Genomic DNA, 123216 nt, shown 5'->3' with positions numbered 1-123216 from the left:
AGTTACCACTGAATCATTCCTATTGCAGCCACGCTAGTTATAAGTATTCCTCCTGCAGTGACTACTGGATTAATAACTCTTCCCTTTATCAGGCCCTGTGGTGTAAGAGGCCTTCACTCTGCTGCAGCTGTACTAGCAAAAAGAACAATTACTCCTGGCCTCTTTACAGCCCATTTCATGGATCATTTGCCATTAAAGGGTATGTGATTTTAGTAAATACAATAGGTAAATATTAACTCAGCTTCTTTATCGCCACTGACTCACTGGAGATAAACTGTCATAAAGCTAATGTAATACACCAGTGACACATAGCTCATAGTTTTTGATACAAACTTGGTAAAGAGGCACTCAGATTGAGGGCATCTGCTGGATTAATGCCATTCACAGCCAGCCACTGTACTGAAGCCTGGCAGTTGCATTTGTATCATACCCTTCTGTCAAAAAGTGACCCCATACATTCTGTAAAGCGTTAAGGCTACCAAGACCTTTGTAACACACCATCCTGGATCAGTCCAAACACTGGTGGGGTTCACCCTGGAAATCCTCTAATATTCCAGTTCATTTAAGGCAAAGGTGGTACTCCCTTCTAAAACATGAATCCACTACAAAATGGTGTTTTACAAGCCTAGATAATAACTCTAAAAAACGCTGTGTATTTCAGTGATAAGGTAACGTTAGCTAGGAAAACAATTAATTTGGATTTGGTGTCAAGCCCTCTTATGCCGATTATAGACAGGATAAAAAAATATGAAGTGAATTTGACATAATATTTTATACAACTGATGGTTACAACACTATTTTTCACATTCTAAATTGCCAGAATTCAAGAATAACATGGATTCTAATTTTACTCTTGGTAGAGTCCCATAGAATTTAGGAAATTCACATCAAATAGCTATTTGATCCATGAGGTTTGTGTCCACCACACAGTTTAAAATGGCTGGCAGTTAAGTACCAGATGATCTGTAACAGGCAGAGGAAAAGCAGGGAATGGATCTTTGTCATTACCTGTTGATTAAAACACATGAAGAATGCCTTCAGTATTTTAATTTTGATACAAGATGATTACGTTTTTTCTTACATTTTACTTTAGAATGAACATAAAGCTCCTTAACCTCTCATCTTGCCATAGGGTTCCTTGACTTTTCCTGAAGTAATCAAGGGCATTAGTTACTCCTATTTGCAAGCAATCAGTTCAGCTGCTCTTTTCTCTTTTTTTTTCAAGAAGATGTAGATCTTTCAAAATCCACATACAAGAAGTTAATGACACGGCTGACCGGTGTTTGTGCACACAGGTCTCATTGACCTATTGGCACTTCCTCACATAAGAAAGACTCCCTGCATAGAAAGCAATCTCATCAGGAGGTTGGGTCCTTGAGATTTTTCTACTTGAAAGATTTTTCTTTGAACAACCTTCCTTGTGAAAAACATGGAGTAGCAGGACAAAGAGCACACAGGGTCCCATGTGGGGAAGGATATGAACATTCTGCTTTAAGAATTAGAGCTTTATGGGTTTCAGGCTAGAGCAGATTCCACTCGTTTTTTTAAAAACGATTTCTTATTTCATGGATGCCAATACAATTCAGAAGAGGCCACTGCATACTTAGTATTGAAGTCTGTATAACCCTGAAATTGCATGAAATTACATACCCAGTAACCATGTCCACCATGACTGAAAGTTACTGCAAACCACAAGAAAGGCAGAGAGATGGGCAGAGAACAGGTTGAGGTGAGAACCTAAGCAACCTGGGTCTGTTTTTATTTCTGAAATTGGACTTACATTATGTCACTGTTAAGAACCTGATCTAAAATTCCGTCAGAGCATTTCTGCTGGACTCATGAAATTGTGATCCTTCCAACATGAACCGAAATATTTTGCAGCAAGCAGCTAACTTTTCTACACCATCCAAGTTTCAGAGCTTGCCTTGCCTTGAACGCTGTAGCCACTAAAAACAAAGCTGTTTTGTAGGTGGCTGAATACCAGTTTTCTTTCACATTAAAGTGACTATCCAGAGAGAGGAAAAACAAGACAAATGGCACCATAGTCTTACCCCAGGCCTCTGCTTAGCATGTTGCGGAAGTTAGAAGTTAGACACCCAATAGCTACATGCCCTTTGTGTGCTGTGTTTAGCTCAGGCTCCCTGTGTTTTTAAGAAGCAGTGCACAGTTCCTATAGATGCTGCAAACAATGTTCAAGACGTGCTCAGCTACACTAGTCCAATGGGACAGGCTACTGAAATTTCACTGCTGTGTCAGGTCACAGGCACTGTGTAAAGCCTCATTCCTTGATCACAGTTCCTGTTGCCTTTTGTTACTACGTAAAAGAGTGCTGCATAAAGCAAAGGTGCTCCTTCTCAACCCCAGCTCTCCCATACTTTCTCTCTACTTGATTTCTGCCAAATAGTGTAGCTGTATGTATGTTGCTTCTCTTAGTATCAGAGATTTCTTCTCCACCTTTCTCCCCACATACATGCTATCTTTGCACGATTTGAAAATCTGTGATGCTTTTCTTATCATTACGTCAGACTGAGACTAATAGCCTTGGTATGGCCAGGCAGTAGCTTCTTCTATGCACAAAGATTAGCATTTGTGTGAACAACTGAATTAGGCTCCCATGGCTAGTCCTTCAGTTTAGTCTTTAAAGCAAATGAGAAGCTTTTCAGCTGTCAAATGTGCCATATAATATGACCAGGAACAAATTTCCAGAATTACTCTTACAAGCTATTTTTTGTAAGAGTAATTGCTTTTCACTGGAAGATCCATTATTTCCTTGAACTAAGGAAGCTGAAGGGCAGCTGGGAGAACCCGTTTCTTTATCAAATCTGGAGAGGAGGCTAGCCAAAAGCATAGCAAAATGCCACATAAAGTGTTTTCTGTCTTTAAGCCACTCTGCAACAGAAAGACATTCTGATATGGAAGTTGTTGCACTGAAGCAATATAAAAAATACATTATGAGTTCTACAATGTTTGGTGAGTTTTCTCAAAGACTTCAAATCAGGAAAAAATTACAGTGGTGTTTTTCACTGTTCTAGAGATAAGTTTGCGAAAGGAATGCAAGCATTTTACATATGAATGATGAAAAACTGGAACATTAAAGGAAGTCCAGTTTCAACATACCAGATTTTAAAAGTGTGATACTGAAAAAACACCAGGATTTTCTATATTAGTGATGGGAATACAGCTTACACAGCCTGGTTGGAAGTTAGTCTGGGACATTGCCAGTTAAGAACACAGTTATTTGTGGTAGCCTGAAAAGACTGAGTTAGTTTAGGAAGTTTGGCCTAGGGAGAGGGCTGCTGAACTTGAAGAACTTGTTCTGCCTTAAAATGCCCCTACCGCTAAAAGCTTCTGCTGGGAGATGAAATTTCAGAAATTGTATATCAATGTTACAGTTACTTAATTGCATTTCAGTTTTTGTGGGACCTAAAGTTCACAATAATTTTCTTTCATATGATCTTAGAGTTTGTAAGTCTATTTCTGCCTCTTTTCCCAGCACCTGAGTTTGCTTTGCTACACAAGTTCAAACAGTGTATAGCAAGCACAGTAACTACATTATTATTTACTTAGGGCTTTGACTTTGCTGAAGTCCTTTCATTGGGGCTTATGTGCAGAGTTGCATGTGCTTAGTTCAGTGAAGTGTGGTTTAGCAAAGTACAGTCCAACAGTAAACATACTGAAAATTTTATCTTACTCTTTCATTACTACAGCACAAAATGAAGATGTCATAATACATAATTACATCACTATCCAAGGTAGTTATTAGATCAGAAATCCTTACCTTGTATTATTTTGGGGATGGTTCTTGGTTTGCATGTGCCTTTTTTCCCCCCTTCTTAATCCCATCTCCCTCACCTCAGATAGCAGCAGTGATTTTTCCATCTTGCTAAAAAGAATTTTCCTTTCTGACCCTGGTGTTCTCTAAACACTTGTCCAGTAATGGTTCCTAAAACAACTGTGCTCACTTTATCAGCAAATCTTCCGAGAACTCCTTTTTAACACCAGATGAAAGTTCTCACTGTGTGACTGTAGAGTCATATGAACAACACTGAGTTTCCTGTGCATCTCCAGGTAATTAGAAAGAAACAGTATGAGCTTTAAACTGCCTTGGAGAAGACTACAACCAGGAATGAAACCCATATACTTCCACAGATAGGGTGCATGCCACCATCACCTTGCTTCCCAGGAAGCATGTAACCTATCGTAAGTAAGGCTCAGGGTGCATCTAAGGGAATACATGTGTGTATTCCTCCCAAATGGCCTACAATGCAACAGGACAATGAGCCTTTTATTTTTGCTTATTAGAGTGGCCAAGTGTGTCAAGAGCTGCACTGGAGGCCCTCAGCTGCAGTGATCTTCACTCGTGTGGCAACAGCACCCTCCCCAAGCTACAGCCAACCCACTTCAGTTTGCTCCAGCATTTGGCAGTGGTCTCTTACATCTAGCTCTATCCTATGAGGATGTTCCTGTAAGACTGCAGCTGCCTGGGAAGGATTTTCTTGAGCTTCTGGCTGCCTTGGAGGAACCTGCACCTGAGGCAAGGACTCAAAATCACAACCACTGGCAACTAAGGCAATAATGGTGGTACAGGTAAAACCCAGCTCCGGCCTGTACTTGGGAATTTCAGCCTGCCCGTATCTGCCCTTGCTTCCGTTAGGGAAAGTAGCAATAAGACCATGATTTCTTTTGTTTTATTTTGTTCACCAAAATGTCCAAGCAGGTTCAAACACTTCTTAGAGGGTCACAGGGACATGTTCAAACCCCATGCTTAGAGGAACTCTACTCATCACTTGCTTAAGGACAGTGTGACAAAGTGAGGCCAAACCAAGCAGCTCTTGGAGAGTAAGAGTTAGGACCCTGGCTTTTGGTGCCTTTGGTGTGGCTAGAAGTCCCACTTGCCTCCCCAAGAAGGCTTCCTGCTTTTTCAAGGCTAAACTAAAACTGCCAAGTAACTGGAAATTAAGAAAAAGAAACAAACTAAAAAGAAACCCTTTACCACCTATGAAAGTGGGAGGTTAGACAGAAAGTCTAAGAGGAGAGGAACACACGACTCAGGCATGGAGACAGGACAGTGTTTTAGCCACTCTACCACTCAGCTGAACTCTGTTGGGGCTCTTGCTATGGCTCGCTTTTTGCTAGATTCCAGAAGACAAGGAAATTTCTGGAGAATGGAGTCGTTCTTGGAGGACAGAGGGAGTCAAGCCTATTCCTTTCCAGCACCAACGCTTTTTATGAAGCTGTCAGTGCCCCTTGCAGTAGGTTCTGCCTGGGAGTTCAGAAGCTTCCACCATCTCCTCTGAGCCTCTAAGGGCCTGACATTGCCTAGTCTTTAGTTTGTCCCCTGGGTTATCCAGATGAATCTCTGCTTGTGACCTGCAGACCCAACAGCTCTTGCTTAAGAAAAAAAATGCTCCGTGGGATCAAGTAAGGCAGGTCTCCATTTACTTCCAAGAGGGTTGGGGGAAGGAGCAAGAGTGCTGCTCACTGCCACTAGTACTCTTTTTGTTGGGCTATACAGTTAAATCTACTTTCCTTCATTTCTCTCTGAAAGACTATTTGTGGATTTCTCTGCTGGAAAAAGTTTAATCTATTCAATTTTGTCATCCAGTTTCAAAGGAAATACAGATGTGAACTGAACTGCAAAGTTCTAAGGTGACTAAGAATGCAGAAAGGGGTGGAGGTTTGACAGGTACAGTTTGACCTGGAGCAGCAAGCACTTTAAGTCAGAATTCTCTCACAGCGGCCACTTGGGAACCTGCTTATGGGCAGCACTGACCCAGCACCAGAACTGAAGGGGCTGGTATAACCCAGAGCACTGTATGGAACATCATCCTGTGAATGCATGCAAATTCCTGTCAGAAGAATTTTTTTATTTAGTGCTTACTAAGAGCATGTAAGTGTCTGTAGGGAAATACCAGCATTCATTCTTTTCGGAGGTAAAATCCTCTACTTCATGAAGTACAAACTCCCTTTTGGAGGCAGCTTGCTTTTTTGTGTGTGAAGTAATTTTACATTCTTAGCCATAGACTGCCCTGTAGTGGTGAAGGCAAAATCTGCAGCCTTACTGTTATACAGGATCTTTTAACTTCCTTATTTAGAAGTAGTTTGCCCATCATTAGAAGGGACAGAAAGAGTTCGTGCAAACTACAGTATAAATGAAAAAAATGAAGTAAGGGAGATTTTAGTCTTCAGTGTAAATATATTGTGCAGCAAAATGCCACTCCTGACTTGGAATATTTTATCTCTTTCTCAAAGGAAACAAGGAAAGTTTGATCACACCTTGTATTTGTTTGTCTCCAGAAGCTATTGGTTGACTTCAGTCAAATTTAACTGCAAAAATTAAGATCTCAAAGACAGCTAAATATCAACAGATTTTGAGAAAAGTTATTTTTACAGACAACTCAAAGAAAAGCATGGCTGCAGTGCCAGCACTGAAATTGTTAGGTAACAAAAAATCCACACAGGAAAGTGACCTTCTCAGTGCCCCAGGAGCAAAGTCTCAGTCACATCTCACAATGAACCTAGAGAAAGAAATCCTTAGAAACCCATACCAAAGCAGAAACCAGGCTCCTTCAGTTCTGAGGCTTGCTTTGTAAACTGATGAGTCTTCCTCCTTCTTAGATCAGTTACCTGTCCCCCTGCACAGAAATTAGCTCTCTAACTGTAGGATTCTAAAGATGCCAAACTTCTGGAGTTTCATTTTCTGTGCATTCCTACCAATGCCTGCATTCTAACCTGCAACACAGTCAGCAGGGCTACTAGTAGCACAAAATGGAGCCACGAATTCTTTAGGTAGCAAAGATGCTTGTATTCAGGTTGGCTCTGGTTCAAGCAGTTACTTCAAGCTCTTAGAAAGATAAAGCACAATTAGTGTTCATTAACAGAGACAAAATAATGCCAAAAGTATTTTTTACACACAACAAAAGGTACGGATTACCCTCATGGTACTTCAGACGGCTCAAGACAGAGGTTCATCCCTCAGCTAATCTCCTTCAGCTCCTGTTGCAGTAAAATCAGATAAACATGCACTTTAGAATGCAATTCAGCTAACCTCCTTTGGATATGTCCCTTGTCGTGACACAAATGAATGTCAAAAAAATGGGTATTTCTCTCCATTTCCTGTAGAGGAAGCCTAGGATTACTAGCTCAGAGACGGACATCTGTTTTGCAAATGTTGGAATTTGGAGAAGTTTTACTATAGTACTAACTATACATCCCTTATAGTTCAAGCACTGTGAATGAACTTCATATTCACATAGCTGAGGGACTACTTTCTTAGTGAAAATACATATCTGTGATGAACTAAGACAGTTTTAACATACATAGGCCTGCTAAAATGACATCTGGTGCTGAACTAGAAGTTTCTCCAGGTCACCTGAATCACTTCATAATGCAATATTCATCTTTGGCTTTGTTCTGGCAGACAGCATCAACTTCTGCCTCACCTTACACGTTGGGTCCTCCAGACAGTACCTTCTAAGATTTCAATTTTTAAGGAGCCAGAAACAGATACCCCCAAAATTGACTTCCGATAACTTGAAAAATAACTTTTCTTCTCTTTTAAAACTCAGGCTTATCAAGACAGCACATGAATAAGTACAAACCCCATGTTTTTTGAAATGTGCTTTTAATCATTCAGAGAAAATAAGCTGATTATAAAGGGAACCAAAAAGCTGTGTACTTGCAAGAATACAAATCTGTGTTTGTATTTTGTGCACAAATAAATAGAGCACTTCTAAAAATAATCATAGAATAAACAGGATACAGTAACTGGGAAAAACAAAGTTCAAAAGTAGTCAAGGAAGATGAGAACGGTGCATAGTTCTTTTAGTTGTATGCTGCTAGGTTTTTTCACCTTCATTTTGATGTTAACTGATGGCCCTCTTGACAGGATTCAGAGTGCTCGCCTAGTCATTTTCTTCTGTGCTCTGCAACTCACTGGACTGTGAGCTGCTGCATTCAGTGTCTTGACAGCTGCAGCTTTCCACGTATATATACTCATGTGAAATTGAATCCCCAGTGGGGCATTTCAGTTCCACTTCCCTCACAGTAGTGCTTGATTCCCTGCAGCAGGAACAGCTGTGCTCCATAGAATTGGCCTCAGCAGAGTATCTGTTAATATGGAAAATGGCAACATTACTCTGTGCCAGAAGCCAGCTTACAGAGGAGAGGGTGAAATTAGGTACAGAACTTCTGTGAGAAGTTTGAAATAGTAGGTAGAAGAGCCACAGTTGTGGCTAATGAAAGTGCTAAGCTCATCTGACAGAGCAGTGGTTATAACAATATGCTTTTCAAATTCATTGCAGTTGCTGAGATTTTTTCTGGTAAAACAATTACTTTCATAGTCCTAGCAAAAACACCCAGCGAGCTCTAGGAGCTGAACTTCCTTAGATTCCTCTCATCATCCCAGCGCTGATGGTTGTTAAATACACCAGATCAACAACTAAGGGCAGACAAAGCCCTGACCTGAATAAGAAAACTGCATAAAAAATTGGCTACAATCTACAATGGAATAACATCAGTCAATTGGCTGCAAGGGGGCTACAATTGCATCACATGAATCAAAGTGCATACGCTAAACCAGGCAGTGTTAACAGGAAAGAGAAGCAGCAGGTCTTTCTGTTCCTATCTTACAGCAAAGTATTTTTTGCAGCCTTGTATTCATCTGCTTCCCAAGTACCATTCTTAACCTGCAGAATAGGTCAATATCAGGCTACAATGAGCCTGTGTCAACAGCTATCTTTTTTTTGTAATTGTACGCAGAGGCAACCACAGCAAGACTCTAAGTTGATAAGGTATTTCAAAATACTAATAAACCCATTGGTTAATTGGGGCTCAGTCTGAGACTAAAGATCAGTTTTCTCCCATGTAAAGTGACCTGTAGCATATTCAGTGATAGGCAGCAAATGACAGTTTCTTTGGGGAGTCAGAATTATGTTTTTCTAGTGTTTCAATAGCTCAGCACAAGGTGTCCTAGTAGCCACTTTCTTTTAGCCACTTTCTTGTAGTTTCTCTCATTTCAGAGAAAAATGTACAGTGAAACTACTCTACTAAGACCATCTCTAAAACACTTGTTTTCTAATTTCTTTACTGTATAAAAATTGTTCATGTTTAAATCTTCTTTTCAAAGATGTATATGTGTCTAATTTTAGATGTTAATCATTGAGAAGCAGCTTTTCAGCTTATGAGCATCAGGTCTGGCTCTGGGCTCATTCCCATTACAGGACATAATCCATGTTCTGTCATGATTTCTACCCAAGCAACAGACAAGTCAGCTCTTACTGAATGAACAGACCTTATCATAGCTGTCTGAATCCCATGGGAATTTAACACACTTTTCTGCTTTTTATTAAGACGAATCAACTGTTTAGTCACAGATTTCATGATTTTATGTCCATGATTTGGGGAGCTGACAGTTTCAGGTCTTCTACCATTCTGTAGTCTACCTATATATTGTTCCTTTTATATAAACAAGCTCAGTGCCAACAGAATTCAAATCTCATTGTCCAATCAGTTTACTTACAGTGAGACGGTTCCACATGTTCCTTCACATTCAGTCATGACAACTCTGTCCACAGAGTGGCAGCCCTTATAGACGATAAAGTCACTTCTTTGACGGACAGAGCACGGTGTGGGACTATCCAGAGGTGCACCTAGAGGGAAAGATCAGAAAATACTTTCAGTGAAATAGCTCCAGAGAGTGCTGAACTCCAGTTCCTTGCAGTTCAGCACTCTCTGGGCTTCACTAGTGCACTCAAAGAATTGTCATAAGTTGTCTTTCTGCTTCAGTTTAAACTTTCCCAGAGAGATCCAACCGTGAATGCTTGGAATAACAAACAAATATAAAAGTATTTATTTAGATAAAGCATATCAGCCTCTGTGGCTGGAAAATGGGTTGATTAAAGAAGAAAATTGATTCCCTGTATTGTTGATTCTGGTACACTGGCATACTTACAGGTTTTGCAACAACCATTAGGTAAGAATGTAGTAGTTCCCTAAAAGAACAAAGAAACAGGAAAAATAATATTATTTTCGTTCCCTGTATTAAAGAGGTTTTTAGGCCAGTAACTGAGGAAAGCAATTCCTCAACAGCTGGAAATAACCAGTGAAACTGTAGCATTGATTGGAATAAACAAAGCTAATTGTCTCTTCCAGACTTGAAATCTATCAATTTACAAAGGATTGTGGAAATACAGATAATGATTTGAAGGAAGTCTACAGTTAACGTCATGCAATTTTTCCTCAGAAACCATCCCAAAAAATGTCTCGTCAGAGACTTGTGTATTTGAATGGGGAGTATGCATGACAGCCTACTGACTGAACAGCTTGTGTTTCTGTAACATTCCAGAAAACATGGTTCTTGTTCAAACATGACCCTACACAAAACAGTCAGCGAGGACTTTGTATCTCAGTGCTGACCAGTGTTTTGGCTACTGAGAGAGCTGCCAGTTATAAGCCTTGAACTCCCACCCAGATACTTTATTTTAAACACTCTATAGGTCTGTGCATGGATGCAGCAGAAACTTTTGCCCTTGGGACAGAGAAACTTTGGTGAAAGGTCTTGACTTTCATTGCCTGTTAGGTGGCTGATCTAAACTGAAGTAATCTATGCATTGAGTAGAGGGTAAGCTTTCCAGATTTACTTAGTGTAAGTTTTCCATATTTACTTACAGGTTTGCAGCTGTCCTCATTGAAAGCTGGGCAGGTAATCTTAGATGTGGATAAGATAAGATGGTTGTGGATATTTACACAGCTGTAAATGGTGCAGTTGTCGTAAGGATCATTTTTAAACTCTCCAGGCTGCAAGAGAAATTAAAAATGTAATAAGAGAAGCTGAAGGGAGCTCAGATAGAAATTTTCCTGTCCTCTGGCAATGACTTGCCTCTTGTTTCCCAGTCAATTATTTTTAGGGTAACAGCCATTTTGCATACAGATTATTACATGTATTGCAGTATGCCATACATGAAGAGAATCTTCAGTTTTAAATGGGATTTCCCTTGGAATAGAAGAATCCCTCTGAAGTATTTAGAGTACATTAGAGTTATTAACAAAATCATCCATGACAATGGATTTTGTCGAGGGAAAGCTAAACTGTTATACGGTAATTAAGAACAATCCTAAAATTTCACACTACAGGGGCAATAAAACTGTTTCATATGCAGGCTTTACCAGTGATTTTCACTACACAGAAATCAAATAATATAGAAAAGCTCAAGCTTCCAGACATTACAAGAAAAACCTTTCCAACAGTATTGGATTTGTCATTCCAGGGAGAGCCTGCCAGAACACTTGATTTCATAAGTCCTTCCTTCAGGCCAAAAATCTGTAGATATGTTTTGCTTTAGGTAAGCCTCTGACCTTTCATGCGCAAACGTACACTAAGCCTTCTCTCTGACAAGGAGATGTTCCCTCCCTAAAAGGGGGAACTTTACAAATTTGTTAGAGACATAAGATATAGAGCATACTTACTCCCAAGATGAGGCCAGAATTGTTTGCTGCATGTAGAACACACTTAGTCTGCACACATCTTCCACAACATTCACCTTTCACTGGTTGATGTTCATATCCCTATATATTAAAATGAATTAAAATGAAAGCACTATGATAATGTCTTTTGGAGAAACAAATGAAAACATACTAACACGTTAATTGATTATGCTTTGAAGTGCACTCTAGATTTGTGCCTTTCTGTGTTCCAACCCAACAGAAGACAAGTAATAAAATCAGGCTATAGGTGGGATAAATTAAAGCACTGTAATAAATATACCTAATAATTAAATATCACTCCATTAAGTGCTCTATGGAAATTTCTCAGATAATCCTCCCAATGTGAACTGAATACTGTAAATTACACAGTCAAGCTTCATGCAATAGACTGCTCAAGGACAGCTGGTATCGACACTGGAGTTGGACTATTGATTTCTTCTTCCTGTCCTCTGCTTATACCACTCATTGATTTCATGTACATGGGTATTTTGGAGTTTTTCTTGTTTGTCACTTACTGGTTCACAATATGTGTTGCATGGAATATGTTCACACGAGATGGTATTCAGTTGAGTGCTGATGTTAACCTCATTAGTGCAGAAACAATTCTGACACTTATCAACAAAGACTGAAGAATTAGGCTATAAATTTTAAGGAAAAAAAGGTTCATTTATTAATGAGATATGACATGTGTGACAGACATTTTTCAATTTCCAAACAATCTGTAAATCAAGCAATGGAAAAGGAAACAACCATAAACACTACTGGATAGCTACTTGTCTAGCCATTTATGAAGACAACATTTTAAATATTGAATGCAATTTAACATGTGTCTTTACTGAAGTCCTGTATAGCAATGATAAACTCAGATAATAAAAGGAAAGTTGTCATACAAATATCTGCAATAAAACACAGAACTTATTAGGAATCCAAGGCCGTTCAGAATAGTTCTTTACAAATCTTTTCATTTTTGAAAGCAGAGTCTTAAAAGTGCAATAATGTGCTGACAGTAAATGTGAAATGACTTTTCAAAAGGCATGCACACTTAACTCTAAACTCATATCTCCCTCTTATACTGACATACAAACAACTCTTCAATCCCTTTCATACAAAGCAACCTTTTCACAAAAGATTTAGGCTTTGTGAAATTGATGAACTCCTGACAGGAATTTAAAAATGTCTAAAATCTTGATTGTACTAGATAAACCCTTGCATAGCACTTCTGATAAAGCATACTAACTCCTTTTTATAAGCATTTTCAGAAGACTGTTGAAATAGGAACTTACCAAGAACTCAGCATTCTGATGTACACAAACCCTCTTGGGAACTGTTAAAAAGCAAGGAGTTAGGTGGTTACATGGCAGGGAAAAAAAAAAAAAAAGTCTTCACCCCATTCTGGTCAAATTCATTTCTTCCACAATGAACCATAATGCATATAGTTAAACACACTGGCTATTCCCCATTTCTGGGAGCAGATAAAACTATGTTATAAAGTATAACAACAAATACTGCATGTCCAAAAAGGGAGGAAGATTTGGCCCAATATACACAATCCAGTTCATAGGCAAGAATGCCCACTGAACAGTTACAAGTAGTTCGCTGTTTCAATTACCAAGGCCAAAGCAGACTTTGTAAAGCTATTTTCTGCTGGGGGTGCTTACAGGAACATTTTGCTAGATTATGCTGAGACCACAGTTCCAGCTTATTCTGTAGCAGTTCTTACATGTAGTTACAACCATGAAATTTAAACTTGAGCCACCTGAGCCATATCTGATTTCGTAGCTGTTCATCATAACCACAGCAGTAGTAACCAATGTTATTAGTAACCCATTTGTAGAATCTGCTTGTGTTTATTACCGCTTTCAATAGCCTATTGCATATAGTCTTACTAAGCATGATGCTAGATTATATAACATATACTGCTAATCATTGTAATATATTTCCAAGGGACTTACCACACTGGTACACAGGACAGCACTGACCACTGGGAATATGAGAATGAACTTCAAATCCTAGTGTACACTTGGGGGCTTTAGTTGTGCACAAGCTTGTACTGCATTCTGAAAAAAAAAAGAATAAGCCCAAAAGTACACTAAACCATGGCTACTAGAAATAGGCATCTATCAAAGCATTTAGGATAGACTTTCCATTGCTAGCAAATACTCCAGATCCTCTCCAAAGAAACAAACTGCAGAAAGAGTACACATTTTTTCCTAGTGAATCCAGGCACTGGACTGGGGGACTGCACTATTTTATGAAACTTTTTCTACTCTGTAATTACCAAGTGTTAAAAAAGTATCACATTTCTTTGCATAGAAGTAGTGGACAACTGTTACTCTCTCCAAGGTTGTAGGCAACTGCCGTAAAATGAAAACCCACATAGAATCCCATAATCTATCTGCATCTTACTTGAATAAAGTGTAGTCCTGAACTCCAGAGCTGTAGATTCAGTTATGCTGAGTCCCATAATTGTAAATTCAGTTATGCTGAGTCATTGCAATACTAAAATATATTTTCCCTAACACTGAACCAGCTGATTTTAAAAAGCATGAGGAAAGATATTATTCTGTGACTCCCTGCTGCAGGTCTCTGGTGCTAAACTAGTTCAGTTCTCTTTTCCTTTCTATTTGTGGAAGGTATAGAAAGACTTGAAACAAAAGTATAAACTCACTGCAGGTGACAATGGTGCAGCAGGAGTCTTCTGAACTGACTTCACTGACCGCGTAGAAGCCTTCTCCATCACAGCTGGTCTTGTTTTGTTTGGCACATTCGTGAGGCACACATACAATGCCATTTCCACCTTCCAGGCAAGTACAGTCCTGACAGTCTACTGTAAACTTTTCCCCAAACTGTCATTAAAGAAAATAAAGTGAGTGACTGCATAGTTACCAATTAAAAGGAACAGAAGTAAAAACAGGAATGAAAAGTTGGGAGACCACAAAACAAGACTGCACCAGTGGAGACCACTCTCCTCTCCCCACCCTCAGCCTCCACTTGAAATACAAAAGCATATGGCAGCATACCTCTCTTGGTATCTTATCCACTCCAACACAGCCTGTGAAAATATATAAATTGCCATTACCACTCTTACAAGAGTAGACTTCTCTACTACACGTTGAATGAGTACTACATCCCATCAGATCTATGTTGCATGCAGGAGAAGTAAACAACAAAGAGGAAATAAGCATGCATCCAACTGAAGCAGTAAAACTCACCACAGGTTTTCACACAGACATCCACACCAGAGTCATGCAGCATTGTTCCATTAGGACAGAAACAGCCTTCCACTTGCTGAGTTGAAGTTTCATTTTGTTGACTGTAAGAGACAAAATGTTCAGAGGAACACCATTACTGTCATAGGCTCACGGAGGAAGATTACCCCAAATAATCTTGCACTGAAGATACAGTGGAAAATGATCTGCACATTTGTGACTTAGGGATTCTCAATCTTCACATTTGGTACAGCCAAACAGCATCAACAGTACAGGCACCCAGATTTAGGATCAAGAGAACAGTGTGTTTTGGTTTCGGCTGCCGCCGGCAACAAAAGCGCCACGCGGCCGCCCCTCCCCCCGCCGGCGTGCGGAGGAGAATGGAAAGAAAAGAGGCAGAAACTGGTGGGTCGGGATAAGGGCAGTTTAACAGAACAGCAGAGGGAAAACAGGAACAACAACGATACAAATACGGAGAAAACACAACCACGAACCGTAACGACCCAGACAGCCGCTCTCCCGAAACAGGACCGGCGCTGCGCCCCCCCCAAGCCGCGAGTCCCTTCCCGCCGCGCCGCCCCCCCCACCGGAACCCAGCGTGACGTCACATGGTATGGAATACCGGGCTCTGTTTGGCCAGGTGGGGTCAGCCCCCACCCCCCAGCTGTGCCCCTTCCTGGAGTCCGGTGAAAATTAACCCTGTCCTGGCCAAACCCAGGACACAGTGGTACCAAATTTGACAGTCAATTTAAGACATGATAGGAGGCTGATTTCTCTCACCTTTGCATTAGATATGAGTGAACAGTTGTATGAGCTATAACTAACTGCGAAGGAATGATTTACCTTGATGTGCAGGTTATCTCTTTAAGAGGACCACATGCTCTGTATTCTTTATGTGAGGGGCATTTATAAGCTGGAATGGCAGAATAAAGAGGAGAAATAGCTCAGTAACAATATCATATAAAAGCCGCATGACCTTATGCCAAGAAATTACATACTGACTACACATTTTCCTATGTATCTTTGACAATGTTGAGAAGCAAATAGAAAAAAACACAGATATCAGACTCGTGTCTCTAAGTGGAATTATTTTATGCAATTTAGCCACAGAGATACAGCACCTACTTTACATTAAGGAGATAAAGCAAAGAGTCTACATCTTGATTGCATTTTTTTTATCATTTCAGTCTCTTTTGCACAAGTTCTCAAAGGGGATTGTATCCCTACCCTCCATCCTTTTCTTACTACAGCTGAAAATGAATGCATATATCACTAAATATAGAGTGACCTACTGATGCCTGCAAAACACAAAACTATCAGTGTACAAAGAAGTATCTACTGATACAGATGTTGCTGGCACGGTCAATAGATGTATATTTTTGCAGGCTCATTTACCATTTCCATTGTTAAAAATATTACCTGTAAAATTACTTAAGGAAAGCAGCTGGTGTGATATATTGGTGTCTTCATTGCTCGGAAAGCAATATGATTTACTCTTAGGACATTATTGCTGAAATAGTTCCATATAAGCTTCCCTAGTAGTTCAAGATAAATGGCCAAATACTTACAGCAAACACCATTGGTATGACTTCTCCAGTCAATGCACACATTTTGACTAGCACAGGTGGCAGCATAGACCTGCAGACTCGAGCATTCCAGGTCTAAGTTGGGAAGTAAACAGTTATCAAAACTGCAGGCTGCATAGTACTTTTCAGGCTGGACAAAGTTATGGCACGGCTCAAACACACTAGAAACAGAAACATGTATCATTAATAATTCCTGAGTAATCCATTAATTCTTCAGTGTGCTTGTGCATGTTATGCGGTAATCTGGCAACAGTGGCACTTAGGGAGATGTGAACAAGGACTATCACAGAGAGATTTCTACTAAGAGCATTTATCTAGATTGTAACCTTTCAACATATTTTAAAGTATTCTCCCCTCACCTCCAAAACACTCAGGCACCAATATATTCTGTCAAGGTGCTACACGAATATTATCAAGTGTAATCATGAACTACTTTTCAAAAGATATTTTTGTTTGTTTGTTTCTGTTTTGTTTCTGACACCATCTTCTAAAAATGAAGATCTCTTTTCAGTTGGTGTCCATTTTCTGCTAAGTGAGTGTGGGAAAAGGCAAGAGCGTAGGACAGTAGAGGCCAGAGAGCATAGAATAATGTGAGAACATCAAGAAACATTGATGTAGCAGCCAGAGGGCTGGAAGCAAACTATCAGCAAAGAATGACATCTAGAAACAGTAAAAGAAATGGAAGCAACCCACAAAGCTGCAAGAAATGAAGCAATAGGTAGAAACACTTTATATTGAGAAATGAACCCTAACATTGACACTTTATTTGAAGATTAAAGGCTTATAAACCCCAGAGAAATGTCTACCTTCCCAAAAGCAGTTTGCAGATAGAAGATTCTTCGCAATCGGGTGTGGTTGTGCTAGGAGCTTTTGTAGGAATCAGGCCTGGAGAGCACTGTGGTTTGGAGGGATCAACAACTTGCCAATGATCTGCCATGGTTTCACAGTTTTCTGCAATGTTTCCATTTGGCAACATGCAGTCATCTGCTGTGTTGTTATTGCAAGTACCTAAAATTGGTAAGGGGAGAAAGAATTCACTCATATATTTGTTATCAAATTCCATTCACCTTTGTGACAGGATTGTCATTTACCTGTTTGTGGTTTTCTAAGGGTACAAAAATTACCAGAGTAAGCCTTACCACACTGTCCATAAGTGTTGTTACCAAACTGACTGTAGGCCATTCTGATAGAAAAGGACAAGCCATTGTAGCTCACGTTCACTCCTAGTCTAGAAATTTCCACTACATGATTTATGCCTGACTCATAGATGTTCACGCCAAATTTTTCATAAGGTAAAGCCACTGCCTGTTTGTTGACTGTCACCTAATAAATAAAAGAAAACAAAAAGAGACATATATTTAATTTGACTTCAGAAAACAATTGATTGTTCATTGCTTTGCGTTGGAGATGTAAGGAATGTAAAGGCAAATAATGTGCTTTTAGTTTGTTACAAGTGTCCCTGTGTTTCCTTTTATGTTACTGAAAAGTCAAACTTTCCTTCTCTGAGCCAAAGAAAAGGCCTATCAGCCACTGATGAACTAGTCTAAAATCCAGAGTTTAAACCAGCTAAATTCTAACACGCAACAGATTTATTAGAATGACTATGGCATTGAGGAAACCTTGTGAAAGTGCCAAATAAAATTCTCCTAAATTCCTAGTTCACAAAGTTTTAACTTTCTCGGCATAAAGGGAACATACTTATAGGAAAATTAAATTTTAAAAAATAAGCCAAATTCTGTAATATTTATTTAAATACAATAGCCATGCTATACCTACAGAACTAACACTACTACTTGTACTTAGCAATAGTAGATTTCCTCGCTCTGGAGAAAAAAGAGGGGTCTAAACATTGCAAATCTTCAACAGTATGGTGCGACCTAACTTGTAATATTCCCACAGAGTAATGTACAGAAATAAACCAAACCAACCCCACAAAATCCTAAAACTCTTCTCACCCACTTTTGAAGCCTCAAAGCTAGGGCATCATGTTTATCTTTGAAATAAACACATAAGAGCCCCTATTCTGAAAAATTCAAGAAGTGACTCCAATCAAAGCTAGTAATGGTACCTTTTAAAAATGCTTAAGCACAGTACTTTAATTGTTATGTCAAGTTTACATTGTATCCTCCTATTCAACATTTATTCTTTTCATTTGTTATATTATTTATAAATGAATTTATTTTATATCCTCAACTCGTATCAATTTGTCCAGATTTGCATATTTAGGAGAGATAAGGCACTGAAAATACTTGAGATAAAAAAGGGAAGAAGTTGTAAAAATTATTCCCCATATTCAGAGTTAAAGAAGCAGTTCTTCAAAGTAGTCCTATTTTGTAATCCAAACTGGTATTAAATATAAAACAAAGATTCCTTTTTATTTTTTTTCCTAACATTCTGAAACAGTTATCAGGTTGATGCCATGTTCATATATTAATCAAAAAGTCAAACGTAACATTCTCGAATACCTCCACTTGTAGAGTATTTGGTGTGACTGTTGCTATGCGCACTTCCTGAGTCTCATGTCTCACAATGAGAGTTCGAGGACAGGAGACTACATCCTGTGTATCACAATGGTAGTTATCAATGTAGACACCAAAGTTGTCAACTTTCTTATTAATCTCTTCCACAAGGACATATGTACAGTTCCCTTGATAGCTGTAGTATAGTCCATCAAAAGTCATGTAATGTGGGTCTCCCCAGCCAGTACAGTAACCTACAAAAACATACAGCTAGGTTAGCTTCTTATGGCAACATATAGAATCAGATCAGACTACAGACAAAATCTGTAGATGTGGGATTCACCGCATTTAACTTTAAGCTTTTAAATTTTTAAAGGGTATAAATCAATGTATAAGCTTATTATCTAGAACTCATCTATAATAGAGAAAAAACAGGCACTTTCAGGGCACAGTTCATCTGACATCTTTCTGGTAGACAACTGAGAATAGGATTAACTGCACCCTAGAGATACCTTTACTGATATTCTAAACAAGTAACTAGGCTTCTAGTCTATAGATGTCTGCATCTGTACATTTAAATCCTGCCTTGGGAGACCAATTTATTTTACTAACACAAGAGTTATGTAGAAATTATGGCAATTAAATTAAGTAAAAGCCCCTGCTCAGCTAAAAAGAACGAATAAAGCACTCCAAACAGATGAACACTGGAAGTATGAGGGTCACAGCCTTGCACGATACTTGTCCTCTGATAAATATTGTTGCTTTTGACACTAGCGTTGTTCCCACAACAGACAAAATATTCAACAAAATGTACACTTACAATCACACTCCCAGTGCCAGCAGCATTTATCCTCATCCATGACTTGCACAGGAGAAAGCCCATTGACACATACAGGTTTAGGAGGTGGATTACAGATTATGGGAACCAGCTGGACTATATTGTCTTCTATACATATTGCCTTAGTGCAGTTACAGAACTGTAATAATTCACCAGGCTGTGTTTGGAAAGAAAGGGGGAGGGGGAAGAGAGAGACACGTTATGAAGCAGTCAGACTGACAACAGTTATGCCTGAATACCTTTTGCAGAGTTTTAAAACACCCTATGTTTATTAACAATTTTTCACCCACCAGAAATCTGAAAATAGGAAGGAAGTCCAGCAGTCTGTGCCATCAAGGTCAGCAAGATGACCTAGCACTACTAAGAGCTGCTAAGTGAAAAGCATTACCTACAAAATTCAAGCCAGTAACCTGCTGTGGGAATTGCCTTTTTTAGTTTCGGCTGCCTAAAAACTAGATGTCTTCTCTAATCTCATCACTTAGACTCCCTCTCTAATCAACAAGGAAAGACACTGATCAATATCAGTGATCAATGTATGACTAATCTCCTTCCATGAACGCCTAGAACAGATTAACAGCTAAACCTACAGTGAACACCAGCTATTTGCAGAGTAATGCCTAAGGTGATTATATGCATGAGATTGTATGCTTTTTTCCCACCAGTTTTTCAGTCATGTATAATTTTTACCCCTGGAGATCCACTAAGCAAGTTTGTAGACATCTAAGCTTTGAGGAGGCTTTAGAAATGTACAAGACATTCGCTTGTCTGTGTAGAGGTGGAGAGTTCAAAAAAACCTCAGAACTCCGAGTCAAATTTCATGAGCATTTGAATGTGGTGATCTGTTCCACAGTCCTCTCCTGAAACCAGACTACGACCTAGTATGACTCATTCCAAACTCGGACTAGTTCAGCCCTGTGGTTTCTTGTTGGGCTGCACTGTAAAAACACAAACAACTTTTCCCCACTCTGGACCTATACAAAAGTAGAAACAGAAAATACAGTTTAGCATCATTTAGTCTTTGGTTACTTCCTCATCAAAGCTATCCTACAATAAAGACAAACACTGACCTGTGATCTAACTCCTTGAAGAAAGCCTTTTTAAAACTAACCTTGAAGAACTCATGGTAGTTTATAAGCTATCAGACCAAATATCATTGGAAGTCATGTTGATGCCCAAGAAAAAAAATAGAATGGACTAATATGTCCTTTTCTATCCAGATTAATACCTAGTCTGTATGTTACTAACACTGAAATTATGTGCCTAGTCTTTATACAAAGCAGAATGCTAAAAAACCTCATTAAATCTACTCACCGCATAAGATTCACTAGGTGAAATAGAACAATTTCTTCCCAAAGTGGTTGGTGGTGGACTTCTAGTTGAACTTGAAGCACTGTGTGGAGTAATTGTACTGTATGTAGAACCTCCTGCAATGGTGACTGCACTTGATGTTGCAGTTGGCCCTGAAGTACTAGTTGAGCTAGGGGAAACAAGTTTAGTGGTGGTTGCAGTGACTGTGGTAAAATTACTAGAGGTTGTTCCTGAAGTGGTGGTAAAAGATTCTGTTGCAGTTGTACCAGAGGTGGTGACTGACACAGGGCTGGTTGATACTGATGGCGATGATACAGTAGTGCTGGCTGTAGTCTCTAGGGAGGATGGTCCTGAACTCATGGTGCTGATGACAGCAGTTGATCTTGTCAGAGTAGTGTGAGCTGCAGTTGTTGTCATTGGGATACTGGTTTCCATTACTGTTGTGGTGCTGTGGGGAGTGGGTGCAGAGGGAGTGGTGCCCAAAGTGATGGTTTTGGTGGTCGATCCTGTTTCAGTGGCTCCAGAGGTGGTGAATGTCACTGGGCTTGATGGTGACGACATAGTAGTGCTGGCTATAGGCTCTGGGGAGGATGGTCCTGAGGTTGTGGTGCTGACAGTGGTGGTAGGTAATCCTGTTGGAGGGCTCCCAGTCCCAGTGGTAGTAGTCTTGGGGCTAGACGTTTCTGTTACTATCGTGGTAGACACTGTACTTTCTACTTCTGTTGTTCTACTTGTTGGCAGTGGGGTAGCTGAAGGAGTAACTGTAGTACTTGTCTTTGTTGGTGTTCCTGACTCAGGTGTTGAACCTTCTAGACAGGGAGAAAACACAGTATTTTATTTTAAGTAAGCAAATTCTATTTATTATGAACTTCATTTCATTTTCTAATAAGCAAATGAAATTCAACAAACCTAAGCATAGGGTATTTAAATAGGAATAAACCAGAAACTGTTTTATTAATGGCTTTTGCATAACAGAGGGATTATTGAAAAAATCTCCCACATGTTGCATGGGAGACATTGATCTAAACACTTTATCAATGACCAATGTTGGATGGAACAGCTGTCTGTAGTGTTAAAATTTTATACAGCAGAGATTTCAGCAGTCCTAAATCCAAGGGAATTCACTGAGTTGATCAGAAAACTCTTTAGTCAATTCTGTATTGCTGTTACGGTATATCTATGGATAGAACACTGTTCCCTGTGCTACATCATGCGGCACTGATTTTGCTCAGTCATTTGATTCTACTGAAACTGAGCAGCTGCTGGAGCAATCTATCTTCTATATCTATATCCCAGGCATTTAAGACTACTCACCTACAAGCTATTTTCTTGGAACCCCAAATACACTTTTCTGCTTTTTCCTTCTCGCATGACCAAGCCAGTTTATATTATGGGCCATAATGCAGACTCTTTTAAAATAGTTTCTGATTAGCATTGTATAAATTGTTCACAATACTCAGAAGCTAGCCTCAGAGTCATCTGTTTTGTGCTTTTACAGCATGATGTGAGAGACACATGGTAGACAGAGAAGCACCATGTACATAATAAGAGTAGAGTCATAATGCTGGAGAATGGGAGGAACTAAGATATGTTCCTTCTACTCACACAGTTCACAAGGACTCAGCTAACATGAATTCACATTTGGGTGAGGACAGGCAACTTCCTTCATATTCCGAAGGAAATACAGGAACAGATGGTGTACTATCACAGAGGCAGATTCATTGGGACATTAGGGGGTCTGATGTTGCTGCCAGAACATCACTTCGCTTCCCAGCAGTGCGCAGGCAGCTGGACAACAGCGCTCACAGGAACTCTGGGACAACCCGGCTGCCCAGAGCCTTGGGCCGTAGCAAGGGGCAACCCACAAACAAAACCTTTCCCAAAACTCTGCCAGGCAAAATCTTCCTTCCTGCAGCCACAACTGCACCTCAGTGGCACCAATGGCCACAGGGGCAACGCAAGACAACAAAGGCAAGAAGGTCTGCACAGCTGTGCCCAAACAGCGCCCGAAAGGACAGCGCAACAAAAACAAGCCCCACTCCCACTGCACACCACACGTCCCACCCAGTACATTTTCTCCAGCTGCAGGGCGAGGTCCAATCGCAGCAAAAGTAAGACTTCCTGTCAGTTCCCTATCTGCCTAAGCCAGGCAGAGGAGCACGATGAAAAACCTCCTAATGTTCATAATAATCAAAGGAATGGAACTGAGAACCAGAAACACATTGTGCGCTCTCCCTCCTAAATGGAGAGCTCAGTACAGGACCCACTCTACTACACACTCATGACACCCCACCTGAAGTACTGCATACAGCTCTGGGGCGCCTTGTAAAAGACAGTCATTAGAGCCGGTCCAGAGGAAGGCCACAAAACATATCAGAGGGCTAGAACACCTCCCTTATGATAAAAGGCTGAGAGAGTTGGGGTTATTCAGCTCGGAGAAGAGCAGGCTTCGCAAAAAACTTTTTGCAGCCTTTCACTATATAAAGGGGGCTTAAAAGACAGACAGAGAGAGACTTTTTACGACGGGCTGTATTTACAGGACAAGGGTTTTAAACCAAAAAAGGGGAGCCTTAGATTGGAAATAATGAAGAAATTATATATGATGAAGATGGTGAGACACTGGAACATGTTTCCCAGAGAAGTTATGGATGCCGAATCACTGGAAGCATTCAAGGTCAGGCTGAGTAGGGCTCTGAGCAATCTCATGTACTGAAAGATATCCCTGCCCATGGCAGGTGGCTAGGATTAAAAAAGACTTTGAAAAGGTCCCTCCCAGTCTAAACTACTCTATGATGCTATGACTCATTTGGAAAAAATCATAAACTGCATTCCTTCAGAGTACAAAAACTAACACACGTTAGGCGGCCAATAAACATTGATTTCTCCCGTAGCAAGGTAACATATGAAAACGCAGTCAGAAAATTACTTATTGGAAATGAAGTCGGAGGCAGTGCGGTTATGGTATGTATTATTACTGTTGAAACCGTGCTTGCAGTAGGAGAGCTTGGTGCTGCTGAACTAGACACAGTCGTCACTGTTCCCGGGGTGCTGCTGCTGGTGCTGCTAGGGGGAATCGTGGTGCTGGCGGTGCTGGTGGGATGCTCTGTTGGCGTTGGCGTGGGAAAGTTTGTAGATACTGGTAGGGAGGTGGTGGATGTTGGTGTGGTCAGGGATGTGGTTGTCGCAGTCGGGGTGGGTGATGGTGTGCTGGAAACAGTCGTCGTTGTCCCCAGGGTGCTGCTGGGGGGGATCGTGGTGCTGGTGGTGCTGGTGGGATGCTCTGTTGGCGTTGGCGTGGGAAGGGTTGTCGATACTGCTGTAGTGGACACTGTGCTCACTGTGGGCGTAGGTGAGGTTGCCACGGTGCTCGCGGTGCTAACTGTGATACACTCTGGTCTGTTGGGGATGCAGCAGACACTGATCTCGTAATTGAGGCAGACCGGCATCGGGATCATACCTCCTGTGGTCTGATCGTTATTGTTACAGATGAGCCCGGTCTCAACATCGCATGTCACTTTCTGCCCTAAATCCTCAAAGGGAACGTTGGGGAATTTCGTTGCTCTGCATGAAATATTCTCAGCTTTCGCGCAGACCCAGGACGAGTCGTTCTTCAGAATATTCGCAAAGGTTTCGTAGTCACCACTGTTTCTGTCAGAACTGTCGGGGTAACTCACATCAATCCAGTCCGTCCAGATGCAGCCACAGTCTGGGAGACAAATCAACAGCACCAATGAGAAACAGCCGGAACAGCGACAACAAGCCACACTCGCGCGTGGTGCTCTGGGCGTCCGCTGCACGCAGCGAGGCCCCTCGGGCACTGCTACACCACTCAGCCAACCCTGCCCACAACAAAGCTCACTTGTGTGGGCAGGCCTCCCCTTCCAGCCCCTACAAAGCACACTAGGGCCAAATCAGGACACAGGCACTGCCCAGCCACGTGTGTCTCCCCCTCGCAGCTACGGCACACTCCTCTCTTGGGCTTCTCCAATGCAAAAAGCACTCCCGTAAGGGCAACACTCGAGGTGGAGCTGGACTAAGCAGGGGCTCCTGCTGCTCTCTCCCCTCCTCACGACACTCACACCACCTCGCTCTCTCAGGGCAAAACCAAACACCGGGAAGGCTTGTGAGCACAGAGGAAGCAGGCACAGGACACACACTGCTGCCAAAATATCGCCTTGCTGCCCAGCAGCACGCAGGCATCTGGACAACAGCGCTCATGGGAACTCTGGGACAACACGGCTGCCCAGAGCCTCGGGCTGTAGCAAGGGGCAACCCACAAAGAAAACCTTTCCCCAAACCCTGCCGGGCAAAACCTTCCTTCCTACAGCCACAGCTGCACCTCAGTGGCACCAATGGCCACAGGGGCAACGCAAGACAACAAAGGCAAGAAGGTCTGCACAGCTGTGCCCAAACAGCGCCTGAAACGAAAGCGCAACAAAAACAAGCCCCATTCCCATCGCACACCACACGTCCCACCCAGTACATTCTCTCCAGCTGAAGGATGAGGTCCAACAGCAACAAAAGCAAGACTCCCGTCATTTCACTCTCTGCCTGAACTGGGAAGAGGCACCATGGTGAAAAACCTGTCCTCAGAGTCCTGCTGAGGTAGGGAACACGAGACCCAGGATCCCGGCACACTCTGCACTTCTGAAACAGCCAGCCCATGGGCTATCTTTGGGTACCAGCCATTTCAGGGAACGCACAACAACTACTCTCACCACGATCCTATTCAGAAGGCAAAAGCTGACATGCTCACGGACCTTCATTTCTCCCGCAGCAAGGTAACGCATGCAAGCACAGGCCAGACAAGTACCTGGAGGTGTTGTTGTTGGAGGCGGCAGGGATGTCGTAAATGTTGGCGTGGGCAGGGATGTGCTTGTCGCAGTCGGGGTGGGTGATGGTGTGCTGGAAACAGTTGTCTTTGTCCCCGGGGTGCCGCTGGGGGGAATCGTGGTGCTGGCGGTGCTGGTGGGATGCTCTGTTGGCGTTGGCGTGGAAAGGGTTGTAGATACTGGTAGGGAGGTGGTGGATGTTGGTGTGGTCAGGGATGTGCTTGTCGCAGTCGGGGTGGGTGATGGTGTGCTGGAAACAGTCGTCGTTGTCCCCAGGGTGCTGCTGGGGGGGATTGTGGTGCTGGTGGTGCTGGTGGGATGCTCTGTTGGCGTTGGCGTGGGAAGGGTTGTCGATACTGCTGTAGTGGACACTGTGCTCACTGTGGGCGTAGGTGAGGTTGCCACGGTGCTCGCGGTGCTAACTGTGATACACTCTGGTCTGTTGGGGATGCAGCAGACACTGATCTCGTAATTGAGGCAGACCGGCATCGGGATTATACCTCCTATGGCCTGATCGTTATTGTTACAGATGAGCCCGGTCTCAACATCGCATGTCACTTTCTGCCCTAAATCCTCAAAGGGAACGTTGGGGAATTTCGTTGCTCTGCATGAAATATTCTCAGCTTTCGCGCAGACCCAGGACGAGTCGTTCTTCAGAATATTCGCAAAGGTTTCGTAGTCACCACTGTTTCTGTCAGAACTGTCGGGGTAACTCACATCAATCCAGTCCGTCCAGATGCAGCCACAGTCTGGGAGACAAATCAACAGCACCAATGAGAAACAGCCGGAACAGCGACAACAAGCCACACTCGCGCGTGGTGCTCTGGGCGTCCGCTGCACGCAGCGAGGCCCCTCGGGCACTGCTACACCACTCAGCCAACCCTGCCCACAACAAAGCTCACTTGTGTGGGCAGGCCTCCCCTTCCAGCCCCTACAAAGCACACTAGGGCCAAATCAGGACACAGGCACTGCCCAGCCACGTGTGTCTCCCCCTCGCAGCTACGGCACACTCCTCTCTTGGGCTTCTCCAATGCAAAAAGCACTCCCGTAAGGGCAACACTCGAGGTGGAGCTGGACTAAGCAGGGGCTCCTGCTGCTCTCTCCCCTCCTCACGACACTCACACCACCTCGCTCTCTCAGGGCAAAACCAAACACCGGGAAGGCTTGTGAGCACAGAGGAAGCAGGCACAGGACACACACTGCTGCCAAAATATCGCCTTGCTGCCCAGCAGCGCGCAGGCATCTGGACAACAGCACTCATGGGAACTCTGGGACAACACGGCTGCCCAGAGCCTCGAGCTGTAGCAAGGGGCAACCCACAAACAAAACCTTTCCCCAAACCCTGCCGGGCAAAACCTTCCTTCCTACAGCCACAGCTGCACCTCAGTGGCACCAATGGCCACAGGGGCAACGCAAGACAACAAAGGCAAGAAGGTCTGCACAGCTGTGCCCAAACAGCGCCTGAAACGAAAGCGCAACAAAAACAAGCCCCATTCCCATCGCACACCACACGTCCCACCCAGTACATTCTCTCCAGCTGAAGGATGAGGTCCAACAGCTACAAAAGCAAGACTCCCATCATTTCCCTCTCTGCCTGAGCTGGGAAGAGGCACCATGGTGAAAAACCTGTCCTCAGACTCCTGCTGAGGTAGGGAACAACAGACCTTCTACGCAGGACCCCTGCACCCTCTGCACTTCTGAAACAGCCAGCCCAAGGGCTATCTTTGGGTACCAGCCATTTCAGGGAACGCACAACAACTACTCTCACCACGATCCTATTCAGAAGGCAAAAGCTGACATGCTCACGGACCTTCATTTCTCCCGCAGCAAGGTAACGCATGCAAGCACAGGCCAGACAAGTACCTGGAGGTGTTGTTGTTGGAGGCGGCAGGGATGTCGTAAATGTTGGCGTGGGCAGGGATGTGCTTGTCGCAGTCGGGGTGGGTGATGGTGTGCTGGAAACAGTTGTCTTTGTCCCCGGGGTGCCGCTGGGGGGAATCGTGGTGCTGGCAGTGCTGGTGGGATGCTCTGTTGGCGTTGGCGTGGAAAGGGTTGTAGATACTGGTAGGGAGGTGGTGGATGTTGGTGTGGTCAGGGATGTGCTTGTCGCAGTCGGGGTGGGTGATGGTGTGCTGGAAACAGTCGTCGTTGTCCCCAGGGTGCCGCTGGGGGGGATCGTGGTGCTGGTGGTGCTGGTGGGATGCTCTGTTGGCGTTGGCGTGGGAAGGGTTGTCGATACTGCTGTAGTGGACACTGTGCTCACTGTGGGCGTAGGTGAGGTTGCCACGGTGCTCGCGGTGCTAACTGTGATACACTCTGGTCTGTTGGGGATGCAGCAGACACTGATCTCGTAATTGAGGCAGACCGGCATCGGGATTATACCTCCTATGGCCTGATCGTTATTGTTACAGATGAGCCCGGTCTCAACATCGCATGTCACTTTCTGCCCTAAATCCTCAAAGGGAACGTTGGGGAATTTCGTTGCTCTGCATGAAATATTCTCAGCTTTCGTGCAGACCCAGGACGAGTCGTTCTTCAGAATATTCGCAAAGGTTTCGTAGTCACCACTGTTTCTGTCAGAACTGTCGGGGTAACTCACATCAATCCAGTCCGTCCAGATGCAGCCACAGTCTGGGAGACAAATCAACAGCACCAATGAGAAACAGCCGGAACAGCGACAACAAGCCACACTCGCGCGTGGTGCTCTGGGCGTCCGCTGCACGCAGCGAGGCCCCTCGGGCACTGCTACACCACTCAGCCAACCCTGCCCACAACAAAGCTCACTTGTGTGGGCAGGACTCCCCTTCCAGCCCCTACAAAGCACACCAGGGCCAAATCAGGACACAGGCACTGCCCAGCCACGTGTGTCTCCCCCTCTCAGTTAGGGCACATTCCTCTCTTGAGCTTCTCCAATGCAAAAAGAACTCCCGTAAGGGCAAAACTCGAGGTGGAGCAGGACTAAGCAGGGGCTCCTGCTGCTCTTTCCCCTCCTCACGACACTCACACCACCTCGCTCTCTCAGGGCAAAACCAAACACCGGGAAGGCTTGTGAGCACAGAGGAAGCAGGCACAGGACACACACTGCTGCCAAAATATCGCCTTGCTGCCCAGCAGCGCGCAGGCATCTGGACAACAGCACTCATGGGAACTCTGGGACAACACGGCTGCCCAGAGCCTCGGGCTGTAGCAAGGGGCAACCCACAAACAAAACCTTTCCCCAAACCCTGCCGGGCAAAACCTTCCTTCCTACAGCCACAGCTGCACCTCAGTGGCACCAATGGCCACAGGGGCAACGCAAGACAACAAAGGCAAGAAGGTCTGCACAGCTGTGCCCAAACAGCGCCTGAAACGAAAGCGCAACAAAAACAAGCCCCATTCCCATCGCACACCACACGTCCCACCCAGTACATTCTCTCCAGCTGAAGGATGAGGTCCAACAGCAACAAAAGCAAGACTCCCGTCATTTCACTCTCTGCCTGAGCTGGGAAGAGGCACCATGGTGAAAAACCTGTCCTCAGAGTCCTGCTGAGGCAGGGAACACGAGACCCAGGATCCCGGCACACTCTGCACTTCTGAAACAGCCAGCCCAAGGGCTATCTTTGGGTACCAGCCATTTCAGGGAACGCACAACAACTACTCTCACCACGATCCTATTCAGAAGGCAAAAGCTGACATGCTCACGGACCTTCATTTCTCCCGCAGCAAGGTAACGCATGCAAGCACAGGCCAGACAAGTACCTGGAGGTGTTGTTGTTGGAGGCGGCAGGGATGTCGTAAATGTTGGCGTGGGCAGAGATGTGCTTGTCGCAGTCGGGGTGGGTGATGGTGTGCTGGAAACAGTTGTCTTTGTCCCCGGGGTGCCGCTGGGGGGAATCGTGGTGCTGGCAGTGCTGGTGGGATGCTCTGTTGGCGTTGGCGTGGAAAGGGTTGTAGATACTGGTAGGGAGGTGGTGGATGTTGGTGTGGTCAGGGATGTGCTTGTCGCAGTCGGGGTGGGTGATGGTGTGCTGGAAACAGTCGTCGTTGTCCCCAGGGTGCCGCTGGGGGGGATCGTGGTGCTGGCGGTGCTGGTGGGATGCTCTGTTGGCGTTGGCGTGGGAAGGGTTGTCGATACTGCTGTAGTGGACACTGTGCTCACTGTGGGCGTAGGTGAGGTTGCCACGGTGCTCGCGGTGCTAACTGTGATACACTCTGGTCTGTTGGGGATGCAGCAGACACTGATCTCGTAATTGAGGCAGACCGGCATCGGGATCATACCTCCTGTGGTCTGATCGTTATTGTTACAGATGAGCCCGGTCTCAACATTGCATGTCACTTTCTGCCCTAAATCCTCAAAGGGAACATTGGGGAATTTCGTTGCTCTGCATGAAATATTCTCAGCTTTCGCGCAGACCCAGGATGAGTCCTTTTCCAGAATATTCGCAAAGGTTTCGTAGTCACCACTGTTTCTGTCAGAACTGTCAGGGTAACTCACATCAATCCAGTCCGTCCAGATGCAGTCACAGTCTGGGAGACAAATCAACAGCACCAATGAGAAACAGCCGGAACAGCGACAACAAGCCACACTCGCGCGTGGTGCTCTGGGCGTCCGCTGCACGCAGCGAGGCCCCTCGGGCACTGCTACACCACTCAGCCAACCCTGCCCACAACAAAGCTCACTTGTGTGGGCAGGCCTCCCCTTCCAGCCCCTACAAAGCACACTAGGGCCAAATCAGGACACAGGCACTGCCCAGCCACGTGTGTCTCCCCCTCTCAGTTAGGGCACATTCCTCTCTTGAGCTTCTCCAATGCAAAAAGAACTCCCGTAAGGGCAAAACTCGAGGTGGAGCAGGACTAAGCAGGGGCTCCTGCTGCTCTCTCCCCTCCTCACGACACTCACACCACCTCGCTCTCTCAGGGCAAAACCAAACACCGGGAAGGCTTGTGAGCACAGAGGAAGCAGGCACAGGACACACACTGCTGCCAAAATATCGCCTTGCTGCCCAGCAGCGCGCAGGCATCTGGACAACAGCACTCATGGGAACTCTGGGACAACACGGCTGCCCAGAGCCTCGGGCTGTAGCAAGGGGCAACCCACAAACAAAACCTTTCCCCAAACCCTGCCGGGCAAAACCTTCCTTCCTACAGCCACAGCTGCACCTCAGTGGCACCAATGGCCACAGGGGCAACGCAAGACAACAAAGGCAAGAAGGTCTGCACAGCTGTGCCCAAACAGCGCCTGAAACGAAAGCGCAACAAAAACAAGCCCCATTCCCATCGCACACCACACGTCCCACCCAGTACATTCTCTCCAGCTGAAGGATGAGGTCCAACAGCAACAAAAGCAAGACTCCCGTCATTTCACTCTCTGCCTGAGCTGGGAAGAGGCACCATGGTGAAAAACCTGTCCTCAGACTCCTGCTGAGGCAGGGAACACGAGACCCAGGATCCCGGCACACTCTGCACTTCTGAAACAGCCAGCCCATGGGCTATCTTTGGGTACCAGCCATTTCAGGGAACGCACAACAACTACTCTCACCACGATCCTATTCAGAAGGCAAAAGCTGACATGCTCACGGACCTTCATTTCTCCCGCAGCAAGGTAACGCATGCAAGCACAGGCCAGACAAGTACCTGGAGGTGTTGTTGTTGGAGGCGGCAGGGATGTCGTAAATGTTGGCGTGGGCAGGGATGTGCTTGTCGCAGTCGGGGTGGGTGATGGTGTGCTGGAAACAGTTGTCTTTGTCCCCGGGGTGCCGCTGGGGGGAATCGTGGTGCTGGCGGTGCTGGTGGGATGCTCTGTTGGCGTTGGCGTGGAAAGGGTTGTAGATACTGGTAGGGAGGTGGTGGATGTTGGTGTGGTCAGGGATGTGCTTGTCGCAGTCGGGGTGGGTGATGGTGTGCTGGAAACAGTCGTCGTTGTCCCCAGGGTGCTGCTGGGGGGGATTGTGGTGCTGGCGGTGCTGGTGGGATGCTCTGTTGGCGTTGGCGTGGGAAGGGTTGTAGATACTGGTAGGGAGGTGGTGGATGTTGGTGTGGTCAGGGATGTGCTTGTCGCAGTCGGGGTGGGTGATGGTGTGCTGGAAACAGTCGTCGTTGTCCCCAGGGTGCCGCTGGGGGGGATCGTGGTGCTGGCGGTGCTGGTGGGATGCTCTGTTGGCGTTGGCGTGGGAAGGGTTGTCGATACTGCTGTAGTGGACACTGTGCTCACTGTGGGCGTAGGTGAGGTTGCCACGGTGCTCGCGGTGCTAACTGTGATACACTCTGGTCTGTTGGGGATGCAGCAGACACTGATCTCGTAATTGAGGCAGACCGGCATCGGGATCATACCTCCTGTGGTCTGATCGTTATTGTTACAGATGAGCCCGGTCTCAACATTGCATGTCACTTTCTGCCCTAAATCCTCAAAGGGAACATTGGGGAATTTCGTTGCTCTGCATGAAATATTCTCAGCTTTCGCGCAGACCCAGGATGAGTCCTTTTCCAGAATATTCGCAAAGGTTTCGTAGTCACCACTGTTTCTGTCAGAACTGTCAGGGTAACTCACATCAATCCAGTCCGTCCAGATGCAGTCACAGTCTGGGAGACAAATCAACAGCACCAATGAGAAACAGCCGGAACAGCGACAACAAGCCACACTCGCGCGTGGTGCTCTGGGCGTCCGCTGCACGCAGCGAGGCCCCTCGGGCACTGCTACACCACTCAGCCAACCCTGCCCACAACAAAGCTCACTTGTGTGGGCAGGACTCCCCTTCCAGCCCCTACAAAGCACACCAGGGCCAAATCAGGACACAGGCACTGCCCAGCCACGTGTGTCTCCCCCTCTCAGTTAGGGCACATTCCTCTCTTGAGCTTCTCCAATGCAAAAAGAACTCCCGTAAGGGCAAAACTCGAGGTGGAGCAGGACTAAGCAGGGGCTCCTGCTGCTCTCTCCCCTCCTCACGACACTCACACCACCTCGCTCTCTCAGGGCAAAACCAAACACCGGGAAGGCTTGTGAGCACAGAGGAAGCAGGCACAGGACACACACTGCTGCCAAAATATCGCCTTGCTGCCCAGCAGCGCGCAGGCATCTGGACAACAGCACTCATGGGAACTCTGGGACAACACGGCTGCCCAGAGCCTCGGGCTGTAGCAAGGGGCAACCCACAAACAAAACCTTTCCCCAAACCCTGCCGGGCAAAACCTTCCTTCCTACAGCCACAGCTGCACCTCAGTGGCACCAATGGCCACAGGGGCAACGCAAGACAACAAAGGCAAGAAGGTCTGCACAGCTGTGCCCAAACAGCGCCTGAAACGAAAGCGCAACAAAAACAAGCCCCATTCCCATCGCACACCACACGTCCCACCCAGTACATTCTCTCCAGCTGAAGGATGAGGTCCAACAGCAACAAAAGCAAGACTCCCGTCATTTCACTCTCTGCCTGAGCTGGGAAGAGGCACCATGGTGAAAAACCTGTCCTCAGAGTCCTGCTGAGGCAGGGAACACGAGACCCAGGATCCCGGCACACTCTGCACTTCTGAAACAGCCAGCCCAAGGGCTATCTTTGGGTACCAGCCATTTCAGGGAACGCACAACAACTACTCTCACCACGATCCTATTCAGAAGGCAAAAGCTGACATGCTCACGGACCTTCATTTCTCCCGCAGCAAGGTAACGCATGCAAGCACAGGCCAGACAAGTACCTGGAGGTGTTGTTGTTGGAGGCGGCAGGGATGTCGTAAATGTTGGCGTGGGCAGGGATGTGCTTGTCGCAGTCGGGGTGGGTGATGGTGTGCTGGAAACAGTTGTCTTTGTCCCCGGGGTGCCGCTGGGGGGAATCGTGGTGCTGGCGGTGCTGGTGGGATGCTCTGTTGGCGTTGGCGTGGAAAGGGTTGTAGATACTGGTAGGGAGGTGGTGGATGTTGGTGTGGTCAGGGATGTGCTTGTCGCAGTCGGGGTGGGTGATGGTGTGCTGGAAACAGTCGTCGTTGTCCCCAGGGTGCTGCTGGGGGGGATTGTGGTGCTGGCGGTGCTGGTGGGATGCTCTGTTGGCGTTGGCGTGGGAAGGGTTGTAGATACTGGTAGGGAGGTGGTGGATGTTGGTGTGGTCAGGGATGTGCTTGTCGCAGTCGGGGTGGGTGATGGTGTGCTGGAAACAGTCGTCGTTGTCCCCAGGGTGCCGCTGGGGGGGATCGTGGTGCTGGCGGTGCTGGTGGGATGCTCTGTTGGCGTTGGCGTGGGAAGGGTTGTCGATACTGCTGTAGTGGACACTGTGCTCACTGTGGGCGTAGGTGAGGTTGCCACGGTGCTCGCGGTGCTAACTGTGATACACTCTGGTCTGTTGGGGATGCAGCAGACACTGATCTCGTAATTGAGGCAGACCGGCATCGGGATCATACCTCCTGTGGTCTGATCGTTATTGTTACAGATGAGCCCGGTCTCAACATTGCATGTCACTTTCTGCCCTAAATCCTCAAAGGGAACATTGGGGAATTTCGTTGCTCTGCATGAAATATTCTCAGCTTTCGCGCAGACCCAGGATGAGTCCTTTTCCAGAATATTCGCAAAGGTTTCGTAGTCACCACTGTTTCTGTCAGAACTGTCAGGGTAACTCACATCAATCCAGTCCGTCCAGATGCAGTCACAGTCTGGGAGACAAATCAACAGCACCAATGAGAAACAGCCGGAACAGCGACAACAAGCCACACTCGCGCGTGGTGCTCTGGGCGTCCGCTGCACGCAGCGAGGCCCCTCGGGCACTGCTACACCACTCAGCCAACCCTGCCCACAACAAAGCTCACTTGTGTGGGCAGGACTCCCCTTCCAGCCCCTACAAAGCACACCAGGGCCAAATCAGGACACAGGCACTGCCCAGCCACGTGTGTCTCCCCCTCTCAGTTAGGGCACATTCCTCTCTTGAGCTTCTCCAATGCAAAAAGAACTCCCGTAAGGGCAAAACTCGAGGTGGAGCAGGACTAAGCAGGGGCTCCTGCTGCTCTCTCCCCTCCTCACGACACTCACACCACCTCGCTCTCTCAGGGCAAAACCAAACACCGGGAAGGCTTGTGAGCACAGAGGAAGCAGGCACAGGACACACACTGCTGCCAAAATATCGCCTTGCTGCCCAGCAGCGCGCAGGCATCTGGACAACAGCACTCATGGGAACTCTGGGACAACACGGCTGCCCAGAGCCTCGGGCTGTAGCAAGGGGCAACCCACAAACAAAACCTTTCCCCAAACCCTGCCGGGCAAAACCTTCCTTCCTACAGCCACAGCTGCACCTCAGTGGCACCAATGGCCACAGGGGCAACGCAAGACAACAAAGGCAAGAAGGTCTGCACAGCTGTGCCCAAACAGCGCCTGAAACGAAAGCGCAACAAAAACAAGCCCCATTCCCATCGCACACCACACGTCCCACCCAGTACATTCTCTCCAGCTGAAGGATGAGGTCCAACAGCAACAAAAGCAAGACTCCCGTCATTTCACTCTCTGCCTGAGCTGGGAAGAGGCACCATGGTGAAAAACCTGTCCTCAGAGTCCTGCTGAGGCAGGGAACACGAGACCCAGGATCCCGGCACACTCTGCACTTCTGAAACAGCCAGCCCAAGGGCTATCTTTGGGTACCAGCCATTTCAGGGAACGCACAACAACTACTCTCACCACGATCCTATTCAGAAGGCAAAAGCTGACATGCTCACGGACCTTCATTTCTCCCGCAGCAAGGTAACGCATGCAAGCACAGGCCAGACAAGTACCTGGAGGTGTTGTTGTTGGAGGCGGCAGGGATGTCGTAAATGTTGGCGTGGGCAGAGATGTGCTTGTCGCAGTCGGGGTGGGTGATGGTGTGCTGGAAACAGTTGTCTTTGTCCCCGGGGTGCCGCTGGGGGGAATCGTGGTGCTGGCGGTGCTGGTGGGATGCTCTGTTGGCGTTGGCGTGGAAAGGGTTGTAGATACTGGTAGGGAGGTGGTGGATGTTGGTGTGGTCAGGGATGTGCTTGTCGCAGTCGGGGTGGGTGATGGTGTGCTGGAAACAGTCGTCGTTGTCCCCAGGGTGCTGCTGGGGGGGATTGTGGTGCTGGCGGTGCTGGTGGGATGCTCTGTTGGCGTTGGCGTGGGAAGGGTTGTAGATACTGGTAGGGAGGTGGTGGATGTTGGTGTGGTCAGGGATGTGCTTGTCGCAGTCGGGGTGGGTGATGGTGTGCTGGAAACAGTCGTCGTTGTCCCCAGGGTGCCGCTGGGGGGGATCGTGGTGCTGGCGGTGCTGGTGGGATGCTCTGTTGGCGTTGGCGTGGGAAGGGTTGTCGATACTGCTGTAGTGGACACTGTGCTCACTGTGGGCGTAGGTGAGGTTGCCACGGTGCTCGCGGTGCTAACTGTGATACACTCTGGTCTGTTGGGGATGCAGCAGACACTGATCTCGTAATTGAGGCAGACCGGCATCGGGATCATACCTCCTGTGGTCTGATCGTTATTGTTACAGATGAGCCCGGTCTCAACATTGCATGTCACTTTCTGCCCTAAATCCTCAAAGGGAACATTGGGGAATTTCGTTGCTCTGCATGAAATATTCTCAGCTTTCGCGCAGACCCAGGATGAGTCCTTTTCCAGAATATTCGCAAAGGTTTCGTAGTCACCACTGTTTCTGTCAGAACTGTCGGGGTAACTCACATCAATCCAGTCCGTCCAGATGCAGTCACAGTCTGGGAGACAAATCAACAGCACCAATGAGAAACAGCCGGAACAGCGACAACAAGCCACACTCGCGCGTGGTGCTCTGGGCGTCCGCTGCACGCAGCGAGGCCCCTCGGGCACTGCTACACCACTCAGCCAACCCTGCCCACAACAAAGCTCACTTGTGTGGGCAGGACTCCCCTTCCAGCCCCTACAAAGCACACCAGGGCCAAATCAGGACACAGGCACTGCCCAGCCACGTGTGTCTCCCCCTCTCAGTTAGGGCACATTCCTCTCTTGAGCTTCTCCAATGCAAAAAGAACTCCCATAAGGGCAAAACTCGAGGTGGAGCAGGACTAAGCAGGGGCTCCTGCTGCTCTCTCCCCTCCTCACGACACTCACACCACCTCGCTCTCTCAGGGCAAAACCAAACACCGGGAAGGCTTGTGAGCACAGAGGAAGCAGGCACAGGACACACACTGCTGCCAAAATATCGCCTTGCTGCCCAGCAGCGCGCAGGCATCTGGACAACAGCACTCATGGGAACTCTGGGACAACACGGCTGCCCAGAGCCTCGGGCTGTAGCAAGGGGCAACCCACAAACAAAACCTTTCCCCAAACCCTGCCGGGCAAAACCTTCCTTCCTACAGCCACAGCTGCACCTCAGTGGCACCAATGGCCACAGGGGCAACGCAAGACAACAAAGGCAAGAAGGTCTGCACAGCTGTGCCCAAACAGCGCCTGAAACGAAAGCGCAACAAAAACAAGCCCCATTCCCATCGCACACCACACGTCCCACCCAGTACATTCTCTCCAGCTGAAGGATGAGGTCCAACAGCAACAAAAGCAAGACTCCCGTCATTTCACTCTCTGCCTGAGCTGGGAAGAGGCACCATGGTGAAAAACCTGTCCTCAGACTCCTGCTGAGGCAGGGAACACGAGACCCAGGATCCCGGCACACTCTGCACTTCTGAAACAGCCAGCCCATGGGCTATCTTTGGGTACCAGCCATTTCAGGGAACGCACAACAACTACTCTCACCACGATCCTATTCAGAAGGCAAAAGCTGACATGCTCACGGACCTTCATTTCTCCCGCAGCAAGGTAACGCATGCAAGCACAGGCCAGACAAGTACCTGGAGGTGTTGTTGTTGGAGGCGGCAGGGATGTCGTAAATGTTGGCGTGGGCAGGGATGTGCTTGTCGCAGTCGGGGTGGGTGATGGTGTGCTGGAAACAGTTGTCTTTGTCCCCGGGGTGCCGCTGGGGGGAATCGTGGTGCTGGCGGTGCTGGTGGGATGCTCTGTTGGCGTTGGCGTGGAAAGGGTTGTAGATACTGGTAGGGAGGTGGTGGATGTTGGTGTGGTCAGGGATGTGCTTGTCGCAGTCGGGGTGGGTGATGGTGTGCTGGAAACAGTCGTCGTTGTCCCCAGGGTGCTGCTGGGGGGGATTGTGGTGCTGGCGGTGCTGGTGGGATGCTCTGTTGGCGTTGGCGTGGGAAGGGTTGTAGATACTGGTAGGGAGGTGGTGGATGTTGGTGTGGTCAGGGATGTGCTTGTCGCAGTCGGGGTGGGTGATGGTGTGCTGGAAACAGTCGTCGTTGTCCCCAGGGTGCCGCTGGGGGGGATCGTGGTGCTGGCGGTGCTGGTGGGATGCTCTGTTGGCGTTGGCGTGGGAAGGGTTGTCGATACTGCTGTAGTGGACACTGTGCTCACTGTGGGCGTAGGTGAGGTTGCCACGGTGCTCGCGGTGCTAACTGTGATACACTCTGGTCTGTTGGGGATGCAGCAGACACTGATCTCGTAATTGAGGCAGACCGGCATCGGGATCATACCTCCTGTGGTCTGATCGTTATTGTTACAGATGAGCCCGGTCTCAACATTGCATGTCACTTTCTGCCCTAAATCCTCAAAGGGAACATTGGGGAATTTCGTTGCTCTGCATGAAATATTCTCAGCTTTCGCGCAGACCCAGGATGAGTCCTTTTCCAGAATATTCGCAAAGGTTTCGTAGTCACCACTGTTTCTGTCAGAACTGTCGGGGTAACTCACATCAATCCAGTCCGTCCAGATGCAGCCACAGTCTGGGAGACAAATCAACAGCACCAATGAGAAACAGCCGGAACAGCGACAACAAGCCACACTCGCGCGTGGTGCTCTGGGCGTCCGCTGCACGCAGCGAGGCCCCTCGGGCACTGCTACACCACTCAGCCAACCCTGCCCACAACAAAGCTCACTTGTGTGGGCAGGACTCCCCTTCCAGCCCCTACAAAGCACACCAGGGCCAAATCAGGACACAGGCACTGCCCAGCCACGTGTGTCTCCCCCTCTCAGTTAGCGCACATTCCTCTCTTGAGCTTCTCCAATGCAAAAAGAACTCCCGTAAGGGCAAAACTCGAGGTGGAGCAGGACTAAGCAGGGGCTCCTGCTGCTCTTTCCCCTCCTCACGACACTCACACCACCTCGCTCTCTCAGGGCAAAACCAAACACCGGGAAGGCTTGTGAGCACAGAGGAAGCAGGCACAGGACACACACTGCTGCCAAAATATCGCCTTGCTGCCCAGCAGCGCGCAGGCATCTGGACAACAGCACTCATGGGAACTCTGGGACAACACGGCTGCCCAGAGCCTCGGGCTGTAGCAAGGGGCAACCCACAAACAAAACCTTTCCCCAAACCCTGCCGGGCAAAACCTTCCTTCCTACAGCCACAGCTGCACCTCAGTGGCACCAATGGCCACAGGGGCAACGCAAGACAACAAAGGCAAGAAGGTCTGCACAGCTGTGCCCAAACAGCGCCTGAAACGAAAGCGCAACAAAAACAAGCCCCATTCCCATCGCACACCACACGTCCCACCCAGTACATTCTCTCCAGCTGAAGGATGAGGTCCAACAGCAACAAAAGCAAGACTCCCGTCATTTCACTCTCTGCCTGAGCTGGGAAGAGGCACCATGGTGAAAAACCTGTCCTCAGACTCCTGCTGAGGCAGGGAACACGAGACCCAGGATCCCGGCACACTCTGCACTTCTGAAACAGCCAGCCCAAGGGCTATCTTTGGGTACCAGCCATTTCAGGGAACGCACAACAACTACTCTCACCACGATCCTATTCAGAAGGCAAAAGCTGACATGCTCACGGACCTTCATTTCTCCCGCAGCAAGGTAACGCATGCAAGCACAGGCCAGACAAGTACCTGGAGGTGTTGTTGTTGGAGGCGGCAGGGATGTCGTAAATGTTGGCGTGGGCAGAGATGTGCTTGTCGCAGTCGGGGTGGGTGATGGTGTGCTGGAAACAGTTGTCTTTGTCCCCGGGGTGCCGCTGGGGGGAATCGTGGTGCTGGCAGTGCTGGTGGGATGCTCTGTTGGCGTTGGCGTGGAAAGGGTTGTAGATACTGGTAGGGAGGTGGTGGATGTTGGTGTGGTCAGGGATGTGCTTGTCGCAGTCGGGGTGGGTGATGGTGTGCTGGAAACAGTCGTCGTTGTCCCCAGGGTGCTGCTGGGGGGGATTGTGGTGCTGGCGGTGCTGGTGGGATGCTCTGTTGGCGTTGGCGTGGGAAGGGTTGTAGATACTGGTAGGGAGGTGGTGGATGTTGGTGTGGTCAGGGATGTGCTTGTCGCAGTCGGGGTGGGTGATGGTGTGCTGGAAACAGTCGTCGTTGTCCCCAGGGTGCCGCTGGGGGGGATCGTGGTGCTGGCGGTGCTGGTGGGATGCTCTGTTGGCGTTGGCGTGGGAAGGGTTGTCGATACTGCTGTAGTGGACACTGTGCTCACTGTGGGCGTAGGTGAGGTTGCCACGGTGCTCGCGGTGCTAACTGTGATACACTCTGGTCTGTTGGGGATGCAGCAGACACTGATCTCGTAATTGAGGCAGACCGGCATCGGGATCATACCTCCTGTGGTCTGATCGTTATTGTTACAGATGAGCCCGGTCTCAACATTGCATGTCACTTTCTGCCCTAAATCCTCAAAGGGAACATTGGGGAATTTCGTTGCTCTGCATGAAATATTCTCAGCTTTCGCGCAGACCCAGGATGAGTCCTTTTCCAGAATATTCGCAAAGGTTTCGTAGTCACCACTGTTTCTGTCAGAACTGTCAGGGTAACTCACATCAATCCAGTCCGTCCAGATGCAGTCACAGTCTGGGAGACAAATCAACAGCACCAATGAGAAACAGCCGGAACAGCGACAACAAGCCACACTCGCGCGTGGTGCTCTGGGCGTCCGCTGCACGCAGCGAGGCCCCTCGGGCACTGCTACACCACTCAGCCAACCCTGCCCACAACAAAGCTCACTTGTGTGGGCAGGACTCCCCTTCCAGCCCCTACAAAGCACACCAGGGCCAAATCAGGACACAGGCACTGCCCAGCCACGTGTGTCTCCCCCTCTCAGTTAGGGCACATTCCTCTCTTGAGCTTCTCCAATGCAAAAAGAACTCCCATAAGGGCAAAACTCGAGGTGGAGCAGGACTAAGCAGGGGCTCCTGCTGCTCTCTCCCCTCCTCACGACACTCACACCACCTCGCTCTCTCAGGGCAAAACCAAACACCGGGAAGGCTTGTGAGCACAGAGGAAGCAGGCACAGGACACACACTGCTGCCAAAATATCGCCTTGCTGCCCAGCAGCGCGCAGGCATCTGGACAACAGCACTCATGGGAACTCTGGGACAACACGGCTGCCCAGAGCCTCGGGCTGTAGCAAGGGGCAACCCACAAACAAAACCTTTCCCCAAACCCTGCCGGGCAAAACCTTCCTTCCTACAGCCACAGCTGCACCTCAGTGGCACCAATGGCCACAGGGGCAACGCAAGACAACAAAGGCAAGAAGGTCTGCACAGCTGTGCCCAAACAGCGCCTGAAACGAAAGCGCAACAAAAACAAGCCCCATTCCCATCGCACACCACACGTCCCACCCAGTACATTCTCTCCAGCTGAAGGATGAGGTCCAACAGCAACAAAAGCAAGACTCCGGTCATTTCACTCTCTGCCTGAGCTGGGAAGAGGCACCATGGTGAAAAACCTGTCCTCAGACTCCTGCTGAGGCAGGGAACACGAGACCCAGGATCCCGGCACACTCTGCACTTCTGAAACAGCCAGCCCATGGGCTATCTTTGGGTACCAGCCATTTCAGGGAACGCACAACAACTACTCTCACCACGATCCTATTCAGAAGGCAAAAGCTGACATGCTCACGGACCTTCATTTCTCCCGCAGCAAGGTAACGCATGCAAGCACAGGCCAGACAAGTACCTGGAGGTGTTGTTGTTGGAGGCGGCAGGGATGTCGTAAATGTTGGCGTGGGCAGGGATGTGCTTGTCGCAGTCGGGGTGGGTGATGGTGTGCTGGAAACAGTTGTCTTTGTCCCCGGGGTGCCGCTGGGGGGAATCGTGGTGCTGGCGGTGCTGGTGGGATGCTCTGTTGGCGTTGGCGTGGAAAGGGTTGTAGATACTGGTAGGGAGGTGGTGGATGTTGGTGTGGTCAGGGATGTGCTTGTCGCAGTCGGGGTGGGTGATGGTGTGCTGGAAACAGTCGTCGTTGTCCCCAGGGTGCTGCTGGGGGGGATTGTGGTGCTGGCGGTGCTGGTGGGATGCTCTGTTGGCGTTGGCGTGGGAAGGGTTGTAGATACTGGTAGGGAGGTGGTGGATGTTGGTGTGGTCAGGGATGTGCTTGTCGCAGTCGGGGTGGGTGATGGTGTGCTGGAAACAGTCGTCGTTGTCCCCAGGGTGCCGCTGGGGGGGATCGTGGTGCTGGCGGTGCTGGTGGGATGCTCTGTTGGCGTTGGCGTGGGAAGGGTTGTCGATACTGCTGTAGTGGACACTGTGCTCACTGTGGGCGTAGGTGAGGTTGCCACGGTGCTCGCGGTGCTAACTGTGATACACTCTGGTCTGTTGGGGATGCAGCAGACACTGATCTCGTAATTGAGGCAGACCGGCATCGGGATCATACCTCCTGTGGTCTGATCGTTATTGTTACAGATGAGCCCGGTCTCAACATTGCATGTCACTTTCTGCCCTAAATCCTCAAAGGGAACATTGGGGAATTTCGTTGCTCTGCATGAAATATTCTCAGCTTTCGCGCAGACCCAGGATGAGTCCTTTTCCAGAATATTCGCAAAGGTTTCGTAGTCACCACTGTTTCTGTCAGAACTGTCAGGGTAACTCACATCAATCCAGTCCGTCCAGATGCAGTCACAGTCTGGGAGACAAATCAACAGCACCAATGAGAAACAGCCGGAACAGCGACAACAAGCCACACTCGCGCGTGGTGCTCTGGGCGTCCGCTGCACGCAGCGAGGCCCCTCGGGCACTGCTACACCACTCAGCCAACCCTGCCCACAACAAAGCTCACTTGTGTGGGCAGGACTCCCCTTCCAGCCCCTACAAAGCACACCAGGGCCAAATCAGGACACAGGCACTGCCCAGCCACGTGTGTCTCCCCCTCTCAGTTAGGGCACATTCCTCTCTTGAGCTTCTCCAATGCAAAAAGAACTCCCATAAGGGCAAAACTCGAGGTGGAGCAGGACTAAGCAGGGGCTCCTGCTGCTCTCTCCCCTCCTCACGACACTCACACCACCTCGCTCTCTCAGGGCAAAACCAAACACCGGGAAGGCTTGTGAGCACAGAGGAAGCAGGCACAGGACACACACTGCTGCCAAAATATCGCCTTGCTGCCCAGCAGCGCGCAGGCATCTGGACAACAGCACTCATGGGAACTCTGGGACAACACGGCTGCCCAGAGCCTCGGGCTGTAGCAAGGGGCAACCCACAAACAAAACCTTTCCCCAAACCCTGCCGGGCAAAACCTTCCTTCCTACAGCCACAGCTGCACCTCAGTGGCACCAATGGCCACAGGGGCAACGCAAGACAACAAAGGCAAGAAGGTCTGCACAGCTGTGCCCAAACAGCGCCTGAAACGAAAGCGCAACAAAAACAAGCCCCATTCCCATCGCACACCACACGTCCCACCCAGTACATTCTCTCCAGCTGAAGGATGAGGTCCAACAGCAACAAAAGCAAGACTCCCGTCATTTCACTCTCTGCCTGAGCTGGGAAGAGGCACCATGGTGAAAAACCTGTCCTCAGACTCCTGCTGAGGCAGGGAACACGAGACCCAGGATCCCGGCACACTCTGCACTTCTGAAACAGCCAGCCCATGGGCTATCTTTGGGTACCAGCCATTTCAGGGAACGCACAACAACTACTCTCACCACGATCCTATTCAGAAGGCAAAAGCTGACATGCTCACGGACCTTCATTTCTCCCGCAGCAAGGTAACGCATGCAAGCACAGGCCAGACAAGTACCTGGAGGTGTTGTTGTTGGAGGCGGCAGGGATGTCGTAAATGTTGGCGTGGGCAGGGATGTGCTTGTCGCAGTCGGGCTGGGTGATGGTGTGCTGGAAACAGTTGTCTTTGTCCCCGGGGTGCCGCTGGGGGGAATCGTGGTGCTGGCGGTGCTGGTGGGATGCTCTGTTGGCGTTGGCATGGAAAGGGTTGTAGATACTGGTAGGGAGGTGGTGGATGTTGGTGTGGTCAGGGATGTGCTTGTCGCAGTCGGGGTGGGTGATGGTGTGCTGGAAACAGTCGTCGTTGTCCCCAGGGTGCTGCTGGGGGGGATTGTGGTGCTGGCGGTGCTGGTGGGATGCTCTGTTGGCGTTGGCGTGGGAAGGGTTGTAGATACTGGTAGGGAGGTGGTGGATGTTGGTGTGGTCAGGGATGTGCTTGTCGCAGTCGGGGTGGGTGATGGTGTGCTGGAAACAGTCGTCGTTGTCCCCAGGGTGCCGCTGGGGGGGATCGTGGTGCTGGCGGTGCTGGTGGGATGCTCTGTTGGCGTTGGCGTGGGAAGGGTTGTCGATACTGCTGTAGTGGACACTGTGCTCACTGTGGGCGTAGGTGAGGTTGCCACGGTGCTCGCGGTGCTAACTGTGATACACTCTGGTCTGTTGGGGATGCAGCAGACACTGATCTCGTAATTGAGGCAGACCGGCATCGGGATCATACCTCCTGTGGTCTGATCGTTATTGTTACAGATGAGCCCGGTCTCAACATTGCATGTCACTTTCTGCCCTAAATCCTCAAAGGGAACATTGGGGAATTTCGTTGCTCTGCATGAAATATTCTCAGCTTTCGCGCAGACCCAGGATGAGTCCTTTTCCAGAATATTCGCAAAGGTTTCGTAGTCACCACTGTTTCTGTCAGAACTGTCAGGGTAACTCACATCAATCCAGTCCGTCCAGATGCAGTCACAGTCTGGGAGACAAATCAACAGCACCAATGAGAAACAGCCGGAACAGCGACAACAAGCCACACTCGCGCGTGGTGCTCTGGGCGTCCGCTGCACGCAGCGAGGCCCCTCGGGCACTGCTACACCACTCAGCCAACCCTGCCCACAACAAAGCTCACTTGTGTGGGCAGGACTCCCCTTCCAGCCCCTACAAAGCACACCAGGGCCAAATCAGGACACAGGCACTGCCCAGCCACGTGTGTCTCCCCCTCTCAGTTAGGGCACATTCCTCTCTTGAGCTTCTCCAATGCAAAAAGAACTCCCGTAAGGGCAAAACTCGAGGTGGAGCAGGACTAAGCAGGGGCTCCTGCTGCTCTCTCCCCTCCTCACGACACTCACACCACCTCGCTCTCTCAGGGCAAAACCAAACACCGGGAAGGCTTGTGAGCACAGAGGAAGCAGGCACAGGACACACACTGCTGCCAAAATATCGCCTTGCTGCCCAGCAGCACGCAGGCATCTGGACAACAGCACTCATGGGAACTCTGGGACAACACGGCTGCCCAGAGCCTCGGGCTGTAGCAAGGGGCAACCCACAAACAAAACCTTTCCCCAAACCCTGCCGGGCAAAACCTTCCTTCCTACAGCCACAGCTGCACCTCAGTGGCACCAATGGCCACAGGGGCAACGCAAGACAACAAAGGCAAGAAGGTCTGCACAGCTGTGCCCAAACAGCGCCTGAAACGAAAGCGCAACAAAAACAAGCCCCATTCCCATCGCACACCACACGTCCCACCCAGTACATTCTCTCCAGCTGAAGGATGAGGTCCAACAGCAACAAAAGCAAGACTCCCGTCATTTCACTCTCTGCCTGAGCTGGGAAGAGGCACCATGGTGAAAAACCTGTCCTCAGACTCCTGCTGAGGCAGGGAACACGAGACCCAGGATCCCGGCACACTCTGCACTTCTGAAACAGCCAGCCCATGGGCTATCTTTGGGTACCAGCCATTTCAGGGAACGCACAACAACTACTCTCACCACGATCCTATTCAGAAGGCAAAAGCTGACATGCTCACGGACCTTCATTTCTCCCGCAGCAAGGTAACGCATGCAAGCGCAGGCCAGACAAGTACCTGGAGGTGTTGTTGTTGGAGGCGGCAGGGATGTCGTAAATGTTGGCGTGGGCAGGGATGTGCTTGTCGCAGTCGGGGTGGGTGATGGTGTGCTGGAAACAGTTGTCTTTGTCCCCGGGGTGCCGCTGGGGGGAATCGTGGTGCTGGCAGTGCTGGTGGGATGCTCTGTTGGCGTTGGCGTGGGAAGGGTTGTAGATACTGGTAGGGAGGTGGTGGATGTTGGTGTGGTCAGGGATGTGCTTGTCCTAGTCGGGGTAGGTGCCGGCGTGCTAGAAATACTCGTCGTTGACCTCGGGATGCCGCTGGGGGGGATTGTGGTGCTGGCGGTGCTGGTGGGAGCCTCTGGTGTCGCTGGCGTTGGAATCATTGTCGATACTGGTGTAGGGGTTACTGTGCGCACTGTGGACAGTTGTGAGGCAGATAGAAATATCAAGGATAGACAAAACAGACAGAGGTGTAAGATGCATGACTGGGACACAATACGCACTGAATAGAAATTTTGAGGTAAGCAGCTGCCACAAACCTGTCAGAGTCAGCCCACTCTTAATACAGTAAAAGCCTGTATGACCAAGCCTTCCTTTCTTGCCCCAGAAAGCAGACTAGTTCCACATTAGTGCACCAACAGGGTCATTAGGATCCTTTCTTCACAAAAAGTCTAGGTATGTTGCTGTAATGTGCTTCTCACTATATCAAAAATGCCCACCAACTGCTAAGACATGAGAAGCAGTGTGAAGTTTTCTCTGTCTGCCTTACTACTTAGTACACCCTTAATGTACACCTGTACCTCTCATGGAGTAACACCTTCAGATGGGAAGCTGTGGTCTGGGAAGGAAGTATGCACAGGAATTTTTTTCATGCCTGAGTTTGATGTAATTTTCTCGTGTTGCAACATCAGCCTGACAAAGAGGTTCACAGAGTACTAGTGGATCTCAGCAATCAAAGACCACAGTTCACAAGTGGCAATCTGCAGTGAAACTGTTCCTGAAAGCCTGTCAGAGGAATCCTTCCTTCCTAGGGCTATAACCACAGTCAAGCGCTGGCACTGACAGAAGGAAAGCAGGAGGGAAAGGAGAAGAAATTCTGCACTGCCCCACCCAGACAATGCTGAAAATGACAGTACTCTAAATCAAAGCCTACTCTGATCTTGCACAACGGATCCTTCTGGGAATCTTCTCTCCAGCAGAAGAACAGAGCTCCCAACCAGCATAAGTAACTTACTGACACCTCAGTATCTGCTATGGAGATGCCGCGTCCTTAGTAGCTGACATCCCTGTATTTCTTCAAAGGCAAAGCAAAAGCAGAGAGTATTGGTCTACTAAATACCTGGAGAGGTTGAAGTTGCTGGGGTGGTGAATGATGATGTCAATTCGCTTGTGATGGCTGGAGTTGGTACGGGCGTGGTGGTAATTGTTGTTGGCTGCCTGGTTGTAGTGGTGATGGGTACTGTTGTGTGGGTGGTGGTTGAAGCTGCAGTTGGTATTAGACTCGGTGTACTTGTAGCCTCACAAGGCATTTCCCCCCACTCACAACAGTCTACCCTGATTTCATAATTATAGCAAAGAGGCCATAGGGTTGGATTTTGCTCCACATTTTTACAGATTAGTCCATATGTAACATCACACACTACTTTCTGGCCAAGTTCCTCTAAGCTCACATCAGGTTTATCTTTAGCCCTGCATTCAATGTTTTTAGGAGCTTCACATATTTTGTTTCCATGTTCATTTGCTATTGCTTCATAGGTTTCATAGTCACCACCATCTTCGTCAGGTTTACTAACATCAAACCACTCAGTCCAATTACAGATAAATCCAAAACATGGAGCTGCAAGAAAAGACAGAGATTCAGCATCTGAGCTTTCAGAGAACATTCTGAGCAGGCTAATTTTGTATTCTGTTCCATTAAAGAGTAGAGCAATGCATTGCAGCTTGTCATTTTTCCAAGAGAAAAGAGTTCTAATAGTCATTCTATAATACCAGGTTTTTCAACAGGAAGTTTCACATCAAAATAAAATCACCAAGCTGAAGCCTTTAAACGTCTTTCTTCTGTCTATACTTGTCACATTTTTGCAATTTTAAAAATTATTTCTTTCTGTTTCAAAAATATTTTTCTGTAGTGTCCATCTTTAATTTACTCTTCCTTTAAATGTTCTTTTGACATTTTTTAACAACTTAATTTTCTATTTAAAACTTACTTTTAGTTACTGGAGGGCTTGTAGAGGTAACTGAAACAGAAAAAAAAATATTACTCCATCATCCACAATCTTTAGAAAAAATATAATAGTAGTTTAAATATCCTAATTATAATTTTTTGCTGAGACTAATGAGACATTTTCTACTATCCCAGCAGATATTGAGATGCTAACATATTTTTCAGAATTAGGAAGGTACCCTGTACATTTATAGTTACAATTTCTTCCATGAGAAGTAAACAAAGTGTTAAAAATCTTTCTCAGTGTAGTGTGATAAAATTATTCACATGTATTGTTCTGTGTCCACTATAAGCACATATACTTGTACATTCAAACTTTAAAGTACTTTTCTTAAAGAAAACAATTTTTAGATGCACAACTCTGTTGAAGATTTACCTATGGTGGTAAGAGTAGTGGTAGCAATGGAGGTTGAAATGGTTGTAGGTGAAATAGATGTTGGACAAGGATAAGTACTTCCAACTATAGAACCATTTTCTGCGCAAACATATGTTATACATATGTTGCCATCCTGTATTTGTGCCACAGCATCACCCACTTCATAACTCGTTCCATTGATGACACAAGGGCACCCTGCAAGAAAGAGCTTTACTGTGCAATTTTTCTACTACCTGGTAAGAGACAAAGGCAAAATACTTATGGACAAGTAAGCAGTTACATGAGTCATACATGCTCTTTTCAGAACTAGACCTGGAGCTTAGATCTGAACACATTGCACTAATTACTTTTAGAGGAACATTAAAACATATCTAATAAAACCCTGCATAAAATGCTTGGAAGAACAGACTTACAAACCCGGTTTTAAAATACTTTGAGAGAAATAACAACTGCAATTTACTATCTGACACTTTTCTATAATACTACATGTTCTGCAAGTGCAAATTCTTATAGTGGAATCAATTAGTTAGGATATGGCACATGAGGAGAAAGAATCAAGGACCATGAGAAAAAGGCTGAACAAGAAGTACTAACAGCAAGGTTCAACAAAAGTGCCAGCCAGTTCTCTTTGGCCACAACTTTCACTTGCACTGGAAAGAATAATTCCAAATCAGTACTCAGTCTTTTCTAGGGACGGACATAGCAATTCTATGCATTTTTTTGTTTTTAGTTGTAGAAAAATACAAACATTAATTACCTGGGATTGGTGTACACTCTATAGATCCTGAGGGGCCACAGACACTAAAAGAAAAATTTTAAAAAATTAAGAAGTTGCAGATGTTTTATGGCACCTGTTAGCAGAGCCAAGAGCACAAAAACAAATTTGTCCTTTGTCACTTGATCTTCATTCACACTACTGTACATTTTTCTAGGTGTAATATTTTCCAACATTGCCCATCATTATTTCATTCAAACTAAGTCATCACTTTCATTCTTTAAGTACAACCTCTTAACACTATCATGAACTGCTTTGTATTGCAAGTTGCAATAGTGCAATAATAACAACTGTTTTTCAGAGCAGTGAAGTTATAGCTAGATCAGGAGTTTTTGTCTCTGGTCACCATGTGGAGTCACAGATGTCAGTGCTATCATTAGCAAGGCTCTAGGAATGAGCAGTTAGGACTCGACTATCTCTTTCAGGCTTAGTACAGATTATTTCAGATTAAAGTGATTTCGAAATACCAGTTTCAAGTGAGAATGCAAGGCAGAGTATTCCCTCTCTTCCAAAAGAGCCATGAGAATCAAAAGGTTGTTCTAGAGACACACTCAGGTTTCATGCCACTATATCATATATGACACTTCAAAGAGTATATGTAATGAATTCACCAATACACTTATTATAACAACACTATCAACATGGAATCTGGATTATTATAATTATTATGGGTTTGGAAAATTATGAATGAAAAGTTTAGAATCTATTTATGTTGTAAGTACCACACTTCTTGTTTAAGTCTCAACTGGAATAAATGGCATTGTTCCTCTGATTTGTATAGACAAATGCTAGAATATACCAGCTCTTCATCTGAAGTGGCATCTCTATTTTCTTGAAGCCCATTAAATTAAATGAGGTGCTCAGCATAAATAAATTCTTTCCTGAATTACTGCAAATTTTTTTGCATTTTTCTATACCATTTTGTACAGCTCTCTTCTGTTGGTATTTCGTTCCCAGGGGGAACAGGAGTTCCACTGCTTCCATTAACGTAACACCAACACTGATCTTCAGGCACACATTCCTTTGTCTCTTCATTATAAACAGGCTTGTCCTTAGGGCATCTGGGGTAGCAACCTGTTGATGACAATTAGAACAGCATACAGGATGAAGAAAAAGAGTTTACTCATTTATAGGATACCTTTGGAAAGTAAAAGATATTTTCCATTGTAAAGACAGGAGGATGATGCACATTTATTAAATTTAAAAAGACCTCTAAGATCTAAAAGACCATCAAGTCCAACCATTAACCCAATGCCACCATGCCTACTAAACCATATCCCGGAACTGCCACATCTACACGTTTTTTGAACTCCTCCAGGGATGGAGACTCAACCACCTCTCTGGGTAGCCTCTCCCAATGCCTGACCGCTCTTTCAATAAAGAATTTTTTCCTAATGTCTAATCTAAACCTCCCTGGACGTAACTTGAGGCCATTTCCTCTTGCCTTATCACTAGCTACTTGCGAGAGGAGACCAACACCTGGCTCACTACAACTTCCTTTCTGGTAGTTGTAGAGAGCAATAAAGCCTCTTCTCAGCCTCCTCTTCTCCAGACTAAACAACCCCAGTTCCCTCTACCCACTCCTCAGAAGACTTGTTCTCTAGACCCCTCACCAGTCTCGCTGCCCTTCTCTGGACACTCTCCAGCAACTCAATGTCTTTCTTGTACTGAGGGGCCCAAAACTGAACACAGTACTCCAGGTGCGGCCTCACCAGTGCCGCGTACAGGGGCACAATCACCTCCCTACTCCTGCTGGCCACACTATTCCTGATGCAAGCCAGGATGCCGCTGGCTTTCTTGGCCACCGGGCCATGCTGCTGGCTCATGTTCAGCCGGTTGTCAACCAACACCCCAAGATCCATTTCTGTCGGGCAGCTTTCCAGCCACTCCTCCCCAAGCCTCTAGCGTTGCATGGGGTTTTTGTGATCCAAGTGCAGGACCCGGCATTTGGCCTTCTTGAAACTCATACAACTGGCCTCGGACCATCAAGCCAGTCTGTCCAGATCCCTCTGCAGCGCCTTCCTACCCTCAAGCAGATCAACACTCCCACCCAGCTTGGTGTCATCTGCAAACTTACTGAGGGAGCACTCAATCCCCTCATCCAGATCGTTGATAAAGATGTTAAACAACACCGGACTCAAAACTGAGCCCTGGCGAACGCCACTTGTGAACGGCCACCAGCTGGATTTAACTCCATTCGCCACCACTCTCTGCGCTCGGCCATTCAGCCACCTGTTTATCCAGCAAAGAGTACACCCACCCAAACCACGGGCAGCTAATTTCTCCAGGAGGATGCTGTGGGGAACAGCGTCGAAGGACTTACTAAAGTCCAGGCAGACAACATCCACAGCCTTTCCCTCATCCACTAGGCGGGTCACGTGCTCACAGAAAGAGATCAGCTTAGTCAAGCAGGACCTGCCTTTTACGAACCCATGCTGGCGAGGCCTGATCCCCTGGTTGTCCTTCACGTGCCCGGTGAGCGCACTCAGGGTGAACCGCTCCATAATCTTGCCCGGCACCCAGGTCAGGCTGACAGGCCTGTAGTTCCCAGGACCCTCCTTCCGGCCCTTCTTGTAGATGGGTGTTACACTGGCGATCCTCCAGTCATTTGGGACCTCCCCTGGTAGCCAGGACTGCTGACAGATGATGGAGAGTGGCTTGGCCAGCTCCTCCGCCAGTTCCCTCGGCACTCTTGGCTGGATCCCATCCGGCCCCATAGACTTGTAAGCATCCAGGTGGCATAGCAGGTCGTTAACTGCTTCCTCCTGGATTATGGGAGGTTTGTTCCGCTCTCCTTCCCTATCTTCCAGCACTGGGGGCTGACTACCCTGGGGATAACCATTCTGACTATTAAAGACTGAGGCGAAGAAGGCATTAAGTTTCTCGGCCTTTTCCTCAGCCTTGTTGGCAATACTGCCCCCCGCATCCAGTAAGGGATGGAGACTCTCCTTGGCCCTCTTTTTGGTGTTGATGTATTTGTAAAAACACTTTTTGTTGTCCCTTACAACAGTGGCCAGCTTGAGTTCTAGATGGGCTTTTGCCTTTCTAATTTCCTCTCTGCACGACCTAACGAGACCCCTGTACTCCTCCTGAGTCGCCTGCCCTTTCTTCCATAGGTGGCAGACCCTCCTTTTTTTTCCTGAGTCCCAGCAAGAGCTCCCTGTTCAGCCAGGCCGGTCATCTTCCCCACCAGTTCGTCCTGCGGCACAAGGGGACGGCCGGCTCCTGTGCCTTTAAGACTTCCTCCTGGAAGAATGTCCAGCCTTCCTGAACCCCTTTGCCCTTCAGGACTCTCTCCCAGGGGACCCTCTTAACGAGCGTCCAGATCAGGCCAAAGTCTGCCCTCCGAAAGTCCACGGTGGTAGTTTTGCTGGCCCCCCGCTCTTAACTTCACCACAAACCGAGAACTCTGTCATTTCATGGTCGCTAAGCCCAAGACGGCCTCCGACCACCACATCTCCCACCAGCCCTTCTCCGTTAGTAAACAGCAGGTCTAGCGAGGCACCTCCCCTGCTAGGCTCACTTACCAGCTGCCTCACGAAGTTATCTCCCACACACTCCAGGAACCTCCTAGACTGTTCCCTCTCTGCTGTGTTGTTTTTCCAGCAGATGTCCGGTAAGTTCAAGTCCCCCACGAGAAATAGGGCTAGTGATTGTGAGACTTCTGCCAGCCTCTTGTAGAAAACTGCACCTACCTCTTCATCCTGGTTGGGTGGTCTATAACAGACTCCCAGCAGGATGTCTGCCATGTTGGCTTTCCCCCTCATCTTTACCCATAAGCATTCAACCTTGTCATCACAATAGTTGATCTCTATGTAAGCGAAGCAGTCCCTAACCTACAGAGCCACCCCACCGCCCCTCTTTCCCCGCCTATCCCTTCTGAAGAGCTTATAGCCAACCACCGCAGCACTCCAGTCATGAGAGTCATCCCACCACGCTTCTGTGATCGCGACCAAGTCATAGCTGTCCTGCTGCACCATGGCTTCTAGCTCCTCCTGTTTGTTGCCCATGCTTTGTGGATTGATGTAGATGCACTTGAGCTGGGCTATCGATTTCACCCCCAAAACTGGCATGTCACGCCTAGGCTCATCTCCAGTAAGCCTGGTTATATCCCCCTCCCCCTTTGAACCCAGCTTAAAGCCCTCTTGATGAGCCCCACCAACCCATACATGAGAATCCTTTTCCTCCTTTGAGACAGCCGGACTCCATCTGTTGCCAGCAGGCCTGGTGCCATGTAAACCTCCCAATGATGAAAGAAACCAAAATTCTACCAACAGCACCAGCCTCTCAGCCACATGTTAACCGTGTGAGTTTTGCTGTTCCTTTTCAGTATTCTTCCCTGCTACTGACGGGATTGAGGAAAACACTCCCTGTGCCCCAGATCCTTCAACCAATCACCCCAGTGCCCTGAAGTCCCTTTTGATGGCCTTTGGACTTCTGTCCACAATCTCATGACTACCAAGCTGCATAACCAATAGCGGGTAATAATCAGAGGGCCGTAGCAGACCAGGGAGTTTCCTAACAATGTCTCTAACCCAAGCCCCAGAGATGCAGCAGACTTCCCTGTGAGATGGATCTGATTCATAAAGAATGATAAGGTTAAAAAACCCCAACTATCAGTAACTTGCTTCTTTGACATGTAAAAGGCTTTCCTTCTCTTGAAACGCCCTTAGGATGGGATGCAAAATAACAATGGTGTAATAATCTTCCATGTTTCAGGATGTTACCCAAACAGAGACCTAGTTTTATGGCTGAGAGCAATGTAACTATAACCCATTGATGTTAATAAATAATAAATTACATTATAGGAAATATCTATGTAAGACTGGAAACAAATTAAATACAACAGATATAGGAACATCTTGTCCAGCTCACTGACTATTCCATATTCATTAAATGATACCTGGACAAAGTTACATGAAATAAAACACAAAAATGGCATGGAATTTATTACCTTCCAGGTATGGTATGGAAAAATTGGTGCTGACATTATTAATCATCCTGCAGGTCATGATATTACTGCCACAAGGCTCATAGTGCCACTCACACTCATTATGAGGATTGTAGTAGTCACAAAATATCGCTGATGAGAAAACAATAGAAGCTCATTAAAAACATGGTTGCTAGAATGCAGCTCTGATCAGGTCTTCAAAGATACAAGCTAAATTAATCTACATGTTAAATCAGCAAAATTTCTCTTGAGGTACAGGATCTGGACTTTTGGTGTTAATTTGAATTTAAAATGAAAGGTAAATTTCTGAGAGTATTGTTCTTCCCTAGCTACTAGCAACCCCTAAAACATCTTGTAGTATATTCAGAATAGTTCCACCTTGCTTACCATATGGACTGTGAGTCATAACGGAGGGGAAGAAGGAGGGAAGAGGGGGGAAGAAAAGAGGGGGAGAAAAGGAGGGGGAGAGAAAAGGGGGGGGGAGAGAAAAGGGGGGGAGAGAGAAAAGGGGGGGAGAGAAAAGGGGGGAGAGAAGGGGGGGAAAAGGGGAGGGAGAAAAGGGGGGGAGAAAAGGGGGGGAGAAAAGGGGGGGAGGAAAGGGGGGGAGGAAAGGGGGGAGGAAAGGGGGGGAGGAAAGGGGGGAGGAAAGGGGGGGAGGAAAGGAGGGGGGAAAAGGAAGCGGGGGAGAAAAGGGGGCAAGAAGGTAGGGGAAAGAGGAGAAGAGAGAAAAGACAAAGTGAAAGCGAGAAGGAGGAAAAGGAAAAAGGGAAAAAGGAAAAAAGGAAAAAAGCTAGGCTGAATAAAAGATAATTTAAATATACAAATCTACAAGTTGTGTTTGTTACTTGATACACTGCGAATACAGATTGCATCGCATAGCCAGCACGACCTTGCAGTGATACTATCAATTATTTATTTGATGGGCTTTCTGACAGCAGCCAGAAAGATACAGTTGTGTTTAACTGTTACTCACGGCATATATCAGGAGTTCTCCAGAAAACACAGGCCTGTGACTTGGTACATTCTTGAGCATATGCAGCAACAGCAGAACAGAAGCACTCACAATCTCCACCACTGTCACAAGAGCAGGCATCATGAACACAAGCTTCATAGAAAGGAATTGGGTCCACCTGTTGGGGAAAGAAATGATGCCCCTGTTCAACTCCAAATCAGATTTCAAACTAGTAAGCCTGAAATATCTCTTGAGATATGGGAATTGATCTGGGCAGGTATAAGACTGTTTCTAAGAATTAACAAACCTCAAACATTCTAGGCTTGAAGCTGCTTAATGTATTTTGGATAATAATAGACGTAAAGTAATAGAGCACCTTCATAATTTGCCATGACTGGAAAAAAAAAAAGAGTCCTTGGCAGTGCCCATATTTTCTAACAGAGTTCCATTTTAACTGCTCTCAGAACCAAGTTGGATTGATGTCAAAGAAGTCTTATCTTCCAGCAACCTTTGCCAACCAAGTGGTGAGCAATATCAGAAAGGCTGCACTTCACAGCAAATATGAGGCAGAGAATTTTGTGCTCGCCACTTTTTGGAGTTTATCCAACAACACATTAGCAAAACATTTTAACTTTTTTGCTTGGGATTGCAAGAGAAGAAACTTAGACTGGATTTCAGCTGCTAAAGGAATCCACACAGAAACACATATTAAGTTAATGAAGTTAATAATTTTTTATGGCTTTTCCACTGTGAGTTAAGAGCAAACTATTTTTAATATTACCATGCTTCAGGAAAGAGACAAGAAATGGAAAAGTGTGCTTTCTGTGCACTGCGCTTTGGAAGCTGTGAACATGACACAGTGTATGCTAAGACAGGTTGGAGGCATAGTACTAGCAACTAAGTCTGTCTAAACCATGCAATGTCACTGACTTCCAAGAAGATCCCTTCTATGGGTTGAATATTACAAGAAGCAGTGGTCTCTTCAACAGTCACCTTTCACATATTGATTGTGCTTTTGTCAGAAGACAGGTCTAATGATCTAAGCCTTTCAGAGTATTGACAGTCTCTCAGTAAGTGATTGTGCAACTGCAGCACACACAGACCCATTCAAGTGAGATTTCTAAAGCTAACTTGCTTACCAGTAGTTTCACTGCTACTGGTGCGCAAGCTAGCTTTAGAAATCTCACTTGAATGGGTCTGTGTGTGCTGCAGTTGCATAGTCACTGTGTGGTGATGAATATAGGCTTGTACAGCCAGGGGGCACCACTAGCGACACAGTCGCGTTGCCACAGATACTCAAACTAACTTGACTAAGACAAGGTGAAATGTGCAGACACCTGCAGCTGTGCTGAAGACTTAATTGAAGATCACTCTAACCATCTCTTCATTCATTTCTAATGATCTCTCTGCTTCTGCAGTAACAGAAATGCACCGTGTTGTCCCACCCCTTACTGCCCTCTACAAACCTTGGAGTGACAAATTTTAAAGACTTCACTCCGGATGATGCTACATTCTTTCTCTGCCCAGGACTTCCGATGTGGTTTCACATCACAGGGCTTAATCTCTTGTGTGACATCTGGGCACATGGAAGACAGTTTCCAGGAATTTCCAAACATCAGAGCATTAGTTTCCTGCAGCCCACTCCTTGTTGTAAAATCATTGTTAGATTTGTCATCAAAGTTGCCACATAGACCACACACTTTGCCCTGGAAAAGGAAATTAACATATCCACAGTTTTTATGTATACCACGGAAGTGAGAAACAGACTATAGTAAAGTAAGAGCAAAATATTGACATTAAAAAGGACAACCTACTCTCAGTGTAAACGATGTATTTTCATCTTTACTCCCAAATCATTTGTACAGAAATTAAACCTTTATTTGTCTGTGTACTCAGCAAACTACTCAGCTGCCATGCCTTACCTCCTTGAAACCAATTATATCTAGTGTATTTCCATGTCTCTATGGTCCTTCATCCAACTTATGACACTAAAGGGTGGCTAAGCCTCTTTCTGCTGAGAAGAATTAATTTATTTTCCATTCTTCTTAGTTTATCATAATTTAGCTATTAATCTAAGCCTGAGGGAATTACACTCTGCTCAAAACTGTTTTTATTAAAAGCTTCTGATATAATCAGTACCGTTTCTTGATCCACTGAAAAAAAAAGACAGGGACTTCTTGAAAGAAAGAATTTAGAAACTTACTGACAGTAGTGAATTTTTGATAGTGCTATTTAAGATATATCAGCCCCTTCAAGCAACAACCCCACACCTCCTCATTCAGCCCAATGAATTCAGCATGCCGAATCTTCAGAAATCCGCACCACCTCCATACATTATATAGGGAGTTTGGTTTTAACTTAGGGCTGAGATTCCATGCAGGTTTCCAAGTGCATGTACAGTCAGTTCACACCCCCGAAATTACTTGGGATGCTTGGCTCTTAATATTCACAAACTCAGAATGCCTTAAACTTTTAGCTTTATAGCAGTCCTATGCTATGCATCCTTTGCAATGCATTGTGATGGACTGTAAGAAACTCCAGTAGCACCTCTGCAAGCTGTGGTAGTAATAATACAGAGGATACAAGAAGTAATCATGGAATCAGAATAAAAGAACAGTCATGCTTCCTTAGCTCATTTAGCTATTCTTATTGCTACTTCAGAAAAAGACAGACAGGTTCTAACTTTGTAATCAGGGCTCAGCTTGATGAAAACAGTAGTCTTCTTATCCCAGATAAGCATCACACCATTGCTAGCCTCAATAACGAGGTAGAGGCCTACTGTCCTGTTCCAGTAATGCACATCATCACCAATATCTTGCTGAATTTCTTTATAATCTTTGTTCTCCAATTTCAGTTCAGTTTTCTGGAAGGTAAAAAGAGAAATATTATAATACTAACTTTTATGATGAGATAAAATGTTAGAAACTCATAACAACACAACTCTTGAAACCAGTAGCTCAAAGGCTGGGATGACTTTCCAAGATGACAGGAAGTGGTGCGGCACCTTTGTTTGAGAGAAGTTTCAGTACCTGAGAATCTACAGTTTTACAGGTTAATTTGATTTAACCTTTACTTGTTATAGCTGTTTTTAGACTTTTAAATACTTGAATACTGATATATACTCACTGAGCACCATTACTTACCCCTAGAAACATTTTAATAGCCTTTGAGCAGGTGACTCCCGTAGTTCCACAAGGGACATTCTCTGTGATGATACTGAACGAGCCACTAGAATTATTGTCACTACAAAAATCCTATTGAAAATGGAAAAAATGAGCATAAGAAAATTAGGTGGAATATTTAATTTTTAGTTAATTCTAATAATAATTACAATCATTTAAAGTCCCACAATGTATAAATTGTTACTGCTGCTTCATGTGAAATCTTACATACATATATTTTTACAGACGCATGAACACATAGACATAAATCAATGCATGCATATAAACAGCTAATACAGTCCCACATGTGGCAAAACCTGGGAAAGAAGTGGGGCAATAAAACAAGAAGAGGAATATATTTTAAAATATAAGTATCTTTGTTTTGTAAACTTAGAATTTATATTTATTTCAAAACTGATAATGAGCTTTTAGCTCTCGCTATAAAATAGTCCTGTCACATACAATTTATGACCACTATATCAGAAAAAAAAAAACATTCACACTGCTTGTCTACACTGAAAATACAGAATTTATCTTGGCAGAATTTGTAAACACCTCAGGAACAGTGATGGCAGGCAACAAGGAATGAAAAAACCAGAGAGGAAAGCAGATCTTCAAGGCAATTGGATGCCATTTCAGGTGTCCTGATGAGCATTACCTGAGTAGCCACATATTCACAAGTCCCATCAAAGTCATAGAATTTTCCATCAAAGGTGATATAATGGCCACTTCCATATATCATGCAAGTCCCATAGCACACATGTCCAGTGCAGCTCCAAACCCCTTTTTGGCAGGTACTAGAAGAGAGCAGAAGAGTTGAACTTTCAGCTCTCATCAAGACTGTGCTGTTTGGAAAACCGCAGAAGAAACCAAGCAGCTACCAGATACAATGTGATAATGTGCACAACAACCATTTCAGTGTTATGGAGCGTCTTCAGTCTCAACTTCAATAGTTTAGCCTTTTTTTTAACTTGATTTTTAATTCTAATCAGCTACATTTTTTAGATCTGATTGTGTTTATATTTAAAAAATTAGTGTACTTTGCCAGTAAGACATGCCTACTGAAAACAGAGATAGCTATTACCCCAATATTTTCAGCACAGTCTGTATTTCCTCAGATAGAAGAAGTATGCCTGAAAATAAAGGCTTATACTTGCAGCCATCACAGCCACTGTAGTACATAAGCCTAGACATGACTATTAATTTACTGCATAGAATATATCTAGAAAAGAGTACAAAACAATAACTTACCAGGTGTTGCAGTCCACTGTTATCTTCTGTCCAGAAGAATACCACAGGTTGTTATGAATGCACGGGCAGTCCTTCTCCTCAACACAGCTCCCTTTCCCATCATCAAATAGACCTTCAGGACACACACAGCCTGAGACACACTCTGCCTGGAACTAAAGAATACCAGCAGAAAGTGTTACATTACAAAAAAACACTGCATTTTTCTTCTACTTCTTCATCTGCACTCTGGTAAAAACTGCATTTATAACCAAACAGTCTAATACTTATTCATTTTATAACGTTTTTCTTTCTAGGTTTCTAACATTTTTCTTTTCTTTTTTTTCTTTTGATTGTCTAAGCACCCAAATCATATTTCACTTGGGAGGTACAACTCTAGTGAAGACACAGTGAAAAGCAAAATAAGATGGAAACCATGAGGGGAATCATCATGAAATTGGCAACACACTAATATCACTGGGGAAAAAATAAAGGAAGATTAAACCAAATAGAAATAAACTGTTAGTTACAATTGCATTTTCTGTCTTGCACTGTGTAATTTAAAGAATACAGAATAATGGAAACATGACATGAAGAAAAACTGAATACATACATGATCAGTTTGAGGAGTATGACAGCTAAGTTGTACAGGTGTTTGTGAAGTCCACTGTGGGGATGCGCTGCAGTCAAAGTAGGTCTTGTTAGAAGAACATTCTGCTGTACCTGAAAGGTATATTGTTGGTTTAGCTGAATCAAGAAAAGGCAAAACAAATGTGTGTGAAAGATGGTAGTTACTGAGTCAGAAATCTCAGGGTATTCCTATCTTTATGAAAAAAAGATGGTCAGTGAAGACAGAACAAAGTGATCATGCGTAATTGTTTCACAGAAGGAAAAAAAAACACGCAAAACATAAGTGGAGAATTCAAATGGAAAGTGTAGGTTTGGGTTTGGAGGTTGGGTTACAGTTTTAATTTTATTTTACTTTATAAAATGTCACTTACTTTTCATTGTTATTTTCACTGAAGTACACTGGACCTTTGCATTTCGGCAAACACTAGAAAAGAAGTGAAGTAAGATAGAAATCCAAAAAAAAAGTCAGTTTAGTGTCTTCAATTTAAATCTAAGGATTTGTTTATATACACTTCAGAGTATTTGTCAGAGACATCCTGCATGATTTATACTGGTATTTCAAGATGAACTCTATGAAAGTGCACTTACAAATTTTCACTTGAAGGAAGCATAACAAGATCTTAGGCATAATGCACAGAAAGTTCATGTTTCAAAGAACGACAGCTATTCTTCTAATATTTAATACTATGCTTTTTGATGACTCAGGAAACAGAGAATAATGAAACAGACAATAATGACAATTTAAAATCAAAACCTTCAATTGGATACAGTGTATTTTCATGCCCATTCAACTCATGCTGCAAATTTGTTGACCTGTATGCTTCATCTGCTAGATGAGAGAAGGAGGTATTTCACAGTTTGCACTGATGATTCATGCAGCAAACAGTTGTCAGAGTTCATGATAAAAATCAGAACCATGAAAGTTGCTTTCAAATGCCTACGCTACATTAAAGACATATTAAGGGGATGTTCCTCCAGCAGAAAACACAAGAAATCTGTCTCAGACATAAAAGGAAACAAATAACATCATAGCTGGCCTTTTATCTTCCTCTCTGCTCAAGAAAGCCCTATTAACAGTGCAGCTTCAGAGTAACGTTTATTTGTGAAGGCCAGTACTCACACCTCCAAACAGAGTTATATTTCTCAATTATTAATAAACTACATTGCAACAGGATGATGCTTTGCTCAGCATGAAGATGGGGTGAAACATATTACAAATGTTCATTACAGCACCAAAAAAAGCTAAGCATCTTATACCTAATAAAGAAACTTTAAAAGGGTTTTTATCCCCATAAACAAGAAGCCACAATAAAACATACCAACGCTCTCCATCTTTTGTGACATATTCCCCTGGTTCCAGGTATGATCCCTTGTAATAACATGGGCATTTGGAGACGGGCACACAAGTATCCTGATTATCCAAGTATGTATTATATGGGCAGCCACAGCCATCCACAGGAGCAAAGTCTTGCAAGCAATGCTTTTCACCATCAGCAAAGGAACGACAGGTTTGCTGGCACATTGTGAGATTGTAAAGGAAGATTTGATTTCCTGGGCAGGCAGACAATTCACTAGCTGGAGGCAAAATAAACAAACTGATAAATAATTGATGCAGGATAGACAATTTAACCCTGACATTTCCATTTTGGTTTCATTGGCTGTGCAGCGTGTAACGACAAAATCTTTCCCTTAGATTTTATCAAAGTACAAAAATACCAGAAGTCACAAGTAACGCTAGCCTAACTTTGTTTATCAGTTGAAGGCTTCTTTTCAACTGCTACTAATAGTTACTACTTTCATACCCACATTTGTTTCTCGTACTGATAATCAGAGAGAGAGCACACAATATAATAAACTCCCAGTCTCAACAATACTGTCTTGTTGATGAAAAACAAGCACAGTGATAAACAAAGACACTGATAAGCAAAAACAATGTAAAAGTCATGATGGCTGGGATTCCATTAGTCAAAGATAGAAACAGCATTATTATTGAAACTGGGGAAAGAAGGTGAAAGCGAAAAATATTGCTTTCTACTTTTAAATAGGTCATGAACAAATGACAGCTAAAGAATATAACACGTATTAGTAAACATTATAAGCATTGTGTCTTTTAAGTCCATTAGACATTTCTAAGATACTCCAAATCCTTTAACATTGAGATCACTGACAACCATATTCAGAGAGAACCCCCTTACTTCTCCTGCCTAATTAAATCCAAGGGGATTACAGTTCCACTACTTACTGCAGACACTATTTCTCCAGCCACTCAGTATGATCCCTTTGAAAGCACAGGCTCTTGAGTAAGAGGACAGGGCTGCACACAAGCATTCTTCACTGTCTTCGCAGAGGCAGGTGTCATATTTACATTTCTGAAAAAATAATGAAAGGGTCAGTAAGCCACAGAAAACCAATGGGCAACTGCAACTCAATTGCTATGAAATATCCCGTGTCCTTTTTCTGATGTTGTTTTTATTAATTCCCATTATCAGAGAACAATGGAAAGAACAAACAAAGACCAGAGACTGAAAGTGCTGCTTCTTTTCATGCACAATGAAAATGTTTGGATGCTTGTTGTAACCCAAGACAAGCCTCTTGAACCTTTAAAAAGTAGCCAGCCTCCTAACACTTTCTTAAAGGATTTTGATACCATTCTTTCTCAGTTACAACTTATAAATACACAGATCCATAAAAATCAAAAATCATAATGGCACAATATTAACCAGACCTATGAAGATCTTCACAAAATTTGAGCTCAGACTCAGTTCCAGTTATGAGCAAAGACTTAGGAATTTCTTGTTTCATGCTCAGGAAAGCCTCACTTACTGCTCAACAGTGATGAGCACAAGGGGAAAAAAAGCCATGGAGATGAAAACGATTTGGTGATACTTTCCAACCAACACAGGAAATTTCATAAATATTTACATTTTTTTTTCTTCCCTGACATAACAGCAACTAATATGTAAGGGTAGATTTAAACTTTCCGTGCACATCTGCATCTCTTGAATCTTATTCATAGTTCAAATATCCAGTCCAATAAAAATGTACATTAAATACAAAACATAAGAAACCAGAAGCACAAATTCACCTTTCTCTTCAGCAGCACTCCATAAGAAACTCATCATAGGAGATACTTTGGATGCATGCTACGCTGCCTCAGTTAATCTCCGCAAAAACTTCGCCAGCTTTATTGGGCAAGCTACTCAGTAATGTCTCAAACGTTTGAACAATGATAAATGTCTACAGTCATCCATTTGAAACAATACTGCACTAAAAAGACTGCAAGATAATAATACCTTATAGTATTCTGAGGGATCAATGATTAAATGACATCTTGCAAAAGGACCCTCTGAGTTTTTCAGCAAAGAACACCAATGCTCAGCATAATGTGCTGCAAAAAGGAGAAAAATGAAATGACATCATAATATTTATTACATTCACTTATCTTCCTTGTGCCATGTCTAGTTATGTTGTCACATAAATGCAATGCAACAATACAAACGAGAGAACTGTGTGCACTTTGGGGAGTGGAGAAACTGCAGCCACTGTACAGATATTTCTATTCTCTGATTCAGTTATCTAGCAGTAGACACACCATCATAAAATCAGAAATTGTATCTTACTGCTGCAACTTATCTACATGGAATTGTAAGAGTCCTTTTCATCTGGGGACCATAAGGCTAAGTTAAATATAGGGATAAATAGTACTAGGAAGTACGAGCTGCCTTTGCAGAGAATATAAATTAGTGACCTTGCTTCCCTATCTTCCAGCTCAGGATTCCTCTACAATCACCCCCTTAATTTTCAATTCAGTTTGATGGGAAATCAGTGCTCATATGTATATATACCTGCAAAAATTAATTATTAATTTGATAGTCCTCTAAAAAACTTCAGTGCCACACTATAACTCTTACATGCCTGTTGCAGCAACATACAGCAAACACTGCTCATTCTGGCAGAAGCCAACCATCTGCCTTAGTATGCTTACCGCTTTCAATGCTGAGACTGCAGGGGTCTTCCAGCTTTTCTGCCTGGTCTGTACAGGTGGACTGAGCTTTCCACGTGTTAGCAAAGGCCGATCCTGTAGCTTCTACCAGCCCACTGGTTGTTTTGAAGTCATCACCTTCCATTCCATTAAAGTTTCCACAAAGGCCTATTGAAAAATAAAGTAAAAATTTTACTGCGTCATTCTCATTCTAAAAGGTCAAAGGGAAAGGGACAACTGACTACCAACTTTAGAACCAGAAGCTCATACAGCTGATTATGCCACCTCAATATTAATGCATACTATAAGTACAGAAGATTTAGGAGCCCTATTTTAAATCTAAAACCTCTTGAGTAGAATAGTGTTCATGAAGATATCTTTGCCACGGGAGATCACTGTGCTAACCTATATTTTTTATGCTTTCTGATGATATTAAAACCACAAAATGCACCAAAAGTCTGGTTTTGTGGATACATAAAAATTAAACTGAATACAAAAGTAAGGAATATTCTAAGAAATTTTCATGTACTGTCACTGGAGTGATAAGTCACTTCAATATGAAACAATAAAAATGCATTTCTAGGTTGCTTGAGTCAATTCTTTTCTAATGTTTTGGTTTCTGCTTATAGTTTCCTTCTCTTGAATCAATCAGTAGCACAAATTATCACTCATGTACAGAATACATGACTCTTCAGCTGTGGAACATCATGGCTTTTCTTCCCATTTGAATAGACACTTGCCTTGAAGTTTTCCTTGAACTGATTGATCCACAGTCACAAACAGCTGCATGACTGGAAACAACTGGATCTGCAGCTGAAGCCCAAAAGAAGTTTGTACAACAAGGTAGTAGGAAGATGGCATGAATATTGAGAAACTGGCTGAAAAACAAAACATGAACTGTGCAGTAAACACACACATAGGCTGTGAAAAGAAACATTTATTGTATTCTAAGGTATTAACTTCCATGAAAACTCTAATATTATGATCAAATTAATCATTTTTTTGTTCCTCTAAAAATCAGTGGCCAACTAGATACAAGGCTGGTCCCCACTAATGTCACAAGTTGATTACTTATAACGACTCATCCCTAGGATCATACCCAAACTCAGATTTTCTGCAATACAGCTTCAATGCTAACTCATTCATGCTGAGCAGTCTGAAGAGCAAGAGATTTTCTGAGAAAGTATTATCTGGGCACCGCTGCATACAATAAGTATTAGGTGTATCTCTAGAAGCCAACACACAGCTAACTACAACTACTAACAAAATGCTAGATGCTTATAAGTTAATTAAGCCATTATAGAAAAATCAGCGGAACTGACATACAAAATCAGCATAGTGGAGGAACCAAGCTCCCTAATTAGAATCATAGTATCATAGAATATGTTGAGTTGGAAGGGACCTGTAAGGATCATTAAGTTCAACTCCCTGCTCCTTGCAGGACCACCTAAAACTAAACCATTGGACTAAAAGTGTCATCCAAACTCTCCCTGAACTCTGACAAACTTGGTGCCATGACCATTTCCCTTGGAAGACTTTTCCAGTGACAGACCACCCTCTCAGTGGAGAACCTTCTCATAATACCCATTTCAAATTTCCCCAGATGCGACTTCATACCATTTCCTCATGTCCTATCGCTGATCATCAGAGAGAGGAGATCAGCACCTCCCCCTCTGCTGCCCCTCTTGAGGAAGCTGTAGACTGTGATGAGGTCACTCCTCAGCCTTCTCTTCACTAAACTGAAGAAATCCAGTGACCTCAGCTGCTCCTCACAAGTCTTGCCCTAGAGACCTTTTACCATCCTGATCACACTCCTCTGGACACACTCTAATAGTTTGATGACCTTCTTTTATTGAGGCACCCAAAACTGCACACAATACTCAAGATGTGGCCACACCAGTGCAGTACAGAGTGGGACAGTCACCTCCCTGGACCACCTAGCTATGGTGTACTTGATGCACCCCAGGACACAGTTGGCTCTTCTGGCTGCCAGGGCACACTGTTGACGCATATTCAACTTGCCATTGACCCAACCCCCCATATCTCTTTCTGTGGGGCTGTTCTGCAGCCTCTCATCTCCCAGTTTGTATGTATAACCAGTATTACCCTGTCCCAGGTGCAGAATATGGCACTTGCTCTTGTTCAGTTTCATACAGTTGGTGATTGCCCAGCTCTCTAGTCTGTCCAGATATTTCTACCCTTGAGGGAGTCCACAGCTCCTCCTAATTTAGTATCACCGGCAAACTTACTTACTGTGTATTTGACTTTGGCATCCAGACCATTTATAAAAACATTAAAGAGCATTGGCCCTAAACTCGAGTTTTGGGGAGCCTCACTGGTGACTGTCCGCCAGCCTGGTGTAACCTCATTTACTATAACTCTTTGAGCCTGACCCATCAGTCAATTGTTCACACAACATATTATGAACTTGTTTAGCTGTATAATGGACATATTGTCCAGAAGGATACTCTGAGAGACAGTATCAAAAGCTTTGCTAAAGTCCAAAAAAACATTTACTGGCTAATTTCTTATAGCACATCTCTTATATATGCTCTATTTATATATTTAATCTACTTACTAGGTGGTCTGTTTTATTGCCTAGAGCACTCTAATTTCCCTAAGCTCTCAGCTGCGCACTGTAACTGTTTTTGCACAAGCATTCATGAACATATCAGCCTGTGAACACTTGTTCTTTGTTGCAAGTACTTTCTTGCAAGTAACTTGCCATCTGCAGACAGGCTGGTAAGTAAGAAGCAACACATACCGTGTCAGTTTGCTGCCTGAACACATTCAAAAATGAGTGCTAAAGAGAAGTTCTACATCCCTTTCAAAGGTTAGTCCCAGAGCTCACAGCTGCTGTCTGACAGTGACCTTCCATCAGAAGCTAGGCTCCTAAATTAGGTGATCTGAGTCAGTCTCTGAAAGTATCTGTTCAGATCCACTGATTATATAAAAAGATGCTGATGTCTCAGCTGAGCTGGGAAGATGAGAGGGTGCTACACAGTACATTCTTCTTTCCTGTCCTGGTTGACCAGAAAATACAGCAGTTCCCTTCTGCCAGGTTTTCCTTCCACCGGAAAAAAAAAAACACATGGGGAATAAATGGAGTGGAGTAGACACGCCTGAGCCTCACCATGACTGAGAGTCAGGACATGCCCACACCATGTAGCCAGACTCTGAAAGTGCTAAATATCCCTCTTTATAGGCAGGTTAATTCAGCTGCTCTAAATTTAAGCCATGACAACTTATCTTTTCCAAGCTATATGCCAAAGTATATTCAAGATGTACGAAAAAAGTGAAGGTACATTTTTTTCAACCATCCACTATATACAGAGTCAGTCTGCCCATGAAATTCTCAGTGACAACTATTAAATCACATTCATCCTCGAGTTGTTCCAAAATCTGAACGAATTTCACATGCCTCTCTCCCACTTTTTCCACTGAAAAAATATACACTTACATGAGATGTGTGACACATGACACACAAGGCTATATCTTTTACCTGACACATGCGGCACGTTCACTGTCATCTCATTCAGTAACACACTGCCATCTGATCTGAAAACCACCACCTGTATAATAGCAAAAAGAATCAATGAGGTTCCAGGTACTGAGGAAAAGCAAACAAAAAAAAAAAAAAAAAAAAGAGGGGAGATATTTTACACATTTAGACTGTGACTAGAACTTAAAGTCTTTGAAAGGAACAATCCATCTGAAAAGTGAATGTGGCAGCAGACCTGTAGGATACAAGGAAGGTTTCATCTTGCTATTCAGTGTTTCACTTACACCCGCCTATAACAATTTATAGCAGTAACAAAATGCAAAGATTGTTTATATTGAGTAGCTTGGTTTCAGCAAGTAAAAGAAAATGCCGGGCCTTCAGGATCTATAGCAAGTTCCTATTATCTATAAAAGCATGTGCCACAGCTTCAGTGTAATGGTTTAGTATGATTCTGGAATGATAAGAAAGCAGTTTGTTAAACTTCCTTGTAAAATGCTAGTCTGTACATACAGAAACATAAAATGATGGGTTTCTGATTTGGTTTGGTTTTGTTCTAGTTATGTCGGCAAGGACATGGAAGACCAGAAACATGGGAGGAAAATTATGTGTACACGTATGTAAAATTCTGTATAAATACAGTCTAGATATTCCCATAACCAGACAGAAGACTAAACTGAATGAAAATATAAATATTTAAGAAGGTTGGATTCTATCAAGATTCAAAGATGGGATCTCTTCTGAAAAAAACTCTAATAGATCTATGAAATTGTATCTGAATAAAGTAAAATACTGTGAGGGGCGAAGAATGGTACTTGTACTTCCAGCCAGCCTGGAATTCAGTAAGAATAATCATATAGCACAAAGCAGGGAAGGGAAGAGGGGAAAATGTCAGCTTATTTGAATCTCATCTTTTGTTCGGTTTAGGTCTATTTTGAGTTCTTGAGGCAGAGGCCTGAGCTGTTTTTCAGCCTTCTGAGGTGCCTTATCTTTCCACAATAGCAACTCCAGAAGAATTAGTTATTGCTCCACAGAAAGGGAAATATGCTAATTTTCAACTCAGTTTAGCAGAATACATGGCACACTTACATTTTTTTTGTCATCTACTAACAGCACAACAGTCTTCAAACAGGTCTGCCTGTCTGTGGAGCCACAGGGAGCCAGCTCTGCCAGGAGAGCATGACTGTCATTTACAGTACCCTACAACCACAGGGAAATAAATGACCGTTAGTCCAATCAAAAATCTCACAAGATGATTTCCAAAACAAAGACTAATGTCATCAGTTGCAATAACAATTACTATAGAACTTAGCTATTAAGACCATGATTTCAGCACTGGCTCTGGAAGCTGAATCATCTTTCAAACAAATTCAGTGGTACAGTTTCTAGTTCAACAAGATCTTTGTCATTCTCTAGAACAGGCACCAAATATTTCAGTGACAGATGAATGCAATAGCTTCCTAGCTCCTTTTCCTAGCTGACTTGGACACTCAGACACGGAAACGTCTATTACAGATCTAGCTGAGAGCTTCTGATCCTGAGAACTGCCAGTTCTTGCAGTCTACCTATCCATGTAGCCAGGGTGATCCTTTGATTTTGTATACATGCAGGACTCCACTGGATAATGACAGCATAGTCTACTATCTGATTAAGTTAACCACCCATTGCAGTAAGGGTCCAACTCCTCCCTAGGGCTATTACCGTCCATCCTAAATTTTCCAGTATAGCTTCAGCATTTCTGCTTCCCTCATCCCATAAAAATGGAATAAAACAACAATTCACAACTGTTACATATCAGCACAAAGACATTTATACATACTTTAAAGAAAAAAGCCCTACCTTGGCCAACACATAGTAACAGTCTCCATGGAAGGTGTATTTCTTCCCATCAAAGGTGGTAATATGGGAACCTCCTGCCACTGAACATGTGCCTGGACAGGGTAAATCTTTGCACGTCCATCTGCCTGAACCACAGGTGCTATAAACAGACAAATTAAAAAAGTGCTTGTAGATATCACAGGAGCTGAGAGCACTGAAATCATATGTATACCTAGCAGACCGCAAGATATCCCCAGGTGTTTTAAAACTGTATCTTTCACCTTTTCCTTAAGATTTCCTGTCTGTCGTATGCCATAGATACAAGAAAACTTTTCAGCAAATCAGTTGTATAGACATGCAACACAAACGTTAAGTTCAGAATGTTTTCAGGAAATCTTCTAGGACTAAGTGGAAGATTGAAAAATGCAGTCCCATTTACAATCATTCAAAGAGAGGTGTATAAACAACTATGACCCTTACCATTCTTCACATTCGTTAGTAATGTTTTCTCCAGGTGAATACTCCTTTCCATGGAGTTTGCAGTGGCACTGGCTAACAGGTATGCAGCCTTTCTCAGTAATATCATCATACACAGTTCCTATAAGGCACAACAGTAAACTATTCCAGCTCTTTCCGAAATAAGCAATTACCACAGAGCAGAAACTCTCGGAGGAGGCATGCTCTCAATTTGACACAGAAAGCAGAGGCTGAGATTATTGAAACTGTGAAGAACACTGTTCGTACTTTTTGTAATATAAGACACATGGAAAACACTTTTCTCTGGCTTTGAAAATCTAAGTCTACCCATTTATATTACTATACACAGATCCAAAGCTTAATTTAAGTATACAAGTAGAATCATTGAATTTTACACGTTTAGATTTTCAGTCTTTCTGGCATACTCTGTAGACGTATCATCATAATATTTTTTCCTAAGTTTGACAGTAAGTCTGAGAATTTCACTCACTGTGCCTCATTATCACTCTCTGAGCAAATCATGCCCATTTTCTCAGAATTATTCAACCTTTAAAGCATTATTTTCTATATAATAGCAGAAGTCCACTTGCTGAGAAGTAAAAAGCAGATCTTTTACCTGTCATTGTGTTCATATGATTTAACTATAAAATCATTGATTAATTAAACAATTCTGACCTCCTTTTTTAAAAACCTTTTGATTATGTTCCCCTGGGGTGGAAATCATGAGTAGCAGTACTCATTTTTAAGATATAATTTGACTAAATTTAATATTTTGGCTATGACCTCCTTTGCCAGAGCTTTTGGTTTTGTTCCATATACGTTAGCTAGAATAACACTTGCCTTCAGGGCAGAAACAACCATCCATGTAGTGTTCCTCACAGAGGCTGCTGATCTCCAAGTGTGAGCAAGTATCCATGCAGGGTGAGTTGCTTTCTTTATAGATCATGGTATCAGGACAGGTCTTGGCTGAAACAATGAGAAAGACAGCACCAGTTATTTGAGCATAAACTCCATAATTCCTCAGAAACCACTGACTATATCCCCTACTCCCCTCAAGTCAGTGGTGTCCCAAGCCAGACTCCATCTGCCAAAGCATGTTTGTCTGTTTCTGAACTTTTTTCCCTGCTTTTTACATTTTCTTCTTTTGGTCTTGAACAGACCAAATTATCCCAGTCGTCTGCAGCATCAGAACTCACAGTTTTTTAATGGGAATAGAATTTCTACTTGCTAAGAAAGATTTCTTAATAAGAAGGGAAGTAGAAGAAGAAAACAGGAAGAACACAGTGTGTAGTTTATTGCACTACTGGTATGAAATTTATAATATATGTCTACAGTTTTGTAAAGAAATAATTAAGTTAAATGTTTCACAGTGCTACATTTGTGAAATATTTGTTTCTTCGTAAAATTTATATTGCTGCTTACGGCAAAAGTCCTGTGTCCTCCATTCACCCGGCCGGCCACCCGCATGCGAACACTGGCGAGAATACTCAGAGATGGTACTGCAGAGGCAGAAGGAGTCCTCATTTCCATTACATGCACACTTATCCTGCATGCAGGCTTGGATGTACATTTCCAAATTAAGATGTAACTGACAATCAGCAAATGCAGAGGAATTCAGCAACGTCTCACACTCATCACGCTAAGGAGGAAGAGTAATAATATTCAAGAGATTTGTAAGCACCTGAGCTTCTAGGTACTTTCTGTCTTGTCATAAAAACTGTTGTCTTCTGAACAGCAATAGTCATTCAAGACAGGAAGAATCAACCCTTTGCCCTGGAAGGGACAAAGCCTTCCTAGTTCCTCACACACTAACTCCCTGTAGCACAAGGATGTCTCCATACACCCATGCAAATGAAGCTTACCACTAGGAATACTCACATGCTCATTACAGCTTGGAATAGCCTGAGTTTCATCAGGATCTTCACATTCAGCATTGGGTTTGTTGATCTTCTGTAAATTCCCATACGTAACTGAATTGTAGCTTGCAACTGTGAGAAAAAAATTACAAAGAGGACTTGCTGAGTCCCAAAAATTGACAATACGGAGCATCTGATTCCTGGGACTCTACTGATCAAGGAAAACAGTTACTATGGCATCAAACATGCCTGTCAGACATGGGTATCTGCTCTGAATTATGTCTATTATGTCTAAGTGTTCTTAAAAATTTAAAGTGGTAATGAGAAAAGAAGGCCAGTAGAGAAAAGAAGAAGATGATTAATCTGGAATAAAATAATCTTAGACCAGGAATGCAGCACTGGAACATAATTTTTATTCTGGGGCAATCACAGAAATCTCTCAGGTGAAATTTGCTCTCCTGTGATGCTCACCTGCACAATGCTTATCAGTCTATCTTTTGTAATAACTCTCGGTGTGGTAGGATGACTCACCTCCATCAATAAACTCATTGTAGATTGGAACTCCATTGTAATCCCCACAGAGACCACATGTATGGTTATTAAATTTGCTGTCCAGCTCCACCTAGGTAATGAAAAGAAAAAGCAGAAAAGCATTATATGGCGCATGAAGACATTCCAAAGCAAATATGTTTACTTGAAAGGGAAGTTGTTAAATGACAGAAATGAAGGTGAACCCAAAAGTCTTAGAAAAGTAGCTATTGCAAATGCATTTGTAACATAGTTCATTAACACAAAATTAGATCTAAAAAGTATCACAAGAAAACCAGAAATAAATGACTGAAGCTCCTGTATGCCAATAATGACAGTAACCACCATGGTGATAAAGATGAAAAGGAAAGCATTCTTAAAATCACAGGACTATTTTTTTCCCTCCTTTTTTTTCCCCACTGGGATGAAATTTAAGTCTTGCTACAAATTAGGCAAGTTGATGATGGAAGTCCTTTAAAAGACAAATGAAGGAAAATGAAGATTGGATTGTGGGGGTACTATAACAAAAACATTAGCTATTTTTCAGAAAGCTCCTTCTCCATTTCTTGAGACCAGTAAGATGATCTGCATGCTGTACTGCTACCTCTATCACATTCCTCACAGAAGAGGAAGGAACTTTATGTTTTTAAAATGAGGTACAATGAGTTTCAGTTGGATAATCAGTCAACTGAAACTCTAGCTCTGTTCAGTTCAAGAGATTCTACTTCTGTTCAGTATATAGTAGTCTGTTAAACCCAGGGAATACCAATTAAAAAGACTTGGATGATACATACCATCAGCGCATCTTCATGATTCCATATCAGAATCAGGCCTAATTTGGCATAAACCTTGGTGTAAATGTCATTGCTCTCGATGAGCACATCAGAGCTGTAGTAAGGTGTCTTCACACTAGGAAAAAAATCAGAGACCTTGCATTAGTGCAGAAACATAAGAGGTGACGTGAATGTCTGTAATAAGTCATATATCTTAATGAACAGAAAAATCAGTCTCTGTCTATCTGATCCTAGCAGCACAGGATGGCTTATTTTAACGATACATAAAATCCTCTCTCTCTGACACTTGACGCAATAACACATTGCCTTTAGCAGGCAAAACAATTTCAGAGGCAAAGAACCCCCGAATGTACGGGTTCCTTAAGAAAAAAGCCAAAATGTCAGATGTCTTCAACTCAATCAAAGGAAAATCCATCATCATTGTGTTATTAACAGAGGCTATTCAAACACTCACTAATAATTTATTTCAATGAAAGAAGTAACAACATAAGTGGAAGCTTTTATTCATCAAAAGATCTGACAACCATTTCAGAGAGAATGAGTGTTCCTTTGCAAAGATCTTCCTCCTCAAGAGAGAATCCAAAATGCACAGGCACACACAGGGACTGCCAACAAAAGTTTGAAAGGAAAGGAGCATGTTAAGAGGAATTCAGTAGTTTCAGTAGTTTATTCATTAGTTTTCGGTTGACAGGACCAAGCTTGTTAATGGTGACAGCAAGGCAAGTTAATGTGACAGAAGATATTTTGCAGAAGGCTGACCATAGATACTTCTGTCTGATAAAGAATAAATTCACCAGATTTCTCTCATGTTCTTGTAAACCTGTGTTATAGTGTACTATGTAACAAGTCACACCGCTGAATTTCACTCAGCAATAAAGGGACTGTGGCAAGCAGCCTCGTCCTGTAAGACTGAAAGAACTGGAGACTGTTCCAACAGAAGCAGTGTAAACTGGAATCCAGTCAAACCAATCAGTTCATCTTCTACAGATCTGCTGACACAATTTTTACCTATCAGGATTCATGTATGTCTGCGCACATCTCCTCTTAACTAGTCTCTTAACTGGGAGAACTTCATCTCCTAATTTCCTGTCACTGGGATTTTTCTAACTAGTTACCTCAGGCATTTTGAACATTGCCAAATGACTTACACATCTAAATACTAGGCAGAAACTCAGAAGCTGTTATTTCTACTTCTGGCTGCATTGCTGATCCTCTAGACAATGAGGCCTTAAGAGATCACAGCTTTGGAGAGGGATTATAAAATATTGGGCAGTTTTTCACCTTTCAGCTATCACAGCATGGAATGTTTATCTTTTTTTCTAATACTAGGACATTCAACCAATCAGTGGATCAGGTACCAAAAGGAAAATTCATACATTCTTCTATTTTAAAGATTTCACTTCAGAAGTGTGAACTGCTCTTTTACATGACAATGGATCATATGTCATTTTAAGAGCAATATGGGAAACTAAGCTCTATAAAAAAACTAAATCCCTCATGCAGCAAAAACCTGTTCAGAAGGATCTATTGTTTTATGAACATAACCTAAGACAAAAAGAAGCTTAGTTTAAGAAAAACAATCTTTAAAGTATTTCTAAACTTGTTTTCCATGGAGCTCTTTTTAAGACCTGAGTACACAATAAAGGTTTTTTTCAATTTGGGGCAAGAATGCATTTTTTATAACTTCATGTCATTTTGTTACTCATTCTGGTGTGATCCTTGGAAAACTGAATGGTATTTTCTTTCTTTGAACAGATTTCCATTGCCGTGACTTCCAAATTCCAGAGCAAAAGCTGAATTTTGGGCAAAACCCAGTTCTACAACGACAATAAAAATGATTTTTTTTTTTTAATTGTACTAAGGCATAGTAACAGCCAGTATCTTCCATCTTCAGAACTACATCTTAGCCTATGTGTTGCTTCACTTGTTTCACTGCATATATATACACACACTGAAAGGACAGGCTAACAGTAGGAAAGGTTAAGTTAAGACACTTCTTGGCATCAGTAATGGTGTCAGACTAGTTCCTTGTGTGACCATTTTAGAGGAGAAGAAAAATACTACAGCTCACTGTGAAAAAGTACTTATTGCCACCTACAACCTAGTGTAAATTTTGACCTGCATTATATCTGTTTTAATCCCTTGAGGAATGGCCATCGGACCTTAAAGAATTATTTATGAAGATCAGAAAAAAACACTTCTTCCACAAAATAACAGAAAAAGACCTCGGAGAAATGCATCTTCATTTTTGAGGATATGCTAGATCATCTTCTAAGATAAACTCCAGGTGATGCCATAAAACAATGAAGGTAGTCATTTTATGCCAGTGAAAGATCTGGCTCATGAGCTGCATTGGTTCCTGCACAACCAGAAGAAGAACAATTCACTCACACCTCTTCCTGACTTGCATTTAGATCATAAGGGATTATGTCAGTGTAGAAATGACAATTAATAACAAAGCCACTCCCCAAAGAAATTTTTATGCTGGATTTCAAAGGGCTTTTTCTTTGCTTGTGGAAATGCTTGTAGGTATACAGACAATTGTGTAAAGAATCAACCCCGCTTTTAGCTATCCCAGCACAGTTCTCTGAGATACTATTATACTAGAGGAACTTACATCTGTCCATCCACCACAGCCAGTTTTGGTCTGAGGTACACCGTAACGTCTTTGATTGTTATCAGAATATACTGGATCTCAGAGTGGTTATTGCTGTTCAGAGCACGCTGAATGTGGACAGAGAACTCCTTGTAAGCCTCTCGGCAGTCAGAAGCAAAATTATACTCGCAAATGCCAGGGAACTGATAGATGTCGCCATCAAAAGTTTTGAAATGGTTGTTTCCCCAAGTGCTGCAGACATAGTGGCCATGGCTTCTTGTCCTTCCTGTTGAGTAATGAAAAAGAAATAGGCATGAAAAAAGTGAAATGAATGATCTAGCATCAAGAAAATTAAGTGTTGCATTTTACTGTAGAAATCACTTGCAATTTTGTGCACAGTGATTCCACAGTTCTCAAGCCTCATCAAGTATCTGCCTGTTAAGCAGAAGAGATGTGAATCTCTAATGGAAAATACAACATTAACAAATACTGCTGAGATCTGTGTATATCTTATAATCCTCTCTGACATGAAGAAACTTGTCTGCATGAGGTAGGGAAACTTAACCCTCTCACGACTAACAAGCTAGTGCATCAGTGTAATGGAGATGCTTTGTCAAACACATTAATTTATTCTTAACCACAGTATTATTTTTAGGAATATTAAATATTTCCAAAAGCTATTTTCTTCCCTGATGCAACATGCACTAGAAAGGAAACAGAGTTAAGAAACCAAGGAAGTACCGCTCCTACTCTGAAAGGCAAACAGATTATATGTTACGAAAGGACCTGTGTACAACAGGAGTTTTTAAAGAATTCCTTCTTTTCCTAACAGAAGTAGTGATTTCTATTACTACAGAATAGAAATTCTTCAGAAGATAGGTCAGAAAATAACAATGGTAGAAGAAAAAAAAATTATAATAGCAAAAGATGAAGATGATGATATTTGTTCCCTTCCCAGCCATCGATATCAACAAAAAACACAAACTAACACAGTATCTGAAAAATCACAAGATGCTGTAGATCAGCAATGAACATAAAAGCTGTGCATACTTGGGCAGCTTGCCAAGGTACCAAAAGCACACATGCCACTCATCTTCACAAGATTTTCTTTCAGTATTTAATTTGAGAAAGAGAAACTACCAAGGGGTCCTCTAAGTTATGATACTTTGATGGTATCAATCACACCAGATACATCGACCCAAACTGGTATGCTTCTCTCCCCAGAAGAAAGGCTACACAGAGATTCCCCACAGCTCACAGGTGGGATACCAAATGCAAGACAATGCTTTCCTTCCATTGCTGAATTCAAGCAGCAGCAGACCAATACCCCAAACCCGACCACTGCACAAATTTCATCACCTATTCCTCCAAAAATAGTTTTCAGAATGAGAGCTCCATTTCAATAGCTCAAACAAAGTTGATAACAAACTGAGTAAATTAGATCTTTTACAGAAGGATTATTACTGTTCTGAATGACAAAATGAGCTTTGTCCAATGTTACTACATTCACTTTTGAAGAAAGTATTTATGCCATTCGGAAGTAATGGAAGGCACAACCATCCACTTTCTTCATTGCAGTAACAACAAACCTCCCAAACTCCGATAGCTGCATTCTGCCAAGCAGTTGCCCTATGCCAAGCAATTGCCATATCTAGGAAAGTCTCCACACATGGAACGAAAAGTAACACTGAAATATTTTCCAAGCACATCAAACTAGAGATTAATGCAGTAGATATAGATACTAATCTCTTGAAAGAGAGCAGTATCTATTTATGTTGGCTGAGCCATGTAACCTCAGTATTTCAAAGTTTAAGAAATATAAGGCACCCTAAAACTCCAGTGCATTATTTAAATGTACTGCCTCCTTCTACCTCGGCAGTGGTATTTTAATTCTTTTTCTCTCTTCGAGGAGGCAATCTGCTACCATGTAATTTCTAAAGCTTACCTTTTCTTATTTCATTTGCATAGGAAAGAGCCAGCCAGAGCATAAAAAGGCTGGCAACTCTTAGCCTCATGGTGGCTAAGATGGGTGAATGGGGAACTCCACTGAAAACATTTCTTTATATAATAACTACTAGTGCAATTAATTCTGTCACAGAGGAGGAGATTCAAAAGCAGAAGGAAAGAGGAGGGGTAAAAAAATAGGTGTGATATTTACAGAAGATAAGAGGTAAACAGACTGGTATTTTTCACCATAAATGAAGGAATTCAGTATACAGGAAATGGTATAATATTGATTCAGTAATCATGCAATTTTTTATTGCTCTGTTTCATCTACAGGATGCCATGCTTTTAAATCCTTCAAATGCTCACACCATGTTTAACCTTCATTAACTCCTACAACAAATAGCGAATTTTGGAGTGGCTGAACAAAGAAAACCCTTGAAGGAAGTTTAGGATGAGATACCCTCAAACAATAGCTTCAAAACTAAAAGATTTTTCAGTTTTCACCATCACGTAGAATGAATTCTGTAAAAATTAAACAATGCTTGTGAAGCTCCTTGTAGACAACAGTAACCCTGACAAATAAAAATGATACACCATGTATTGTAAAATTCTTTTGCAGGCAATTGTTGGATTCCTTTCATTTGTAAAGCTCTGGAGATCATCAAAAACAAGGTATAGCCCATACTTCATATTGTGCCCAAAACATAATTGAGATGGGGTGACAAGATAAGTTCCAGGAATTCACAGCAAAAGAGATGCTCTATTGAACATTGTCATGGTGCAAAAGACAGTCCATCAAAAAGGTTGTAGAGACTCTCACAACACACTAAGCTGGGGCAGGGGGGAGGGAGAGGGAGAAGGAAAGGGGAAAAACATTAATGTCCAGACTGAACAAAATTGCTTTCAGACAGAATTCCCCTAAATAGCTCATTCTTGTTTACCTTCTACATGAACGATAAATTTACAGTCTACTGTCCCACATCAGATCCTACAAAAGCTATAAGGTCAGCTTTGCTTATAGATGAAGAGCATCCTTGGGAGAAGAAGAAAGCAGAAAACAGAACTAGGAACCAGTTGAGAACGCTGCTGCAGAAACACAATATTTCCACATGCATTGTATTTTATCTGAAAAATCCTTCAAGAAGGTGTATCTGAAAAATTATTTGAGAAGCGTGTTTCTGCAACTCTCTTCAGAAGGCAAAACACAGGCTCCTTGAGGTAAAATACACTTATTTCAACAGATCTATATTTTGTCATCAGAAGTTTTTCAGTGCAGTGTCTCAAAACCTCTAATCCTCTAAATTGTTCAGAGTGTTACTTCCTTTTATTGCTCAAATTACAAGTAGAACTTCTATATTTTGTAAAACACCAAGAAAACTCTTCATTTAGCTCTTTTGGCAGCTCTAGTCAACTAGAGATGCCCTTTTGTCATAAAGGCATGGCCTTTAGCTGTTGTTTTCTTTTACTTGCTATTTTCATCTCAAGTACAGCCTAGCCTCAACCTGAACATCTTCCTGCTTTCCCTCAATACATCTCAAAAGGTTTTAGACATTCTCCTTTTCCTGTCTGAGGATATAGATTTGCACTTGTCTCACCCTTACATAGAGTATCATTCACTCAACACTCATGACTGAAATTAGGTAGTCACCCTTTTCTCTTTTGGGATTCTATCACTGGAGGAATATAGAATTAAATTTCCTTCTTGGAAAATAAAAATGAAAACATTATTAAGCAGTTAGAACAAACTCTTTAGAGAAAAAATAATTAAAAAAAAGATAAAAGAATAAAAACTGTCTACAGAGACATTTTCCTTACAGTTACTTTAGCAGGTCTAACTTTTTATGACACCTCAGAGACATCTCCCATCTTGGAATTTTCTATCTTTTATGCCGTAAAACTCTTAGTTCAGATATGTTTTCTAAAAAGGACTTTATTTTGAGCTTTCCTTTTCCTCCTTGTGTGTTTCCAGATAGTCTCCTGCCTGGAACTACTATTGCCCCAGAAAAAAAGAGTCTCCATGACTTAATGCAGATACAATCTTTGCAAACTGTAACAGTAACTCCATGTAGACAGCAGCCCTGATCCCTTTTTGGATTAAATTGGATATGTATGCTCACAGGTGTAAGTTGGAAACTTGCATATTTTCCATTGAAGTTTCTTTGCCATGAAACTTCTAGATCTGGAACCAGCCTCATTCATTTGCTGGGACTGTGAAAATTAACCACACTTCCCTAAAAGTGCACCATCCCTCAGTTCAATATGATGGCGTTTTTCTCCTATGCAGGTGAGAGATGCACCTTCCGTTGGGTGATATGGACAGATCTAACCCCTTGAAGAGCTACTCTTAGCCAAGCATCAGAAAATTTTAGTAACTGATTTTCTCTGCTCTGGCTCTGGTCTGCCTGTACAGGGACCATGACTCCTTCTTGGGCTGTAAAGTTAAAACAGGACTGTTTTCCTTCCCCATTTTTTAATTCTCAGAACAACTTCTCATTGACCCTTCTTCTGACATAGAGGAAGCTGTGGCCTGCTGTGACATCCCAAACTGGAGAAGAAGGGAAAGCAACATGCCTTTGAGCATTGAGACCACTCTTACACAAATTGCACTCAAGCTTACAAGGCTGTGCTGATCTGAGGAGTAGTGAGTATAGATTCTTATCTTCATAATTCGTAAGTATTTGTACTTCTGCTTGCATTAGAAAGTGTCCTAAAATATACCACCTCTGTTTCTTTATTGCCGGAAGGGTAATGATCCTGTCTACCAGCTGCTTTATATGGCTTTCAGAAATAATTGGTCTATGAGGCAGACATTATAGCCTGTTTTATTTCATGATCAGCTACCTTACAGCTTATTGGATTAACATTTTAATCCAGAAGAATCTTACTGTTAATGCACAGATAACTCTGCATCCATATATATGCATTAATTCATTTACTATAAATTGTTCGACAACCTGAAGTAGTCAACTCATTTTAGAACAAAGATAATTCTGCTTTAGCATTAGCATCTTTGCTTTAAGCTTGCATCAATTCTCTACATCTGAGTTGACCTGTTTGTGGAACATTATGCCATTCCTTGCTCCTGATCATCTTAACCAGAAGCTATTTTCCTCTTTCCAATACCAGGTGTTCATTTGCCTTTATACCAATAATACTTCCTCTTCTAATTCTGCATGCATTTCAGTTCCCTCCCAGTAGAGACACTACAAGTGAAAACACATGCAATCCTAACTGGGTAAAAGCTATCACTGGGCAAGTGTCACCACTAGAACAAGCGATGAGAAGGAGTGTTTTCATATTTACGTCCCACCAATGAGTTTTAACAGAGATAGTTTTTTAAAAGTTCCTGAAGTCCATGAGCAGAAATGCAAGTTCCCATAGTCTTTCACTATATGCCTGAGCTAGGAGCCCCAATACCAGTGCTACAACAGCCAATGCTAAAATTCAGTGTTTGAAAAAAAAATCTGATTGCATGGCAAGAGTGTTTGTTATAGCAGCAGATGCAGAAAGAGAGATAAAAAATGTGTTTTGAGTTATAGCTGTGTCAATGCATTGCGTGCTTCCCTACCCTAAAACTTTCATGAGACTATTTCTAATCATTCCATCAGCATAGCTAACTTCTAATGTTCATACTAATTATAGTGTAAATTTATTTTGCTGTATACTTCCTATTAAAAAAAGAACCTACACAGAAGATAATCTTCATTCTGACTCCAACTGCAAAAGAAAGTGGCCTATACGGAAAATTTATATCACTTTGAGATAAAATTAAGCATACACCTGGCTACGCTTCTTGTTTTAGGAAGAATAAGTAATTTTTCAGGAATTTGGGGTCTATCTGTTAACATGCCAAGAGGAAATGCCATTGCAGTCTTGTCACAGCAATCCCAGGATGACCACTGTACAAATACCTCAGAAAGTACAATTATTCTGGGTGAGTGAAATTTTTTCCATATCTGCTTTTATATTCCTGACATGCTGCTGATCAAACCAAGAAGCAATGTTCTATTAGTGACGTTGCTCTGCAGAAGTAACCATGGCATTTTGTTCTTCTACTTTTCCAACCTGCCAGCATTTCATCAGAGGACACAAAATCTTCCACATGACCACCCAACCGCACGATATACATATTCACTCCTTTTATCTCAAGCACAGAGATGGGTTGTCTGAACGCCTTGATAGCAATTCTAAAATAAGTCTGGCAAGATATAGGCAGATTATTAATTAAGAGATGTCTGACATGCAATCACAGTACTGCCTTGACCAAGGCACCAGTAAGCACTCCATAGCACAACTTGACAAAAACTTAAGCAAGCACAGAGACAAGCAGCAGAAGGCTGAACAGTGCATGAAAGAGAGTGTTAAAGCGATGATGTAGAAGTAATAGGGATGCGTTTCCTTTTGATATCTACACTGTCATCAGATTAACCTAAAATTATCAACACAAAAGGATATAGTATTTATATGGATGTAAAAATGATACAAAACTACTGAAACTATTAATTTACAGGGTTTATGTTATTCAGTTATTAGAAACAAGTGGCAAAAACCATGGCTGTAATAAATTTATTGCTTCCTTAGACTTTCTAATGGGGAGTCACTAGTTACTATTTTTACAAAAAGAACTCTAATACACAGAATAACCATTTAAATGTATTCAACAGTCAAGCTACTATTTAAGGAAATGTTACAAAAACCCACACACTTTTGATTGATCCTAGGTCCCTTCTGGAAATCGGCTAATATAATGTAATTCATTGTCCCATCACTTTACCCTAAGGTACTGGATTTCTGATTGGACTAATCTCAGCTCTATCACTAATTTCATCGCTGTGACCTTGAGCAAGTCTTCGGGTTATTTGCATTCTCTTTTATTCAAATAAATACAATAGTGTAAGGTATCTGCTAATGCCAGCTGGAGTATAACACTCTCATATGCTCTTCCTTAAATGTTTTGCCATAGAAGTTTTACGATTAGCATCTATTTTCCACTCATAATACTTCCTTCTTTTTGTTGGTAGCTCATATTCTGAGACTAAGGTTGCAAAACATTTCTTTCCTTTCCAGTTAAGTACAAATGGGGATAAACACGTGACACACAAGTACTAGATATTAGGAATGAATGTATTAAGTAATAACTTAAACTAGCAAACTTTCCTACTAACACTTATCTTCTAGACAAGGTATGGCTGCAAAAAGCCTCAGCACCACAGTTTCTATATCAATGCACATGGAAAAACATTTGACAATTTAAAAAAAATATTAGAACAGTTGTCCTTAGCTGCAGCATCTACGGGATTTACTACATGGAAATGGACAGATCCAAGAACAGATGACATAGAAAAAGCATCAAGGGAATTACACTCCACATTCCTTTTTCTCTGGCAATCGTACCCCAGTGGAGTGGGATTTTCAAAATCTTTATTTTCTCGCTAGGAAACACTGAGAAGAAAAATACTAGCACAATGCGCATTTTTTCCTCTGTCCTCTGAAGAAGGATTTTTTTTCTGAAAATACAGTTCATTAAGAAGCTGGGAAAGATTCTAGGCAAAGTCTGTGCACCTAAACCTGCGTTGTCTCAATGAAGTTCACATATCAAGGACATGTTCGAGAGAGTTTCAACAAGAAACAAAGTGTGTGTACATGCTTATCTGCAATTTTCCTCTACGGGCACAAACTGAAGCATAGGAAGTTTTGTCTGAACATGAGGAAGAACTTCTTCACTCTGAGGGTGACGGAGCCCTGGAACAGGCTGCTCAGAGAGGTTGTGGAGTCTCCTTCTCTGGAGATATTCGAGACCTGCCTGGACAAGGTGCTGTGCAGTCTGCTGTAGGTGACCCTGCTTCAGCAGGGGGGTTGGACTAGATGACCCACAGAGGTCCCTTCCAACCCCGAACATTCTGTGATTCTGTGATCTCAAAATTCCTGTTGACACTGATGGTGGAACTGAAGTAAATTTGCATTTAATTATTTATAAAATTAATATTTTCAGGTGCCATATGGGAAATCAGACTCACCTTAATGTCACAAACAAAACTGGAGAGCAAACCTTTGTTCTTCCCTTCCTTTTTGCAGCAGTATATGGATATGGCCTCCGAGTCAACATTTGCTGTAATTTATTTTTTAGCTTTCAAAACCAGAATTTTTGACTGACTCTCCAAATGTTACAATGAATGCCTGATTAATACAGTATATTCTCCTATTTTATGAAATGTCCAGTCTAGTCACTAGGCTGATAGATTAAACTTTTCCCATTTTGCTCATCTCTTGATGGAATGGCTTACTTAATGGTATGTAGCCAACACTTCTACTGACCTGACAGAATTTCATAGATTTAAGATTTAACATCAAATAGCTGAGCTAAACGATATTCTGAGCCACAACATAACTATGGTGATGGTTCCACAGGACGCTACGGAAACTTGAGTTCACTTACATGAACATTTAGCTAAGAATCTTTAGTCTTCCTCCTCCTGCCACCAAATATTATGATCCTGCTGGTACCATTTACTACACTTGCCATAGTTATGGTAAATTTTAACTTTTTTATGTTATATAAATAAGCAGTCACGTAATTAATAGTGCCTTCTGTTGTGTGTGAGAGGGAAATACTACGTCAAATGAAAGAATACATCTGACTCATATCCAGGTCTTCCAGCTGCCATGCACAGTTTCTAGCAACATTACTTTATAATTAACTTTTGAATCATCAAAAAGATAACATTATCAATACAGAGCCCTGTATCACAGCAACACTGTGAATATAGCAGCAGATACTGAAGAACACTTAGAGAACTGCTAACTCCCACACAGCAAAGGAGAGGGAAGAATGAATTGGAAAACCTTGGAAATATTTTCATTAATACACTTCCATAATATTTTGCATTGTTCATACTTACTTTCCATGTGTTTTCAAAATCTGAGTCTGTTCAGTCGTTAAGGTGCCTTTTGAAAGAAAGAAAAATGGAGAACAAAACCAGAATAAAAACAAAAAAAAATACTTTTGAACATTCCTTAATGCTTCTCCTTTTCAGTTACTGCTTTTTAAAATGTCATTTCTCAGAAACAGATCATCTGCACTATAAAATGCCAGCAGTGAGACTGACAGTGCATGCCATCTAGTGATGTATTTCATCTACCAGGACAACATACCTTCAAATTATGGAAGGGCTGGATAAAAGCAATTTGGAAAAAAAATTCTAACTTCAAATTATAGGTAATTTGTGTCCAGAAGAACTGTTTCCCAGAGTATCAGGACACCTCACAGTTTTGATGTATGTCCCCACAAAATTCCTGTCCCAATATTTACAACTGCAGAATTAAACACACGGAGATAGAGAACCACGAAAGTACTTAGGCAACGTACATCTAGGGCTCAAAATGAGATGTACACATCCAGCATTCTGACCAAGGAGCTGCATGGACCAGGCAAGAGGAAAATTTCAAAAACAGGAGTATGTCTAAATTTCTTCTCTTTTCTGTGGATCATGACAAACACCTTCATAGGCACAACTCTCTTCATGAAGATGGGTCTTTCATGCCTTTCAAAACACCAAGCCTTTTCTCAAAATGATGCCAGAGGAGGATTCTTCTTTTCATTCTACAGCTCACTGAGTACTCACTCAGTGAAGGCTGACATCCCTAAATATGTATTGGGTCACATGTGAGAATATAGTTGGACTAGATGACTGTTTTAGATCCCTTCCAACTGAACAATTCTATTCTAATACTGGAATCCCTGGGCTCTAAGGCTCCCTCTTCCTTTTGAAACTCTCAACTTCTCTTTCAACTTTGCACAGAATACTTACGAGCTTCATTGTTCCAAAGACAAAGTAAGCAGGAGTGTGCATGACTCTACAATGCAGAAATTAGAGGGATTTGCTGATGAGACAATGGAAGAGGGTCGTGGTCTCAATTAATCCAAACACATCCTGGGAATAGAAATTTTGGTATGGCTATAAGCCCGAACTGTTTTCAGTTTATGCAAAGAGAAAGATTTTTTTAAAAAGTTAAATTCTTATCTTGAACTGTACAGTAAGACTTAGTGGAACATACCACAGCAGAATGTTGCTGATGTGTAAGAGCACACAGAACATGGATAATAGAGTAAAATCATCTTTCTCTGCCCAGTCTGAAGAACTTATTTTTCCAGCAGTGCTTCCGTATATTAGAAGCATTAAAAGTATTTCATAAGAACTCTGTAAAAAATGTTTGCTGTAAGCAAATAGCTTAATAAAAAAGGCTAAATCGAAAGCAGGTCCAGGAGATAAGTGATAATATCTTTTCTGTACTTTCCTGAGACAGTGAGCAGAGTAAAGTTTCCAGTTCAGAACAGTACTTCATCAGTACTATTGTAAGTGTTGCTCTAGTCAGGCAAACCTGTAATTAGATAAAAAGCTTCTTCATTTTTCCTGCTGTGGTGGGTTAAGATTGGCTGTCTGCGAACCCTCAACCAACAGTTCTCTCACACCCCCTCCTCAATAGGACTTTTCTTCCTCCCTCCTCTCTCTCACTGCTACACAGCATTTTACCCTTTCTTAAATATCTTTCCACAGAGGCACCATCAGCTTGGCTGATGGGCTCAGCAGTGTGCTGTGGTGGCTCTGCTGGAGCCAGCTGGCAGCATCTGTGTCCAGCACAGGGCAGTCCCAGTCTCTTCCTACACAGACCTCGCTTGCAGCTCCCCGGCTACCAAAATCTTGCCACATAAATCCAATACACCTGTACATAAACTATTACAGAAACATCTCTCTATCATCTTAGAGAGCCACAGGTTTCAAAAAAGAGCTTCTTCTAGTACTTTAGACCAGACTGAATATGACTGGTCAATCAGACATTTACTCTGCAGGTACTGAATCCAAGTGCTAGCACTGTCTCACAATAGGGGAGCATTCCTCTCTAAATCGTCCATTGTCGAAAAAAGCTGTTTAAAACAACAAAAAAAAAAGGTAAAAAACAGTCAGACTTTAATGCAGATTTACAAAATGTTCAAGGTAACTTACGATGTTACGGAAAGGGAAAGACTGAGACAGTCACACGAGCTCTTGAAGAAGACTATCACAATAAACCAAAATGTGTATCATACTTCTAACCATCACCTGAAAAATTATTGTTTTCTGTTAATGTTAAATATATTTCTGGGTAAACATTTCTCTTACTTGCCAAGAAATCTATGGGAATAAAGCTATGTCAAAAAAAACCCCCATTTTTTAACTCTTTCTTTTCTTGTCCTAAACAATTTGTTTTCATTTTGTCATTACAGGAATCTTTTCAGATTGAGTCATTCAAATCTGAGCAAAAAATCCCCCTGAACTGACTGAGGTTGTATGAGATTTTAATTTACTACTAACTATACAAGGGATGGTATTGATTATACACAACTCTGTATCAAACACACACAATATGTACTGATTAAACATACAGACTACAAAACACAGATTATTTGATTTAGAATAGGAGCTACTTCATAGCTGTTGTAGAAAAAACTTCCTCTTTTAATGAAACTGCTGTTTCTTGTTGTGACCCTGTACTTGCCAGGTCTCTCTCATACAAGCTAGTATGTGGAACATAGCCAAAATAAACCGCTAACAGAAAAAATCATTTTTAACTGAGGGGAATTCAGTGAACTTGGAAAGAGCAATTCACCTCATCCCAAACTGGGATGCATAGGTGAGATTTGCATGAAGGGTGCAGGTAATAATTTTGAACTAACAGAATTGGTTTTATGAAGCTAAACAGTATTTGTATAATCCTGTATGTTATCTCGACTTCTGTTATATAAATAATGTTAAAACAAGTCAGTAAATAAAGCACACCTGAATGAACTTCGAAGTGATTGATGTTTAACTTCTGGCATTTACCTTCATAATAGGTTCTCTAATTGACTAAGGTGTATCCTCTTTGTGTGATTCCTGAGAAACTACTATACAACCTGGTAACTCCCATTTCACAAAGTAAATTTAAAAAATATAAAAGGAGTCTGATGTGAACAGAAGATTAGTGTATACTGCTGCGTCACTGAGCATAAGTTAGTGTAAGAGTATACGCACAGTCTACATGAGTCTTAAGAAAAAGCTTTCTTATTTGATTAGCTGGAAGAGAAGAGAAGAGAACAAAACAGAGATGCACAAAACCCCACAACAGGATACACAGTGAAAATGAAAATAATAGAAGATCTCAGTTTCTAACTTTCTACACAATCTATAAACAGATATTTGCATTCAATCCACGACAGGTATGTCAGTATAATGGCTGCTTAAATATTGTCATTTGGATAGAAAAATGCACTTCCTTCATATCTTTCATTGCCACCATTCACCTTTTCATTTCCTATTACCCCATGTAGTAATCAAATGCATCTCACAAAAGCTACTTCATGTCTTGAACTGCATCAGTACAAAAATCACTAAACAAATGAGAGTCAAAAGTTGCAAAAGAACAGTAAAAAAACAAGAGCTATTTAAAAAAAAAAAAAGAAGAAAGATCTGGTCACTACTGTAAAAATACCATGAGCCATAGAGCACTCAAGTTGTATTTCTGTCATGGTTTAACCCCAGCTGGCAATTAAGCCCCACACAGCTACTCCCTCACTCCTCTGTCGGTGGGATGAGGGAGAGAATCATAAGGGTTAAAGTGAGAAAATTCATAGGTTGAGATAAAGACAGTCTAATAGGTAAAGCAAAAGCCATGCACATAAGCAAAGCAAAACAAGGAATTCAGTCACTACTTCCCATGGGCAGGCAGGTGTACAGTCATCTCCAGGAGAGCAGGGCTCTGTCACGTGTAATGATTACTTGGGAAGACAAACGCCATCACTCCAAAAGCCTCCCCTTCCTTCTTCTCTCCCCCCCCCCTGCTTTATATGCTGAGCATGACGCCATATGGCATGGAATATCCCTTTGGTCAGTTGGGGTCAGCTGTCCTAGCTGTGTCCCCTCCCAGCTTCTTGTGCACCTCCAGCCTACTCACTGGTAGAGTGGTGCAAGAAGCAGAAAAGCCCTTGACTCTGTGTAAGCACTGCTCAGCAATAACAAAAACATCTCTGTATTATCAACACTGTTTTCAGCACAAATCCAAAACACAGACTCATACTAGTTACTATGAAGTAAATTAACGCTGTCCCAGACATAACCAGAACAATTTCCCTGGACCCTTTTTCTTGACTCTGGAGAAAACCTAATGAAAACATTCAAATGATCCTGAGCATCACTACCTGCAAACATCTTTCCACGAGACACAGTCTGATCCTTTCTATACCTCCGCAGTTCTATGACTAATCAGTCTGCATACCTCCTCTGTAACATAAGTCACAGAGACAGAGTATTAAAAAAGACAGTTTGATCTAGACCATCTACAGGCGTAATACCTCTATCCACATGCTACATACCTACTGCAGAAAGTTGACACAGTAGCCTCTTTCTGTTGCAGGTTTATGGCTTATCCTTGTGGGATGTAGACTGTTCAGCTACTAAAACAGCAGTAGTGTTGAGTCAAGGAGTATTTTTATCTACATTACCAACATGCCTTTTTAAATGCACCTATTTTTTTACTGGGTAGATTCACAAATTCTACTGTGACACATTTATAATGTTGTTAATTTATTTTTCTTTAAATGTTAGGGGGCAGGGTAGTTTAGGGGGATTTTTGTTTGGTTTTGTTGCACATGGACATTAGCTAAGAACAAGATATGCAATAAGGCAAAGACTACTAGAGCTACAGTGCTGGGAATCTGATTATGAAGCATAAAGAGAACTGGGATTGCAATGTGTCTCTGTGCGGACTTGTCCACTATAGGTAGGAATGGAGGTATGAGATGGTATAATAATGCTTTAATGTACATAATTCAACACCTATAGAAGTAACACTGCCATTAATACCAGATTAATATTTAACTCTAAAACCAGCAGATGCCCATGAGCAAGTGAAACAAAATAAGGAGTGACCTGATTGCGGTTTGAAGGCACCAGATTAGAGGCTCAGAATAGGTGAATACCTCCAACCAAACAGACCTAAAAAGACCATAAATTAGAACAAAAGCCAGCATGGCAACAAAAGCCATAGAGGCAAAATAACATCTTAGTACAAATTAACAAAAGGAAATGAGACCCATATAATAACAAAACAGTATGAACTTTAACATAAGACAGGCTTACAAAGGCTTTAAGGAGCAGTTAACTCCTTGAATCATTAGACAACAATAACATACTAGTCAATACATTAGCAGCAGGAAAACTGCTAGTTAATGAAGTGGGAGATGACAAAAACAACATTCATGAAAGAAACTATAACAGCTGAAGAGTTAAATTAAATTTTTCTACCACTGTTCACTAGAGAGATGATAATTCACTATGGAGATACGCTCCTATATAACAGCTGCTTTTTACAGAGTATGAGTGAGAAGTGTTCTTGCAATTCAAGGTATGAAAATAGGAGATATTAGAATAAACTGATAAAATGAACACTAAAAAAACTGCCAAGGCTGGATGGCATTCCTTAAGTGTTCTAAAGAAGCTCATGTATAAAATTGCTGAAGTTCAACAAAAGCTCTTAAATGGACAAATAAGTGGTCACCTCTTGTATTAGCAACTTTGTCAGAGATTTAAGCTAACTGTAGGAAAGTCGGTTGTCACAACAGACAGAAATAATTGATGGACTCCATCAAGGTTTAAGAGCAGTGAACTGTGAAGTTACATTGTTTGTTAAGATCCTAGATTATCCAGGAGAGCCAAAACTAAACTGAAAGAGACTTACAGAATTAGCCTGCAATACTGAGAGGGAATAAAATAATAGATGCAAGTCAGTGACTACCGGTGTAAAGCAGTGAATGCAAAAAAAAAATTCCAGTGTGCCCACGCTGTCTTCCTATCTCACATACACAAAGGACACAAAGCGTACAACGTTAGTCCTCAGCTTTCAGAAAAAATATTTTGAAACCAATGTGACAAGTATCAGAATAATACCATCTAAGTGACCAGAGACAGTCAAAATGTTAATACAGTGTTAGTAAAGGCGTAGAGAACAAAACACAAAGTAACACTGTGCTTTATATGCATTCATGAAGGGACCACATTTTAAAAAAAAACAAAACCTCCCATTCTGATCAATGCATTCCAAGAAGCATATTTTAAAACTAGAAAAAGTACACACAGGGAAAACAAGTCAGGATGGGATGCATTCCCAACAGTGTCAAAAAGCTCACCCGCAAAATTCTAGTGATGGTCTGTTAACCACTTACAAGCACCCTGGATGTCTTCAGATGCATCTCATGGACTGAATATGGACAGCTATGGACATGGATGACTATGGCTGGCTGTCACCTTCTACACCATTTTTTCTACCGCTAAGTGTATATGTTATATATTAAGTGCCACTGAGTGTGGGTTACACCATTAAAAGGCAAAGATTTCCAGAACTAGATAATGGTGAAATCCACTAATGTTCCAGTAGCCTATTCTAAAACCTCAGTATCGGTCTTAAAGACTATTTTTCCTAAAGAAATTCAAAATCAAGTAAATTCACTTTAGTGTAGGACACAGTGGGCTAGTGGGCAGAGGCACCGTATTTCTTGTCATGTATCTGAAACAAAATTACTAAGTAATGCTACCAGGATAAGAGACGCATACTAAACAACATATTTAAAATGGGGACATGAGAAGCATTAAGTTTTCAAAAATATTATTATGTGCTTGGCTTGCTCACCGTGAAACAGAGTCTCTCTTGCTGAGTACTCCTGAGATGCTTAAATGATGTTTCTATCCTGAAAGGTATCATAAAAGCATTAGCAAATTCCTCAGACTTGCTCTTACGTTTGTGACACTGTATTTGTTCACAGAGCTTTTTGCTTATGTTGGCCATGGACAGGCAACATTGACAACACGGTATGCGAGACAGACAAATGCCACAACCTGACCAGAACAGAAATGACTGTAAACTAGTTACGACTCTCCAAAAAAACTGTTCAAGATGACAGATGAAAGTGGTGCAGTTGACACACCAGAATGACAGGATGCCATCGAGAAGGACCTCAACAAAGCTTGAGAAGTGGGCCTGTATGAATGTCCTGAGGTTCAACAAGGGCAAATGCAAGGTCCTGCATCTGGGTCGGGGCAACCCCCGCTACCAATACGTGCTGGGGGATGAAGGGATTGTGAGTAGCCCAGCCAAGAAGGACTTGGGGTTACTGGTGGATGAAAAGCTTGACATGAGCCACCAATGTACGCTTGCAGCCCAGACGGTCGACTGTATCCTGGGCTGCATCAAAATTAACGTGGCCAGCAGGTCGAGAGAGGGGATTCTGCCACTCTGCTCTGCTCTGGTGAGACCTCACCTGGAGTACTGCATCTAGCTCTCGAGCCCCCAGCACAAGAAGGACATGGAGATGTTGGAGTGGGTCCAGAGGAGGGCAACAAAGATGATCTGAGGGCTGGAGCACCTCTCCTATGAGGACAGGCTGAGAGAGCTGGGAATGCTCAGCCTGGAGAAGAGAAGGCTCCAGAGAGACCTTACAGCAGCCTTTCAGCACATGAAGGGGGCCTATAGGAAAGATGGGGAAAGTATTTTCAGCAGGGCTTGTTGTGATAGGCCAAGGAGTAATGGCTTTATACTATGGGAGGGTAGATTTAGACTAAATATAAGAAAGATATATTTTACCATGAGGGTGGTGAAACACTGGAACGGGTTGCCCAGAGAGGTAGTGGAGGCCCCATGCCTGGAAACATTCAAGGTCAGGTTGGACAGGGCTCTGAGCAACCTGGTCTAGTTGAAGATGTCCCTGCTCACTGCACGGGGGTTGGGCTAGATGGGTTGGGCTAGATGATGTGTAAAGGTCCCTTCCAAACTAAAGTATTCTATGATTCTACGATTCTAAAGTGACAATCCAGTTCAGCCTAATAAAACAATTTCAAAATTAATGACGCATGATTTGGGGCTGGTATGAATGGGTATGCAATATGAACAGAAATGTGTATGTGTTTAAGCACTGGAAGAACAAGCAGCAGAACAAGGGTTGAAAAAACAGAACACAATTTTAATGAAGAACACTGTTCCAAAAGACGCTGCTCCCAGGGATAAACTGGAAGAGTGTTGTTTACATCTAGAAAAAAAGGCCTGCACTCTGCTAAGAGCACAGCACAGATGAGTTGACAGCAGAAGACCCTGCATCCTGGTATCAGGACGGCAATAAAGCAGCAGCATGTTACATATACCATTTCTTTCCCCATTAGTTCACCAAGGAAACAGACTAAAGACATATAATTCAAATAGAGAAAAACACATAACAAGCAGTAATCAGATCTAAGATTTAAGAAAGGTCAAATAAGCCATATTCTGTGGCAAAGGACCATGTCTTAACAGCCAACGACTACAAAACGATATACAGATCTATTAAAGCAGTTTGTCATCACCAGTCAAGAAGAAATAATAAAAAAAAATGCAGTGGGGACTTGACAGAAGTGTCTTTTGTCCTCTACTTTGCACACCAACAATCCTGGCCAAAACTGTCAAAATTTGGTATCCCAAGCTTGATTCTTGTAACTCTGTGGGTGTGCAAGGGCAAATGAGTGAAATTCAGGAGAGAAGGGACATAGAAGGATAAAATCAACTCCTTTAGAGACTTTGTAAAGAAGTATAGTGTTCCTTTTCCATAAGATCCAACATTTAATTTTATTACATAAGTTTTGCTACAGAGTGATATGCTGCTGATTACAAACTGATTGGGGGTTGTTTTGGTTTAGCCTGGAAAAATGCCAAATGCCCACCAAAACCACTCTATCACTCCCTCTCCTCAGCTGGACAGGGGAGAGGAAACATCATGAAAGGCTCATGTGTCAAGATAAGGACAGGGAGATATCACTCACCAATTACTTTCACAGACAAGACAGATTGAACTTGGGGAGGAAAAAAGTTTAATATATCACCAATCAAATCAGAGTAGGATAATGAGAAAATAAAAACTAAATCTTAAAACAGCTTCCCCCCACCTCTCCCTTCTTCCTGGGCTTAACTTCACTCCCATTTTTCTACCTCCTCCCCTCCAGCAGCACAGGCAGATGGGGAATGGGGGTTGCAGTCAGTTCATCGCACACTGTCTCTGCCACTCATTCCTCCTCAGGGGCAAGACCCTCACACTCTTCCCTAGCTCCAGCATGAGGTCCCTCTCACAAGAGACAGTTCTCCACAAACTTCTCCCAACGTGAATCCTTCCCATGGGCTGCAGCTCTTCACAGACTACGCCAGCGTGGGTCCCTTCCACGGCGTGCAGTACTTCAGGAACAGACTGCTCCAGCGCGGGTCCCCCACGGGGTCACCAGCACTGCCAGCAAACCTGCTCCGGCATGGGCTCCTCTCACCATGGGTCCACAGGTCCTGGCAGGAGCCAGCTCCAGAGCGGGCTCCCCACAGGGTCACAGCCTCCTTTGGGCATCTACCTGCTCTGGCGTGGGGTCCCTTCCACAAGGTGCAGTCCTTCAGGAAAAGGCTGCTCCAGTGTGGGTCCCCCATGGGGGCACAAGCCCTGCCAGCAAACTTGCTCCAGTGTGGACTTCTGTCTCTCCACGGGTCCACAGGTCCTGGCAGAAGCCTACTGCAGCACGGGCTTCCCATGGGGTCACAGCCTCCTTCAGGCATACATCTGCTCCGGCATGGGGTCTTCCACAGTCTGCAGGTGGATATCTGCTCCATCGTGAACCTCCATGGGCTGCAGGGGGACAACCTGCCTCACCATGGTCTTCATCACAGGCTGCAGGGGAAAAAAAATTTCTGCTCCAGCGTCTGGAGCACTTCTTCCCCCTCTTTCTTCACTGACCTTGGTGTCTGCAGGGTTTTTTCTCTCACATCATCTCACTCCTCTCTCTTGACTGCCATTTCACTGCAGGTTTGTCCCCTTCTTAACTATGCTATCACAGAGGCGCTGGCACCATCGTTGATTGGCTTGGCCTTGGTCAGCAGCAGGTCTGTCTTAGAGCCAGCTGGCGCTGGCTTTATCAGACACAGGGGAAGTTTCTCGCAGCTTCTCACAGAAGCCACCTCTATAGCCCCCCCACTACCAAAACCCTGCCACACAAACCCAAAACAGGGGTGCGGGGCATGAGTTAAGAAGACCATTTTTATACTTGCGATTCACAGGCAGAAAGAGAAGCACAATTATGCACATCCTTCATATTCTTTATTCACTCCATGAAACTAAACTACACTTTCAGATTCAGTTTTGAGTTTCTTACACTTACTGTGTTTTTCTCATACTTGCAATATGTTTCCTAGAATAAACATCTGAACTCCTGACTTGTAGTGCTAAGGAGGAAACCAAATAAGACACCACTGAAGACTGCATAAGTTTAGTTCCCTTTGGGTCTGATTTAAAATATAGAAAAATTAATAACGTTTTTCACTTCTGATTAAGAAATTATAAATAATGCTGCAATTTAGTTGCTGGTGGCTCTGACTTACAAAAGAAACAAACATACTGTTAATGGTGGACTATCAGAAGGACGAGGAAATCAAGCAGCTTCATGCCTGGCAAATCCAGCTGACCATATGCGGATCATCCACTGAAAGTATAGCCAGCAACATATCCATGGTAAAATTATTTTTTATTACAAATGATTTATACATTCTTGTTGTCTGTTACGTACTCCTTACCTTGTGCCCTGGCCATGGTGCTGAAATAAAAAACTAGCTCAGGCAAAGGTTTTTACGTGTTTCTTTACTGCAAGAGTGGTGCCTAACTTCTTCACCTGTGGAGGTACGGGGCCAAAATCTCAACTGAACTAAAACAGTAAAGTCCATTGAACCTATCATCAAATCAGTTGGACTTGATGATCTCAGAGGTCTTTTCCAACCTTAATGACTCTATGATTTTAAACCATTCCACAACCTGCTGCATTCAGATGCCTTAAGAACATATATTAAGCACGTGCTAATAGTCTCTAGTCAGTATTCTTCTGAAGGAAGACTTCAGAATCATGTACAGTCACTTGCACATAAAGAATAATACACTGCAAGAACAGAGGTAATTCAACATACTCTAAGTATCCTGTCTTGGCCATTTCTATTTATGCAAGTCCCACAGCCTCCCAATAAAGGTAGTGATGAATACAGACATCCTAACAGCATAACACAATATTTGGGACAGTCCTATCTCATATAACAATGGGATTTTTGATCGGTATTCCTTTCATCAAGACTTCTTCAGCAAGCCAGAATACAGCATTGTAGCGTTTGCAGTACAGTCCTATAGGTAGTCTTGACTGGTTTAAGAACTCACAGAGTAGATGAACGCTCTCCAGAAAGCATGTTTAGTCACTCACTCATTTTTTCAAACTCATTTAAAAGGTTTTTGGTTTTTGCAGGTGGTGGTGATTTTTTTCCCAGGTGTATGTTTTCAAGGGCCATTTCACCATCTTCGAAAAAATGTGTGAGAAAAAACAGTGTTAGTTCTTTTGAACATATAACTGCTGTTCATGTACACTACTAAGCAGACACATACTCTGTTCTCCCAGTCTTATGTGCTTTCTCTCCTTTTTCTAACTCCTTCCTCCACTCCTGTCTCTTCCTATGTTGCTTGTATAATCAAAAGTGCATCAACATAGTCTTAACATGTAAACAGCATCTTATCTAAAGTAGGATAGGATTCTGTGTCTACAGTTAGTGCTCTGATTTCTGTTAATACAGTGATTTCTGTTCAGTTTTAGACACCATTCAGTGCAGAAGAAGTTCTGAATTCCTCTTTGGGATTATCAGAAAAATGTGTTATGTAGGAAGGGAAAAATACACCAAGATTCAGCACTTTCTGCCAAGATTGGACTTCTGAAATAAAAGCCCCAATTTGGCCCACAATTAGAACCACTAATTAATCCCCTTACTCTGAGGGCTTGACTGCTTATCTTTCTATCAGTTTTGCAGTGAGATGTTATGTAATATGCGGGCACCTGGTAGACTTTTTTAACAGGGTTCATTTCTTAGACAAGACTTGCCTTTTCACCTCTATTTACCTACTTTATTTAAACGTATCCTGCTTGCAAACTAAACTGCTTATACACACAATAGTTTTACAGACACTAGTGCTAGTTCCTTCTTATCTCACAAAAGTTATTTCAAGCTATTGCAAAAAAAGACCATCAAATAAAAGCCACATTAAGAAAGAGTAATATAGAATCATAGAATAGTTTGAGTTGGGAGATACCTTTCAAGGTCATCTAGTCCAACCCCCCTGCAATGAGCAGGGACATCTTCAGCTAGATCAGGCTGCTCAGAATCCTGACCAGCCTGACCTTGAACACTTCCAGGGATGGGGCATCTACCACCTCTCTGGGCAACCTGTTCCAGTGTTTTACCACCATCATTGTAAAAAAAATCTTCCTTATATCCAGCCTAAATCTACCCTCTTCTAGTTTAAAGCCATTAAAAGTCAAAAACATAAAAAATAAAAAGCCATATTTGATCCATCATGCACATATTTGCATTTCCTGTCAAAGAATACAGACAAATGTGGTATTGATTGAAACACATTGCCTAATTTATCTGAATACAGAGACACGTGCTTCTTTTTATTGTCTCTGCTCTTTGCAGACATGCTTGCCTTCTGGGGTATATGTTTTATTTTCTTAGATCTACCTGTAAATTACGCAAATGATGGCATTTCCAGGATTTTCCACTGTATAGTTTCCTTTTCTTATTTTTGAATTCCAGAAATAATTTATATTCCACTTCTTGACATCTATAGGCTTTGAGGAAGTGTGAACAAGGGTTAAATTTGCCTTGGTAGCTATCCACAGTTCTAATTTTTCCTTATCCATGTGTTCATCATGCTGGTACACTGAATAGTTATGCCCTTCTTAAATGTATGGCCATCTTTAGTGCATAATAAACACACACATTTTGACAGTATCAAAACCAACATATGTTGTTAATACTTGCATGGCAATAGATTGTTGGGGACAATCTAACATTCACCATCAAAAAGAGAAGGAAATACATTGATGACTGAAATACAACAGGATAATAATTACTAGAAAAAAGCCCTGCAATCATTATATATGCATTAATATGCATATATAATATACAGATTAACCAGTCCCTTCACATTTGGTATCACTAGTACTACCTGCCTTCTAGTGCATTGTACTGACCTCAATTTTTTAAAGAGTGGGAAGCAGAGTTTAAGGGGTAATAAATAAGAGCATGTCATTACAGCTTAGCCTTTTCCTTTCGTATACCATCCTAAAGTCACAGTAAAGTCACTGCACATCCAGTTTGAAAAGAAACCTTAACAAATAGGGCAACTTTTCTAGAAATCACACATAAAAGTAAGTACGATCAGAAAAAAGGTTAAAAGATAAATACCAAGAAAGGTTGCACGTAAGAAGCAAAAGCATGAAGCCTGAAGTACTGCACATTGTAGAGCATTAATATTCTCAGTAATTGTTAATGGGATTTAAAGTCTTCTTATATCTTGGCCAGAAATTGAAAACCGACTTAGATAATTGTACTGAGGTTACATGACTACAGCTTTAGTAGTATGCATATGAATGTGCTGTTTTCTTTCTAGCTCCTGTAGGCAGGCATTCATCTGACTCAAATGGTAATGAAATGCAGCAATTATTCATATATTTTTCATTACTGCCAGTGGTCACTCTGCATCACCAAAACTATGATGAGATAGGATGAAGAAGCACGAACTGGTACTGCGGTGTATCAACTCTGTGGTTTTATTAAGTGCTTTATGCCCCACAGTGCAGACATTTATTCTACTCCTTAAGTACTGAATTATTTTCTCAGTTCAAAACTAGATACTTTGCACTGTGTTTCAGTGCACACATTGATCTGCAGAACAGTGAAAATCAGAAAATAATTACCAGCCCTATGCACTGAGTGTTCTTCCAATCCCACAAATACGGTCCACTGCTTGTACAACTATCCTACCAAACGCCATAACTCTATCCTCAGCAACGGATTTCTACCTTCCAGAATTGTATTATAACAAGCTGCTCTAAAATGCAGCTCAACACGTGAATGATGTTTCATTCATCACAACACAGACATGCACTTTCAATTTATTGGACATAACACACTTATTTTTCATTAACTGCACTCTCCATCAAAAGATAAGGCCATTAGTAGTCAGTGATTGCTCTTTGTGGAAGAAAGTATCTCTGAAATTGGATGACTTTGTTAGAGAGAAAACTCAGACTGGCTTTGGGGAAGAACGCTGATGGTTCTGAAGAAGGAGTTGAAATTCTTGAATTTCAGCTGCAGTAATACTCAGATAAATGAAAATGAAAACTCTTTTCACAGTAAACAAAGAACAGCACTCTCATTAAAGTAGCTGCCTGGCCCAAGATAAACAACCAGTAAGGACAGTCGTTGTTTAATCTCTGCCCAGTTTCTGAAGGGAACAAAACAATAAATGTTCTGGGAGGAGCTGAAGAAATAACAACAGCTGCTTGGCACAGCTGATAAAAAAATAACGATTATGAGATTGCATATATGTGGAGTTTGCACCCACTTTCATGTTTGTGACTTGACTCATGGCAAGTTCCTGGTGCAAGGACAAGGAGTTCCAGTTTTGTAAACAAATGTCCTTCTTACAACTGTACGAATACAGGATTCTACTAAACCATTTCCTAAGAAAATTAGCCTCTTCCTGTAACACAGAAAGAGACAGTTCTCATACATGATAACACAGTGATATTATGTCATATTTGTATGCAATGGAGCACATCAATGAGTTTTGACTGTGACTTTAGGTTAAAATGCCACATATTCTGTTGCCCAGTGTATTTTGTTACAACCATCATACTGAAATGAAGTGGCTGTTAAAGCATCTGGGTGGCTATAAACAGAACTTTAAAATGTGAAAAAAACCCAATATTATTTAGTTTATGTTTCTACATTTAGGCTTGATAGTACAATATATTGTCCATATAAATATAAATATATAACAGTACATTCATATAAATATGCTTTACTTAATAAATGCATATTTTATTTTCCAGCATTTTAATCTATAAGCCTTATTGCTATTAATTTAAAATAATTTATAGTCTTAAGTTTATGAGAGATTTACCATTATGTTTTTAATGAATGCTTTGCAACCACATTCGTTGGGGACAGACTTAGACCAAGACAAAGAACTTTTAAAGATCTGGCTCTCCCATTTTGTAGCAGTAGAATAGATCTGCTAACCAGATATGAACCTGTTGTGCTAAGAACTAAATAATCTCTCATTCAATTATATTCTGCAACTCAAAGACCATTTAATTCAATATTCAAGTTAATGGCATTCACACAGAGGCAACATTGTCATTATAAATGTCAATTCATTAATCTTTTGGCAACTATCACCACTGAGTGTAAAAAGATTTTTGTACATTCAAAATAATCAAGTAAAAAATCTTATTTTTTTCGAACAAACTATTTTTCTCAAGTAGGAATGAGAGTGTATTTTGGTTAGATCTATCCAGGACAGTTTAGCTGTTGTGGCCAACAGCTAAAGACATTGAGAAACTTCATAAAAGATTCAGGATAAATACAGCAAGAGAAGAAAACTGGCAATCTAAGGTCATGTAAGGAGCTGTGGCAGAAATTTCCCTAACAAAAATATAGCATATTTTGGAACTTCTCACATCTTACATAAAAAGAGCATTTGTCATTTGGAGGAGTAACCATTTTGGCAACACTAAATTGTCTTGACGATCCATACATGGATTCTACCACTTAATTTCACCACTTTTTACAAAAAGCTGTTAGAGTCAATTTCAAATGACTGCTATAGAATTTGGTTTGAGATAGCATAGTAGAGAATTAAAATTCTGAGTGTTTGCATGCAATGTACTTACAAACCCACATGAAAAGGCCAGAGTAAAGTAAAACTTATTGTTCCACAGGTATGCTTCTACTGAAGTCCCACTCAAGTGGGACACAATTGTTTTCAACCATATGAGAAGTGTAATGGTAAACACAGACATTTAATATGATTTAGAAATGCACTCATGTTGATAGAGAAACTAAGAAAGCTTTTCAGATTATTTTTCATAAATCACCGTGTTGAAGAGTTCAGAGTCACTTTGGCACTTGCAGTTACTGTGCATTACATTAGGATCACCAGGAGGCATTAGATGCAAAAAACAATGTATGCTTTGTATTCACGGTCTCTCCACTTCCCAGCAGTCAGGACTCCCTCTTTCCTATTACAGCTCTGATTTACTAGCTGACTTTCTCACAGTTATTTAGCCTCAACAGGAGCGGAGGGAAATCCACGACCACATTCCCACAGTTTTGGTGGTGAAGACACTCCCAAAACTTATGTTTAAACCTTCACAGGCTGCAGCCACATTTTGGAGTCAGTGTTGGCCATAGTCTGACTCAGCACAGTCAGATGGAGTTAGATGTGTTCAGAGCATGCCAAACATACCAGCCTTTTCAGAAAGTTTAAAAGCAAGGTCGGTTAGTTCCTGGATTTATACTGCAAAGGTAGGAGATGGGACACATAGACAGCTTAAAGCTAAGTCACTCATTATGAAGCATGTACATTAACATATCTTCATGCACTTCAGGAATTTTCTACTGGAAACCTCAGGCACAACACAGCTTGTCAGGCAGCACTTTTTGGACTGATCTCATTTAGAGGTCTCTGTGCTATTTTAGACTTCACCCTCTGCTTTCTAATGCCATTTTATAACTTCACAACAAACCTCAGTAGAGTATAATTGAATGTTGCAGTTCACCATGTAAGCTCTTTAGGCGCTATATTCCAACAAGTACAGTATTTCCAATGAAGAGAATGAGCCTATCCACTAGCCTGCCAAGAAAGAACCATTTAAATTGTTGTACTTGAGCGATTACCAGTTCCCACACTGTTTTAGCAAAGTGGATGATACTAAGCATGCCTTTATTGAGTGTAGAGTCCTCCACATGTAGGTGAAGAGTCCACATAATAAGCATGTTCTGCTGATGTGAGTTATGGATTAATTTCTGTGTCTGTCTCTTCTCCCAAGTAACAAGCAATAAGACAAGAAGAAATTACCTGAAGTGGCACCAGGGGAGGTTTAGATTAGATATCAGGAAAATTTTCTTCACCAAAAGGGTTATTAAGCACAGGAACAGGCTGCCCAGGGAAGTGGTTGAGTCACAATCCCTGGAGGTATTTAAAAGATGCGTGGACATGATGCACAGGGACATGGTGTAGTGGTGGACTTGGCAACGTTAGGTTTACAGTTGGACTCAATGATCTTAAGGGTCTTTTCCAACCTTAATGATTATATTATTCTGAAAGACAGACAAAACAGGAGCAAAGTCGAGCCAAAAGCTTAAGCATGTAGCCTAGCTTTGCTAGCGTTGGCATGAGATACAAGATAAAAGTACAGGAAAATACGTAATATGATTAAACTGTCTTTCATTCATATTAAGACATTTTGATTGTTTCTCACAAGAGTTTGTCCTTCTCAAAATGTTAATATAGGGAATCTGCTCACTGAGTTTGTAGTTCTTAATCTCACTGATGTTATTTCTACTGTAACAGATATTACCACTGCTAAGCGTTGGAAAGATCCTGTCTACACACACATAGAAGTAATCCCATTAGACTTCACATTAAGGTCACACATCCTTCAGTATATTCATAGTAACCATCCCTAAAAGTTTAACTTTGCTTGAATGGGAAAACAAACTAAATAAACCTGAGTGACAAGCACTAACCGAAACCAGCTGTGCCTCCACCTGAGACAGTAAGAAAATCACCAGAAAATAAGAGTATTGGCTATGCAAGGATTTCAACTGTGGTATCAGTTCAGAGGTACATGGTATTGACAGTTTAACCTATTGAGAGCCCAAACTACAGAAAAGTTCATGGGCAAGGTTTTTAATCACTCTTTTGGTCTGTCTTTCTTTTTCCCACGGCCCCAGTACTCAAATTTAACACAGCTGAAGAACAACCGACTCTCCAAAACACAGAGAAATAAGATGACTTAGATTTTAATACAAGACCTCTTAATAGAAAATTAGGTTACAAGAAGTAACCTAGGTTACTGAAAAGTCTGCCCTAGGATTCAGGGCATCCAACTTCGTGTTAGTCCCCTCCTTCCCATCCCCCAAATTGCAATTCATTCCTTTTGTGTTTACCTCTTTCCACTCCTTCATCCCCCCAAAATAACTATACATGCTTTAGCTTCCTGCTTCAACTCCCATGCATGCTCCCTGTTATGCTCCTTCAACCTCAAAAAACACCTTCCTTCTTGGCCTAAGTAGGAAATGTCAGGTGATAGCTTTATCCCTCAGCTATGTCCAGGGAGTTCCCTCTTCCCCTTTCCCTTGCTGCTGTTACAAAACTGAGAGGATGAAGAAGCAATGAGAAGTCTGATCCAGTTTCAACTGTACGGGGCAGGGAGAATTAGCTTTCAGTTTCTGCATTAATACTCTTTTCTTCTACAGGAGTTTTGACAAATACTTTCTCTCCAGTATGCATTCATCCAAACATTATTCTGTTCATTAGAAGAATGCCAGATCGCTCTGTTATCTGCAGCAGCCCTAACAGGTTTCTTCTCTCTGGAGACAGGGAAGGAGGAAAGCTTTCAATTCAAACAACGCCTGCAAGTCATGCAAAGGCTGAGATCTGAGATCTCTCAAGATCTGGCCACACTGGCATCAGCATAGGCCTAAACAAAAGAGGCTTCTTTCCAAATTCTTAACATGTTTCCTTCCTCCTCCTTCCTTGAACTTAAGCAGAGTTTATTGCAACTTGGCCTTTAGAGTCTTTCTTGACCCTAGAAAGTCAGAATCTTTTCTCTCTAGACACCCGTGCTATTCTCATTCACCATCCTGTAAGACAACCTTATCATATAAGTGCAGTTATTTCTATCTTATGAAAAGCAACTAATATAATGAGGATCATATTATTAACATTTTGGTAAACTTCTTTAAGACAAGGCCGATGGGCACTTTGAAGGAAATTTCTGTGTACATGGTTTACTGATTTAACTCTTCATAACTCATAGACCTCACACAGAAATAATTGCCTCGGTGTGGTATCTATGACCAAGTTCAATGAATTAAACATGGTGGAAAAAAGCAATTTGTAACTCACTAGGGGAAGACACAAGCTTCATCAATAAAGTACCAGACTCCAGAAGCGGTCTGTCCTCTGCCAGCAGGTGGCATCAATATTTCTCTTTAGCAAAAGGGATCGCGAAAAAACATCTGTGTTACCAGCAAAAGTTATGGCCACTATGTAGGTATTTTTTCTCTTTTATTTTCGCCTAAAATAGAATCCTTTGCCTTAGGTGCTGTTTTTCTATTCCAGTGGACAATGACAGACAAAAGTAAGACCATACACAACTTGACCACACCAGGAGGCTAACAGAAAGAGACAGAAAATATTGAATCTTGCTGTAATGGCAGACTAAAGATCTGGTACCTTGTGCCTGTGAAAAAGTTATATAAAGAGAATTTACAGAACCAGTCCTGCATCTAATTCAAAACCCATACAAATTTCTAGATACTGAATAATTCATTATGATGATTTCACAAACAAGAACTATTTTGTACACTTTTTTCTTTTAATGCTCCCACGCAGATAGACTCAGACACTGAATCACGGTATTTTAAAACAGCTCTTCTGTTTCTACAAATATGTGTTGTGATGCAATAATTCATGAATAATCCTATTAAACAGAACTACAGCCTCTACGTAATACATAATGGAATAAAGCTGTGTCAGGGGAAGTTCAGAAAGGACATTAGGAAAAGGTTCTTCACTGAGAGTGTGGTTGGTCACTAAAACAGGGTCCCCATGGAACTGGTCATGGCTCCAAGCCTGTCAGAGTTCAAGGAGCATCTGGTTGACCTTCTTAGTCATATGGTTTAGTTTTAGATAGTCTTGCGAGGAGCAGGGAGTTGGACTCGACGATCCTTACAGGTCACTTCCAACTCGAGATATTCTATGATTCTCTGATATGTATTAATATCTGTTTAATACGTAACACTACATATTAAACAACTACAGCTCTCTACATCTAAAGAGGTTTGCAACAATCTTCTAGTATAGGTAAATTTTAATTTGAATTGTCTAGGTTTGGCTCTGTATAAAGCAATATTTTATAAAGAAATACACACTAGAAAAGTATTTTTGGAAATAAAATTGACACTTCAATGGAAATAGTTTATACATATGTATCAATGAAATAAAATAGGACCTCAGAATCACTTGGATAAAAAAAATGGCTGTAGTGCATAAACTACTTCATTGTCCCATTGGCCTGGAATTTTTCACATAAAATGTTTTTTCTCTGCTGCTTTACAGAAGATACAGTATAACTGCAGATTTTAGGATAAAGGTATTTGCCACTCAGTCTGAAACTCAAAGGTTTCTTATACTTGACAGATATTCTTTAATATTTTCTAGGTATTGTCCTGTACATTACAATAATATAATAGACTGCTTAAAGTTGGCATACTATACACAAAGCCATATTTTTTGCACTATTGCATAATTATTAGTCTGTTATCTCCTGTTCTATTCACTACACAAAATCAAGCAAACTTTAGTGATGTTCTGTACAGCAAGTTCTATATTCAGGTCATAATCACAAACAGAGAAAGAGTAAGAAATATAGTTGATTTGGGAGAGGTAACAATCCTAAATTGTGCTTGCAACCAGTGGTAGAGAAAAACAAACTACATACAAGTTGGCATCCCTTAAAAAAAATTTAAAAAGACCCCATTTTTTGCTCACATCTCCACAAACTTTGCATCCTGATTTTAAAATCCAGTGTCTCAACTGCCTTATTTATTTTCAGCACCTGCCACATCTGAGGACCATCAGCTGACGTTCTTTCCTGACGTCCTTAGAGTTCCAACGTTTTGTCATATATCTCAGTAATGACAAGTGAGTATGACCAAGCTGAACATTTCAAATAACTGATGTCTTTCTAGGGATGTAGCCTCACAGTATTCCTGCAATATTCAGGAGCTGTTCCAAGCATTGTTAAATACTAAACATACATTGCTGTATCCAAGAACAGAACCCAGTGGAGATTAGCACACCATTTATTCCTTTATATTTAATTTTCCTCTATCACAGATTGATCAGAGAAATTACTAGAACTGAGCCTGTGCAAATACACAAAGCCATCCTAAAATGACTGTTTGACAACACTGTTCTGAATCTGTTCAAATACTTGTCTAAGAGGTGTGAAAATCTGAGCCTGTCAAATTCCCTGAAAGATTGAAAAAAAAAATTGCAAGCCATCCTGGACAAAAAGGAGGTGGGATAACTATGCTTTTATGTCATGCTCTCCAGAAAAACATTTTATATTAATACTTGCATCTAATTTGATCTGATACAAACTACCGGACAGCTTTCTGCATTTCAGCACTGAAATAATTTCCTAGCTACAATACAGGAAAAGTCTGCACGCATGCATGCAGCTGAAAAAATGTACGTTCAAAGCTGGATGCACACAGTTGCAATTAACCTTTTTGCTTACTATGTCTCAACATTGGGTGGGACCAATAAAATACGCAAATACAAGGGAAATCATAAGCCTTTTTTAGATTAGCTCCTATATAACTTTTTTTGCTTTATAAGTGTGTATGCATGTGTACATACACACATAATTCTCCAGAGATGTTCAATGAAATCCATTTACAACTACCTTTTATCCAGATATCTGTAATTCCTCCAGCAGAACTACAGCCACCACTTTTGCTTAGAAGTATTAGGGCAACTATCAAGAAGGTAGACAGAACACATTAAAAAAGTATACTTCATGCTAGGAGTAATTCCTGTATCTTAAAATTATTATTTACCCACCACTGAAACATAGTTATATCTGGTATGAAGCGTACAAGCTATTTAAGCCAGAAGAGCAATAATACAAAACAGCTCTGGCAGTAACAGGAAAACGTATAGTCATCTGCACGATTAGTTTGACAGAAGAATATAATGCTCCAGAAGACAGAACCCTATCAGGCCTATTTTTCGGTAGACTGGGACACTAATTCACTGCTCAGAGAGAAAACATGTTATTTGTGATGTTTAAAGATCATTCCAGGCCAAAGGTTCTTGAGCAATCAGTTCCATCTGTCTCTGCATACCAGAACCGGAGTATCTGCAGCTCCTCCCCAGACTTCCTGGCTCCAGCGCTGAAGCCACTTCAAGGAACAGTTCTCAAAACCCACACACCCTCTTGACTCGCAAACTGAACTCTCCTGCAGCCACCCTGGTTTGTCTCTGCAAACTGAGAGGGACCCACTGTGCAGGCGGACGCAAGAGCTGGGGCTTCCAGTTCTGCTGAGTAAGAACTGGAAGTCCATCAACAACTGCAGCCGAGTCAGGGTATTTTCACATGTAGTCCAAAACCACACTGGTTCACTGTGACTAGCTGTTCTTAGTTTGCCAATCCACTGTGGCACTGTGCTTGCTGCAGCAGCTGCTTCCAGCTTCTCACTGCAACAGTGTTCACTCTCTAGGCAGCTTTTCAGTCACCACTTCTCCATTATGCTCTTTCATCCCTCCTACCCACACAACCAGCAAACAAAGTACAGATGCCATGTGACAGTATAAATTGAATTAGTGAAGTTGCAGTAACTGACTGACAGAAAGGGCCTGAGCACTTCGGCACTCACATCTAGCAGCTACCTACTCTGCAGTGCACACATCTCATCTCAATAGATATGAAGAAAGCGAGCACATGGAGCAAGTGAAGATGGATAAAAAGGCTAATTGGAAGAAGACAAATACCAAAAGCATCACTGTAGACTGAAGCCCCAGTTTCAGCAGAGGATTAGCTGTGCCAGCCATCTGGGGATGGAGTTCATTAGTGGGGAGAGGAGGATCTTGAAAGGGTTATTCTAAGTGATCAGAAGACCACTACTTTCCTAAAGAAAAGGTAGATTTCTTTCCTATAGGTACCATTTTCAGACAGCTTTGTACAGAGCTCTCTGTTTAACAGTAATGTCAATTGACTTTGCAGTCTTTGATGACTGACTTCTCCATTTTTTACAGCAAAACTAGCACCACTTGCCTCCCTAGCCCTATGACAAAGTGCAAGCAGCAGCCAGCCTTTACACCCTGTTCCAAAGATGAAACTATTTGAATAAACACTAAGCAGTAGTATCCTGTCAAAATTCACTAGCAACATATGGTGGTGGTGGTGGTGGGAATAGAGACATTGCACAGGAAATGGAAAATAATAGGAAGGACCTTCCGCTGGTAGGAATTCATTGACCAAAGAAAGGGGCAAAGGGCAGGAAGTCTGTGAACAGTAATACTAGTCTCTCTTCATCATCATGTTTGCTCCCTTAATTCCTGAGCAAGGCCAAAGAATACAGACCCAAGTTTGTTCCCATAGGAGGGTGGCAGTTGCCAATCGCATGCCCTGTGTGTGACCTCTGACTAGCTCCTCTGTCAGACAACTGTGCTGCCCAAATTCCAGAATCCCCCCAAAAAAGCGCAACAAAACAGTCTGTGACCTCTGAGAGTTTGCTATTGACTTTTCTGCAGTAATGTACATGAGCTGCTGGTTTCCTATTGGCTTTTCACTGCATATATTTCAACATACTTCAAAGTGGGCACTCAAAACAAGACACTGTGAACTACTGCATTGTAAAGCATGTACCACGATCCAGGTCACTCACAATAAACTAACCTGAGGGCACTGTAACTTATTAACGAACTTTCTCTCTTGGCATTGTTAACAGTTCTGCAGCCACAGAACTGCTGGGAGCCTGTTGCAATTGGCCAGCAACCAGACTATATCTCAGACTGTTACTCCAGGGTACTACCAGTAAGAAAAACTGATTTATACAGATATCTTTGAAATAAGAGTAACACGATGGCTTCAAATATGGCCTATTAAGGATCCAGAATTAAGCTTTGCAGACACTTGCCCATATAATGATTCATCTTTCAGATTCAGTGCCATGAGACACCTAATGAGCGTTCATTGAGAATTTGTGATCTAATTTGGAGTATTTTCTTTAAATTAGAGAATGTAATTTAATACGAAGCATTTTTGCCCCAGATACATGGAAGAATAATGACGACTGCAAAGTTTTAAATTTCTCCTCCTACCTGAAATAGCAGGCAGAAACACAGGATAGCTGTTTCCCACAAGAAGCGAACAGTACAGGCTGCAGCTTGCAGCGAGTGCCCAGACCCTTCTCCTGGAGCACCGGTGAGTGTCTGCTCAAGATGCAGGCAGGTTGAGGGTCTGATACGTCAGGTGGCTGAGCTGCAGAAAACAGTTAACAGGCTACACAGTATCAGAGGAGCTGAGTTGGAGATAGATACATGATTCCAGAACCATGCTCCTGTGGAGACCACCACTGAGAAAGAGGCACCTTGGACCCTGGTGACCCGCAAAAGCAGGACTCCGCTCCAGCCTCCACCCTCCAGCATGACTACCAAAAACAAATACGAAGCTTTAACAACTATAGATACCCAGGAGCAAGATCTGCAAGAGAAATCTACGCCAGCAGCACACAGCGGGTACCGTAAAAAGAAACCACGGGTACTCGTGGTGGGTGACTGCCTGTTAAGGGGCACTGAGGCACCCATCTGCTGACCTGACAGGGAGGCACACGAGGTGTGCTGCCTTCGGGAGCTAAGGTCCGGGATGTGACTGAGGGGGTGCCACAACTTGTGAAGAGCACAGACTACTATCTGCTGTTACTCTTTCATGTAGGCACAAATGACACCGCAAGTTGGAACCTTGGCAGAATTAAGGAAAATTTCAAAGTCCTGGGGGTGAAAGCAAAAAGCTTTGGTGCCCAAGTTATCTTTTCATCCATTTTACCAGTTGGAGGAAGGGGATCACCTAGAAACAGACGCATTATGAGTATCAACTCCTGGCTTCGTGGCTGGTGCCGACGTGAGGGTTTTGGTTTTTATGATAATAGGACTTTCTTCAATGACTATAACCTGCTAGAGAGGGATGGGATCCACCCATCTAGAAAAGGCAAGGGGATTTTTGGCAATAGGCTAGCCAACCTGGTGTGGAGGGCTTTAAACTGAAGGACTTGGGAGGTGGGGGGCAAAGTCACAATGCTCAAGCCATCCCATCTGGCTGGGGATTAAGAGTGGCTAATCAGAGCAGTGACAAATGTTCCTCAGCTGTGTCCCAAGCTGAGAAGCAAAACACCAACAACCTTAAGGGTGGGCATGGACATGGCAGATCCTTTCACACCCCTCCAGGGAAACCAGCATGCTCGAGTTCCTCTCTGAAATGTCTGTACACCAATGCACTCAGCATGGGCAATAAGCAGGAAGAATTTGAGATCTGTGTGCGGTCACAAGGCCACAATCTCATTGGAATTACAGAGACATGGTGGGACAGCTCGCATGACTGGAATGCTGTCATGGATGGATGCACGCTCTTTAGGAAAGACAGGCCAACAAGGCGAGGTGGTGGAGTTGCTCTCTATATGAGGGAGCAATTGTAATGTATTGAGCTCTGCTTGGGGGCAGATGAAGAACGAGTCGAGATCTTATGGGTTAGAATTAAGGGACAGCCTCATATGGGTGACACTGTTGTGGATGTGTACTACATGCCACCTGACCAGGAAAAGGAAGTTGATGAGGCCTTCTACAGGCAGCTGAAAGCAGCCTCACAGTCACAGGCCCTGGTTCTCATGGGGGACTTCAACCATCCTGACATCAGCTGGGAAGACCACACAGCCAGGCACATGCAGTTCAGGAGGTTCCTACAGAGCATCGATAATAACTTTCTGATGCAAGTGGTGGGGGAGCCAACGAGGAGAGGTGTGCTGCTGGACCTTGTACTGATGCACAAAGAGGGACTGGTTGAGTCTGTGCAGGTTGGAGGCAGCCTCGGCTGCAGTGACCATGAAATGGTGAACTTCAGGATCCTGCGTGGAGGAAGCAGGGCAATTAGTAGGATAAAAACCTTGGACTTCAGGAGAGCTAACTTTGTCCTCTTCAAGGAGCTACTGGGAGGAATCCCGTGGGTCAGGGCTCTAGAAGGCAGGGGGGTCCATGAGAGCTGGTCGCTGTTTAAGCATCATTTCCTTCATGCTCAGGATCGGTGCATCCCCCTGAGCAAGAAATCTAGCAAAGGAGGCACAAGACGTGTGTGGATGAGCAAGGAGCTTCTAGCAAAACTCAGATGGAAAAGAAAAGTCTATGTAATGTGGAAAGAGGGGCAGGCCACTGGGGAGGAATACAGGAAAGTTGTGAGAGCATGCAGGGATGCAATGAGGAAGGCTAAGATCCACCTGGAATTAAATCTGGCAAGGGATGTCAAAAACAACAAGAAGGGCTTCTTGAACTACATCAGCAGCAAAGGGAAGACTGGGGATAATGTGGGGCCACTGCTGAACAAGGTGGGTGCCCTGGTGACAGAGGATACAGAGAAGGCTGAGTTACTGAATGACTTCTTTGCTTCACTCTTCACTACGAAGGCCAGCCCTCAGGAATCTCAGGCCCTGCAGGTAAGAGAGAAAGCGTGGCAAAAGGATGATAGTCCCTTGGTCGAGGAGGATTGTGTGAGAGATCATTTAAGCAAGCTGGATAGCCACAAATCCATGGGCCCCAATGGAATGCACCCGCGAGTGCTGAGGGAGCTGGCAGATGTCATTGCTGAGCCACTCTCCATCATCTCTGAAAGATCCTGGAGGACAGGAGAGGTGCCTGAGGACTGGAGAAAAGCCAGTGTCACTCCAGTCTTCAAAAAGGGCAAGAAGGAGGATCCAGGGAAGTACAGGCCGGTCAGCCTCACATCCATTCCTGGAAAGATGATGAAGATGCTCATTCTGGAGGTCATCATTAAGCAAGTGGAGGAAAAGAGGGTTATCAGGAGTAGTCAACATGGATTCACCAAGGCGAAGTCATGCTTGACCAATCTGATAGCTTTCTACGATGGCATGACTGGCTGGGTAGATGGAGAGCAGTGGATGTTGTCTACCTCGACTTCAGCAAGGCTTTTGACACGGTCTCCCATAACATCTTCCTAGGGAAGCTCAGGAAATGTAGGGTGGATGAGTGGTCAGTGAGGTGGACTGAGAACTGGCTGAATGGCAGAGCTCAGAGGGTTGTCATCAGCGGCACAGAGTCTAATTGGAGGCCTGTAGCTAGTGGTGTCCCCCAGGGGTCCGTACTTGGACCAGTCTTATTCAACTTCTTCTTCAATGATCTGGATGAAGAGTTAGAGTGGACCCTCAGCAGGTTTGCTGATTACCCAAAACTGGGAGGAGTGGTGAATATGCTAGCAGGCTGTGCTGCCATTCAGCGTGACCTGGACAGGCTGGAGAGTTGGGTGCACAAGAACCTGATGAAGTTCAGCAAGAGCAAGGGCAAGGTCCTGCACCTGGGGAGGAACAACCCCATGTATCAGTACAGGCTCGGGGCAGACCTGCTGGAGAGCAGCTCTGTGGAGAGGGACCTGGGTGTTCTGGTGGATGACAGGTTAACCATGAGCCAGCAGTGTGCCCCGGTTGCCAAGAAGGCCAATGGGATCCTGGGGTGCATTAAGAAGAGTGTGGCCAGCAGCTTGAGGAAGGTTTTCCTCCCCCTCTGCTCTGCCCTAGTGAGGCCCCATCTGGAGTACTGTGCCCAGTTCTGGGCTCCCCAGTTCAAGAAAGATGAGGAACTACTGGAGAGAGTCCAGCAGAGGGCTACGAAGATGATGAGGGGACTGGAGCATCTCTCCTGTGAGGAGAGGCTGAGGGAGCTGGGCTTGTTTAGCCTGAAGAAGAGAAGGCTGAGAAGGGACATTATAAATGCCCATAAATATCTTAAGGGTGGGTGTCAGGAGGATGGGGCCAGACTCTTTTCAGTGGTGCCCAGCGACAGGACAAGGGGCAATGGGCACAAACTGAAGCATAGGAAGTTCCAGCTGAACATGAGGAGGAACTTCTTGATTTTGAGGGTGACAGAGCACTGGAACAGGTTTCCTAGAGAGGCTGTGGTGTCTCCTTCTCTGGAGATATTCAAAACCCGCCTGGACGAGGTCCTGTGCACCCTGCTGTAGATGACCCTGCTTTGGCAGGGGGGTTGGACCAGATGATCCACAGAGGTCCCTTCCAACCCCGACCGTTCTGCGATTCTGTGATGTCTCAGGGGAAAGAAGGAGCCATCAAACTGTAAAAGCAAATAATGCTGGCTGTGAAAATCATGCTATGCTACTGTACTGACTAACAGTGAGACTGACTTTCCTCCAAAACAGGAAAGAACTGCTATTCCCAGAGGGAGCCAAGCACAGGGTTTACTTTCTGGAATCGTGACATGCCTGGAGCAGCAACACAACAGCAATTCGAAAAGGGCAGGAACATTGCTGCCACCCAGTGAAGTTATAATTAAAAACATTCAGAAAATTAGAAGCAATGTGAGCATGCAGAACTAGCTCAGAGAGTGAGCTGTAGAAGGCAACAACACAGCTGATCTTGAATGAAGATGGAAAGAAAATGACATGAAGACAACCTTCTACCACACTTTTGCATGTGCTGCTTGCCCTGGCATTGTACAGGTGAAAGTCACAGACATCACAGTGGGACTATCTTAATAACATAGAACTAGATCATGTATTACACATAACTATCAGGAATAAGTTTTCCCTTTCTTTTGTCAGTCAGTAAAATTGGCCACGACAGAAAAACCGAGATAACTGCACTGATTTAATTACAAAATATTGGTGGAAAACAGATATGCATATAGAATTAAACACTGCCTCCATTCAGAATTGTCCACAGCGAAAAAAATGTCTGTAAATACATCTTTCAAGTTATTGGTTTCAGGTTTTTAAACATTGAGATCTGTAAGCATTTAGTACTTCTGTTTTCAGAAAGGACTGCAACAAACACAGGAATATGGCCACGAACCTCCCATGAACCTTGCTGATGAACCTCCCTAGTCTGGTGTTACACGAAGTTCACTAGGACACACAATCCTTTTTAAACTGCATCCGGGTATGTGTGAAATTATAATGCTGATGATCGTGTAACACAGGTATAAATTCCAGAATTATTCCAGGTTTTAAATGACAGCATAATAGAAAACAACAGAATTAAAACTTTGCAGGGCCAAATATATAGATCTTTCCACCTCCCAGATGAGTGCCCTATCCCAGCAAGCTACAGGACTGTGCTCCTTTTCACTTGCTTTATTTCTGTTCCCATGAATCTTGCTGCATGGTGTCACAGCATCAATAAGCCAGGAAAAATGAGTATTGCTGCACAGATTAGGAGGCAGTCTAATGGTGATCAGTGCACCGTGGTGAAATGTAAGAGATGTGGGTTTGTAGTCCCACAGACTGAGAAGGGAATCGAACTCTCTTTATTATTAACTTCTTAGAGAAGACAGGAGTTCCTCAGATTTGCTTTTGGCCACAAACCATTTGGTAGGCAGAAAATATTCATGCAGCATACTGAGAATTTACCTAATGCGAACATATGCGCAGTCTGGCAATTGCAAATGACAAATGTTTCCATCAGTAAAAAACAACAAAGAGTTATTCCGTGCCCCAGAACAGATTGTCTGGCATTGCTTGACACTATGAACCATCATTCTGTTCATCTGTTAGGCATAATTATAGTAATTTCACAAAATGATCTTCTTGTCTTTTCGTTATTCCCAAACTGCCACCACACAGAAATAAGATACTGGTGTGGATTACTGGGCCTATTGAGCCACAAACAGGAATAGCAGAATATTGTTACTTTTATTATTTAGAAATACAATTTACAATTAAAATCCTGTTCAGCTGAGCTGAATGGTTTCTATCAAATCAAAATGGTTTCTATTCAATAGGTAATAGCACATTTGTTACTATCTGACAGAAATCTACAGCCTACATTTTTCAGAAGCTGTAAAATGCCTTTCTTTTTAAATGCTAAGTAAGAATGCAGATCATCTTGTTTGATTCAGACAAAGCTTTCCACACTTATTCCATGCACATGGTACACACTGAGAAGTGTTAACCGAAGTCTGTGACCCAAGTCTCTTCTAGGTGCAATAAGACTGCTCATTTGCCTACGTTTGTGAGTTTTGTGTTGCAAATTCCTTCACCTGCAATTCCAGCTCTGATAAATGAGCAGGGTATTTGCTGATCTGCTGTATTGCTTGGCAGGGGAGAGCCCATTCCCATTTTGCACAAAAGCATGCCACATAGTGTGCTTACTCAAACACTACACACAGCATGAGTTTATCCATAAAACTTTATCACTATGAAAACAAATTCTTATATTTTCCTTTTTCATTTTTGTTTCCTGTACATTAGATCAGACTTTGCAGGCTAGATGTCCAGGCTAGTTAGGGAAAAAATTAAAGAATTTTATCATGTTGAAATCCAAGATTAGAGAATGGTTGCTATCTGTTAAAGCAATAGAAAAACACACGGGAAAGAGGTTAAAACCCTATCTCAGTATCAGCTCCAGATACCTAGTGTTATTTTTAAGCTCTTGAAATGACAAAAAGAAATGACTCACCCACGAGACTACTAGCATTTAAAAAAAAAAAAAAAACCCAAGCCGTATTTCTAGCTGATATTCTTCATGCGGTCTACCTCTTGTAACAACAGCCTTAATTTATGAACAATTACAAAACTACATAAGACCAGATATTAAAAATTTAAGAACAGGTGTTTGGAATGTAACCAAGTATCATGAAAGACCTGCTCTAACTGTGAAACTTCCTGTCTCCTGCATGATGGTGTGTACATGATACCATACACACACAGTTCTTCATTACTCAGTACAATTGTTTAGAACATACTTCATTCTATTTAGATAGCATTGCTTTTTGATTTTTAGCCAAGAATCTAACAAATTCACTGTGATAGCTAATCCAGTCTGAGAGAGGTGAGAAGGAAGAGATAATAGTCATTTGGGCTTTCTTTTTAAAGTATACATTGGCTTCAACAACTATTGTGGTGGCTTAAAAGCAGGTTCTAGCTGAGCTCTGTAAAAATCATTTTGGAGCTCCCTAACAGAAATTTTTCAGGCACTGAAAAACCAGACATGAAACTCAGTTCATGAATATGATTTGCTTAAGTAACATCATTGTGTCTGCAATTCAAATACTACTTTTTCTATCTGATTAATGGAGATGGTCTACTAGAAGTATATACCAGCTTCTCAGGGCGCTCTCTGACCCCATGCTAAATGACATAACACCTATATTCTACAATTAGTTCTACACACACCCTTCCTGAAAAATGATGCTTCCTCAGAAACAGAAATTGCATAGGAATTTCCAGAATATAGCTGTCACTATCTGGATGACCGATTTCCTATCCCATCCCAAATGGGATTAACAGTCACCCTACAAACCTTATGCTATCTTAATTCACTAGTATATATAAAGTGAATAAATAGAAATTTTGCCTTCCTTTCCTTTGGGCTGACTGACTTTTCTGAAGAAAAAAAGAATACCAAGATACTTTTTTGGTAGACAACTGACTCATTAAATATCTTTCTAGTATTGGTTTTTGAAAAAAGGGTTTCTATTTCTTCTATTACTAGTTTCCCAAAAATATACTGTGACTTCAACTTTTGCATTCAGATATTTAAGCGTACCATATTTCTAAGATTCATTTAAGGTCTCACGGTTATAATTATGGTTCTGTTTTTAAAGTAATACTTTACATTAGATATTAATTTTATTTTTCATCTGTATTTAGCCCAGGAAGATGATGGAAAAGATACATTTTTTAAAAAAAGATAAGGCTCACTCCCTGCCATAAATGAGCAAAGAAAATAACAAGTCAGCAACTGATGGTGATGCATTCAGAGCACTCAATCACAAGGCAGTTCCTCAATCAGTATGACAGTATTAAAACACTACTATTGTTTATGATAACAAATATATAAGATGGTTATTTTAAATTCAATCAGATATCGGAAGTGAAGTAAGCAACCCACTCCTGTTTTTGTTTTTAACATTACTAGGTGTCAAAGTACAAAATTTACACTGATATTCTGGAGTACTTATTTTCTCATTCTTTATTAGCATTCTAACCTTAGTATCTTTTATTTGTGGTGGCATTTAATTTTGGTTTGTTATTGGTTGGGGTTTTTTCTGTGTGATTGGAAGATTTTTCATTATTTTTTTGAACTCTAAATTGTTTTGTCTCATTCACTATAGTATTTTGAAGATGTTCGCTAAACATTTTAAAAATAGAAATATCTAAATGTGAACAGAGGAAAAAAATTTGTTAAGTAAGGTCATTCTCTTAAGATTACTTTAGGCAAATCCTGATCCTTCTTAAATTTGCTACTTCCTCCTTTATCATCACCATTTGTATCATCTTTGCTATAACGTTAGTTCTCCTTTTAAAAGCACTGAGAAATCACACTGGATGATTTTCATTGTGAGAAGGTATTGGATTTATGAAGGCAAATTATGTGCATCAGCAACTGGATTTTGCCTTGATGGATCCCTCCACTGGTGCACTCCAATCGTGAGCTATTCCACTATGCCTTCATTATCCCAATAAGACAGCTCTGTAACTACACTCAAACTTCTAACTTCTGCTTGTTCCACATGCTGCATTTATCAGTGTAGGGGCATTTCAGAGAAGCGCCCAAGCATGCTGATTCCTCAGAACAGCCAAGCCAGCATTTACCATAAGGCTGCTCTGCAGGCTCCTTCTTCTTCACATATCTAAGCTCAAGATTCCATTGCAGCTCTGTTTTGTTGATTGCTATGCCCCTTCGATTCCTATTACCTGGGCCCTTGGCTTGCCTACCCTCTCCCTAACTTCCTTAGTTGATTTTTGAAGAATCTCTGAGAAATTTGAGAAATTTTCTTTTGAGAAATTTTCTTTTGAGAAATTTCTGCCTACCAAATTGGCCAGCCTCTTGGCAATGTTTTTGGCCCATTGAGTCAGCTGGATCCTGTCTCTTACCAGCAGCTGTGGACCGTCAAAGAGGGTCATCCCTGACAGTATCTTTGTCACCTGCATGGATGAGCAGCAGTGTGTAGTAGGTAGAGTGTGAGGCGACTTTGGTAGTTTCTCTACAACATCTCAAATTTGAGCACCCAGGAAGCAGAAAACCTCTCTCAATGACAAATCAGGTCAGCAGATGGAAACCTTTTGTCCCCTGCAGTAGAGAGTCTCCAACCATGATAACTTGCCACTTCCTTCTAGTGGTCCCAAAGGGCTCAGAGTCAGCCACTGGAGACGCTCCATCTGATGTCACTCCCAGCTCCTCATTAGCTATGAGGGCAGCAAATCTATTGTGTAACTGCAAGTCATGAGCTGGGGCTGGAGATTTCCTCCCCATGTGAGAAGTCACCAGCTTCCAGCCTTTGCCATGACGGGAGTTTCCACCGTCCAAATTCACAGGCACAGGTTCTTCCCATCTCTCCACTACAGGTGAAAGTTGAGGTTCATGAAGCCACAGGGTCTCAGCGAAGTGCCAGCTGATCACTTTCTCACCTTTTCAGATTCTGCACAGTTTGCTAGCCTCGTCCCATAGCTCTTTCACTTGGAGGCACAGCTCCTCAACAGCTTCACAACTCTTGGCATGCCAGAAGATCAAGGGCCCCAGCCCCAGGCACTCCATACTGTCTCAGACTTGAGAAGCTGCATCCTGCTTTTGCAGTTCTGTCTGGATCCAAAAGTCAAATAGTGAAGGGACTGCGACTCCAAAACTTGAATTTTGATGTAAAACAGGCCTTGATTCATTGCTCTTAAGTTTTCTTTTAAAAACTCCAGATAAAGACACATGGGAATATTAAGAAGACATTTGTTAAAATCATAATAATAGATCACGCTAAATATCTAAAATCTTAAAAAACAGGAAAAGATAAACTTCACTGAAATTGTGTATTTGCTTTTCTTAAAAATAAATAAATAAATAATTTTAAAAAATGAAAACAGACTTTACTTCCCCCCCCAGCTATTTGTTTCCTTTTATCACCTGATTAATAATGGATAAATTTAAACTAAATAAGTTAAATTCACTGCAGGCAAATTAAATGATTTGGTGATGAAATTTCTACAAGTAACTTCCTCACTCATGTGTAAGCAGGAATGCAAAAACATCCAAGCATCTATCACTAGGCACACCTGCTCTTAAACTGCCAAGAACATACACAGTAGCCCTGTGTTTACTACTCATCGGCAATGCACCAGTCATTTTTGTGCAGTTCTTACATCAGCAAACATAATATATCAAAATACATAAATATGTATTTACAAGTAGATATATGTTTGCAATGCTACTCCTGTGTAAATCCAGAGAATGATTCCCATGAAGCAGCAGAACTTGTCTACGTATGTCGGGTCCAATTTTTTTCTGTTATATGTAAAGCCAAAAGTGAAAACTTGTGAACATTTTTTTCCAAATAATTAATTTGTACGTGGATTGAAGAAGAATATTTTGGCTTTCAAACTCAGAAATGCTCAAATCACTTTGCACAATTGCAAATAAAATATGGGTAGTGCTGTTACTGTGCTGTCAAATGTGACAGCCATTCTGTACTCAGCAATATTTCAAACACCATCCAAATGCAACCATACAAATGTCACCTCTGCCTACAGAACTTTATAAATGAAGCAATATTAATCAATTAAGGGACAGTGGAGTGCATGCAGAAGCAGCCAAGTCTACCTGAGGATTACAATAGGGAGTTCTGTGTGGGCAATCAAGTTTAAACTGCAGAACTGCCAAGGCACACGGATTCTCTGTACGATAAAACGGATTTCCGGTCCCACACTGAGGGAAACCAAGAAAATTTTGCCTACAGCCAGACAAGAGAAAGTTTTGCTATTATACCATTTATCTATTATATGCTATTATACCACTTACCAAATCATTTTGACTTCTGCTCACAGAAATATATGATCAGGTATGTGGGAGGTCATCTACATATTTCCACTCCAAATTTCTGAAGATAGCACTTTCCTATGAATTACTATGACATGGAATGATACTCCTCTCCTAGGCTGCTTGGTAAGGGAAAGTCCTGTCTAAGCTTTTCAAGCAGAAATGAAGACCCCCAAACACATGAGCTAATGTGAATCTGAAGTGTCACTAAGTACCATTTTAATTACCTATTTATCTTGTACCCAGTAGACCAGAAGAGTAAAAATAGAAATCATAGAATCATAGAAAGTTTTGCATCGGAAGGGACCCCTAGAGGTCATCTAATCCAACCCCCCTGCAGCGAGCAGGGACACCGCTAACTAGATCAGGTTGCTCAGAGCCCTGTCCAACCTGGTCTTGAATGTTTCCAGGGATGGGGCCTCCACTACCTCTCTGGGCAACCCGTTCCAGTGTTTCACCACCCTCATTGTAAAGAATTTCTTCCTTATATCCAGCCTAAACCTACCCTGGTTTAGTTTAAAACCATTACCCCTCGTCCTGTCACTGTTGTCTCTACTAAAAAGATTGTCCCCATCTTTCCTATAGGCTCCCTTTAAGTACTGAAAGGCTGCAATCAGGTCTCCCCTTAGCCTTCTCTTCTCCAGGCTGAACAAGCCCAACTCTTTCAGCCTGTCCTCATAGGAGAGGTGCTCCAGCCCTCGGATCACTTTTGTAGCCCTCCTTTGGACCCGCTCCAACAGTTCCGTGTCCTTCCTGTGCTGAGGGCTCCAGAGCTGAACGCAGTACTCCAGGTGAGGTCTCACCAGAGCAGAGTAGAGGGGCAGAATCACCTCTCTCGACCTGCTGGCCACACTTCTCTTGATGCAGCCCAGGACACGGTTGGCCCTCTGGGCTGCCAGCGCACATTGCCGGCTCATGTCCAGCCTTTCGTCTATCAGTACCCCCAAGTCCCTCTCAGCAGAGCTGCTCTCGATCCTTTCATCCCCCAGCCTGTATTGATACCGGGGATTACCCCGACCCAGGTGTAGGACCTTGCACTTGGCCTTGTTGAACCTCATGAGGTTCACACAGGCCCACCTCTCCAGCTTGTCCAGGTCCCTCTGGATGGCATCCCGTCCTTCTGGTGTCTCAACCGTACCACTCAGCTTGGTGTCATCTGCAAACTTGCTGAGGGTACACTCGATGTCGCTGTCTATGTCATTGATAAATATATTGAACAGCACTGGTCCCAGTACGGACCCCTGAGGGACTCCACTCGTCACTGGTCTCCATCCGGACACTGAGCCATTGACCACTACCCTTTGGCTGCGACCATCCAACCAATTCCTTATCCACTGAATGGTCCACCCATCAAATGCACGGCTCTCCAATTTAGAGAGAAGGATGTTGGGGGGGACCATGTCAAAGGCTTTACAAAAATCCAGATAGATGATGTCCATTGGTTTTCCCTTTTCCACTCTTGTTGTTACACCATCATAGAAAGCCACTAGGTTGGTAAGGCAGGACTTGCCCTCGGTGAAGCCATGCTGGCTGTCTCGAACCACCTCCCTGGCCTCCATGTGCCTTAGCATAGCTTCTAGGAGGATCTGTTCCATGATCTTCCCAGGCACAGAGGTGAGGCTGACAGGTCGGTAGTTCCCAGGGTCTTCCTTTCTACCCTTTTTGAAAAGGGGCACAATATTTCCCTTTTTCCAGTCACTGGGGACTTCCCCTGACTGCCATGACTTTTCAAATATCATGGAGAGTGGCTTGGCAACTACATCAGCCAGTTCCCTCAGGACTCTGGGATGCATCTCATCAGGTCCCATGGACTTCTGTACGTTTAGGTTCCTCAGGAGGTCCCAAACCTGATCTTCACTTACAGCTGGAGGGATTTTACCCTCCTGGTCTCCTTCATGCCATCCATCGACTCGGGAGGGGTGAGGAGAGAGGTTGCCAGTGAAGACTGAGGCAAAAAAGTTGTTGAGTACCTCAGCTTTCTCCTCATCTGCTGTCACCAGTTTGCTGGTCTCGCTCATGAGCCGGGGTACGCTTTCTTTGAGCATCTTTTTCCGACTGACATACCTGTAGAAGCCCTTCTTGTTATTTTTCGCATCCCTTGCCAAGTTCAGCTCCAGCTGTGCCTTGGCCTTCCTGACCCCATCCCTACACAATATGGCTTGCCCATTTACATTGTATGTACTTGCTATGCTTAATGAAAGATTTTTTTTCCCCAAATGCATTATCAGACCTCCTGCAACTTCAGGGGTTTCCTGTCACAAAGAGGAAGTAGCTGTACAGTATTACATACCCTTCAGAGGGGATGCTTTTCAGAGGGGGCAGTGCACACCTAATTAGTTTCTTTCCATCCTAGCCTTTGCATACTGTACAGGTTTATAAATTGTGCGGTGCTCTAATGATGTCAACCTTTTGTTAAAAACTAACCCTGAAGAAAAATGATAATAGGCCGCCATTCATAAATGTTGTTATTCAGAACGGCTGCCGTTCTCCTTTTCTTTAAAGGAGCCTAACCTCAAAGTGGTTAACATTTCCTCAAAGTGGTTACCACATATGAAGATGTGGGAAATATTTTTTAGCAGCCTAAAGTTGTTCTCAGGAAAAATGGCTGCAGCTCTGTGGTGCCTACTTAGCCTACACAAAGGCCTACACAGCAGAGACAATGCAAACCTACATGGAGTAGGTGACAAAAGCCAAGCACTGAAGGAAGATGGCTTCTCAATCAGGGTTGGCATTGATAAAGCAGCCAGTCACTCAGAGTGACAGATTTTAAAGGTGAATAAAACCATAGACCCATATCCGGTTTTCTATAGTACAGGCTGGTGCAGAGGAAGTAGTCGATTTGTGCCAGCGAATGGTTGTTAGGGGTACCCTGAGAGACACAGGTCCTGCCATAAACTCTTGTAAGTTGAACAATCGGTAAAACCAGATCCAGTGCCAGTGCTATCTTTTCCTTTCCTAGTATCCTTATCTTTGGGTTGGCACAAATAAGTTTCTTCCTGCCTGGCAGAACGGTGTCAACAATATGCTGCTTAGGAAGTATAAAGCAACAGTGCCAGTGTTAATGGGAGTTAATAATGGAAGTGGGGAATAGAAGATATTGAACAATAGCTCCCTACTCTAAAGTAGAAGATACCTTGCTTTGCAACTTAGGGGAAGGCAGAGAAACAAGATCTTGCAAATCAGTCATACCATTTTAGGCCTTGCAGGAAAAGCTCACCTTAAAACAGAAACATCTTCTGCATCCCATGATTTCAGAACTAGGAATCCAGGCTAAGCTCTGTAGGAGACCTCTAGGTCTGAATGTTCTACAGAATGCTGTTTACCACCTCTGACTTGAAAGTTTCTCTGCCTTGGACTACAGACATAAACTTTTTTCCTAATCGCAAGTCTCACAATAATTGCAGTCCTTCTGCCTGGCATTTGGGCAGAGCACTTGCACAGCAGGCGGTAGCAGAGACCATCTAACATTTCTGCACAGAACTAAGGAAGGCCTTGGCATGTGAAAGGGATGAAGACAGGGAGAGCTGCAGGAGGATTGCTGGGATCCTGGCCAGAAGTCATGTCCTCAGACAGCAGGAAGGAAAGATCACTAGAATAAAAAGCAATTAGTTTTAGCTGTTTGAACAACTAATGGTTACTAACTAATAGTATGATTCTCTTTAAGGAACTACTTTTGCTGTCTTACTGAAGAATACAGAGACAATTGATGGGAGAGATGCAAATCAGAGCAACTTAATATAATTCCTGAACTGTTTCAAATGTTGGAGATGTTAGTATTTCAGGCAATACTTAAGGAATGAAAATGCAGTTACTCCACTAAGCCACACAAAGAGATTTTTAGTGGTTATGCTTTTCCAGTAGCAAAAAATAACTGCTTCAAACTAATTGGAACACTTGATATACAGGGTGAGATCTTGGCAATTCCTCTAATGGAAGCTCCCAGGAAACTAGAGGCCAGTCAGCCTCAC

The 123216-nt window shown here is 43.1% G+C and overlaps 1 protein-coding gene across 1 annotated transcript; it reads right to left on the bottom strand.

The window, feature by feature from the left end:
* Positions 1-6821: 6821 nt before the first annotated feature.
* MUC2 (mucin 2, oligomeric mucus/gel-forming) lies at positions 6822-77538 on the bottom strand. The gene is made up of 70 exons (XM_075427315.1): positions 77469-77538; positions 75545-75809; positions 72928-73042; positions 72137-72227; positions 71628-71737; positions 71172-71388; positions 70590-70715; positions 69753-69870; positions 69294-69432; positions 68544-68654; positions 67458-67527; positions 64696-64833; positions 63959-64123; positions 63267-63361; positions 62212-62342; positions 61293-61544; positions 60345-60397; positions 59957-60066; positions 59368-59519; positions 58775-58913; positions 58099-58209; positions 57639-57818; positions 56422-56661; positions 54977-55133; positions 54007-54135; positions 49970-50126; positions 49035-49078; positions 48278-48472; positions 47885-47914; positions 47091-47514; positions 45694-45962; positions 44096-44586; positions 43668-43747; positions 41867-42035; positions 41590-41695; positions 39702-40482; positions 39564-39629; positions 37763-37931; positions 37512-37591; positions 35711-35879; positions 35460-35539; positions 33659-33827; positions 33408-33487; positions 31607-31775; positions 31330-31435; positions 29732-30222; positions 29449-29560; positions 25975-26096; positions 25683-25803; positions 24885-24912; positions 24528-24532; positions 21430-21600; positions 20888-21183; positions 19559-19733; positions 18745-18992; positions 17419-17602; positions 17086-17287; positions 16262-16440; positions 15537-15606; positions 14697-14797; positions 14505-14536; positions 14153-14330; positions 13437-13541; positions 12768-12808; positions 12000-12122; positions 11467-11565; positions 10669-10797; positions 9953-9992; positions 9521-9650; positions 6822-8109 (listed from the first exon to the last, which is right to left on the bottom strand). Exons 1-70 carry the CDS (start codon positions 77536-77538, stop codon positions 7905-7907), a joined length of 10905 nt encoding a protein of 3634 aa, XP_075283430.1. The 3' UTR covers positions 6822-7904.
* Between the last annotated feature and the right edge of the window lie 45678 nt (positions 77539-123216).

The sequence above is a fragment of the Opisthocomus hoazin genome, chromosome 7 (genome assembly GCF_030867145.1).
Source record: "Opisthocomus hoazin isolate bOpiHoa1 chromosome 7, bOpiHoa1.hap1, whole genome shotgun sequence".
NCBI lineage: Eukaryota > Metazoa > Chordata > Aves > Opisthocomiformes > Opisthocomidae > Opisthocomus > Opisthocomus hoazin.
Note: the sequence above shows the minus strand (reverse complement) of the source record. Positions and strands in the feature narration are given on the sequence as shown.

Coding starts and splice junctions, on each gene's coding strand:
- MUC2 (XM_075427315.1), bottom strand. CDS start 77,538: ATGAGGCTAAGAGTTGCCAGCCTTTTTATGCTCTGGCTGGCTCTTTCC. Junction 15,607..16,261: donor TCATACCAATGGTGTTTGCT/GTAAGTATTTGG, acceptor CTGCCATTCCAG/CTTATAAATGCCCCTCACAT. Junction 10,798..11,466: donor ATTCTGGCCTCATCTTGGGA/GTAAGTATGCTC, acceptor TTTCTCTTGCAG/CCTGGAGAGTTTAAAAATGA.